General features: G+C 36.1%; 18 protein-coding genes across 20 annotated transcripts in view; 12 read left to right on the forward strand and 6 right to left on the reverse strand.

The window, feature by feature from the left end:
* Nucleotides 1–1,915: 1,915 nt before the first annotated feature.
* On the reverse strand, nt 1,916–10,304 carry LOC115441709 (pancreatic triacylglycerol lipase). The gene is made up of 6 exons (XM_030166602.2): nt 10,196–10,304; nt 8,936–8,987; nt 7,995–8,140; nt 2,870–3,112; nt 2,378–2,726; nt 1,916–2,018 (listed from the first exon to the last, which is right to left on the reverse strand). Exons 1-6 carry the CDS (start codon nt 10,242–10,244, stop codon nt 1,961–1,963), a joined length of 897 nt encoding a protein of 298 aa, XP_030022462.2. The 5' UTR covers nt 10,245–10,304; the 3' UTR covers nt 1,916–1,960.
* Nucleotides 10,305–12,534: 2,230 nt separating this feature from the next.
* LOC115441710 (pancreatic triacylglycerol lipase) lies at nt 12,535–15,750 on the reverse strand. Its single transcript, XM_030166603.2, has 6 exons — nt 15,644–15,750; nt 15,056–15,107; nt 14,467–14,612; nt 13,887–14,129; nt 13,356–13,704; nt 12,535–12,955 (listed from the first exon to the last, which is right to left on the reverse strand). The coding sequence occupies exons 1-6, from the start codon at nt 15,690–15,692 to the stop codon at nt 12,898–12,900; spliced, it is 897 nt and encodes a 298-aa protein (XP_030022463.2). The 5' UTR covers nt 15,693–15,750; the 3' UTR covers nt 12,535–12,897.
* Nucleotides 15,751–16,860: 1,110 nt separating this feature from the next.
* On the reverse strand, nt 16,861–21,277 carry LOC115441740 (pancreatic triacylglycerol lipase). Its single transcript, XM_037442818.1, has 6 exons — nt 21,170–21,277; nt 19,816–19,867; nt 19,362–19,507; nt 18,747–18,989; nt 18,216–18,564; nt 16,861–16,980 (listed from the first exon to the last, which is right to left on the reverse strand). Exons 1-6 carry the CDS (start codon nt 21,216–21,218, stop codon nt 16,923–16,925), a joined length of 897 nt encoding a protein of 298 aa, XP_037298715.1. The 5' UTR covers nt 21,219–21,277; the 3' UTR covers nt 16,861–16,922.
* A 3,238-nt stretch (nt 21,278–24,515) lies between these two features.
* On the forward strand, nt 24,516–29,069 carry LOC115441715 (pancreatic triacylglycerol lipase). Its single transcript, XM_030166610.2, has 6 exons — nt 24,516–24,726; nt 25,631–25,799; nt 27,197–27,345; nt 27,946–28,194; nt 28,496–28,829; nt 28,930–29,069. Exons 1-6 carry the CDS (start codon nt 24,672–24,674, stop codon nt 28,985–28,987), a joined length of 1,014 nt encoding a protein of 337 aa, XP_030022470.2. The 5' UTR covers nt 24,516–24,671; the 3' UTR covers nt 28,988–29,069.
* LOC115441716 lies at nt 29,002–37,554 on the reverse strand. Its single transcript, XM_030166611.2, has 5 exons — nt 37,049–37,554; nt 32,114–32,260; nt 31,300–31,392; nt 29,963–30,176; nt 29,002–29,369 (listed from the first exon to the last, which is right to left on the reverse strand). The coding sequence occupies exons 1-5, from the start codon at nt 37,116–37,118 to the stop codon at nt 29,162–29,164; spliced, it is 732 nt and encodes a 243-aa protein (XP_030022471.2). The 5' UTR covers nt 37,119–37,554; the 3' UTR covers nt 29,002–29,161.
* Nucleotides 37,555–40,250: 2,696 nt separating this feature from the next.
* Nucleotides 40,251–45,434, forward strand: LOC115441721 (eisosome protein SEG2). The gene is made up of 6 exons (XM_030166616.2): nt 40,251–40,402; nt 40,681–40,773; nt 42,557–42,709; nt 43,097–43,186; nt 43,601–43,960; nt 44,112–45,434. The coding sequence occupies exons 2-6, from the start codon at nt 40,701–40,703 to the stop codon at nt 45,275–45,277; spliced, it is 1,842 nt and encodes a 613-aa protein (XP_030022476.2). The 5' UTR covers nt 40,251–40,402; nt 40,681–40,700; the 3' UTR covers nt 45,278–45,434.
* An 869-nt stretch (nt 45,435–46,303) lies between these two features.
* On the forward strand, nt 46,304–48,884 carry LOC115441704. The gene is made up of 8 exons (XM_030166598.2): nt 46,304–46,444; nt 46,518–47,033; nt 47,122–47,290; nt 47,363–47,617; nt 47,822–47,958; nt 48,053–48,370; nt 48,457–48,625; nt 48,719–48,884. The coding sequence occupies exons 1-8, from the start codon at nt 46,381–46,383 to the stop codon at nt 48,882–48,884; spliced, it is 1,794 nt and encodes a 597-aa protein (XP_030022458.2). The 5' UTR covers nt 46,304–46,380.
* Nucleotides 48,885–48,937: 53 nt separating this feature from the next.
* Nucleotides 48,938–52,528, forward strand: LOC115441690. Its single transcript, XM_030166578.2, has 6 exons — nt 48,938–49,248; nt 49,353–49,456; nt 49,640–49,787; nt 50,368–50,460; nt 51,721–51,878; nt 52,277–52,528. The coding sequence occupies exons 1-6, from the start codon at nt 49,188–49,190 to the stop codon at nt 52,481–52,483; spliced, it is 771 nt and encodes a 256-aa protein (XP_030022438.2). The 5' UTR covers nt 48,938–49,187; the 3' UTR covers nt 52,484–52,528.
* A 1,735-nt stretch (nt 52,529–54,263) lies between these two features.
* Nucleotides 54,264–69,861, forward strand: LOC115441691 (N-alpha-acetyltransferase 35, NatC auxiliary subunit). 2 transcript variants are annotated; one of them, XM_037442811.1, is made up of 14 exons: nt 54,264–54,450; nt 56,091–56,173; nt 56,293–56,444; nt 56,694–56,917; nt 57,495–57,675; nt 57,898–58,087; nt 58,871–59,052; nt 65,451–65,690; nt 66,009–66,149; nt 66,278–66,450; nt 66,765–66,966; nt 67,613–67,770; nt 67,974–68,067; nt 68,718–69,861. In XM_037442811.1, exons 1-14 carry the CDS (start codon nt 54,416–54,418, stop codon nt 68,856–68,858), a joined length of 2,196 nt encoding a protein of 731 aa, XP_037298708.1. In that variant the 5' UTR covers nt 54,264–54,415; the 3' UTR covers nt 68,859–69,861. The 2 variants fall into 2 exon arrangements, with proteins under 2 accessions (XP_037298708.1, XP_037298709.1); XM_037442812.1 differs by having other exon boundaries at nt 54,264–54,372.
* Nucleotides 69,862–70,521: 660 nt separating this feature from the next.
* On the forward strand, nt 70,522–74,832 carry LOC115441688 (lipase member I). The gene is made up of 5 exons (XM_030166572.2): nt 70,522–70,669; nt 71,798–71,984; nt 73,267–73,664; nt 74,165–74,498; nt 74,725–74,832. The coding sequence occupies exons 1-5, from the start codon at nt 70,636–70,638 to the stop codon at nt 74,768–74,770; spliced, it is 999 nt and encodes a 332-aa protein (XP_030022432.2). The 5' UTR covers nt 70,522–70,635; the 3' UTR covers nt 74,771–74,832.
* Nucleotides 74,833–80,056: 5,224 nt separating this feature from the next.
* Nucleotides 80,057–86,877, reverse strand: LOC115441712. 2 transcript variants are annotated; one of them, XM_037442930.1, is made up of 4 exons: nt 86,773–86,877; nt 86,386–86,603; nt 81,256–81,394; nt 80,057–80,568 (listed from the first exon to the last, which is right to left on the reverse strand). In XM_037442930.1, the coding sequence occupies exons 2-4, from the start codon at nt 86,593–86,595 to the stop codon at nt 80,477–80,479; spliced, it is 441 nt and encodes a 146-aa protein (XP_037298827.1). In that variant the 5' UTR covers nt 86,596–86,603; nt 86,773–86,877; the 3' UTR covers nt 80,057–80,476. The 2 variants fall into 2 exon arrangements, with proteins under 2 accessions (XP_037298827.1, XP_030022467.2); XM_030166607.2 differs by having other exon boundaries at nt 86,777–86,872.
* On the forward strand, nt 83,180–85,692 carry LOC115441711 (lipase member H-A). The gene is made up of 5 exons (XM_030166604.2): nt 83,180–83,259; nt 83,874–84,057; nt 84,151–84,548; nt 84,787–85,117; nt 85,577–85,692. Exons 1-5 carry the CDS (start codon nt 83,226–83,228, stop codon nt 85,620–85,622), a joined length of 993 nt encoding a protein of 330 aa, XP_030022464.2. The 5' UTR covers nt 83,180–83,225; the 3' UTR covers nt 85,623–85,692.
* A 1,967-nt stretch (nt 86,878–88,844) lies between the features above and the next one.
* On the forward strand, nt 88,845–95,422 carry LOC115441714 (pheromone-binding protein-related protein 6). The gene is made up of 4 exons (XM_030166609.2): nt 88,845–88,854; nt 90,835–90,920; nt 93,807–94,061; nt 94,993–95,422. Exons 1-4 carry the CDS (start codon nt 88,845–88,847, stop codon nt 95,347–95,349), a joined length of 708 nt encoding a protein of 235 aa, XP_030022469.2. The 3' UTR covers nt 95,350–95,422.
* A 4,991-nt stretch (nt 95,423–100,413) lies between these two features.
* LOC115441693 (general odorant-binding protein 69a) lies at nt 100,414–101,676 on the forward strand. The gene is made up of 2 exons (XM_030166582.2): nt 100,414–100,492; nt 101,250–101,676. The coding sequence occupies exons 1-2, from the start codon at nt 100,436–100,438 to the stop codon at nt 101,604–101,606; spliced, it is 414 nt and encodes a 137-aa protein (XP_030022442.2). The 5' UTR covers nt 100,414–100,435; the 3' UTR covers nt 101,607–101,676.
* A 1,499-nt stretch (nt 101,677–103,175) lies between these two features.
* Nucleotides 103,176–104,597, forward strand: LOC115441706. The gene is made up of 2 exons (XM_030166600.2): nt 103,176–103,546; nt 104,201–104,597. The coding sequence occupies exons 1-2, from the start codon at nt 103,472–103,474 to the stop codon at nt 104,552–104,554; spliced, it is 429 nt and encodes a 142-aa protein (XP_030022460.2). The 5' UTR covers nt 103,176–103,471; the 3' UTR covers nt 104,555–104,597.
* A 2,033-nt stretch (nt 104,598–106,630) lies between these two features.
* Nucleotides 106,631–107,958, reverse strand: LOC115441689 (general odorant-binding protein 83a). Its single transcript, XM_030166573.2, has 2 exons — nt 107,858–107,958; nt 106,631–107,065 (listed from the first exon to the last, which is right to left on the reverse strand). The coding sequence occupies exons 1-2, from the start codon at nt 107,954–107,956 to the stop codon at nt 106,709–106,711; spliced, it is 456 nt and encodes a 151-aa protein (XP_030022433.2). The 5' UTR covers nt 107,957–107,958; the 3' UTR covers nt 106,631–106,708.
* A 4,473-nt stretch (nt 107,959–112,431) lies between these two features.
* On the forward strand, nt 112,432–113,864 carry LOC115441722. Its single transcript, XM_030166617.2, has 2 exons — nt 112,432–112,613; nt 113,411–113,864. The coding sequence occupies exons 1-2, from the start codon at nt 112,539–112,541 to the stop codon at nt 113,762–113,764; spliced, it is 429 nt and encodes a 142-aa protein (XP_030022477.2). The 5' UTR covers nt 112,432–112,538; the 3' UTR covers nt 113,765–113,864.
* A 4,484-nt stretch (nt 113,865–118,348) lies between these two features.
* LOC115441723 overlaps nt 118,349–119,436 on the forward strand; it is a 1,410-nt gene continuing 322 nt past the window's right edge. The window contains exons 1-2 of the mRNA XM_030166619.2: nt 118,349–118,490; nt 118,701–119,436. The exon at nt 118,701–119,436 is cut by the window's right edge and continues 322 nt beyond it. Of these exons, the coding sequence (XP_030022479.2) occupies nt 118,425–118,490; nt 118,701–119,054 (420 nt within the window). The 5' untranslated portion in view covers nt 118,349–118,424 and the 3' untranslated portion in view covers nt 119,055–119,436. The remainder of the gene's footprint in view (nt 118,491–118,700) is intronic.

Genomic DNA, 119,436 nt, shown 5'->3' on the forward strand with positions numbered 1-119,436 from the left:
AACAAAACTGCAATCGAAATTACAACTATTGTTGACCTTGGAGCAAATAAACCAAGTCTTAATATTTTTAATACTCCTAAACATTATTTAATCATTAACATTGTATGAAAAACGTTTTCTTTTTTGGGTATATGGAACGTTGCGATTAAATGATGTCGTATTGAACGAATGTTGTTTGTATTTATCTGTGGTTTATATATAGGCCATGGTTCAAATCGCAGTACTAAGAAGTCTACGGTTTTTATGAGTTTTGTAATACAGATAAATTTAAACCATGGTTTTCCAGATAAGCCTGGTTTTGTTAGTACAGGTTTAAGCTAAGGTTTATTTCGCTTTTTGTAATAAGCCGGAAGGTGTTTAAACCCGCAAAAGTGGCCCATGTGTGTTGCGTTGCGAGATCAGCCTGTGTCTATTTGGTTCCAACAGACCGGCATAACTGTGTCGACTACCGTCTCTATCTCTTCTCAGTCGTCATTTTATAGAGCCCCACTGCGAGTACCATCAGGCGCAGTGGCGTCACATTGCAGTGCATGCATAAAATTGCAAATTTTAACAATTCAACTTTAAAATATATTTTCAATTAACTACTTCTTTTGTTTCTTCGGAATACATTTTCATATCTCAACCATTCAAATATATTTCCCATCCATATATAATATATAATAATATCAGCCCTGTATTATATATTATATATTTCTCGGCACGGGCCTCCTCAACTATTGAGAAGGTTTGGGCCTTAGTCCATCACGCTGGCCTAGTGCGGGTTGCTAGACTTCACATATCTTCATAATTTTTATGGAAAACATCTCAGGTATGGAGGTTTCCTACTGATGTTTTCCTTCAGCGTTAAAGCAAGCGATAATTCACAAATAATACACACAACGTTTTTAGAAAATTCTTATCAATAATTTGACTTTTTAGAAATATTTCATTTTTATTTTGTATATGTAAGGGCAAACCTCAATCAATACAGCATCTACACTTTTAGATTAGAAGAGACGCAATTATATTTTTTTTGGTGACACTAAGACAGTGCAGTCACAATTATTGGAATTAGATGAAGCTATTGCAAACATTGGTACAAAAAAATTTTGTAAATCATTTTGCTCCAACAAAATGTACAGGCGTTGAAATATTTTCAACGCCTGTACATTTTGCAAGTTGGAAGCCCCACTGCTGGTTAATTAGACCAGTTTTTAAGAAAGATTTTTAGGTAAAAACATTTTATTTATTGCTCAATTCAAATACTAGCCCCAGTTTAACAGAGTATATAGTAGAAATTATAACAGAGAGAAGGTAACACAAGATATCTCAGTATTTATAGGCATTCTTCATATGATAAACAGGGTCAGAAATTTGATTAACTTACCCTTTTTGTCAAATTGTAAAAATCAAAACTAAATTAAGAATTACTGTTTTTATTTTAGAATTATCTACTGCTTTTATTGTTGATTTCATTTTGTTTGTTTTTTGCATTGTCGGTTACTCATGTGTTTTTAACACTCTCATTATAGGTACTCCAAGATTCCCTAGTTTGAGGACCTCTCACAATATTGAAGTGTTATGCCAATTATTGTTTAATTAATTGTTAATGTTATGATCTCCTTGTTTTTTGATGCAATGAAGTTTCTTGTTATTATTATTATAACTAAGCAATAGAATTGGATCCCGCAAAACAAGGTTATCTTCGGTCTGACGTATTGCATGGGCGGCTCATCGCTGGGTCGTAAGACAGGGAAACCCAACATAACCGTCCAATTGCCAATTGAAGGCAGTGTGTCCAAATCATTTTCTCCGCGAAAACAAATAACAAACTAGATCGTTGGTTGTAAGGTGTAAAGGCTCATGCAAAATAGTTTCTCCAATATATTTGACTTTATATTGGATTAGGATAAAGGAAGAAAATTATTACACCTTAACTATAAATGTATTTTTAATTTATTGTATACAAGTAATTTGTTTATCCTCTAGCGAAGGGGGGATTGAAGTTGGTGAGGAACACGTAGATGCCGCTTTCACTAAAACAAAAGAAATAGTTTATTTATAAACTGCGAAAAAAAAACTGTGGACATCAAACTGTGATTAGCAACTTTGCTATTATGTTTTATGGATCCACAAAATATATCTCCTATTCTATTTATTATTTTATATTTAAGTTCTTCAACAGATTCCTGTCTCTCTAATCATTGCTATAATAAGAGAAATTTACTATTTTCAATATAATGACAATTATCGCATGCTGCCTAAGTACTTAGGTAATATGTTGACACATTTGTCGATCTATTTTTCAGTTCAACTTTTTAACGTAAGTAGAAAGAAAGCATGCAAAAATCAATAAACATATTGAGTGTCGTAGGATAGGGGCTGATATACTTACAATAATTTAGGCTCGGATCCTCCGAATATAGCATCTCTGTCACCCGAGCAAGCCAAGACAATAGCCTGCTCGTAGCTTTCGCAAGCTGTGCCGACGAAGGCATTTCCGTTGTTTATTTCACTAGTCAGAGATTCGGCGTAGAAAGCATAGGCGTAAGTATGAGAGCATGATATGTCGGAGCCACAGCCCATTTGTTCGCTGCCGCCATTAGGGTAGAAATCAAGGTCACCAAGAGGATAGTCGTAGCCGAGATTGCCGCCGGTAGTGTGCAGGACTTCCACAACACTAGCGTCGTCGGGGTTGAGTTTATCAGGGTGGTGACTCCATCCGTGCAGCGATGGGTCGAGAGCTAGAAACAACATTACACGCGTAAGTTTATTTACATAATTTTGAGACCACACATGATAACATGCTCAGCACAATGTTTTAGAAATCCAAGAACAGCAAAATAAGTTAGAAGTAATTAAAGCACTTATATTTGGAAATAATAACCTATGATGTGAGGCACCTCTCCTTCAATGTGTCTAGCAGCGATACCAGCGATGTGGCCTCCGAGACCGACGCCGACGATACGAACCCTGTCGGCGTCATAACCGAATTGTCTGATAATAATGTTTACGAATTCTGCGATTCTTCTTCCACACTGGGGCGCGTTAGCGAGGCCCTCTGTGTAGATGCCGGAGCGTGGGCTCCAGTCTACGGCGATGAGGTTCACGTCTTCAACTGAGAGGTGGGCTGCAATAGGAAATTATAAACAAATGTTACATTCACATAGCTTAATGCATCCATCTATTCCTCCAATAAAAATCAATCAAGAAGCATAAGTTCGTCGATATTATATTTGTTTTGAATTCCATTTACCTACCACGAGCAGTATTGCCAGTTTGCGGTACCAGGGAAAACAAAATAAACATAGATCGGCATATTGCTTTACATTCAACACCATCCACGAACCACGACTTTTTCTCTAGTTAGGGGTAGCTTAGGAAGCGTAGGGTAGGTGGCGGTAGGGATTGTGCCCCAGCTTCGTCTTCCGAAGAAGGCTGCCGTCACCCTGACGGTAGCACCGGAGGCGGTAGAACGGGGCACGACCTACGCCCAGGCCCTGCAGGCGGTCAGGGGCAAAGTCGACCTGGCCAGCCTTGGCATCGGGGTCGGCATGAAGGCGCGACGGGTGGCCACCGGTGCCTACCTTTTCGAGGTGCCCGGACCTGAGTCCGAGGCGAAAGCCGACTCCCTCGTCATCAAAATGAGGGAGGCGCTCTGTGGGTTGGAAGACGTTCGCGTCTCCCGGCCCGTCATGACAGCAGAGCTGCGCATCTCAGGGCTTGACGAGTCCGTCACCCCTGACGATGTCGCAACGGCTATCGCCAAAATCGGAGAGTGTTCGATCGAGGACCTGAAGGTGGGCCAGGTCAAGATCGAGCACTCGGGTCTGGGCGCCGCGTGGGCCCAGTGCCCGGCAAAGGTGGCGGATAAGGTCGCCAGGGCAGGACGCGTCCTGGTAGGCTTCGTGTCCGCCGGGGTCCGGCTCCTTGAGCCGAGGCCCCAAAGGTGTTACAGATGCCTTTGCCGGGGGGCACGTAGGTGCTAAATGCACCGCAGGGGTGGACCGCAGCGGGATCTGCTACCGTTGCGGTCTTGAGGGCCACAAGGCCAAGGGTTGCTCCGCGGAGCCGCATTGCGCAGTGTGCGCAGCTGCCGGCAAACCCGCGGGGCACAGGGTGGGCGGCAAGGATTGCGTCGCCTCTTCGACCCCCTCCCGCAACCGTCGCGGAGGAGGTGCTGAAGTTGTGACGCGTCCGCAACCGTCCCACCAGTGGAGATGGAGATCGCCCATTAAATCATGGCACAAAAACATTTCCTCCAGGCGAACATCAATCACTGCGCCAGAGCGCAGGACTTGCTTGTTCAGAGCCTGGCGCAGTGGTCAATCCACGTGGCTGTAGTCAGCGAGCCGTATTTCGTTCCCCCCCGGGATGACTGGGCAGGGGACTCCGACGGCTCGGTGGCTGTCATCACCCGGGGTGCCGCCGGCTCCCCGCCCTTCGAAAAAGTAGCGAAGGGTACCGGATGTGTGGCGGTTCTGTTGGGGGGGGTGTGGGTAGTGGGAGCCTACTTCTCCCCCAACAGATCCCTAGCCGAATTTGAGAGTTTTCTCATTCGGCTGGGAACCCTGGTGGTGCAAAGCAGCCAGCCCCGCCCTGTGCTTGTCGCCGGCGACTTCAATGCCAAATCCTTGGCCTGGGGTTCGTCGGTGACGGACGCGCGGGTAGGGCCCTGGAGGAATGGGCGATCTCCTCAGGACTGGTCGTCCTAAATCGGGGGTCGGAGGACACGTGCGTGCGGCACAACGGGGGTTCGGTGGTGGACATCACGTTCGCCACCCCGGACCTAGCCCGCCGTGTCCAGGGCTGGAGAGTCCTGGTGGAGGAGGAGACGCTGTCCGATCACCGGTACATACGGTTCAGTGTCTCCACTCCCCGGACCAACCAGCCCAGCAACAGTGGAAGTTTGACCTCCCGACGATGGGGCGGCCAGCGTTGGGCCGTTACGCGGCTCAACCGGGAGGCCGTGAAGGAAGCCGCTCTTGTTCAGGCGTGGTTCCCTGTACCGGCAGGGCCGGTGCGGGTCGAAGAGGAGGCGGAGTGGTTCGGGGGCAATGTCGCAAATCTGCGACGCGGCCATGCCCAGGGCCCGATGCCTCCCTCCGAAGCGACAGGTGTACTGGTGGTCGGCGGAGCTCACCCAGTTACGCGCGTCCTGCATGGCTGCGCGCCGTCGACTCGCCAGACACCGCCGCCGTCATTCCCGTCCGCCCGGCGATGATGAACAGGAGCGGCTGCTTCACGGCCTACACAAGACGGCCAAGAGAGCGCTGCGGGTGGCCATTGCGCAAGCAAAGGCCGCGGCACGTGAGGAGTCTCGGAGAACTCTCGACAGCGACCCGTGGGGACGCCCGTACCGCATGGCGTTGAGCAAGCTCCGCCCGTGGGCGCCCCGCTGACGCAGAGTCTCCGAGCCGATCTGGTGACGGACGTTGTCGCGGCGTTATTTCCGGCCACCCAGGAGGCCATTCCTCCACCGATGGCGCCACGTCCATCGGCGCCATCGTTGTCGATTCCGGCAGAGGATATCCCGGAGGTTTCGCCTGGAGAGCTCCAGGTGGCAGTGTCTCGGTTGCGGAGCAAAAACTCGGCTCCGGGGCTCGACGGTGTACCCGGACGTGTCTGGGTCCTCGCTGTCGAGTCACTGGGTACGAGGCTCCGTAGCCTTTTCTCCGCGTGCTTTGAGCAGGGCACTTTCCGTCGCGGTGGAAGACGGGGAAGCTTGTCCTGCTCAAGAAAGAAGGGAGACCCGCAGAGTCGCCATCGGCCTACCGACCGATCGTGTTGCTCGACGAGGTGTGCAAACTGTTCGAGCGTGTGGTACACGCTCGCCTCGTCGGGCATCTCGAACGGATCGGCCCGGATCTGGCCGCTTGCCAGTACGGGTTTAGGCGCGGCCGATCCACGATTCACGCGATTCTGCGGGTGAAAGCACTGGCGGAGGATGCAGTCGCTCGGGGCAGGGTCGTGCTGGCGGTGTCCTTAGACATCGCCAACGCGTTTAACACCATGCCCTGGGCCTGCATCAACGAGGCACTGCGGTATCACGAGGTGCCACCTTATCTCCGGCGTCTGGTGCGCTCGTACTTGTCAGACAGGTACGTGGTGTATCCGGGCGCTGACGGGTGGCACCGTAGAGCGATGTCGTGCGGTGTCCCGCAGGGCTCGGTCCTCGGGCCGCTCCTGTGGAACATCGGCTACGACTGGGTGCTCCGTGGTACCAACCTTCGAGGCGTCGCCGTCGTCTGCTATGCGGACGACACGCTCGTGACGGCGACGGCCAGGACCTTTCAGAGGGCGTCCCTGCTCGCCTCATTCGGTACCGAATTGGTGGTGCGCAGGATTCGGCGACTGGGTCTCGCGGTGGCTCTCCACAAGACCGAGGCCCTTGCCTTCCATGGGCCTCGGAGTAGGCCGCCCATCGAGGCCTACATCTCTGTGGAGGGCGTGCGGATACCCGTCGGCTCAAAGATGAAGTATCTCGGTCTTCATCTGGACAGCCGATGGGACTTCCGCGCGCACTTTGAGGCTTCTCTCGCCGAAGTTGGTACGGACGGCCGGTGCTCTCGGCCGTCTGCTACCAAACGTCGAAGGTCCTGGCAATCCCTGCCGGAATCTGTACGCTGGAGTCGTGCGGTCTATGGCCCTATACGGTTCTCCCGTATGGGCCAATTCCCTGAACGACCGCTGCGTCAGGCTGCTGCGAAGACCGCAGCGCATGGTGGCGCAGCGTATCGTCAGGGGCTACCGCACGATCTCACACGAAGCGGCTTGCGTATTGGCGGGCACTCTGCCCTGGGATCTCGACGCGCGGGCTCTCTCTTCTGTCTTCTGGTGGCGGGAAGAGAGCTTGCGCCGAGGACAGAGGCTAGCCCCCAAGAGGTCGAGACCACTCTGGTCTCCCTCCGCAACGCCGCTGTGGAGGAATGGCAGCTCAGGCTGGAGAGCCCGAGTGCGGGCTTGAGGACCGTCGCGGCAGTGCGACCCGTCCTTCGACAGTGGTTGGACAGGCGCCACGGTGCGCCGACATTCCGGCTGACGCAGGTGCTCACCGGGCACGGGTGCTTCGGTGCATACCTGTGTCGCATAGCCGGGAAGGAGGAGTCCGCCGCGTGCCACCACTGTGGCAACTGCCGCGAGGACACGGCCCAACACACTCTCGAGGAGTGCCCAGCCTGGACGGAAGAGCGCAGCGCTCTCTTGGCCGTCATCGGAAGCGACCTCTCGTTGCCGACCGTGGTCGCCGCCATGGTCCGCAGTCGGAGGTCGTGGCGAGCTATGGCCTCCTTCTGCGAGCGTGCCATGTCGCAGAAGGAGGCCGCGGAGCGGATAGGGAGCAGACCGATCCCGCCCGCCGCCGCCATAGGAGGAGAAGGAGGCGTCGGGGCGACGGTGTCTAACCCGTCGCCCTGCGCCTCGTGGGCAACCGGGGCCGCCGCTCCTACCATCCATTAAGGCGGCCCACGGGGTGGGCGACAGCGTGAAGGGCTAGGCCTCACGTTGTCGCCGTCGCCACAGCGACGCTCGGCGTGCGGGGGGAACGGACCTTTCCCCGCCGAGTCGGGCCGCGAAAGCGGCACTGCGCAGGGGCGGTTCCGGCGCAATCCATGCGTTCTGCTCAGGTTTTCCCGGAGCCGTCCCTAATGCGCCGATGATGGCCCACGCGGGGTTTTTTAGTCGGTATTCCGGTGCGCTAAGTCTGGTAGGGACCCACCCAGCGACCGCCCATTACATCTCGGGCGACTCCTAGCATCGCTGGGTGGAAGGCGCCGGTGAGTCCGACACTCCCCGCCTCCTCGGAGGTGGGGGTCCGTAAATGGATTTTCCCGCGACACAAAAAGTGTGGCGGTAGGGATAACAGGTTTTTCCTCACGAAAAAAAATAATGATGACGTTACATACTCACGTTGTTAAGTCTCATAAATAGTCAGCGGGTGAGGTGACATTTTTAAGCAGAAAAGTCATTACTTTATTCACCCTAATATTTTTATTTATTTATTACTCTCTTACCGGGAACTACGAAGGCGTTGAAGTTGCCAGTAACAGATTCTCCATTGCTGTGGATGGTGATGACAGTTGGTCGAGTTACAGAGAATGCAGATGCCATTATGGAGCTCACTGACGAGAGCAGCGGTTGGCTCACCTGGGGATTCTCCCTGAAAACAGTTAAAAACCACAATTAAGTCTCAGTTGAAAATATTTAAATTCACACTCACACACACACAAGCGTGCGCGCAAACATACATACCACACACATACACGCACGTACGCACATATTATACATACTCACTCACAGGCACACGCACGCGGCTCGGACTAGTGCACAAATTTACATATTCTATACATGGCACCATGTTGGTGAGACTATCGAAATATCGGATGCAATTTTAATCCGGGGTTACCAAAGTGTAACGTTTCGAATCAGAAAATTCATACAACTGATTGATTCTTTCCTAACCGAATTTTAGCTACAGTGGCCAACCTCAACGTTGATCAACCAGTTACACAGGAGATATTATAGTGCACAAGTGTGTGTGCAATACACAGATGCACTTACTGTTCTTTCACTATCATAGTCCGGTGAGACGGCAATCCGACATGACCGGAGAGACATCATGCGCAGGACCAACGGCTTTACATGCTTTCCGAGGCACAGGGCTATCACACCGGGGACCGCCAACTTCCTAACTCTAAGCTGCGACTGAGTAGTTTTAAAATCGAAAAACCCAGTTATCACTATTTTGGCCCGACCCGGGATTTGAACCCAGGAACTCAGCAGCGGCGGTGACATAGCTATTGATTGGCGTGCGTGGAACTCAACTTTAGGAGCACGCCTATTTCATTATCTAAATACGCAGCTCCTTCAATGATGTCCTGATGCATTGATTAGCAAGAAATCTGGAACAAATCTTTAGTAGAGTGTGAACTATATACAGTTCGTGATCACTCACCTTGTGAAGAGATGGAAGACGACATCTCTATCACCTAAGTTAAAACCGGAGGCTGAAATAAGAACGTAATAAAATTATTATATCTTTGTCCAAGTATTATTAATTGATTTTCCTAAAATAATCGAGGAATTTGAGCGTATAAGGAAGTTATCGCATGTTAATTTTTTAAGTCTCAGTTTTATCTGATACGGCGTTATTTTTCCATATTGGCCTTGAGATATTTTTACCACAGGATAGTCAAATATATGTGGGAGTGTATATATATGTGGTTAAAGCACTGTTATTATTAATTCAAGTTCTTTTACATAACATGTATTTATTCTCATTATCATATTTATCCGCTTCATCTTAGGTTTAAATAATATAGTACTTAATAATAGGCGCTTGCACAATAGAAAGACCTTCAAACTTCCACGCTAAAAAACAAATCTTGGGCAATGCCTAATGGTCTTTGCCTTGGACTCGCGCACCGAGGGTTTCGTATGAACTTCGTATATAGATAAGTGCATTACTAAAAGACAAGGGATATTGAAGAACAAACTTCTCATTGCCATTTGATCATCATCTTGGCAAGGATAATGCATTAACCACAAATAATAAGTTGGTAATAGTAAATTCATTTTTTTTTGTTGTTAGTAAAGTACATATTTATGTTTTAAGAATTTGTTTTAAATGTGCTGCAAGGCATTCCTTCTTGCCATTTTATGATATTAGATCAACGAAAAGTATCTACCCTATAAGTTAAATTCCTTTTTGTAATAGCAAAATATGGGAAAACATACTATATAAACGATTATATGTTTAGATCGCGTTGACTTGCAAGTTTAATTTTGGCACAGATGAATAAGACCGTTGGCTCAAGTATTTGACATAAATTGATCGAAAAGACGGACTGTAAGCAAGGTGACCCTATAAGGGTTCCTGTTGAGGTACGGAAGCCAAGTTGATAAAACAATGGAGCGCCACGAACAGAACAGGATCAACACGAACCATCGGAATATAAAGCTGTGTGTGGCACTGTTACTCTATGTCACTGACATCATCGTTACACTGGTTAATGAGTAATGGTTGATGATCCACTAATCAGGAAGTATTTCAGAACAAATTTGCCGACTTCTAATTATCAGTTATGACTTCTGCATTTATTTAATTTATGCGTAGCGCGAATCACTTAAGCAAATATTAGCTTTCTTCACGTATGCAGTTGCAGTGAACTGACTATTGGTAAATATGTATAATCTAGGAATCCTTTTTACATACCTGCGGTTGCAGCGAACACAATAACAGCGCACTTAACCAAGCTGTACATTATGGTAAACAACTAAAGACCGTCAAATTCGAAACACTTTATATTAAATTTGTTTATCAATGATTACATCCTTCGTTTAATCCAGTTTTGATAATTAATATACTTCTATACAAAAATATCAGATTCGTATCGCCCAATGCTTTCGTTGCGATTGTGATATAATTTATTTCATCGTAAAATGCCGTCAGTTATAATTTATTTTTATGATTACAATCTATTCTAAGAGATTATCAATTGGTTTTCTAGATATTCATCAAGATTTTCCGTAAACATATTTTGGCTTGGAAGTGACCTAAATCACAAGGATAAAATATTTAATAATAATAACTGTCCATGGGATGGTGCCAAAGAGCCTCAAATCAATAAACGTATGGCAGTAGTAGATATGACACATATTTGTTCTTTACCTTTATAAAACACCAGCTTTTGCTCGTAGCTTCGCCCGCGCGAAGAAGTTTTCCGGGATCATTATTTTCCCTTACTTGATATGTATCGTTATATTATGAACAAATTACACAAAATCATTATAAATTGTAGCCTATGTGTTATTATGATGTATAACCAAAATTGCTGTGAAGTTTCATTCAAGTTCGTTCAGTAGTTTTTACGTAAAAGAGGAATAAACATACATACATACATCCATACATTCATCCTCACGAACTGTCGCATTTATAATATTAATAGGATTTACCTCATAAATAAATCATAACTCCGAAACATTTTAATAAAATCTAGTAAAAAATCAACAAGGTATAAGTGCCAAGAAACGAGAAAAGAGGTGTAATACGCGCACGTGACGTCATCGGATATAAACATGTGCGAAAGAATGAGATGGAGCAATATCATTACAATGCATCCATTCCTGCACATTGCAATCTTTGAAATTATACTACCTCATTTCATAACCAATTTTAATGCAGTTTTCACTGAAGAGTTTCTTTTTCGCACTATCTGCTGTTATTTGTAGAATAATATACCCTGTCTGTAAGATAAATAATGTTGAAGATCAAGGTAAACGAGATTTTTTAGAAGTTTTAGGTATTTGTGGACAGTAATATAAAGTTAATATAAAATTAAATAAAAATCGTTGAAGTAATTGTGACAGTTTTAATCACGGATTACTCACTTTATTTTAATTGAATTATGTTGAAAATGCTTCTGAGTAATTTTTTTGAAAAAAACAGCACTGGGTGACAAACTTAATTTAATAAATTATAAATAGGTAGAACATATATTTATATAAATGGTGCCCTAGCATCACTGATTCCTTCTTAGCTGAATTTGGGCCATGGCGGCAAATCTCAACGAGATCAAGCAGGTACGTAGGATATATTATAGCGCACAAGTGTGTGCGCAACAAGTGTAGTTTCTGTTCCTTCACTCTCATAGTCCATTGAGACGGTAATCCGTCATGATCGGCGAGAGATCAGGCGCAGGGACCAACGGCTTTACGCTTCCGAGGCGCAGGGGTATCACACCGCCATCTGACTCCGAGCTGCGACTGAGTAATTTTTAATATAGAAAATCCCAGTCGCAATTATTTTTTGAACCCAGAACCTCAGCGCGGTGGTCGTATTTAAACCATGTACAATTGCAACTACGCCACCGAGCCATCAATCATCAATCGAGACCTTAATACCGAAGATAATAAGTATTATAAAAGTTGCGTCACACGGTGTTATATGTAAAGAATTATTAAACTAGTCATAATTCTAAGAGAACTGGACAAGTGCCAATTGGAAGTGCATTGTGTTGTGAAGGTTCCGTATAAATTTGTAGGTAATGTATCGAAGTGCACAAGTTCAAACTTGACAAACTTAACTTTGCCGTTCGATCCCTAGACTCGGTTATTGCACTCATCACAAAATGAAATAAAGTTAGTAATAGTAAATTTAATAAGTAAATTTAAATAGTAAATTTGCTTTTTTTTAAATTAAAGTATATTTATTTCATACGTGCTGTATGATATTGCTTCTTGACAAATTTCATGATTCTGGGTTAACGGAAAATACCCTATAGGTTTTAATACCCTTGTGAAATCGCAACAATAAAACATTACGATTGGCCGTGACCCGAAGGTCCACCACCGAGCGCTTAATACTTCATATTCGATCGATAAATGTATATAAACAGCTATATATATATCAAATATATATCAATGCGATAAAGAGATGATCGTCGACCTCATTTCATATCAATCGCTAAAGACCGTCATAGCAAACAGGTATGACTAATTGAGTAATCGAAATAAAACTAGTTTTCGGATTTTTACCCGACGAAAAAAACGGAGGAGTTTCTCATTAATTTATTGTTTTAACACATTGCCTTATCCTGACCACTTCTTCAAGATTTCGAGAAATTATATTTGCCTACTTATTTTATTAGTATTTTTTATGCGACAGTTTGTGATGTGTGTGAGATGTGTTTGGAGATATGGATCCTTGAAAGTTGGTTAGAAGGAAACGGCCGGAAGGATTCAATCGAAATAGTTTCCGCAACATGATTAAAGACATCGATATATGTGTACTACTTGAAAATATGTGATGGTTCGATTTCATTACATTCGGATAAAGAAAGAAAGTTATTCAATTAAATTAACAAATGTATTTTTAATTTATTGTATGCATGCATGTATGTATAATTCTTAAGTCATTTAACCTCTAGCGAATGGAGGCAAGAAATTCGTCAGGAACACGTAGATGCCGCTCTCACTGAAATAAAGAAAAAAATATATATAAACTAAAGTATAAACCCAAAAATAACACTGTGGGTTAGAAACTTGGATTATCAACTTTGCTATTGTATGAAATGGTTTATTTTACGATTCCCCTAACTGTTGTCTAACAAATCTTAAGTTTTATTTACAAATAATATATCCACTATAAACTACGAGTAAGTAATTATATAACATAAAAAAATAAGCTAATGAAAAAACGAAACCATATTTTAATTCGTATCTGAAATGGTAACCTGCTATAAAGTTGGTAATTTTCACTGTTCACAGTGCTAGTTTTAATACCTTGACTGTTAAACGTTAGCTGTATTATATTAGTAGGAAAGTAAAAACTAGCAGACCTTTAGAATGTATTAGGAAAAGGGCTATATACTTACAACAATTTAGGTTCGGATCCACCGAAGGTAGCGTCTCTGTCACCCGAGCAAGCCAAGACAATAGCCTGCTCGTAGCTCTCGCAGGCTGTGCCGACGAAGGCATTCCCATTGTTTATTTCACTAGTCAGAGATTCGGCGTAGAAAGCATAGGCGTAAGTATGAGAGCATGATATGTCGGAGCCACAGCCCATTTGTTCGCTGCCGCCATTAGGGTAGAAATCAAGGTCACCAAGAGGATAGTCGTAGCCGAGGTTTCCGGCAGTGGTGTGCAGGACTTCCACAACACTAGCGTCGTCGGGGTTGAGTTTATCAGGGTGGTGACTCCATCCGTGCAGCGACGGGTCGAGAGCTAGAAACAACATTACGCCCTTAAGTTTATTTATGTAATTTTGAGACCACACATAAGCAACATGGTTAGCACAAAGTTTTAAAAATACAAGAATAGCAAAGTAAATTAAAATGACATTGTTATCATTTATTCCGTTGAAAACGGCTAAAGCTATTAAAGTACTTATATGTGATAATAATGACCTATGATGTGAGGCACCTCTCCTTCAATGTGTCTAGCAGCGATACCAGCGATGTGGCCTCCGAGACCGACGCCGACGATACGGATCCTGTCGGAGTCGTAGCCGAACTGTCTGATAACAATGTTCATGAAATCCGCGATTATTCTTCCGCACTGAGGTGCGTTAGCGAGGCCCTCTGTGTAGATACCGGAGCGTGGGCTCCAGTCCACGGCGATGAGGTTCACGTCTTGAACTGAGAGGTGGGCTGCAATAAGATTTTATAAACAAACGTTACATTTATATAGCTTAACGCATCCATCTATTCTACCATAAAATGTTTCGTGAAGTACAACTTCGTCGACATTATTATCAATAGCAGTATTGTCAATTTTACCAGAAAAAACAAAAAAAAACATAGATCGTCATATTGTGTATTCCATACACAAGCAATCACGGCTCTATCTCTATTTAAGGGTGGGCAGTGACGTAACACACTCACATTGTTAAGTCCCATATAATAGCGGGAGAGTTGACATTTTGAACAGAAAAGCCCAATATCAATTTATTCATCTTATTATTTTATTAATTTATTACTCTCTTACCGGGAACTACGAAGGCGTTAAAGTTGCCAGACACATTTTCTGCATTGCTGTGGATGGTAATGACAGTCGGTCGATTTAGAGAGAATGCAGATGCCATTATGGAGCTCACTGACGGGAGCAGCGGTTGGCTCACCTGAGGGTTCTCCCTGAAACAGTTAAAAATCTCAATTAAGTCTCAATTGAAACTAATATACAAATTTACATGCACACATAAACGCGCGAGCACACACACAGGTACAGACATGTATGTACACAGTCACAGGCGCACGGGCGCGGCTCTGATTAGTGCTCACATTCTTCGCCATGTAAATATTCCGTAGACGTCATCTTGGTGAGCCTATCGCAATATGGGATGCAAGTTCTTATCCGGATTTACTAAAGTGTACTTTCACATTTCTAATCAGAAAACTCACACAACGGTTGATTAGCGTACATGGGACTCAAACTTAGAACCACGCCAATTTAATTACCTAAATATGTGTGTTGCTAGTTCAATTATGCGCCGATGCACTGATCCGCAAGAAATCGTTTGGGACTACATTTTGGCAAAATGTGACTAGTGAGCTATATACAGTTTATTGGTACTCACTGTGTGAAGAGATGGAAGATGACATCTCTATCACCCAAGTTAAAGCCGGAGGCTGAAATAAGAATGTAACAACACTTTTATGTCTTTCTACAAGTATTATTAATTGATTTTCCTAAAATAATGGAGGAAATAGAGGGAACATATTATGTTTTAATCCCGTTGACTTGCAAGTTTGATTTTGACACAGATTAAAGAAACCGTATTGATCAAAAAGTCTGACTGTTAACAGGGTGACCCTTAAAGGTTCCTTTTGAGGTCGGAAGCTTAGCTGATATCACAATGCAGCGCCACGAACGGAACAGAATCAGCACGAACCTTGAAATACAAAGCTGTACGTGGCACTGTTGCTTTTGTCTCTAACATTGTAGTTACACTGGTCATTGAGTAATGGTTGATAATCCACTAATCAAAAGGTATTTCAGAACAAGTTTGTTGAGTTCTAATTATCAGTTATAACTTCTGAATTTACCTTATTTATGCGTATAGCGAGTCACTTAAGCAAATATTTGTTCTCGTCACGTATGCATTTGCAGAATATCCAGTAACTAATAATCGATAAATATGTATAATCTAGGAATTTTTACATACCTGCGGTTGCAGCCAACACAACAAAAGTGCACTTGACCAAGCTGTACATTATGATAAACAAGTAAAGACCGTCAAATTCGAAACATTTTATATTAAATTTGTTTATCAATAATAACATCCTTCGGTTAATCCAGTTTTGATAATTGTTACACTTTCATACAAAAATATCAGATTCCTATTGCGATTGTGATATCCATTATTTCATCGTAAAAATGCTATCGTTTATCCATTGGTTTTTCATATCAAAATTTCTCGTAAACATCATTTTGGTATGGAAGTGATCACACGGATAAGATATTTAATAATAATAACACGAGGTTACTGAGATATGAGATGTGGACTCTTGTCCTAATTGTCGTTTCTGTCAATGGGTTGATATCAAAGAGCCTCGATCAACACCTCCAAAATTTCCCATGGCCGTTGGGTCAAACGCCAGATGCAGTAGACAGTATTGCTGGACACGGCACGCATTGTGAGGCGATTCATTACTTTGAATCCTTGAATTTTGATAATAGGGGATGTGCCAAGGAATGAAAAATGTGGCGCAATACGCGAACATGACGTCATCGGGATTAACGATATGCGCAAAACAGAGATGGGGCGATATCTCCGCAACGCACCCATTTCTGCAGATTGCAATATTTGAAATAGGAATTATTACCTCATTTAATAACCAATTTTAATACAGTTTTTGTAGAAGGGCTTCGTTTTCGTACTTTTTTATACATTGCATTACATACGGCAGTTTTTTTTTGAAGAATCTTTAGACAGTAGATAGTCATTCTATGTGTGAGGGTCTTAACTCGTTTGTCATCTTCACTGTTGTAGTTAGTATGCATTACCTATATTACCATATCTTACTGTGTTTTAGTTACTCTTCCTTATTTATTAACAAAACCCCATCATATTTGCTATACTTTGAAGTCTCAGACTTTTATTTGCTTAAACTCGCATAGTGAGTAGTAACATTATCCAGGTACAGTGTTGGTACAGGTTTAGCACAGTGCCTTATCCTGACCATTATTTCAAGATTTCGAGAAATTCTTATTGCTTATTTATTTTATTAATATTTTTTTATGCGAAAGATTGTGTTTGGAGATTTGGTTCCTTAAATGTTAGAAGGAAACGGCTGAAAGGATTCAGGGGAAATAGTTTTCGGTATGTGTTTGAAAATGACTGATGGCTTTATTTCATTAGATTGGGATAAAGAAAGAAAGTTATTCAATTAAATTAAAAAATATATGTTTAATTTATTGTATGCAGGTAATTCTTAATTCGTTTAACCTCTAGCGAATGGTGGCGTGAAATTGGCCAGGAACACATAGATGCCATTCTCACTGAAACAAAAAAATATACTTATAAATCCAGAAATAACATTGTGGGTGAGAAACTTGTATTATCACTTCGCTATTGCGTTATATTCTCCTAACTGTAGTCTAACAAATCTTAAATCTTAAAGCAGCCTAGAAACCTTGCCTTCACCCAGAAAATTTAACTTTTCTGGGTGAAGGCAAGCGTGGGTTTGGAGGGAAACGAGAGGGCAGATTTGCTCGCTAAGGATGTCGCACAACGCCTGAAGACCCGTGCGCACTACGACAAATGTCCGGTTTCATTCGTCAAACGCCATATCCAAATAGGATTCGATTGACGAATGTCTATCGAGGCGCACAGGGTCGTAAGGTAGATCGTCCTGGACGCCATACTGACGCAGGTGTTCACGGGGCACGGCGGATTCTCCGAATACTTGCATCGGTTCAAGTGCAAGGAGAGCTCGGCGTGCCAATGTGACCCTGACGTTCAGGTGACGGTCCCACATGTTCTGCTCGAAATAGATGATAGTTTAAAAATAGAAAATATTCCTAATATAATTAAAGATAAGTTAGCCAGTAAAAGATTTCTAAAATATTGTAGTAAAGTAGTAAATAGAGTTACTAAATATATAATAATAGATTATATATAATTAGTAATAATGAAATAGATATACTGTTTAAAGATAGGAAAATAAATAAAATAAGATAAATAGAATTAAGATAGTTTAAAAAATGGCAAATGTAATTGGGATAAATATATTTACGATAAGTTGTAAACGTTTAACAAAAATTAAATGAATAAGACAAAAATACAAAAAAAACGTTGAAAACGTCCCTTGTCCTGGATAGGGGGACTAGAATGTAGACTGACGAGAGATAATCACCTCTTGGCAGTCAACACAATTATACCTGTTGGAACCGAATATACATAGGCTGATACGAACGCGATACACTTACATGGGATTATGGAGGGTTTTAACACCTTGTGTACGGTGGTTGCTATCCGGTTGGATATCAAATATATTATACCACCAGCAACTACGAGTAGGTATGTATATAATATGAAAAATTAGTTAAAAAAACGAAACCCTATATCAATTCCTCGCTGAAGTCGAAACCTACTATAAGGTTGGTAATTTTTACGGTTCACAGTACGGTTAGTTTTCATCTCTTGACTTTTAAACGTTACCATATTAGTAAGAAACTCAAGAAAAAAATTACAATCCTTTGGAATGTATTAGGAAAAGGGCTGATATACTTACAACAATTTAGGCTCGGATCCACCGAAGGTAGCGTCTCTGTCACCCGAGCAAGCCAAGACAATAGCCTGCTCGTAGCTATCGCAGGCTGTGCCGACGAAGGCATTTCCATTGTTTATTTCACTAGTCAGAGATTCGGCGTAGAAAACGTAGGCGTAAGTATGAGAGCATGATATGTCGGAGCCACAGCCCATTTGATCGCTGCCGCCGTTAGGGTAGAAATCAAGGTCGCCCAGGGGATAGTCGTAGCCGAGGTTTCCGGCAGTGGTGTGCAAGACTTCCACAACACTAGCGTCGTCGGGGTTGAGTTTATCAGGGTGGTGACTCCATCCGTGCAGCGATGGGTCGAGAGCTAGAAATAACATTACACCCATAAGTTTATTTATGTAATTTTGAGACCACACATAAGCAACATGGTTAACACAAAGTTTTAGAAATACAAGAACAGCAAAGTAAATTAAAACGAGATTGTTATCATTTATTCCGTTGAAAACGGCTAAAGCAATTAAAGTACTTATATGTGAAAATAATGACCTATGATGTGAGGCACCTCTCCTTCAATGTGTCTAGCAGCGATACCAGCGATGTGGCCTCCGAGACCGACGCCGACGATACGGATCCTGTCGGAGTCGTAGCCGAACTGTCTGATAAGAATGTTCATGAATTCCGCGATTATTCTTCCGCACTGAGGTGCGTTGGCGAGGCCCTCTGTGTAGATGGCGGAGCGTGGGCTCCAGTCCACGGCGATGAGGTTCACGTCTTCAACTGAGAGGTGGGCTGCAATAAGATTTTATAAACAAACGTTACATTTATATAGCTTAATGCATCATCTATTCTCCAATAAAAATTAATCGCGAAGTACAACTTCGTCGACATTATATTTGATTTGAATTCCATTTACCACTAATAGTATTGCCAGTTTGCAGTTCCAGGGCAAAAAAATAAACATTGATGGGCATATTGATTTGCGTACACCACCGACCACGGCCCACGACTTTTTCTCTATTTAAGAGTAGGCAGTGATGTAACACACCCATAATTCTAAGTTCCATATATGTATAAGTCAGCGGGCCTGTTGATATATTGAGCAGAAAAGCCCAATACCACTTAATTGACCTTAATATTTTCATTCATTTATTACTCTCTTACCGGGAACTACGAAAGCGTTGAAGTTGCCAGTAACAGATTCTCCATTGCCGTGGATGGTAATGACAGTCGGTCTGTTTAGAGAGAATGTAGACGCCATTATGGAGCTCACTGACGGGAGCAGCGGTTGGCTGACCTGGGGGTTGTCCCTGTAAACAGTTATAAACCACAATTAATTATTTATTTTTATTATCTTGGCAAGCCTACCGCAATATCGGATGCAAATTCTAATACGGGTTTACCAAAGTGTACTTTCGCATCACAATCAAAAAAATCTCACAACTATTGATTGGCGTTTATGAGATTCAAACTTAGGATCACGCCAATTTAATTATCTATATACTATACTGCTACTTCAATTATACGCTGATGCGTTGATCAACAAGAAATGGTTTGGGACAAAATTGAGAATTTTCAGAATGTGAGCTGTAAGACTATACAGTTTGTTGTCACTTACTTTGTGAAGAGATGGAAGATGACATCTCTATCACCTATGTTAAAGCCGCAGGCTGAAACAATAACATAATAAATAACATTTTTATATCTTTGTCAAAATATTGTAATATTTTTTTTTTAATAATTGTGGAATTTAAGCGAAAAAGGGTTATCGCGTGTTTATTGTTTTATTTTATGTTTTCTAATAATAGAATTAACAGCTGGTTCTAAAATCGACCTTAAAATCATTCTAAAACGTAATAAAACTGGACAACTCCGAGTTGGGGTCACGCATCGAGGGTTCTGTACAAAGTTCCTACTAGGTTGAAGGACAAACTTAATGTTGCCGTTTATTGTTGGCACGGTTAATGCACCAATCTCAAATAATAAGTTCGTAATAATATTTATTTTATTTATGTACATATTTAAGGTTTAATTTTTTTCTTTAAATTGGCTGTAAGGCTTTGATTCTTGCCAAATTTCATGATCGTAGGTCAACGGGAAGTGGCTACTTAAATAGGGGCCATCGGGTATCACTCCGGGATGGGCGGCAGCGTGGAAGGTGGGTCTCGTGCTGTCGTTGACGCTGCAAGCGTTCTTTGGTGTGCGGGGGCTTCTGAGCCACTCCCCTCATTTTTCATAGGAGACGGGCTGGAAAGGCGGCTGCGGACGAATACTTAACAATTCTTCGGAGGAAACCCGCAGCCGACCCTAATGCGAAGAGGGTCACCGCGGTCAACATCAAATCCGGGCGACTCCACGACGGGTCGTAAGATGCGTTGACCTTAACATAACCGCTCAGCCCCAGCCACGGAGGGTGGGCGGTAGTAATAAGGCACTTTTTCAGTGAAACCAAAAAAATTGTCAACAAGAATTGCTCTATAAGTTAAATTTCCTTTTGAAATTGCAAAATATGGGAAAATATGCGATATAAACAGTCATATGTTTGAATCGCGTTGACTTGCAACTTACTGTAGACTCGAGTATTTGATATAAATTGATCAAAAAGATACACTGTCAACAAGGTGATCCTATAAGGTACCGTTTGAAGTACGGAAGCCTACCTCATATTACAATGAACCGCTACGAACAGAACAGTATCAACACGAACCATAGAAATATAAAGCTGTGCGTGGTTAGCAGTGTTGCTGTAAGTCTCAACATCGTAGTTACACTGTTCATTGTGCAAACGTTGAAGCTCCACTAATTAGGAGGTATTTCAGAATAATTTTGCCGAGTTGGTATTATCAGTTATGACTTCTGGATTTACCTAATTTATGCGTATAGCGGGTCAATTAAACAATTATAAGCTCTCGTCAGTCGTCACGTATGCAGTTGCAGTGAGTTCAATATAATTTAGGAATCCTATTACATACCTGCGGTTACAACCAACACAATAAAAGCGCACTTAACCAAGTTGGACATTATGATAGCTACTGAAGACCGTCAAACTCGAAACACTTTATATTAAATTTGTTTATCAATGATTACATTTAATTAATCTAGTTTTAATGAGAATTGTTACTCTTCTTTATTAAAATATCAGATTGGTATCGATCAGCCAGTACCGGAATTAGGGGACTAAATATAGTGTATTAGACTGACTACACAAGCAGCAACCGATTATGAGACGCATGTGCCAGTCATTAACAACTTACAATATGCCGATGATACTGTCCTAATAGCTTCCACGCAAGAAGATCTATATGAAATTGTACGAAGACTTCACGATTGTTGCAAAAGGGTGGGGTTGAAAATGAATGCATCTAAAACAAAGTCATGGTTGTTTCTGGGAAACCTCTGCTATCAACTCATATACAAATCGGGGCGAACATCTTAGAGAGAGTCGACAAGTACAGATACCTCGGATCCTAGTTAACTGAATCGTGGAAAAGCGACACAGACATCCGAGTTCATGTAGAAATTCCTCGGTCATCTTTTATAAGATGGAGAAAGTGCTCTGTGGTCGTCCACTATCTTTTAAACTCAGTACTAGGCTCTAGAAGTGCTACGTTTGGCCAGTAAAAGCACAGAGCTAGTTAAGACCATCAAGCAGCGTAAAATTTCATACCTAGGTCATATCCTGATCTATGATAAGTACAATCTGCTGAGACCCATAATGATGGGGAAAATATCAGGAAAAAGAAGTGTAGAAAGGAGAAGGAAATCGTGGCTGCGCAATATACGGGACTGGACTGGAATAAAAACGGTCAAAGAACTGTTCTGTCTAGCCACGAACAAGGAAAGATTCAAGGAACTGACTGCCAACCTTCAGTAATGGAGAGGCAGCTGAAGAAAAAGATGTGCCAGCCATCGGTTTTTCCAGCCATGTTGCAGAGGAATGGTCAACTTGGCACACGAAGACGCCGCAAAAACGGACAGTTGGTGAACTTCAAACAGTCAACATCGACCTAAGACTGTTTCTGCTATCAACAGTATTTCTGCTAACGAAATCTCCAGAAATTACGGCGCCGGATAATTCATTGTACGTAGCGTTTGAGTGGCTAAGTCCGGCTCTGCGATTAATGCTTCCGGTCTATAATTCTGATATAAAATTTTAGAAATACGGGCATTTTAATTAAATTTTACGATTATAATCTTTTAGGATTCCGTAGTCAATGACTACTTCGTAGGAACATGGCCATGTCCGTTCATCCTTATTTTATTTAATTTGGACTTTATACATGTAGGCTGAATGTTTCTGCTTCCTGGGTGCACGGGCTGATTAAAATAAAATTACTGCAAGATCGCGATCTTGAGAATATCGCGCAGGCTGAAGGGGGGCAGTGGAAATATGATTTGTTTAAAAGTGGTAAAGGAGTTTACTTCATTCTATTTCGCGACCCTACGTAAATGTCAAGGCGGATTTAATGACAGGTATTCTCTACCTAAAACTACTACATATAATACTATACTTCTCTAAAATAGGTTGCCGCCCCATGTATTAGAAAGCTGTAACTTGGTATGGGTATACATAATATTATCATTCACGATGATAGAGTGGTTTTTAGAGTACTTTGCCTAGCCATAAACAGAGGATATTTTTTTCGTCGGTTCCAATGTGTGGGGTTGCATTGGAGAGAGATTGAAAATATGGCGGCTTTGTGGAAACTACTTTACTCAGGTTTTTAGGGCTATATATCCCGTCAAACTACACAGTTAGACTTTTATATGAAAAACTAGCTTTTGCCCGCGGCCCCGCCCGCGTTATAAAGTTTTTCAGGCTAAAGTTTTCCGTTATAAAAGTAGTAGTTTCCCGGGAGCCTATGTTCTTCCCAGGGTCTCAAACTGTTCCATACCAAATTTCATCTTAATACGTTGGGTAGTTTTTGAGTTTAACACGTTCAGGCAGACAGATGCAGCGGGGGACTTTGTTTTACCCTTAACATTTTTTTTTACAAAAAAAATGGGGTTGGTGATAGAAGGGTATAAATTTAGGGTTGAACGTATTTTTTAATGCGACATAATAAAAAAAAATAAAAAAATAAAAATTTGTATAGAATTATAAAAAAAATGTTAAGGGTGGACAACCCTTAACACTTAGGGGTATGAAAAATAGATGTTAGCCGATTCTCAGACCTACTGAATATGCATGCAAAATTTGGTTAAAATCGGTAAAGCCGTTTCGGAGGAGTACGGAGACAAACATTGTGACACGAGAATTTTATATATTAGATGACCTACATACAAGCATAAGTATGACAAATTTTGTTTATTTTCTCGGAGAACGTGCATTTTAAAGCTGTGATACCTAGTAATATATAATCCATATAATAATATATTACAGCTATGAAGAATATTTACAATAAACTTCATCGATTAAATTAATATGAGTATTTTTTTACTATATCATAGTAGAAATCATGCTGCGAAATCTAAATAATATTATCCTAACGTGATAAGAGTGGCGATAGCCTAGTTGGGTGTGGAACGGACAGCCGAGACGAATATCCGCAGGTTTGAATACAAAGGGCACACTCTTCTAACTTTTCTAAAATATGTGCTTTAAGGGTGAAGGAAAGACTGAGAAATCTCTATAAGAATTTTGAGGTTGTGTGAAGTGTCCAATCCGCACTAGGCCAGCGTGAGTCCACTACGTCGGCCTAGGCACACAGATCGGTGTCTATACCTTTTGGTTGAATAATCACATTTTGACCTACGTGAGAGCTCGCGAACTTTTTCTCCCTTTTCCCCTCCGCCCATTCTAAAAAAATCCTGGTCTTCCATATAATCGAGAGCGACCGTATTACCATTCATGCCAAATATAAATTCCATTTTATTATATTTGTATTTACTCAATCCGTTGTTTGCCGGAAAATCCCAGAGCGGAAATCAGACCAATTAAGTTGTTTATCAATCTATCATAAGCCAATATTTGATTATCCTTAGATCTTTGTGATTGCCTTAAAAACGATTAGTCCTGAAATAGGTTATACGTAAAATCAGATATGATAAGTCGACATAACATTATTAGGTATTAATAATAATGTCAGCCTTGTATTATATAGTATCCCAGTGCTGGGCAGGGGCCTCCTCTACTACTGAGAGGGATTAGACCTTAGTCCACCACCCTGGCCTAGTGCGGGTTGGAAGACTTCACATACTCTTAAAATTCTTATAGAGTACTTCTCAGTATGTTGTAATAAAACCCTAGTTTAAGTTTACATTGTTTTCACGCCGTGAGTGATATTAATTATTAATATTATTCAACCGCAAAGATAATGGAATAAATGATTACTCATACCATTCTAGAATCAATAGCATAAATTTATTAAATATCGTGTTATAAATCATTTATAATTTATCTGGATTATTATAATCAGTGGTATTAGATTACTGCAAATTTATATTTCGATGGACCTGTGATACACTCACATCATGGCCATCTTCAAATACACAGCTTTACTCGTTCTATTTGTTGGAACCTGCTTGGGTTAGTACTTATAATGAATAAGTTATAGTTAGTACCTTATTGATTAAGTGGTAACGATTACGCGTGCAAAAATAACATGCTTTATTTTATCTATTTTTTTTATCTTTGGTAAGTTATTCATATTTTTTTGTGAAACAAGATAACAGTGCAGTGACAATAATTATTATTTTTATGCAAACTTGGTTTTCCAGCTTATTGTGTGTATTTTAGGTGTATGTATGTCATGTAAGGAAGATAAATTTCTTTCGTCATTCCATAATGACGATGTGCAATATAAAATTTTGTACATATCGTCGGTTTATTGGTAACATGTCTGATCTGTCGTAGAGTTATAATGTGAACAACATCTAGTGTCGAACAGCAATCGCTTACAGTTTGTAGTACTTAAAGAGCAGCCGGGATACAAACCTCGGTCTCGCTACACTACCACTATTAGTATTCTTCATACTGTTTATTGTTAAATGTTATGCGAACTATTTCGAGATTTATATACAAGGTTAATTTTTGTATAGCATAAATTCGATACACCCACATTAGATTTTGGTATAAAAGATCACATAAAATACAAAAATAATAATAACAATGAAACTCCCGCGGAATTGATAGATCAAGTACCCCGGCCGCGCCGCGGCATGGAACGAGCGGGACGTGTGCGGTCGCGGGGAGGGGAAGGGAGTGCTTGTATTGGTCGACTGTAGTAGGTATCAGTGAGCGACCGACATGCGCCGGATTTCTATTAATACAAAAGATAACCAGCTTGACGAAATTTTTGTATGTTTTTGGGATATATAACATACGTTAAAAATTAATACAATGGATTGTGCTACTGATTCTCGACAAACTAATTTCGGGTTTGTAATATACTAAAAATAATGTTGTATATAGCGCCATCTTGGTATTTCAGCGTTGCCAAGTCCAGCACTGCAAAAGCTAGATGATGGATTTCGGTATCAATACGCAGAGGATTCTGATGGCAACATTCACCTCGTCGACACGTGGCTGACTTTAGACGATGTTGCTGCAGCGGCGAGATATGATCCAGCACGTTCTAACGTCTACCATTTGTTTACTAGGTAAAATAAAAAAGATTGTTTTTTTTTATTGCTTGGAATGACGATGAGCCCGCCGTTCGCCTGATGGTAAGCGATGCGACCGCCCATAAACAAAAGCTACGCCATCCAACACCTTGAATTACAAAGTATTGTTTGGTATTCCACTGCGTAGTTTGGTCTTCTATCGTTATGTTCCTAATCATCCAGGCTTCTTCCTATAAGTCGGTCTGGGAATATTTGGGAGAGGATGTTTAGTTTATACGCTATTTACAAATAACAAGAATAAGGATGTAAGGGTTCCATTTGAACAAAACAAATTTGCCGGATCACGAAAATGTACAGATTAAATGAAACAAACAGGCATTTATCACGATAACACTTAATTATCGAGAATTCAAATTAATCCTGCTTTTGCTTAGATAATATTATCTCTATTATATCCTTATTTCCTGTGATTAAAATCAGCGTGTGCGTTAATTGACGATGTTATTATTTTTTGTTTTTAAATTACTATTTTTATTTAAACATGAGAATTATCTTAAAATAGATATTATCTTTTAATTAAAAATAAGAAGAAACCAAAAAAATACTCATGGGATGCAGTGGCGAAGGGTGAAAATTTTCAAAAGGTAACCCGAAGAAATATTTTTTTTCTACAATTGTCATGTAATACGCTGTTCACAATAAATTGAAATCAGTAAAATATCATAATACATAATAATTTCCTTCTAACATAAACATTATGTCTAAACTCTAAATTTAACAAATAATCCAGATTTTGAACATAGGTACTTATCTAAAAGAGCCCAACAAAAATTAATAACCCACACTATACACAAACACTAATTATACATTCTAAATTTTTAAAAAATTTCGCGCCAATGGACCAACATTAAGCCGCAAATTCTCGGGTTACCCTGAAGTACACATACACGCACGCACACATGTATTTTTACGTCACTTCCAAAAGATTAGACAAAGACACCGCGCTACGTGTGAAAGAGACAACAATATCGCGAGGGAAGCTATGCGCGGCCGGGTTCACTTCGAACACTATAAGGCGCGAGCACTGCGTGCGAGTTACCATTTAACGAATTGATAATAATATGAACTATGTACCGTAATCGTTGACGTATTGATTTAATGGAATAAGTATAGGATGACTTGTTTGAATATACTATTATTATTCCAGTTATATATTATTATTTTAAATTAATTTACAAAAGGTAACCCGGTAGGAATCGGCTTGTATGGACGCTTCGCCACTGATGGGATGATTAGTTGTTGATGTCTATTGTTAATGTAGTGACATTTAAATTTTTGTTTATTGCTAAGTCTGTTGAAGTTTAAATTCCAAAAACAGGTTTAGCCTACCGATATGTCTAATGAAAGAATTTGTACAATGTTAATATTTTCAGAAACAATCCGACTATTAGTCAGCCGTTGCTGATGGGAAATGCTGGTGTTCTGGCATCGAGTAACTACAGAAGCAATAGGCGAACGATTGTACTACTGCATGGTTGGAGGAACTCGGCCACGTCTGATTTTAATACCGTACTTATTCCTGGTAATGTAATATTTGTTCTAGATTGATTGTCGTAACAATGTGATAATATAGGTAATATAAATACCTCATGATAAAGAGATTATATTGTCATGAGCGTACATTTACGAGCTTATTAAAGCCTTACTTATATTTTAGGCATGTGGCACCCAAATGAATTGAACTGATGGTTGCAGTTTTATACATTATTTTCATTACATATATTTTCTTTTATTGCTTTGAATGACGAGATGAGCGTGCCGTTCCCCTGAAGGTAAGTGATACGACCGCCCGTAAATAGTAGAAACACAATCCAACACCTTGAATGACAAAGTATTGTTTGGTATTCCACTGCGCTCCCCATCCTGACACATGAGATGTTAAGTCTTATTATGCCCAGTAGTTACACTGGCTACAATGTCCTTCTAACCGGAACACAACAGTCACTACACACTGCTACTTAGCGGCAGAAATAAACATTGTGGTGGTAGCTACTCAGAAGGACACTCACATATCAGAGACCTACCACCAGCAAAAGATCTACCGACACCACATACCATTACAGCTACGTATGCCTATTCTTAAATTAATTTTAAACAATTTAATTATGTTTTTTTTCTCCAGCGTTCCTTGCCGCCGAAGATGTAAACATCATTGTGGTCGATTGGAGTGTTGGTGCCAGTTCCTTAAGCTACAGACTTGTGATTGCCAACACAATAGCATCAGGCAGAGCCGTCGCAGACTTCATCTCGTGGATCAACCAACAGACTCAAGCTAGTTTAGTGCAGTACCATATCGTCGGTCATGGCTTTGGCGGGCATCAAGCGGGTATTATCGGTAGAAATTTAGGAGGACAAGTTGCTTATATTACTGGTAAGTGTGTTCATAAATCCTTTGATTTCATGGTAAAATATTTTTAATAACTTTATAAAAATTGTCGCTGTGCAAGTTTTTAAACTTTTTGCGAATCAGGAGGTTTTTAAGTCTCAATGGGAAATATCTCACTTAAAAAGCTATTCACGTTTAATAAATAAATATATGTTTTAAACAACATTGCCAAACACGATACAATCTATGCATAAAATTTCGCATTGATCCGATGAATCACAATTACCAAAAAGAAAACTACCTTAAAACATTCGGTTGTAGCTAATTATTCTCATTTATTATTTAGGCTTGGACCCAGCTCTCATAGGATGGGTGAACAACGTCAACCGTTTCCAACCTCAAGACGGTCGCTACACGGAAGTTATTCACACTAATTACGGCATTAACGGATATTTGGGAGATCTGGCACAAGTTGACTTTTACCCCAACGGTGGAATATCAATGCCAGGTTGCGATTCCCATGCCTGTGACCACGCCAGGAGTTTCTTCTATTTTGCTGAGTCCCTCGTATCAGGTGGCTTCACTGGGAGACAGTGTATAAATTATTACGCTGCTGTTCTTGGCATGTGTGATGTTCTACCTGGCAGGCTTCAGATGGGTGGACTGAGACCTAAATTTGGGTAAGAAGACGTTTTCTATTTTAGATGCAAGAATTATTGTAAATCTTGGCAATATTGAGTGTGCATGACTATTGTTTTTATGTCGATTTTCTTATTTCAGAAGCGCTGGCGTGTACCTCTTGGAAACAAACGCCGCACCTCCATTTTCAAAAGGATAAAGAGAAAATGATTAATTTGTTGAGATTTTATTTATAAAAACAACTTAAATATACTTGAATAATACGATCTTAAAGCAATAAATAGGATTTCATTTAAAATGTTTACAATGAGAAGGTGGCAAGTTATTCTAGGAATTGCCTTTTGTACTCGAATTATTTTATGTAATTTAATTATCACAATTGGTTAGGATGTTTTAAATTCTTTGCAAATCTTCTGGATGTTTCTTGAGGTTTTGGCGTGGGAGTCGCCGAAGTAGTATTGCTGTCGTTCAATTCGAAGAAATTTTTAAAGAAGGCTAATCCTTTTTCTGCCGTCTGATATATATTGTGCAGAATTTCACTTTCACTTTCACTGTCATCTTCTTCTTCTTCCTCAGCAGTTCTGAAATTTAAAACCATTTTAAATTATGAGATAGTTTATATTGTTTCGTTAATCATACTGTGTTAAAATATACAGTCTTACTTATATACTTGTTTTAGGGTTAAGAGGTGATTAAGAATTGCTTAAATGCTGTCAAAAACATCACCGGTTTCCTAGTTTAAACCTTATTAAGAGGCAAGATGGCGGATTTTGACTTACAGCTGATCGAGTGTATTTGGGTTTTAACTAAGCATAGCTTTGCGAAATTTTTATAAGTAAGACTGATAACAATATTTTCCATCTACTATAATCAATGGCCCTTACGCATTATGCTGTAAATCAAAAGAATTATTTTACAGAGAATCCGTGTTAATGAACGTTATTCTTTTCGTAAATATTTAACTCATTTCAATAACTTATGTTTAAAAAAAAATGATGAAGTATTGAAAAGCATAGTTGAAAAATGTTTTAAATATTCACCAAAACAGTAATGTTCCTTAAAACGATTCCCATTTGAAATCATACTTTTCGATTTCCGACATAATGCGTGACAGCAATTAAAATATTTGCTATGAGGTATTATAAGGAATAACTTCATTTCATAAAGTACTTACTCTTCCACAACGGGAGGATCCTCTACTTCCATAACTCCATTAGTTGATTTGAAACAGCCGATGGGGAATTCAACCTGTTCTGCTCCGAAAATTTTCGGTTCCAGCTTGACGCAGCCGCGCAGCCCGTCTTCCGTAGGTGCTAGGTCATTGATTTTTGAGCATACTTGGGCCAGTTTACCAAATAACTCTATGCATAAGGGTGCTGGACTCGTGCCTAAAAATAATAAGCGATATTCAAAATTATTCTAAATTGGACACGGGTTGATAGAGATAGTGCTGATCATATTGCGACGGATTATTGAATTATCTAATGCTATAAAGCGATGATATCACTTAAGGAATTTAGTTGTATTATCAAATAAAAAGTGGTAGGTATTGTACTATCCATAATCTTCTGCTTGGCGATTATTCCGGCCTAAGTGCCAGGGTCCGCCTTCCTACTGCGATCCTTACATTTCCCCTGGTCTTTTGCAATTGTACCATAATATGATGATTATTACATGAAACTTGTAATTTGTCATCAAAACCTATATTGTTCTATATTACATCGTGGAAGTTGCAGAATTCTGTAAAGCTGCACTTTCTTGTGAAAGTGGCATTCGCGGTTGCAGCTATTTGCACAGACAAGCAGACTTTCTTTATCATCGCCAACCCTTATTGAAACTTTCACTTCCGAACGATGGAGCTGCCGATCCGAATGATTGGACTCATGGATATAATATATTATATAGGGTCATTTTGACATTCTGCTATTAAATGAGACTTTATTTATCTCTTGAAAATAATATTTTAAAATTAAATTATTCTAACCCTATTTGTTAAATAAAGATGTGTTAGTTACGAACAAGATAAATATCATTAAAAAAATATTTTAAAGCCACTAAGACTACTCGAAGAGAATTGGCAGCGGCAAAAAATACTTTCAATCAGAAATAGATTTGTACACGCTATATTCGTACTAAACTACAAAATAAAAAATCACTAACTAAAATTGGGATCTTTGGTGAAAATATTCGTTAGTCATGGATGCATTTTGGCACAATATTTGATATGTGTGGTTCAATTTATTAACAAAAATATCAAAATGACCCTGTATCGGGCTTAACGGAAAAGTAAGTAATCATTTCTAATGATTGTATAATCATTCTGACCTCGATAGTAAAATTATTTAATTGGATTAATGCATTAAGATAAATTTTGAGGATTTCAGGCAATTCATACACAAAGTCCGAAGATCAAATGACTTATTATATTAAATACACAACAAAAACTTTATTAATAAGAAGATATAAATTAAAATAGTATTGAAACAAAACACAAAATAATAGGATTCTTACCTTGTATTTTTGTACTTTGTGTTATTTTCTTGCCATAAGAAACCTTTGTGATGAGACCTTCTTCAGGCGAAGAGTATTTCACGTGTATGCAACCTGGAATTGTATATAAAATTATATTTAAAACTCCTTTGATCATAACATGTAATTGATGACAAAACATTTTAATTATGTCCATTGTCCATGTATGGTTTTTAAGTTGCATTTATTTGAATTAACAAAATTCTAAGAATAGAATGTTGCTTCTGAACTAATGAACGAGTAGTCCAGTGTTCATTATTAAATTCCGAATTATTTTTAACTAGCACCCTAATCTAAACATAGTCTGAATGTAAGTAAAGACAGTTATTAAAATACCTGATCAATTTCATTACGATGCACCTCCCAACCTTAACAATTTTATAACTACTGCACATAATAAGTCTTAAAATCTCATATCTCAGGATGGCAATCGCAGTGGAATACCAAACAAGACTTTGTATTTTAAGGTGTTGAATGATGTTTCTACTGTTTATGGGCGGTCGTATCACTTATCATCAGGCGAACGACAAGCTCGTCCCGATTTTCAAAGCAATAAGCAGTATATACCGGCTAAACTTATAACATGTTTTTTTATTGTTTACTTATATCTTCGAGGGTTGGGAAAAGTGTTATTGGATTTTTCTTCACAATATTAGCCTGGAGTCTTAAATTAGGGCTCTATATATAGGCTCGCCCCCCAACACTGCATATCTATGTCAAAAAGTGAATGCACTAGTCGGTCCTCTGCATACCATTTGGGAATAAAAGGCTAGTGTGTATAGACTAGTTTTATTACCTGGGCCAGTGAGCTCGATCAAGGTCATGTTGAAGTTGACACAGCAGATGCACGCCGGCCCTTTGCACATGCAGTTCCGGTTGGGTTGGCCATCGCGAGCGTCAGGCACTTCGATCAGCTTCTTACCGTCTAGTAGGTCGAATATATCTGTCGAATAAAAGGTATAGTTATTAAAAATAATTTATAAATTATATGAGAGATTGGAAATTACTTTTTTACACAACAAATTATTGTCTAATCCGTTAATGGTTTGGACATGTGTTGTGAAAGGAAATCTTTTTCTTAGATTTACGATACGAGATATGTTCCTTAAAGGACTTCTCTAACATTTGGGCATTAGTTATAACCAAAAACCAAATCATTTTTGAAAAAACCTACATTCATATGTACTTATGTTTATTCGAAAAGCTGTGGCGAATAAATTATTTCAAAATTGAATTGTATTTGTATATATATGTATTGAATAATAGTAATTGAATATATATATGTATTATTGCATGAAATGTTTACTGATTCATGAGTTTATTTACACACATGGAAAATGATTATCGGTGTGATTGTTCGATAGTTATTACAGACATGTCTCATATATTATCGCATGAAATAATTATTTACGATGTACTAACTTTATGCTTCGTGAGCAGACCATAAATCTGACAAATTTCGCTTTCTCTTCCTTATGGTTTCACGACGCGTTCATTATACAAAAAACCGCATAAGCGCGAGTTGGACTCGTGCAGCGAGTGTTCAGTACTAACTTGTAGATAGGGTATATTAGTTCAAAGTTGACAAATTTAATTTTGTCATTCGATCCCTAGACACCGTTATTACACTAACTGTAAATAATAAGTTTGTAATAATGAATTCGCTATTTTTTTCTTAAAGTACATATTCAAGGTTTTTAGATTTTTTCCTTTACGTTTGCTGTAAGACATTATTTTTTGCTAAATTTCCTGATTCTCGTTAAACGGGAAGTACTCTAAAGGTTTCTTTTTTTACCCTATAATTCCCTTGTGAATTCGCAATATATGCAAAAATACGACTTAAATGGTCGTATATTTTGTTCGCGTTAACTTACAAGATTGATTTTATCATAAATGAAAGACGGCGTAGTCCCGAGTATTTAATAATAATTTCCTCTTGTTACCTCTACACACTCCTGAGTAAAAGTGTCTTGACAGACAGACGGACGACAAAGTGATCATATAATGGTTTCTATTGAGGTGCGGGAACCAAAAATAATGTAATAGTGCCTTTTCGGGTTTAAGATTATATATTCTCCAAAATAAATTTAGGGACTCAAAAGAAATTTTTATTTCCGAAAATTTTTATGTAGTAAACATGCCATATTTAATTTTTTTGCATTGTATCCACAATTTCGTAACAATTATATATTTAACAATAATATATAATATCTAAGAGCATAATGTATAGAGAGGTCAGTGTATTTAAATTTCAGCTTAGTCTACTCCACAGGTTATCGATAGTCTATAACAAATCTACAGAACAATAAACAAAAAGTGAACAATCTACCCACGCTCCAATTATATGTATTTGAGTCAGTGTAACGCGTTCCCACAACGGCTTGATTTTAGTAGAACCTATATTCATACATAAAACTGAAGAGTTTGTTTAAACGCGCTAATCTCAGGAAATTCTAAACTGATTTTGAATATATTTTCACTAATAGGAAGCTATATAACTCCTGAGTATTATAGACTTTCCCGGGAAAGAATAAAGCGGGACTTTTATCCCGAGAAACCATTTACACGCGAACGTTACCTCGAGCAAAAGCTGGTTTACAATATGCTTCCATTCAGTTCCTTCAACCACGAGAACATAATCCTGAGCAAAAGCTGATTTACAATATGTCTCCATTCGTTCCTTCAACATAATATAGTACTATACATATGAAACTCTGTTATGATGCGTCATCGCACGTAAACAATGACGTATTTTATTATTTATGACCAAATTGTGTAGTAACTTTCGCGTGTACAGTTTCTACTTTCACTGCGCCCTGTTTTGTTCGCGTCACGGTTCAGTGCACCGGGCACGATTGTTTTGTATTACGTGATATAAAAACATACTTCTTGGATTAAGCGGGAATATTTTATTCGAAAAATTGTATTTTAAATGATGATTTATATGACAGAATGGTATTTATGAGTTTTATAATCATCATGGCGTTTTATATTTACAGAACCTTTCTGTCCGAATTTTGGCAACGACGACCAATCTTATATCAATCAATTACACACACACACCATCACGCATTTAGCTCCGAAGGGGTATTCAGAAGTGCAACCAGGGCACCCACTTTTTGCCAAGTGTGTTCCGTCCCAGGATGTAATAGGGGGCGAACCTATCGCCATATCGGGCACAAATTCCAGACTCCGGGCTGATATTGAGCAGAAAAACCCAAATATCACTTTGCCCGACCTGGGATTCGAACCCAGGACCTCAGAGCGCTGCCGTACCGCACATGCAGTACAACTACGCCACCGAGGCAGTCAATCAATTACGTAGGAAATATTATAGTGCACAAGTATGTACGCAATACATAGGTGCAATCTCTTCTCCTTTTACGCGCTTTTCGAGGCACGCGGGTATCACACCTCCACTTCCTGACTTCGAGCTGCGTCTGAATAATTTTTAAAGTGGAAAAACGGAAGCACAAATATTTCGGCCCAGCCCGGGATTCGAACAGAGGACCTCAGCGCGGTAGTCGTACTCGGACCACATACAATTACCACTATGCTACTGAGGCAGTGGACAGTCACTACTATAATATATTGAAGGAAGCAACTGAATGGAAACATTGTAATTTGATAAATTCTATTAAGATTAATTTGTGGGAACGTGTTGTCATAATAGTTAATGCTGTTAGTTTGTTATCATATTGTCATAATTTTTATACTGATTTTTTAAATAAATTAAAGGTGTTTATAAAATTTTTATTCGCTTTCATAGTTTATTTGCAATAATTTATGAGTTTCGATCTGCAGATTAAAGAGATTGCGATTCTCTTTTTAATTAATATTTTATATCTTGTTACATCCACCAATAAACCTAACTAGTTAAACCAATATAAACCGTAAAGTCGTTAAAGCTACAAATCGTGATAAGGAAAAGCGTATTCCTATATTACATTAAAAAAACATTATAATCTTTGTCAGACTCTACAATTAAAATTATTATAACAAGACTCCCGATTTTTCCTATGAAAAAAAAAACACCAAAACATAAAAAATACATCTGTATGAGTAATAAATAAGTTTATCGTTAATTTTCGGCCATGGTTTACTTATTAATTTCTTAGATCATTTGTATGTGAAGATTACAAAATCAGTCCTTGTTTTAATAGTTTTTCTGATAGGTATAGGTCATAAACCAATAGGTCCAAAACTATAATGATTAAAAGTTAAATAAAGCATTCTTCGCTCTATTAGTCTAATGCCAACGAACCTATGATACATACAGATGTGATGTCCTCAGGTAGGTTGATTGAAATTATGCTTTATTTAAGGCTGTAATATGCCTAGTTCAGGTCAAAATATTGTCGCTAATGTAATGTGGAGGTTTGTTTTATTTGTGTACTGCTTCCACTATATAAATTGCAGTCTATGCTTTATTAAAATAAAATAATAAAACTAAGTATGTATTATAAACTGTCACTGCTGAGCAAAGGCCTCGACTACTCAGAGGGTTTTAGGCTTTAGTCTACCACACTGGCTTAGTACGGGTTGTTAGGTTTCACATATCTTCCAAATTCTTATGAAGAATTCTTAGATATATAGGTTTCCTCACGATGCTTTCCTTCACCAGTAAAGCAACAATAAACACGTAACTTGGAAAAGAGGTGTGAGCCCTGGGATTTGTACCAGCGAACCTTCGTCTCGGCCGTTCGTCCTGCTTTATTAACGTTGATTAAATAGTAAGATTTGCTGATCTAAAATGCACCTAACATACATTGTGAAAATATCGTGAACAGTTTAATGTAGGTGCAAGGTGCCTGACACCTCAGTACAATGATTACTCTATAGATTTGTATTAAATATATTAAATCCGTACTGAAGAAATCACACAGGGCTTTTTTATTAACAATAATTTTTATGTTGATTATGTAATTTGAAATAAATGATATATTATTATTAGACTAAAATATTAGTCCGGTTTGCTATTAGAGACAACAAATCCACGAATATGTAGATGTATATTTTTATATTATAATCGACTTAAATATATTAAGTTATTATTATGAGTAAGTGTGTAGGACCTGCAGTACAATAATTTAAAAAAATATTTCTAGTGTAAACGCAATATGGAACTTCTACAACCATGTGGTTTCTTATAAAACGCATAAGGCATATAATCCGTGGTTAGATAGATAAATATGCTTGTTTGTAACCCGTTTTACTACTGTCTGCGGTTATTTTAATAGGCTTTGCGTAAGTTCAAAGCCTCCAATAAGTGTATTTAAGCGCAGAATGAGTTTGATATAACATTGTTTTTTTTCTCTATCTATTTAAGGTTTAAAATTGGAACGAATATTTATTATATAACGAATATCATTCTTTGTTTATATTTATGCATTTTAAAATCAAATCATTAATGTGAAGCAATTATCACACACGTATCAAAACTTATGAGAATATAAAATAATATTAAATAAATATCTTAATCAGAAATAATATGATTTTACGTTGTATTATACTAAAATTAAATTATATAAGTATTCACACATTATATCATTATAATTTTAATATCACACAAAAGAATTCTAAACATATAATCTGACATACATGTCGGTCATTATAATACTGCGGTCGACGCAACGCAAACTAATTGTTATTTCAATCTATAATATAAATGGCGCCAGCGGCCGTTATTATACTTTCTATTTACTTATAATAAGTACAGTCCATTACTTACCTAAATAACTGCCGGCGTGTGCCGCCACGACCACCGCGAGCACAAGCGAAAGCGTCAATTTGATTGACATCTCTATTACCACTGTTCAATAAATATGAATTTTAAAACGCGCAGTTTATTATATAGAGCCGTTCGGGCGAGTGTTCGAGGCGATCTACGCCAGCGCCGAGTCGAGACTACATACACCTTTCCTCTGATCTCGCGCCGTTTCACCTCGTCCACAATAGAAGGTGAAATTTTAATGTGTAATGACATGCAGTGAGATGCATCGAGAAAGCAGCCCGCGTGGACACTCTGAATGTTCAGTAACCGGTACCTGATTGGAGTGTACGCATGTGCATCGGGTCGTTATATGTATAGTTCAGTTATGTGGGTAATAATTTCGTAGACTTGTTAGATAGCTTTCTCTTAAGTAAATTTTGAATTAAAAAGTTAGTACTCGATTTTGTATTTACTTGTTAAAAAGTATGTGTTAGTACAGTACATTTTTAACTTCCATAATTAATATCAAATAAAAAACTAAATATTGGTCGGATAAGGTGTCTTAATACTAACACGAATAACGAAGTATTAGGTTCCAATTTCCTAATTAATTTACCCAAAAAAATATTGTATATGGCGTCCCAGTATACCCATCATGGAAATGTACCTTTATAGAAAGCTGCGACCTTTTAATCTGGTTTGTCTGTCTGTCTGGTAGAAGACGTGTATGGAGTCGGGCGCGGCGAAGTACACCGCGCCACTGGCACACATGCGGGTCATTGTACTTCAATCGAACTACATTATAAACAGTCTTGTTAAATAGATTATTCTCGATAATTAAATACCGAATGGACATCCGAATGACACTTGGGCTGCTCATTGAAAACCAGCGTTGCAGTTGTATTGCAGCAGCATTAAGCTGAATGAGTAGCCCATTGTTGGCACATTAATTGTTTGTAAAAAAAAACTTTATTTTTTATAACTGCATTTTGTGCCAATAATAAAGCTCTTTTTCTTTCTTTCTTCTTTCATATATGACTTTAGGAAATATCCCTCTCAGTAGTAGAGGAGGCCCGTGCTCAATAGTGGGACAGTATATAATACTCGGCTGATATTATTATTAGGTAATATATGTCAGCTGTAAACGAATTTTCCGGCTCGTATATAATAAGTTAAGAGTTATTTTACACAATATCATCAAAGAAATGACTTTTATAATATCAGAAAAAAATACATGCTTTTTTAAATGTCTGATATTCTATGAAACATGGTTAACTAGGATAACATGATATTCTAGTATATGATAATATGCGAGGTGATAAAGTTGTAATCTTTGAAACTTAGTTACTGCAAAGCTGCACTCCCCACTGCACATGATGGTAAGTGGAGTGGGGTCCAATAGAATGTCGACTGATAAGTGATGATTACCTCTCGGCAGTCAACATATTTATGCCGGCCTGTTGGAAGCGGACATACAGGCTGATCCCGGAGCGCGACGCACTCACGTGGGCCATTATGGCGAGTTTTAACACCTTATTGTACCTTATAGTGGTCGCTATCCGGGCGGATATAAAATATGTTCTTCCAGCAGCAAGCAGTATTTGGCTTGCTTTTTATGACTAGCCAAAGGGCTAGGTAAAGACCTAGCTTCATTTCTTTGTAGGGGATACAATTGTCAGAAATACCCACACTGGATGTCCAGGGAAAGAAATCCAGGACCACAGAGTTCACAGCCGACGTGCAATACGCGCACGAGACGAAAGAGGCTAGAGCTCTTTATATAAACGCATTTTAATTAATTTATTTACCTTGTAATATTGAACACTGAACACAGAGCTAGAAAGCTAAAAACCTAAACAACGAATTGTCAATAAAATAAAATGAATTAAAGGTGTTTTTATTTATAAATTAAAAAAAATACTATTTTCCTTCTTTAATACGAATACAATATATTAGTAAAAATCAGCTAGCATTTAAACAAAGAGACGCTACAGTTCACGAAGTATCGAAAATATACATAACTATAAATATTATGAAATTTAAACAATATTTCCTAACAATTAGTGTTGGTGGGGTGAATGAGTAAATATGAATAACAAACAATAACACAAATGTGGTCAGAATTCGATCCGACCACTTTCACCTCGTGAAAGTGACCATGGCATACGCAACCGGCTCTGAGATGCTCGAAAGATGGCTGCTTACACTGAGAGCATTTTGAATTGGCTCGTTGAGTAGTTTAAATTTGATAATACCATAAAGAGATTTCTGTTGACACACAATTGTATAGAATGTTCTTATTAATTGCTATATAATTCAACCTGTTTGAAAGATTTTCTGCCTGGCGAAATATGTAATTAGCTCTGGAATAATTTAATCATGCAAGTCTTATACCATGATTATTGATTAAAAATATGTTACATTAAAAAGAAAAATGGAAAACAAGTTGATGTACTGAAGTTTTACCAATAGATTTTTTTATATATGTAAGTAAATATAAATCGGTATTCAAATTTACTTATATCTTTTATTACTGTAACAACTAAGTATATCAATATACCAATTTGCATAATTCTACTTCAAATATAAGTATTAGAATTGTGTAAGAAACTTCACTCAGACTTAGAAGAAATAAGTAATTGTTTATTATAATAATTATACAAATTTCACCATAGACTTTCATATTCTTATTTACCCACTCAATATAAAAATGGTAATCTTTTTCTGATGTAATAATAATATTTTACAAACATGCCAATACGACGCGGCTACTGTATAATAGAGATCAACAAACGTGTAGTTCTAGAATTTTCGACGACGTTAAATATATTTGAAATCGGTTATTTCCTTACGATGAATCAAGCAACAGTATTTTTAAATGGTTCCGGTCATAACTGCTACACTCATTCGTATATTAAATAATATATATTTTCTAATTATTCATATAATATATTGGAGAATAATGTTTTCGATTAACGAATTGAATATTTTATATACACGGTAATGGCAGATTTACCGCTAATTAATTAATCAAACCCAAGTAAAGTATCACATCCTGTCTGCCCAGGTTCTAAGTACTCATTCATATAGACTACGAGGTGTTCAACTTGACACTAAATTCTACATACGCAACCGACTGAGTCTACGCTTTCACCCATCCTTCACCCATTCCTGATGAGTGAATGAGATGCAAGACTGACGGTTTTCCTTTCTCGCTGTTTGTTATACGTCACTGCACATTTCTCCGGGTGTGAGCCGTGGTTGTATCAAATCAGTGTTGGTGCTACGCTCGTGTCTACGTTTGACTTATCACATATAACAATTACGGAGACAGTATTGTGATTGTTTTATCAGTGTAGATTCAACGTAAAGGTTAGTAGATATTTTATAATTTATTTCATAATCATATTAAATAATTTGTATAATTTTTTCGATCTCTACATGAGACTCTACATTAAATAAATCTTGGTTTAAGTTGACGACATGATTCAGAATAAGAGAGTTCAACGCGTTGCTAGATTTTCTTTTTTATTGTTATATTTCGTTTGTTCATTTTTGGTTAAAATTAAAAGACATTTTCATTAATATGCAGTTGTCGAAGTTGTTTTGTAACCAGAAGAGTTTTTTTTAATAATAAACTCTTTTTCCAGGTGGGGAGTCAGGCTTCAAGATGAAGCTCTCCCTAGTTTTTGAGCTTCTTTTGATATTCATACTTTTAGCCTTCGCTGCCTCAAAGAGTGTCAGTAAGTACTATGTTTTTTTCATATTAATATATTTAAAGAATTGTCATGGTGTATTAAACATAAAATATTGACACCAGTATGTTATCACTAATCTTTAGGTGCACATCATGTACGTCTCTATGTTTATGTTTTAGATTGGGGATAAAATTTCGATAACAGGTCGAATTTTGTGAATAAATTATTATTGTAAGAGTTATACAATTCCACGTTAGTAATAATCATTTGTAGGAAATTTAGTTTTAATATGAAACTAAGGGCAGGTAATGTAGGTAACAGTATTTGTGAGTGGTGAGGTGACCAAAATAAAAGTTACCCTTATCATATAATTCGATATTGATACGATCACGCAATATCGTCTTCTCACGCTCTTAATTTGCTGGATGAGTTATTTCTATAATATTCTCTTGAGCAGTGTTCGCATGTATGTAGATTGTGGATATGCATTGTGAAGAATTTCGCATATGATTGAATTTGCGATTTCTAATGCGGAATGCGGTTGGGGCTTATGTTACGGTACATTCGCTATATTTTGTATCTAAAGTAGCACACGGCGCAAACTTTTCGAGAATGGCAACCCTAAGCAGATGATTAGGGTTGCCAATCTTGGAAACAGTTAACTAGTTGTTAATCGTATGCAATTACTTGGATAGTGGTAAATTCTTTTACTTAGTATTTTTTTAAACGATAACTGTTAAAATATCTTGGAATAACACCTCTCTCGTTACAGCATTTAAACGAGTTTGAAGTAAATTTCTAGAAAAGTAGTTTAACTGTATGAAAAAAGTATTATAAATACTGGTTGGTTTAGTTCGAGTTGGTAAAATATAAAGAACGAGATCGCACCCGCGTACTGTGGGTTTCTATGAGCCTTGGTTGTCACTTACCTACAAGCAAGCGAGTTTTATTTGTTCTTTGCTGTCTTTTCCTACATAAATTAAACTTGAATAATTCATTGTCCCAAATATTATATCAATATGTAAATAAGAAAAGTAAATAATCTGTTAGTTGTTTGATACGTTATTTTATGGTCCATTTTATACTTATGATAAAATATGACTTAAGATAAAAATAATTTATTTGAGCGACTATGTTGTACACTTTTTTCCTTAAGTTTAATATGTTAAAGTTATATTGTTGAGCATTTTATTTCATTCGTTAATTTTTTCTCCAGTCTTCTTTTTTATGTAATATTTTTGTTAAAAGTTTATCGAATTGTGTATTACCTATTATATCTAGTTTATATTTGTATTAGTGTTTTGTTTGTTTCCTTAATAAAATAAAAATATTTTTACATATTGTTGTGTAAATCATCATCCAAATAAAATAATTAATTTAAGTTCTATGTAGAGATTTTTCCTTGTGAAAGCAAACTTTATATTTTCATGCGTCTAAAAACAAATAGCGTGTTAAGTAGCGATTCCATATACACTTTTTGCGAATTCGGTAATGTGTTAAGTAGTCGCGTATATCATATAACAGACATTAATATTAATTAGGCTTTGGACGAATAGTAACGTACCGAAGTATGAGAAAACGTTTATTGAATTAAACATGCAAAACATAAAGAAAGTAGTGGTGTCCCTACCATATATTCTCCCAGATAAATTCATTTAAAATCAAAATATTTTATTATGAATTTATTATTATCTTCTTCGATTTTTCAGTGCGTAATTAGACAGTATATTTATAAATCGGCCATAATTATATTTTAACTATGCACATATTGCACATATATAACTATCTTTAACGGCAAAATACTTAAAAGGGATAAAATATTTTACAGAGAAGCAACATAGCAATAGAAAAAGCATACAAAACAGAGACGATGACGACAAACCAGAAGAAAGTGCTATAAATAAGTACTGCAAGTGTCAGGAAGCGTTTTGCAGTTGCTGTAGAGATTTCGCGGTCGATGTCGTGAACTTGAACGGACCAGGTAAGCTTATGTCTATATTTTACTTTTAATACGGCAGTATTCTATCTTCACTCTTTTATATATGATACTAATAGTAAGTTCTTTACTTCATTGAAATAATTTTATAAAATAGCTGTTAATAATAAATATAAACGATTATTTTATGCTGGTATGAAAGAGTGAATAAAATATAATTAATTGATTTTAAAAAATATATGTTAACTTAAATTAAATATTCTAAAAATCTATTTCTTTCTAATTAACTCTGATAGTGAAACAATATATATATTAAATTAAATATTCGAAAAATCTATTTTTTCCATATTAACATTGAATAGTGCAAATTAAACAATGACAAAAATAGTGCAATGCAAATAACAAATTAAACAATGAAAAACAACTTTACAGGATGTGCAACGCTGATGTATTTGGACGGTGACAAGATGTCGGTGTCACTGAGCTTCGGTAAGAAGGTCATCACGAACCGGACGCTCTCCAGTGAGTATTTGCATTACTCTCGTTTCTCTCTCGTATAAAGTGTTGTTTTTCTTTTATATATCGTCATTCTGTCTAACATGTCATTATTTCAATCGATTTGTTCTTTTGTGTTTATTTAGGTAATTTTTTAATTTGTGCAAGGTAAATGTACTGGATATACTGGAATGTGCTTATTGCATTTAAAGCTAATACTTCGTGTTAGCTTGGTTGTGCATTTTTTTCTGTTTCATTATTTATGAGTGTTGCAATAAGCGAATAAAGTCGAGCGTTAGATCTGCTATCTTGTAACCATTTGTTTTCATTTTATAGAAAAATAAAATTAAATTAACATTGCATTTTGAAAATTTTTAAATATTATATAGTAAGTTATTATAAATAGTACGTTATACTTAAATAAACTACTTGTTGTTATAGATCGCAAGCCAAGTCCTGTCTGCATGCCGCTTCCCGGGGGTGTATCCAAATTTTGCGGAAGAGTTTACAATATCGCCAGAGCGGGTGAAGAGTTCAGAGCTTGCCTTGGCTTAGAGCTGCAAGCGAAGAAAGCAGTAGAAGCTGCTGTACGAGTATCGTGCTTCAAATTTGGACCAAGAGGTGTGACGTCAGAACCAGCTGATCCATTACCACTTGTTCCCGATTCTGAGAAGGGCGATGATGATGATGAAGACGACGATGATTATGATGATGATTTAGAAGACGAAGGTGGTTTCGGCATCGGCATTGATGATGACGATGACGATGATGATGACGACGACGATGATGATGATGACGATGGTAAGATTTAATGTTTATGATTAAAAATTGAAATAATGTGTCTCTATGCGAAATTAGATGCTAAAGTATATTGATGCTTAATTGAAATTAAATGATTATAATATTCCATACTCGGTTCAGTTTGATACAATTGATGCTTTTTTAATTACAGGTGGTCTTGAACTCGTAAAGGACGCAGATGGCGTAAGCGATGACTACGCAGGGTTTCCAGGTTTAGAGGAAGACTTTTTTGAAGAATTGTTCTCGAGCGGCTCAGGCGGTAAGAAGAAATCCAATAAAAATAAAAAGAAACAAGCGCCTGCTCCTACCTCAACAACCACCACAAGACGGCCTAGACCTACACGTAGACCTGCCAGAAGACCTAGTACTAGGACTACTACGCCACGGCCTATTAGAACTACTACTGTGAGAATTCGCCCTGTTAACCGTAGGCCAACACGTCGTCCATCAAGGAGACCAGCTAATGGGACACGGCGAAGAACTACTACAGAGAAGGCATCAACGTTGCTCTCTTCAACTACTACTAGCGCGCCAATGGCGGCAGTAAGCGTCGAAATGCAAACTACAGAACACAATGAAATTGAACATGTCATAAATGATCAAGTTTCTGAAATAGCAAATCTTGTTGAACAAAATCAAGAACCCGCTGTTATGGCAACAACAGAAAAAGCCGTTTTTAATTTTGACGATCCCACATTAGAGATGTCTTTAGCGCATGTTACCGGCCAGCTTTCTTCTTTGCATGTCACTCCATTGTTACCGAACGACGTCAAAGAGTCTCCCATGCCACCCAAGGAACAAGAAGATGTAAACTATGAAAAAGTGGAGATTATCACCGCAAAGGCGCCATCCATCGCTTTGTTCAGTACGACTACTGAGGAATCCATCAATGAAAACCTCATACAAATTGTTCAGAGCTTAGATTCAGAGTCTGAGGAAGTAATGCCTACTAAAGAAACCATGGCCGCTGATGAAAGCAGAGGTGATTTTGTTCATAGAGGTATCCGTTATCAAGCAATTCATTTGCCTAAAAAACGCAATAAGAATCAAGATTTTGCCTTGTCTGATATAGACGTTCTTGACCTTACCCAAATTGGTGAAAGCATTGGAGATCAGATTGGCGTGTTTGGAGGAGGAAAAAAGAAAAACAATCCTAACAAGAAACATAGAGTAAGGGATACTAAAGGTGATGATAATGATTATGATGATATCCTTGATAGCTTGAGTGATACCTTAATAATGAGAAAATCTGATAATGGAAAAAACGTAAGAAAAGACAGAAGGAGACAGAATAAAATGATGCGCGGTGAATGGTAGCGAATACGATATCGAAGTCACATTAGTTCTAAGTAGCTATAGTATTTATTCCTTTTTATAAATTATTTTCTTGTGTGTGTAAATAGTAAAAATTGTATGAGATTATTTATTTTGCATGAATGACCAATAAATAATAATAAAATAGCTGAATAAAAAATGGTTGTTATATTTATTTTCCTAAGAACATTTAATTAGAAGGAAGTATTACAAAAGTTTTAGTTACCAGGTGATTTTGGATTTAGTTTTCTGTATGATACAACAATACATTATTTTTAACGCCAAGGAAATTTAAGATTACCGATTTCATAAACTTGCACCGTTAATTCAACTTAACTAATAATAAATAAATAAAATATCGGTACTGTTACAAAATTACGTGTCAAACAAAATAAACTGAGTGTTAAAATAAAATTTTACACTGGCATACTAACTAGATTACAGAAGAGAAGTAAACAAATGAAATATAAAAAAATCCAAAATTTATCTTATACTAAGGTAGAAGGCTAAAAAATAGTATTACTGGGATGTATAGAAGATCAAGGTGGTTCTGATTATATTCGTTAATTTAATAACCGGACGACCAAGTCATAATATTAGTATAAAGTTAGGTAATGCTTTCCATTGGTTATACATATTTATAGGCGATTATGCAGTTAAAATGCAATGACTTCACAGTTACAATATATAAAGAATGTGCTACAACACAAGTTCATAAGCTTTTGAAATAAGCTGTAATCGCAAGAAACATGATATTGTCTAATGTTACATAACATTATTCTTCAAGTAATTGAGTGAAATTGACTTTCCGGCTATTGTTATTACTTATTATATAATTTGACAACCGATACATAATATCAAGCCATAAAATCTATACAGCCTATATATGATTCAATTCACGATTCAAATATTGAAAGTTAGATCTGATTGTATCGTACTTATTATAACTTTCTCTGGCACTGACATTAAAATTTAAAACTTGTTTCTAACGACTAAAACAAACACTGAACGCCGGTTAAATACACCTGGTTACTTGTTATGCCTACAATTTGATCTGCACCGTGAAGCACAGCTGTACTAACACATTACACTTTCTATGATTGAAAATGATCATGTCTATAAAACTTTGTTTAGTTCTAGTGTGTGTTAAATTGTCTAACGCAAGCGTAGGTGAGTATTATTATAATTACTCATCATTTTAGGAAAATTACAAAAATATATTTTGATTAATTTTTATTCATAGGTAATATCGTAGAACGGGAAGATCGGTCATACGACGTGATAGATTTCAAAGTCCCTCGTGTAATTTGGAGACAAGCGTTATTGAAACCAGTACTGCGGTCACCGGTGGAAATTGTTTTACCTATACATGTTCAACAGGATGACGATGATGAGAATGAGATAGATGATGAAGGAGATAATGTTGTTACTGAAAATGTTTCAGTAGATGCAACACTTGTTGAAGGTGAACCTATAGTACAAACAGAACAAGTTACAGCGGCATCGGTTGCTAATGTAACATCAAAACCGACTTTACAAAACCAACCGACGACTCTTCAACCAGAACAAGACGTTAATGGACAAGTTATGAGATTTCCTTGCTCATGCGTCCGAGGACAATGTGGTTGTTGTACAGGAACGATATTAGAAAGGTTTCGCATGAAAGCGTGCGGCAATATTTCTTTTGTTCCTGAAGATTTTGTTTTTGATGTCAAATTGAACGTTAACAACAATACAGTCCTAAGGCGACGTGTATCAGGTACATGCCATGCTAAGTTTCTATGAAAAATAAAAGGGTTTAAAGGCAAAATAGAAAAAGTTAAACATAAATTTTAAATATTTTTCAGCGAGTGATCCTCCACCTATTTGCTTTAATCCCAGAAGAGCTCCGTTCGTCCGAGTTTGTGCAGAGATATCGAATATTCGAATCCGGAATAGAAACGCTTTCGCTTGTTTAGATATTAACGCAGACATCGCTGGTTTTCCTGTTTACTCGGCATCTTTTAGGTGTTTTGGGTGAGCGAAAATTTCTACGAAATATTTTCGTTTTGATTGGAAACAGTTATATATAATAACGTTTATTTTTAGATTGGGCTCGTCAGGCGTACAAACAGGTTTGAAACCAAAACCGGTGTCGTCTGGTCCCACCCCAGTCAATCTCTTTGGTAACAGTAACAATGACGACGACGGGGGTTTATTGGGCGATGCTGGTGGAATCCTTGGAGGCGGTGGCGACGGTCTATTTGGAGGTGGTGATGGAATCTTCGGAGGAGGAAACGATGAAGGACCGTTGGACGTGATCGGAGACGCTGTAGGCGACTTTTTTGACGGAAGAAAATTATAGTAAAACGATACCAAACATTATTTATACGAAATATTTAAATAAATTATTTAATTTATTATACTTTTTTTTAACAAATTTGCTATACCTGTACCATGTTTTTAAATTTAATAAATTTATTATAAAAGTTAAATAACTCCATGAGTGAAAGTTGTCAATTAATAATAAGGTTATATCATTTTATACCGCCGTTGAACCGGTTTAATTCTGTGCATGCGAATTGAAGTGCCGGTGTTATTCACACGAGAAACGCACGCGTCGCCTCGCGTCAAAAGTTTACGGAAAATGGTGATTGCAGTGGTATTTATCATAGGTGCTTGTTTTTTTGAGACTACGTTCGGAGGTGAGTGTTTTGAACAATTTTATTCATAATTACACAAATTGCTAAATTCATGTATTAAAACTGTGTTCCTTAAATCGTAATTTTATCATTGAAGGATTAGAAAATCAAACGCAGACTTACGATTATGGGAAAGGATTTGAGGTGCCTACTGATTATGCACTTTTATTGCACCGGTTAAAGTCTGATAATGGCACTATAACATCGGTCTTGGCGAGACAAAGCCCAGCGCAAAATGGAAGTACTTCAAGACGCTGCTCATGCATTAGCGGCGTTTGTAAGTGCTGTACTGGTTATTTAATGGATTTGTTAGGGCAAAAAGCATGTATGAAAATAACATACCATCCTGGAGATTTTGCGTTTGACGTTGCCATGTCTATGAACGACAGAATCCTTTACGAAAACTCCTTATCAGGTATTAATTACAAATTATAATTCTTAAATATTTTACAATTCCAATGAACTGTGCGTGCACCTAGTTTGCGTGTTGATTTATTTCAGGAAAAAACCCCAGACCGATTTGTATAAATCCTCCAAGAATAACGAATTTAAAAGTATGCGCAAAATTATACAACGTATTCTTTCCTGGTAGAAATTTTCACTTTTGTTTGGCGATGGTGGGACAGTGGCGCCAAGTTGAATTGTTTAACATAGCTTTCGACTGCTTAAGGTAAAACACGAATAAGACAGACATCCTTTCAATTCACTATCACAGCATTTCTTAAGACTGTTTACAGGACATAAGTTTTTTTTTTAATTACAGAATGGGAGCTAATGGGATAGTAATGGTGAAACCTTCTGATAACGGTGGCCTTCAGATACCAAACCCTCAAGGCGGTGTCGATGCCGTCATTGACGCTGGAGAAGATGATATTGACGATTATGATGAGAACGTAGTGCGATCACTTCTCGACGAATTATTTGATTGATACAGCTAAAATTTTAATTGATTAATTTATTAAATTACACTACGTATTCGGTAGTTTTATTGATGCAAAATTGCGAGTGAAATTATTTATTACATTTTAACGAACTGTGTTCGTATCGATTCAGTGCGCTGGAGTTTCTCTAGAAAGTCCCGCAAGTCAGTCGCGTTCGAGCATCGCATACCTTGCATACAAATAGTATTAGTGGTATCTTGTATTGACGTAGGTTACCGGCGTTCGGTCATTTGAATGGTGTCCCTAGAGGCGAAAACAATTGAATATTTGGGTTGAACGAACTTGGCTATAATGAAACTGAAAACGACCTATTTGTTATTATATATTGTGTATTTTGTGCCGTTTTGTACCGGTGAGTATGTTTTGATACGCATTAAATTATAACGTATTTATCTTATGAATAAAAGTTTTGTTATTCTTTTTTTATATTCTTTTTGTTAATCTTTTTGTTTTCAGGCGCCAAAACAAAGCATGGTCGCCATATATTCAGAGCTAGTAAACCGGACAATGTAATGGATGTGACCGACTTCTCTGTTTATTACGACGTAGAAACAAATGAAGTAAGTAGGATAACATCGTTTACATACAACTACATACATAAAGTAATATGCCGATTTAACAGATTGTAATGTTTGATAGCACAATATTATATCTGTCTGTCATCTTAAATACAGTATTTTATATGTTTATTTTCATAAAATTATTCTATAGGTAGGTAGTGATGTACATAAATTATATTTTAGACAATTAGAAAAATGATGCCGCGTCCATGGTATAAGCCGGGCTGGTTGCTTCGATTCCCGTTCAGGGGCGGAAGGTGTAACTGCGAAGGTTTTAGGTGCACCTGTTGTACCGGAGTGAGGATTCCAGCCTTCAATTTTGACCGGAAGAGTAAGTTAATTTTTTTTATTACCCTTACTTATCTTATTGAGTGTTTAGAAAAGTTTCTATATCTATTATATATTTTAAAAGATTTGTTTTGCAAGTGTTTTGGTTCATTGTTATGAACTGGTTAAATATTGTTGGTTGATTGTCCGCACCCATGCGGATGACTCAAACGTTCCAAAAGTCGTACGCCACATTCTACTGGAATTACTTACACCCACTTTAACCTTAAAGACAATTACGTGGGAGACGCAAGCTGCTATTTAATTTTCTTTTTTTTATAGAAGTATAGTGATACAAGTAAACAGCAAAATAAAAAATGTATGAACTAAAGAAAATTTGTTATGTAGTTTAATAGAATCATTTGTTGATTACAATTTCTAAAGATATATCTATACTTATATTATAAAGCTCAAGAGTTTGTTCGTTCGTTTGTTTGAACTTACTAATCTCAGGACCTCCTAAAGCAATTTTGAATTTTTTCTACTAAAAGGAAGCTACATTACTCCTAAGTGAAAAAGTTTTACACGTGGGTGGAGCGGCAGGCAAAAGCTTAGATATTAAAAAACCATTATTGCTATTCCAGCTTGCACAATCTTAACATACGAACCTGAAGAATCCATGCTGGACATGCAGGTGATGATGAACAACGAAACGGTCTTCAAAAATTCATATTCTGGTAATTATAATGACAAATAATAATATAATAGACGCAACAATTACACATAGATATTAATAAACCAATCTCACCTTTGAGCAAGATCTCAAGTAGTAATTTAATGTTTTGAAATATTTATTATATATTATTCGTCATACGGTACAGAGTAAAAATACCTTAAGTTACAACTTAAGGTATCTTTGGAAATGTTTTTTTTTTATCTGGCACGCAAAGTGACTGCATAGCACTTCATGGTAAGCGCGTTGCCGTCCAGATAAAGTATCGAATGGCAACAGATAGGTATCTCATGCCTTTCGACCCAATGCCGGCTTACTAAGATGCTTCTTTACTCTACGTCGGAAGGACCCTAGGTTGCTGTGGATATCAGTTTGATAAATAGCGACGATCTTAAGATGTTGACTTTAATTGACAGCGTCTCAGCTGATATCGGACGTACGTAATAATACGGCTCATAGAGTCGGGTAGAGCATAGACCAAAATTTAAGAAAAAAGGTTTCTTACATTATCACGACTCATAATGGTCCAATTGAATGGTCCTTAATATATTTTAAGGTAATCTATAGGAAAATCGAGCGTGAAGCTCCTTCAAGATTGTTGAGCTTTTTACGATACTTTAGGTCGCCCAAAAGCGGCGATAGCCTAGTTGGGTGTGGAATGGACTGCCGAGACGAATGTCCGCAGGTTTAAATCCCAAGAGCACACACCTCCGACTTTTCTAAAATCATGTGTGTATTCTTTGTGAATTTATCGTTCTCTTTAACGGCGAAGGAAAACATCGTGAGGAAACCTGCACATCTGAGATCTGAGAAGTTCTTTGTAGGAATTTCGAAGGTGTGTGAAGTCTACCAATCCGCACTAGGCCAGCGTGGTGGACTAAGGCCTAATCCCTCTCAGTAGTAGAGGAGGCTCGTGCTCAGCAGTGGGCAAGTATATAATACAGGGCTGATATTATTATTGGGTCGTCCATGCCTTGCGTCGTTTCTATAGTTTCCCATGAAATAATAATTTTATCAGAATATGTTGGATTATGCTAAAACATTAGTATTTTCGGTAATCGAATGGGCAGTGAGCGTATTTTTAGAAATTATTAATTCGAAATTTATAAAACACATAAAATAATTAAACATAATATTTCTGCAATATGATATCTTGAATTGGTGGTTTAATTTTTTTTATGATGTGGATAATATATGATTGGTTTCACAATAAAAATGCCACTAAAATTGTTAGCTTTTTAAATTTCTTCTTTCTTTTTTCTAGCAAGAAACCCTCCGCCGTTCTGCGTGCCAATCCCCGTACCATATTTACCTCCAGGCCTGGTCGATATGTGTATCAGACTCTTTGATATCAATATAATTGGCCAAAGGCTCCACGTTTGCATGGATATGGATACCAGGGTCGACAAAGCGCCTGTCATTGTGAGTAACCTGGATTTTAAAAACATTGAATTATCTCAATTTTGTGTTGATCTATGTAGCTGCATAATAATATATTTATAATAGACTTTTTGTATGTTGTCCATTATGTTTAAACTATTTTAATCCGAAATAAGATTATACATTAAGCTGACGTATTTTGTCAAGCGCGCGAAATCATGAATTGTGTGTTGATAACAGAACATATTTGCTGTTATTTATGAAAGTCTTAAGTGACATTTTCTTATGATATCCATAGCCCATTGAATCTTCAGCAATTATTAGAATATTGTGAACATCAGCTGAAAATAAGAATGTATCTACAACTGTAACAATAAATGGCTTCTGCGAGTTAAAAAGGTATTCAACTTCTAAAAAAATGTATTAATAATATTTTACAGGTTCTGCATTTCGACTGTATGGATATGGGACTCGATGGCGTTGGCTTATCTAAACCAGGAGGCAGTTCCTCCAACATCTCTAATGATGCAGTGGGATCTACCACAACTCCAGAACCTACACAAGTAGCTTACGACATTTACGATACAGTGACGGAGAGTTACACTACAACAGAGGTTCTATTTAATAATACTGTTAAATATATTTAAGTTACCTTTGTTTTAATTAGATAAATTAAATTATTTATTTAAAAACCTATATTGTTTTATTAACCAACAAAAAAAAATGCAACGTGAGAAACTTTATTTTGATGGTTTCTTACGTCGCGTTTTTTTTTGTTTGTTTGTCGATATTTTTTTAATTCGTTGTCCAGTTTAAATGATTCTTTTTAAGTTGGATTTCGTATAGCTTCAGAATGATCCAATTAAATATATTTTTTAATTTACAAAACAACGATTTTAAAAATTAATACTATCCATAAAACTATATTTTATGTACGAGTAAGTGTAAACTATTAAAACTCAAGCAATGTAATCTTCTTTCACATGATTGTTTTTATGTTTATTTGCTCATCAAATATTTTTCTAGAAGTAAGTAGGTGCATAATTTCAAAATTCAAAAGTAAACTTATTTGAGGATTTTTACCGAGAACTTGTAAGCTTCGTATTATAGACATTGTTGACACAAATGTGCTTTCAATCTTCTTATTATTGTGATTAGTCTGTTACAATTTATGAAGATTATAGTAAGTAGTTATTTTTAATACTTATACCTAAGAGCACATTTAGTGAAGTAGCTTGTATTAAAAGTAATTTTTCTTTGGATTTAAATATTCATTTTCATTTGGGCGCCAAAATTCCGCAATAAGGTTTTGGTGTGAAGATAGGGTAGGTAAATACCTACTGCTTTACTAAAACTCGTGGTTTGAACTGGCAGACCCTAGAGAATGGTTAACGTGTTAATAAAAAAAAAAAAAAAATACGCGTGAAACGTACCTATTTGGGTGCATTTTCCGTAGATCTTTTTTTTGTTTACCAACTATATTTTTATTGGAAAATAATGATAACCACCAGCACCGGAAACACGCCACCGGAGGTTGTTTAATTTTTAAAATATTTTTTCATGCATTTATATTTAAACACTGATATCATAATATATAAAAATATAAAAGTAACAATGTTACACAATAAATAGAAATACTTAATACAAAAAATATATGAAGATCCTAACTGAGTATAAGTATCAATATGATTTTATGTTTACGGTCACGATGCTGATGATACGAGTTTTTTCGAATAATTTATGTTAGTGAAGTAAGGTTTCAATTATTAATAATACATAACTACATACTGATATCTACGTTTTCCATGTCTGAATTATTATATCGGATGCCAGGATAGATTTGGAACATAGCCGGTTCCTTGTTCAACAAGTTTAAAAATTACAAATGAAAACAATGTTGTCAATTTAGAAAATATTCCGCTAAAATTTGTGTTTCCAGGTGGTTCCTTTCAGCTGTAATTCATATTGTATTTATTTTATACTGGTATAGAAACTGACCCCACTGGTAAGTGAAAGGTAATCCAGAATATAGAGTTATTTCCAGCCGACACTACCATGCCGTCCTGTTGAAAACTGGTAAATGGTTATGATTTATTCCGATTTCGGGAACATGATATAATTACAATTTATTTTAACACGGTTCATTTTCATACATTTAGTAGGGAGAAGATTTTCAACTAGGAGCAGTTTGTTACGAAAAAATCTATTACCAGACATTGGGATAGCTTTTGTCATAAAAATATTACAGTGAATTAAAAATTCAACCCAGCCGTGGTAACAAAAAATCGGCCCTGTTTTATTTATTCTGGTTTTATTGATTTAAATAATAAAGTGGCCGTCTTTAGAAGTGGAGTGTTTTTTGCCATACTGCGTGAATGTCAAAAAACAATTGGCAACTCTGGAAAAAGTGACATTTGCAAATTGACATTTCCCATTTTTGACATATAAAATAAGTGCATAGTGATTTTGATTTTTATTTCCAAGCATTGTTGTAATTCTATGCAATAATTTATAACAACAATAAAGTACCTATAGGGTAATTTTACAATTCTACTTATGACATAGAAGTGTTAGATAATATGGGTGATGTTAACGATGAGTATTACGGTGACGGGTTAGTATGGCTAATGCATGTTGGTTTGTACTATTTTTTAGTTTACACATAGATCAAAATATTCCAACCCTTAGTAGCTATTCTTAATCTAGAAATATAGTGTTCTGTTTAATACTGGAAAGTTGATCTCAATAACACTATTCGTATGAAGTAGCCTTAACGGCATCTTGTCGGCTTTATGGGCTACTTGCATTCTTTTTATGAACATTAATGTGTCTTACCAGTGGAATTGAACTTCGGCTTTAAGTAGTTAGATCTTATTTATAGTAAATAAAGTAGAATATCCTAGCTGACATTTCTTAAAACCTAACTATATTTTACCTACATAGCTGTAAGAATATAGCTTCCATAGCATGCTATTATTTGATAAGTGTACTCATGGGCGTAGCGAGGAGGATTAAGGTGGTTGGTTCCTACCCTAAAAAAGCCTTGTGCTTACAGGGGCCTCAGATTGTGTGGTCTTTTATTGAATTATTCAAACATATTTTTTTGGTCTTACCAGCTGGTCTACCCTAGGAATAATCCATAGCTACACTAATGGATACATTTTAGCACAGCTTGATTATTTTTAAATTTCACATTCTAAATGTTGCATTACTCCAATATGAGTTGAAGTTACAAATTTATTCCAATATTTTAATATTTTTTGTATTACTTATTATGTAAAATATGTTTAACATCTCTAATGGAAATGTAAACTTGCTTTACACAGTACACTTGATTAGTATGAACTTTGGCTATTATATTCAGTATAACTGTTTAAAGTTGTGTACAATATAATTTTGTTATTCTATGAGAACCATACCAATCTATTATTCTATTTGATTACAATACGTAGATGTAGTTTTCTTAAGTAAGAGAGTGGAACTGACTGGTTATTTAATCAGAATTATTTTATGAGTCGGTAAATATGCATTTATATTTTTGTTACATGGCTTGTGATTATACTAAATAATTGGAATAAATAGTAAATATATAATACTTGCACTGAAAAATTAAAAAGTCAACCAGGGTTATTAAAATTTATACACTATAAAATAGGTTTGGCACCTATAACATCTAATCAGTGGGACCGACTACACATGGTAAAAGTAGCTGCACTAAATGCACTTTTGTTTATGTCTTTGGGTATAAATGGCTTGAATGTTTATTTTTATATTATTTTGTGCATTCTATGGTGTATCTGTGTGTAAATAACAGTGATAAGATTTATCTGTATTATCTCGGAATAAAATGAATGAAGAAGTTAAGTTAAGAATGTAGGCACAATACAGAGATTAAGAACTGATTTTTTGTTTGGTCAAAAGGGTCAGGCTGGATCATTGGGTATCATCGACCCTTCTTTCAAGATTACTGCTAAACTGTAACTTAAACTGAAATAGTTGCAAATAATTATGCTTAATTACAAAATGAAACTTTTGCCAGCATTATTATTATTACGAAATGTTGGGAAATTTAGTGTAATCTTGAGACTCCTTAGTCTCAAGATTACACTAAATTACGCTGTGACCAACACCTCAGTCCCCCCTGTGATCATGAAGGCTGCAAAGTTTTCGAAATTTCTGGAAAAATAAATGATAAAACTGCGATAAAATCTGAAAAATATTTTAATTTTAATATATTAATCTGTTTAATTTCAGGTCAATGGAGACATTATCTGCACCCACTGAAGTCACCTATAACTGGGTGGACATCACGGATGAATTCTTCAAAAATATTAAAGGTGAATTTTGCCTGTTATTATGAAATCAACCCATTGTAAAATATAAGTTTAAAATATTATATTAGCCATTTTATTAACATAAGTAAATTAATAATTATAAATAATATGTAACATTACAGATCTCCAGCTTGGTGAATTACTCCATGATGGACATCTTTTCGGTTTATTTGAGGCCATGTCAGCCATTGAGATGATGGATCCCAAGATGGATGCAGGAATGCTTTGTAATCGGGGGCATCCAAAGCCACTTAATTTCCAGCAAGCTGTTGCTGTGAGCTACCTTCATTTAATCTATCCGAAACAATATTTAGTTGCAAATTGGTATTGGTATCAAATGTAAATAGATGATAGCCCTCAAATAGTTTTTAACATAACTTCAACTAGTTTGTTAACACTAAACAGTTTTTTAATATACAAAACATTACTTTGATTACCTATATATTATATTTCATAATAAAAAATTAAGACATCATTTATAATATCATATTTTCTTATTAAAATTAGGGCATTTATTTCCCAGGCTGGCAAATTAAAGATAGATGACTTGGATCCGAGTGAGTTGATTGGAATCATTGATGCAACAATGGCTTGTATTGTCTCTTGGCTAGAAGGACATTCGTTAGCACAAACTGTTTTCACGAATCTCTATTTACATCAACCACATTCAATCATTAATAGACCGTTAAAAGCATACTGCATTGCTGTCTATAAACTATTGGATTGTATTAGAGATTGTATTAATAAGTAAGTTTTATTTTTACTAACAAAATGTTTCAATTGCAGTGTTTTATTTGTATCCATGTTTATTTTATTTTAGGGCATGAGACTTGTGTTTTTTTTCAATCTGATTTACTGACAAGTAGCTGGTTTGTCTGATGTATGTGATCTCCAGTGAACCTTGAACACCCATAATAAAAGCAGAATTATGTGCATATTGCCTCTCTTTAAGAGCAAATGGGGTATGAATATATTATAAGGCTCTAGAATCTCAGTGATTGTACAAAATTTAAAAGTAGAGCTTCAGTGGCACCAATATAATGCTGGCTCTTTATTACAAGGCTCTGTTATAATTGATGACCAAATTGAAATGTATATCACATGATTCTAAGTCTTCATCAGTCAAAAATTCTAATCATTCCAAAAAATAAATAGAAATAAATACATGGGAGTTATGAAATACATAATATATTTATCAATATGACAATTTTAGATTTTATTTGCAATGTAAATAAAAATTAAAATGGGGGCTTTTAACTGTAAGTCAGCGATATGCTTAAAATATTAATTGGGTTTTAATCATAAAATTATTCTTGACTTATAGAGCACAAGTCTTTGAAGAGGAGGACTTCCAACCAATGAGTTATGGGTATTGTCTGGGGTCGAATCCTCAATCAGTGAACACTTATGATGCTAGTCTTGATGTTAATGAGCAGAAATGTATAGCTTTGCTCAGAGAACAGGAGGAGGAGTTGAATAAGAAAGCGAGAAGTTCTGAGGATGAGGTATTAAATAAAATTGATGACATTCGTTTGTGACAAAGGTTTTTTTTGTTTGAATTGGTTTTTACCATTTAATAAGATGGTGTTATTTACTATACTTAATTAATTTGTGACAGCTAAAAAACATATTTTTCTGTTATAGCAAAAAATCCCAGATTTACTCACATTTTAAAAAAATATATATATAATAAATGGCAGCTCTATATTATTTTTTATATTTTACAGGCCAATAATCTCTGGACAGCCTTGGCAGCAAGAATAAGATTTACTAGAATGTTCTATCAGGCTTTGTTGTTGATAACGAAGAGGGATTCCCAGTCCGGTGCGGATTGTGTTGCATTGTTGAACGGATGTTCAGAGATGATGAAAGTTATTATAAAAACTGCCAGTAAAGGAACACAACCGCTAGAAAATTGTAAGTAATGCTGTCAAATATCATAGCTACATTTTTGTCTCAGGATATTATCAATATAATGGGATGGTTGATTGCACTTTCTCCGAGAAAACAAAAAGCAAAAAAGGATTGCACGGCGAAAGCACCCCGCTTTCTGCCCAAGGCATTGCGTCGCTATTTAGTATAGTGGCACTAATGAAATAGAGCTGTCCATTTCTGTGCAATGTATCACTGATATGATAAACTTAAAAAAAGACTAGCAATTCCTAATAGATTTGCAATAAAAATTTCATAATTCCACCTCTTAAAAACCTAGGTTTAGATTAGCAAGAAAACTTGCAACAGTCGACTTTCACAAGCAATTATTACTGTGTAAATTTCATTATGGCAAGCTGACATCTGCAAATATTGAAGCTTGCAGGAATTGCGGCAAGTCGCATGTATATAGAACTGTTGAAACATAACTAGTATAAACTTACCTGGAAGTTCTTGCGCATAATATTATTAAAACTTACGCGAGACATATTAAATTAGTCAAAAATAACACGGTTTTACTCACGTTAAAAAAATCTGTGATCGATCAGTGATCGAGAGGCCTCCGCGACGCGACGCCCTCTTAGCACTCACCCCTGAGGATGACCTACTTAATAGGTCGAAACTTGTCGGCGATTCCGACTATTTTTTTTTAACGTGAGTAAAACCGTGTTGTGTTCGACTAAGTTCTTGCACAATTTATTGCTGCAAGAACTTGCTTTTAGACTAAGCGTTATGATCAGAATGTAAATCTTTTCCATTTCATCCCAGCGGATTCTCCCAATGCGATGGGTTTCGAGCCGATGATCAACCAGCGCCTGCTGCCGCCGACGTTCCCGCGGTACACGCGCATCAAGCCCAGGAACGAAGCGCTGCAGTATTTCGACGAGCTCATAGCGAGGCTGCGGCACGCTTGGAAAATTACATCTTGTACGAATTTTCATACTGCTTTGGTAAGTTGCTTTTGTATTTCATCATCATTATCAGCCACATAACGTCCATTGCTGAACATAGGCCTCCCCCAAAGATTTCCAGACGGACTTGTCGAAAGCGGCCTGCATCCAACGTGTTCCTGCGACTTTTACCAAGTCGTCGGTCCATATTGGAGGTGGACGTTCAACGCTGCATTGGATTTAATTATTGTGAATAAATACATCCTTTCTAACCGAATTTCGGCCACGGCGGCTAATCTTGACGGAGATCAGTCTCATGTACTCAGGAGATATTATAATGTACGTGTGTGCGCAACACTGTACTTCTCTATTCCTATCTCATAGACCGGTGGGACGGTAATCTGACATGGCCGGTGAAAGATCAGTCACAGGACCAACAAGTGTATGATACCATTAACTTCCTTACTCTGAGCTGTGATTGAGTAATTATTAAGATGAAAAAACCTAGGCAAAATTATTTTTGACCTGATTCCGGTTTGGAACCCTGGACCTTAGCGCTGTAGTCATAATAGTATCGCGAATGTATTACAACGCCACCGAGGCAGTCGATTCAATCTACCTGAGAATTATGTAAACAGAAATTCGAGGATATCTTAAGTTTGTCAACCTGCACTAGGCCTAAATCTTCTCATTAGCAGAGAAGGGCCGTACTCAGCAGTGGGCAGTTGGTATATAATATAATACAGTATACGAATTTTACTATTATCTACATTTTTACTGTTTTCTTTTATGACATAGTCGAATGACAGAGATCTAACAAGCTCTCATCTTGTCATAAACTTCCTCAAAAGCTGTTCATTCATAAGTAGTTGCTGGGCATCAGACAAGCGGTTGTGAAACGTAATAAAAAAAAAATAGAATTCCGTATATAAAAAAAAAAAACTTATACGATCACCTTGGTGTCCCTCTGTCTGTCTATCAAGACGATGTTTCTCATGAAGGAAGTTGGAATTTGTATCAAATACTCGAGTCTATTGGATCAGTTTCTTACAACTGTGAAAAAATCAAGCTAATATTATGTTAACGCGTACAAAAAATATGACCGTTTATATCGCATGCTTTGCGATTTCATAAAGGAGAAACAACCTATCATATACTTCCTATTGATCTAGCATCATGAAAATGATATAATAACAAAATATAGAATTTAACTCTTGGTCTCTCGTGGCTCGCCGGCGAGCCAAGACAGCTACATGACATTTGCGTGTGTCACGGGATTATAACCTTATATACTACATAATAAGGTTATTTTTCCGTCACACGCGTAGCTGTCAATGTTTGGCGGCAAACATTCAGCTACCTGTACATATTTGAAAATAAAATTTTGACAAGTCATGACGGGTTAATAGTATAAACATATTATTAGCGATTGTCGCAATAACTGTGTGTAGGGATCGAATGGCAGAATTAAGTTTGTCAAGTTTGATACAGTTTGACAAGTTTGTACAGAACCTTCAGAGCGCGAGTCCAACACGCACTTGTTTTTTTGTTTATCGTTTATCTCGATGATAATTTACTTATTATAGCTATTCATATTACCCACCTAGTGTAATCCGTGATATAAAATTGATCTATAGTATAGTAGTACTATTATATAAAGCTGAAGAGTTTGTTTGTTTGAACGCGTTAATCTCAGGAGTTACTGGTTGGATTTGAAAAATTATTAGTGTTACATACCCTTTTTCTTTTCGCGGGGAAATCACTTTATGATCCCGCATTAGTCCAAGGAACCAAGGCGGGTATGTCCGGGTTGCCAGCACGCTATGCACGTCGGCGTACCGACTAAAACCCCGCGGTATCCTTCATCGACGCATTAGAGGCGGCTCCGGGGTACCATAAGGCATTACCTCAGATCTCTACCGGAACAACCTCTGCGGTGTACTGTGTAAACAGTCCGTCTGTACATTGAATCCGGCTAGCGTTTACAACAGCGGCGAGGATTACCGCACTAATTCATCCCATTTCAGGACCGACTTACAGGCTCGAATGTATGTCCAATGCCCTGATGGGATCCCCATTAGTCGCCTTGTACGACAGGCAGGGGTTAACCGTGGCGATATTCTTTCGGGCCCTCGTCCACAGGGCTGTGGCGCCGGGTCAGATGTCATCACTTCGGCGCCTCCTTCTGCTTAGTTGGCGGCGGACGGGATCCGTTCGTTCTCGATCTCGCTCAGCGCTCTCCTTCTGCGACATGACACGCTCGCAGAAGGAGACAATCGCCTTCCATGATCTCCTACTGTCAACCATGGTGGCAACCAAAGTCGGCAGCGAGAGGTCTCCCCCGACGACCAAGCAGAGAGCACTGCGTTCTTCATCTCAGGCTGGACATTCTGCAAGTGTGTGCTGAGCCGTATCCTCGCGACAGTTACCACAATGATGGCACACGGCAGTCTGTTCCTTCCCAATCCGACACAGGTATGAACCAAAACAGCCGTGATCAGATAGCACCTGTGTCAGGCGGAATGTAGGTGCACCGTGACGCCTATCCATCCACTGGGCGAGGACAGGGCGCACTGCAGCAAGGGTTCGCGTTCCTTCGCTTGGGCTGACCAGCCTGGCTATCCATTCCTCCACGGCCAGCTTGCGAAGCGAGACTAAGTAGGCCTCAATCTCTTTTGGAGCTGGTCTCTCTCCCTGAGAAAAGATCTCTTCCCGCCAGTGAAAGGCCGACGCGAGAACCTTTGCCTCCAAATCCCAGGGCGGAGTGCCAGCCAGAATACATGCCGCCTCGTGGGATATCGTGCGGTAACCCCTGACCATTCGCTGCGCCACTACTCTTTGCGGATGTCGCAAAAGGGCGATGCAACGAGAACTCAGGGATTCAGCCCAAACGGGAGACCCGTAAAGGGCCATAGATTGCACAACACCCACGAACAAACGTCGGCAGAGCATGCCGGGACCTTCCAGGTTAGGCAGCAGTTTCCCAGTGCTCCTGCCGCTCGTATCAACTTGGGAGTCAGTTCCGTGAAATGAGCGCGAAAATTCCACCGGCTGTCAAGAACAATACCGAGGTACTTCATCCGCGAACCGATGGGAATCCGCGCGCCCTCCACAACTAAATAGGCACCCGCAGGTGGCCCCTTTAAATCTGAGGCCCATGAAAGCAAAGGGCCTCAGATTTATCAAGAGCCACCTTGAGACCTAACCTCCAGTGTTACATACCCTGCATATCGAAGGCTATAGGCTATATAACATCACGCTATGACCAATAGGAGCCGAGTATATATGAATAATATTGCAAAAATAGGGAATATTTAATCCTTTTGAGAGCTTCCGTTGTGTTAGCTGCGTGAATGTGTGGATTAATTCACATATGCTTTTTGTGTCAGATATAAATAGATCTTGGCGTGTTTTGCTGAACAACAACATTTGGGTTTATTGCTTGTTCAATATTAATAACTTATTTTTGGGTAATTTGATTGGTCTAACTGATCTATCGAATTTCTGCATTGAAAGACGGATGTCGCTACATGTTATATAAATAAAATTGGGGAGTCGAATTAATGAATCTAGAAAATTCGTATGGCATGGATTTTTCCTGTAGATCATGCAATGCGATCTTCTTAATTCCCGTTCACGATAATTTTGGCGTTACACTGATTGATCGACAGCAATTATCTCTGTATGTTTGTGATAAATAACAAAAATATCCATGTGATTTAAAATTAATGAGGGTTCCGTATGATTATATTCACATTCGCATTCACAGCATTACAATTTTTTTTTCATCAAGAGTTGTAAAATGTCTGACAAATTTAGTGAATCTCATAGTCCTGATCTAGTACTGGGTTCGATAAACATTTTTTTATTGAAAGATCCTTGATAATTTGCTTTGAAAAGACCGCTAGCCGCCTTTACTCAAAAGCCCTTATGATTAAGCAATGCGGACCATCGTCAACTATGGTAGTCTATTATGGGTAGGTCAGGAATATATATTTCAAACCAAGGAAATTGCAAAACTTACAGTACCCTAATAAAATAATTCAAAGTATTTGTGTGTTGCCGAAAGCGGTGTATCAATGTACGCAATCAGGGATTAATTATTATTTGTTTATCGCTATTTCTTTGCGATTATCTTGTTGAGGTTGATATGACGTTGCGATTGCTGGTCCCCAGCTCTGCAGATGTGTTATGGGATGGTTATGTCTCCCACCTCAGTTTTCCGACCGGAGTGTCATCAGAACGAATGCTGGTTGTAATATATTCAATAGCCAGGTATAAATAAAAAAAGCGAGATATTTTTTATACGTTCCCATGCAATTGTTTTCTCAATAAAGCCATTCGTCACAGGGGATACCTAGGGTGCTAGAGTATCCAGAGTAGATCTAAATTGCTATCAGCCTGCAGAGCCGCTTTAAGGTCAGTTCGTGCTCAACAGCTTTCTTATTATTTATCTCAACGTTTTGTAGTAATATCCAGGCATGTAATACTATGTTATTTACATCTGGGAATATGTAGTAACCAAAACATATCAAATCTAATCGATTTGAAATTTGATCGTAGCTCGTCTCGGCCGTTACGTGTGGCATATTAAATAATTGTGTAATAAACACTCTTTTTTAGTTAACAATTTCTTTACCTAGTTTCTCTAATTACATCTTCCTTTCTTGTTTTAATAATTATGAACAAACTGTACGAAGTCTTTTGCGTGTGGCAGACGCCGAATTTAATAAATTTGCGTTCTTTAAAACCGCAAGTGTAAAGCTCGTACGTCTATCCACTACGCTTTCTTGTGTTTTGCTTATCGTCAAGGGTGACAAATACGTCTCAAATAAAATTGATACTTATTATTCTAAACTTGTGATTGAAAATATTTTTTTTTGTCACGGATTGCATTATCCACGGACGCTTTTCACACAATAAGCGATTAGGATAGTAATGAGGGTCATCTTCGTGGAAGGCATTATCTATATTAATAGTATTTAAGGCCATATTGTCATTAATCATTCGTGTTATCTTAGTATCACATTTAATACAGCAATGTTTTATGAGTGTCTCCTTTCAAAAGCTCATTCGAAATAAACAAAACTTTTTAACAAAAAATAAAATCGCCTTCAAAAACCACTAATAACAAAAACATAATTTACGTTACGTATATACTGGTTACCAATTATGGAGTCGGTTCCTAATAAAAATTAAACATTAGTCATTAAAATTGCCAGTTAAGCTAGATAACTACATGAACAACTGTACGAAAACAATGTTTGCACGTTTTTTTGTTTTGTTTTCGCGGAGAAAGTCCCTTATTACTACCGCCCAGCCTTCGGGACTGAGCGGTTATGTTGGGGTAACCGTGCCTTACGGCCCGGCGTTGAGCCGCCCGGATTTGATCTTGACCTTCGGGTGACCGCCAGGCCGAGTCTTTAACCTACGCACGGCATACCAACTAAAACTCCGCGGTGGCCCTCTTCGGCGCATTAGGGACGACTGTGGGCTCCTCTGACAGAAATGTCTAGTCTGCGACCGCAGCCGCCCCTGCGCGGTGCCGCCTTGCGGCCCGTCTCCTATGGGGGGGCTCAGAAGCCCCCGCGTAACCGAAGCACGCTCTCGGTGTCAACGGCAGCATAAGGCCTACCTTCCACGCTGCCGTCCATCTCGGGGGTCATCACAATGTGGGAGATGTGCACAACGTACACTAAGGGCGGAAGGCCCCGACGACCCCCTTCGTGACCCCCTATTAGTCGCCTCTTAAGACAGGCAGGGGATACCGTGGTGGAATTCTTCAAATGCCCCCATTCCACAGGGCGGGACAATGTTTGCACCTGCAAACCGGTCTGTGTATGAGTCTTTTTCAAAACTTTCGTCTCCCAAACTTCATATAACTGTATTTGCATAACGATTCTGAATTTGGTTTTTAAAATATAATATTACGTAGTATGTCGATAACATAATCTTAATTAACTTATAAAAATCATTCGATATAATTCATCGTGATCATGTCAGTCGTCAATGAGACTGATATCGTACCTACTACAAATCTAGTCAGGTGGTATTGATATCTACGATACATAGACATAAAGCATGGACTGTGTGTTCATATGCTGCTAAGGGAATCCCAGAAAAAGAAGAGGGGATAAGCTAACGATGGCCAGTATTATTTTGACGAGTTTAGTTCCCACGCTTGTAGTATCTTTGTAAATACAGAGGAACAAATGTCAGATATGATTTTTTGCTCCTAATGCGCTTTGTCCCTTTAAATAGATTGCATAATTTTATGACAGTGTGGTTCAGCGCTTCGTTTTATCTAGCTTACAAAAGAAATTCTAATTCGGAGTGTAGATCCATACGTTATCCACGGAACTACTCTAAAGAATTAACGGCAACCCGTTCTACCAAAATAACACAAAATATGACATATAACTACATAAAGAAAACTTTACTTATTATGGTACACGCAGGATTTCTTCATGGAATTCAGTCGGTCGCGCGCGTGCATCCTGTCGCGGTCGGCGCTGCAGCTGCTGTACCTGAGTCCGTCGCCCGCGAGCACGGCGTCGCTGGCGCAGGCGGGCGGGCCGCATGCACCTCACGCGCCTCACGCGCCACACGCCTTCGCAGATATACTGCGGGAATCGCTCAAATCCTTCGTCAACCCGCCAGCGTTGACGTCTAGGTCGCCTGCGATATCTACGCCGCAGGTATTCAATTTGGGTAGATTATTTACTCATTAACAAGCACTCTTAGAAAAGGGAAAAAATGTTATCTGTCAACTGGATAATATAAAAGGAGGATATTTCTTAACTATAGAGTCAGTTGTGATATTAATTCGATTCTCTAATCGAGACATTGGTAATCCTTGTTGATTTGCAACTAGAGTCTAAAAGTTCATGTATCGGGTGGTACTGTAACGCCTATAAAACAAAAATCAAATTCAACAAAAAGTGATTTACTAAAACGTATTCGAAGAAGTCGTTTGAAACGAATAAAGACTTGTTTAAAGTGTTGTGTTGTATCAGGCGCGCGAGTTCGTGGAGAACTTCCTGGCGCGGTGCGTGCGTCCGTTCGCGGTGCTGGTGCAGGTGTGCGGACACAACCGCGCGCGGCAGCGGGACAAGCTCGCGCTGCTGCTCGACGAGTTCGCAGCGCTGCAGGAAGAGGTAGCTTTTACTAATCATTTATTTAACTAAAATCTCAAGTTTCTATAGGACTCTGTTTCCGACACATTGCAACGTGCTTGGTCCAATTTGTGAAACGAGAATGTTTATTGAGCGTTGCGCGTGCGCAGGCGGAGAGTGTCGACGCGGTGGTGACCGGCGCGGCGGGAGTGGCGGGGGCGGGGGCGCGCGCCTGCTTCAGCACGTGGGTGCTGTACCACGTTCTACGTCTCATGATCGCATACCTTCTCTCCGGACTCGAACTCGAGCTGTACGCGGTGCACGAGTATCACTACATATTCTGGTTAGTGGATGTTGATAAAAGTCTTTCATGATGTAAGTACATTAACGCCTTTAGATACTCATTATAAATAACATGCCAAGATATAAAATTTCTGTCAATATTGGTAATCTCATATTCATTGTATTTTTAGTGTATATCCGATTTTAAGCAGGTCGCCATAATTGTGACTACATGCGATGTGTAATAATTTCTTGTTAGTCTCTAATGATCCCTACTCCACTTAATATTAAGTGCAGAGAGTTCAATATGCTGAGTCCGTTTAAAAATACTATTCCCATTCGTAGTTTTTTTTATAAATAAGTCCGTTCTAAAAGGTATCTGTACGAGTTCTTGTACGGATGGCTGGTGTCGGCGCTGGGCCGCGCGGAGTCGCTGGCGGGGCTGGCGGGCGAGGCGGCGCGGCGCGCGGAGGGCAGGCGCGGCGGCGCGCGGCGGCAGCGCCGGCGCACGCGCCCGCACCACCGCGAGGGGCTCATGTGCCAGGTCCTGCAGAACATGTGCGGCGGCTTCTACAAGGTACCGTTACTGGACTGGGAGAGGAATTAATACCCTGACTGCTCATTTACACTGTCGACTCGTAAATCGTCTCACATTTTGCGCGATATTAGTTTCTGCTGCGCTTTACAACAGGTCATGCAGAACATATGCGGCGGCTTCTACAAGGTACCATTACTGGATTGGCAGGGGAATCAATACCCTGATGGCTTACTTAAACTCTCGACTCATAGGTCATCTTGCATCTTGCGGTATATTAGTTTCTGTTAAGCTTTTTTGCTGTTCTTAAACTAGCACCTAGGAATACACTAGACTCATTAGCGTGTTCCTTTTATTCGTGCTCAAAAACGGCGAAGCGAGGCGCGTGGTGAGTCGCGCCACGTTTCGTCACTTGCGCGAGAGTGTAAATGAGCCATGATGGTGATCACACCACATCCAAGCAATGCTACCAACATACGTAACGTGAATTGAAATTGCTAATAATAGTAATGATGAAATGACAATCCCCCATATCATCGGTGACGAATGGAAATCTATATTTTTTTAATCGAGTATACTTTTTCCCAGTCTCACCAACAAAATCTATCAACTTGTTCACTTTACCATTTTTATGAACTAAAAATAAGTCTCAGTGAAAGTAGGAATAATAGCAGTGACTTATTTACAGGCCCTGGTAGCGTTTAAGTTGCAAGGCAAGATCCGCATGCCGCAGTCGGAGTTCGATAATGAAGCGGTTCGGTACAAACACCGTTTCGCCCCTCTGTCCGTATTCGCTCCGCCGCTAGTCCACTACCACGAGTTTTGTGAAATGACACAGCCGTTACAGTGAGTAGACAATTAGTGTTTGTGGATTCTTAAACTGTATTTTTCATACTCATTGGAAGCAAAATATATTCTTTAATTGATATAATGTTATCTTTTATTATTAAATCAATTCCACCTGCTGGTAATCCATCATAAAATATGTTTGGCTGTACGGTTTTCACGTAAGTTTATTATCTCGAATGATGTACTTTATTTTGTTACAGGTATGAGAATCCAGCGATACTGTATCTCGGTGGCTGTAAACATTTTCAACAAGCGAGAACCTTGTTGGAAACCATAACGACGCCTGATCAGGAAGTAAGTACCTAATTATGTGTATCTCTTTTATTGCTCGGAAAATTGACTTCAATGCGACTGGTATCAAATGAGGTCCGAGGAGTGCAAACTTTAGATGTCATTTTAGGCAATCTGGATATTTAGTTTTTGTAGGGTCATGCGTGAGATACTAGGGTGTTTTTAAAAAATCATTTTGAAAGCATGAGACATGAGTAAACATCAATGAAAGCGGACGCATAGAGCGACATTGTAAAAATACGACGAAGCTCCTTAAATAAAGCAGAAAAAATGTCAGGACCAAGGAAAACATCGCCAAGAAAGAGGTGTGACCCTATAAGATCGGCACAGTTTTATCGTGGTGCCTAATTTCTAATTTAAATTGCGCTTAAAGGACCCAAAGCCAATATTTTATTATCTTTTATCGGCCCGTATCTTTTTAATATATTATTCACAAACAATACTATCAGACTCAGTAAGATCTAACTATAGGATCGGCAAATTCTTTGACAGCCAACTGTGTGAAGTTGCATCACAACGTTAACCAATCACAACGCTCCATTCTATATTATGAAATACCTCATACTATTGTTTAGACCATTTCGAAATTTCTTTGCAATATTAATTAATTAGTTTTTTCGATAATACAGTAACATGGACACGTTTTGTTGCAGATAACAGATCTTCTGAAAGTGGCCAAAACGAATTTCGTCGTATTAAAATTGTTAGCCGGTGGTCATAAAAAGGAGTCGACCACTCCGCCAGAATTTGATTTTTCAGTTCACAGACATTTTCCTATAATCAAATTGGTGTAATTGTAATTAAGATTAAAAGATCTTCCATTTTGTACAATAAAATATTATGTTGTAAGGTGTTATAGATTTTTCAATGAATTTCAAATATATTTCAAAATATCAAGGTATAGTGCCATCTATCAGCTTGCCACCACAGCGACGAATATAGTGGGTAAACAGAGAGATATTCAAGGCGGTTACAGCATAAAAATTTGACGTTGTCATAATTGAAATCAGAAATAACACGTATGGTCCGTCTCTACTCAGGGACATCTGATGGTGTTAAGATTATTTGCTCACAATGACGGAAATTTATAGTCTTATTTTAGGTTGCTCTGCGGTATTTTTCTGCAGATCCGACTCGACAGTCCTATTTCTGATTGAGGTTAATGTATCGACTTTCATTTTGTTAAACTCCTCAAACCTCCCCTTAATAACGGTTATCAAAGCCTCTAAACAAATAAAGAGAAAAAAAATAATGGTTATAAAATTTGAGGAATGAAGTTAGTAGCGTAACCCTAACACGTGTCTCTCTCTGTCGCGAAAATGGACCAATCAGAACAAAGTTATTTTGACATGTTTACAAGTGACTTATTTTGATTGGTGCATTCTTGGAACCGGATTAAAGATTGAGATTGGGATAGTTTATTGAAAACGGCCGTTAGTATTATGATGTAATAATCGAATATTAATAAAAGATTTTTAAAAAATTGTGTGCTGTTTTATAGCTTGGCTACCATATTTTTTTGCGTTTGAACATATAATTAAATGGAATTTATGCACATAGTAATGTATATTTTAGTATTGCCTAATAAGGCAAAACTAGTGTGTTATGAGTGGATGTATCTTTTTGTAAAATATTAAATGATAAATATACTTATTTTAGTATAATATTGAGGTAACCGATAACTAGATTCTGACGTATGTATAGATTTTCTCTATGAATTTAAATACAAAAGTATTGAGAAGTTTTGTATGTAGTTTCAGTGTAGCATCGAATTGTGCAATAAATGTATTGAAATATTATGTGGTTTTAATTACCTATATTATAAAGAAATCGTAGAATTTCCATGTCTTTACAATAAGTATTTTTGGAAAAATTATGGAAGACGTGAGGAATAGTTAATATTTTTTTTTCCAGTTTATTTATATAGGAAAGTTTGTAAAATGTTTTGATAATTGTTAGAAGTATACGCAGAAATAGCCATGGATTTTGATACTATGGCACTCGGATTGACCATGTCCTGGGTGATCATGAACCATATTTCCGATAATTTGCTCTGGTACAAAATAATTTCACATTCGCGATACTGAACCTCGATAAATGGGCTATCCAACACAAATTCGAACCAGCAGTGCCTAAGATTAGTGCGTTCAAACAAACGAAATCTTGAGCTTTGTATATACATAGATAAGTAAATTAATAAAGTAGGAATAGTAGCAGTGATGGACATTTACCAGCTGGTTGAACGACAATTTCTAGGTTGGACGCACAAGCTGATAAAGTTCGCAGAACTCAGTGGATGCAAGCCGCTTCTAAGTTTGTTTTTAATTTATTTTAAATTAACAAAATATACCGGTTATCTCTCATGGCTTTTGCACTGGATACTAACATTATATTTAATGAATACAATTAAAGAAAGTGTCACCTAAGCAGTCACATTATATTTATAGTTCTCATCTTCGCCTTTTCACGAACGCTGATAACGTAGTTAATAATTAGGTAGATAAGAATGAAACAGGAAAGTATATAAGAAGAATTAATGGAACGTTAATCGCAATCGGAAAAGCTTAAGCTATGAAGATTCTCGTGTTTGCTGCCTTCGTTACGTGTTAGTATTGATTAATTCACGGTTATTTTTAAGTCATTCTTTAATCAGTGAATCAATAATAATTAATTTGTTAGTTACAAAATATGTATTGACAGTTATTACACAATTGTGCTTATTGAGATTTTATATTTTTGCTGGTGGTCGGATATATTTTATATCCGCCCGGATAGCAACCGTACACAATGTGTTACTACCCGCCATAATGGCTCACGTAAGTGTGTCGTGTTCTGAGATCAGCCTGTGTATGTCCGGTTCCAACAAGCCAGCATAATCGTGACGACTGTCGTGGGGTAATTATGTCTCGTCAGTCGACATTCTACTGGACCCCATTTCTCTTATCATCAGGCGCAGTAGAGTCTCTGCTGTTTCTGTATAAAAAAATATTGTGAATGCCAACGTGGTAGACTCGTTAGCAGTAGACACATTGATCAGAGCAAGATCAGAGTTGTATTAGTTTAACGGAAAACTAACGTTATCTGACAGTTTATTATAACGTTACGTGTGATGAGTAAGATTTGAGGACCTAAACACATCTTCCCATAATTTTTTTTTTCGCATCCATGATTATTTTGGCATTGAAGACGTTCATGAGCGGTGGAACTAAGATAACATCAACTTAGCGCATTTCCTAGTATTGCAAGCTATTCTGTAAAAATATTATCCCAAGGACCAACGAGTCCAAATCAGCAAAGCATCCTATAGTAGGACTTATACCTATAATAGGACTTTTTACTTCTAATTAATTAAAGGCCTAGGATTTATATTTTATTGCTTTGAATAACGAGACGAGCTTACCGTTCGTCTGATAGCGATACGACCGCCATAAACAGATGAAACACCATCCAAGACCCTGAATTACAAAATATTGTTTGGTATTCCACTGCGCTCGCCGTCCTGCGACATGACATGTTAAGTCTCATTATTTCCAGTAGTTACACTGGCTACAATGTTCTTCTAACCGGAACACAACACAGACTACAGAGTGCTGCATGGCGGTAGATGTAGTCATTGCAGTGGTACCTACTCAGGCAGACTCTCACATATAAGAGATCTACCACCAGTAGTTGATACTCAAAAAAACTCAATTAAACCCCTTTCTACGCTAACAGTGTTATATTTTTTTTATAGTGTGCTCGGGCCACGTACTCCCCACTATCCCAGGGGATAACAGCCACTATGTTGAAGGCGAGAGCCGATACATCTGGCTGCCTGATGACCAGGGTAAGCCTTTGCTGGTAGACTTGCACGAGCCTGTTGATGAATCGGTGCTGTCTTCCAGGAATGGCGCCGATAACGCTTACTGGCTTTTCACCAGGTAACTTCCATGAATTTCTATTTGTACAATAATTTTAAAATCAATACAAATTATTATACATAATATAGGAGATAGAAAAAAATATATAGGGCCATTGTGAAATTGTGTAAATTAATTAAGCCACACACTCGTCTTTACATCTGCTAACATTGTGACAAAATAATTTATGAATAACCAATATTTTGAACAAATATCGCAGTTTTACTTTTCTGTTTTTTCTATCCTGTAGTGAGTGTATTTCTGACTGAAAATGTAACGGTGCCGCTGCGATGAATTCTGGTATTTAGTAGCAGTAGCCTTAGTGCGTGTAAAATTAAATTTATTTTTATACAGGGGAATTCCGCCATGATAATGAAGGCTGCAGTCTTCGAAATGTCGGTAAAATAATAATATAAATAATCGCGATAAAATTTGTAAATAGTTTTATTTCAATGTCTAACATACGCGTAAACATAAAAAGGATTTCTTTTTATTGATATTTGTTTTTTTAGAATCTTACATTTTTTTATTTTACTATTATGGTTATAGTCACTTTTTGTAATTTAAAGTGTTATTTCCAAGAAGTCAATATATGATTAAATTTACTAATAGTTTTCAAGAAGTTAAGTATATGGTTCTATTAAGTAATGTTAACGAGCGTGTATTATTCTGTATAATTAACGATGAATTACCAACTTTTAACACATATGTGAGAAGGTCTGAGTGATTCTGGCTAGATCTGAAACTGCCAGCGTGATGCCGCAGAATACAATAAAATGTCCTTTTCACATATTTTTGTACACGTGTGCTGGAAGTGGCTAAATTGGTTGGAAATTTTCCAGATTGCCATTCGGCTTATCAACGCAGTGCGGATATTAATGATAATATTATATATTGTAAACGTGTTCTAAGAACATCTAACATATATAATAAAATAAATAAATGAATATTTGTGAAGTAACGTAGGGAACCTGTAGCAAGATATTGTGTAACCTTTTTGTGCGACTATTTATATAATAATTTGTTTTTATGTTTCTTTTGGAAATAATGGATACTAAAAATGTTTGACATTTATTAGTTATTTTTAAATAAATACGAGTTACTACACACAACTCTGATGCTATTTACCTTTTGAAACCAGTACGTAGAGATACAGTTATAAAAATAGTTTGAACATTCATCAATAGATTAACAGATTTTTGATATTATGTATTTAGTTGTAATGTAAGTAATTGTATCAGGGTAACATATTGAGATTTCTAAGAGAATTTACACGACTTAACTGTCATTTTCTTGTTTTTAGGCAAAATCGTAACAACCGTCAAGTCATTGTTAATGGCCAAATCAACACTCTTCGTAACTCGAACTTCCGCGCAAGCCGTCCCACAAAAGTGATCGTGCATGGATGGAGGAACAGTGGAACTTCTCCAATGAATCCGCAGATTACGGAAGCCTTCCTCAACATTCAGGACTGCAACGTCATCGTGGTTGACTGGAGTCGCCTTGCCGGCAATGTTAATTACAACACCGCTGCGGCTGGCGTTCCATCAGTCGGACAGCACCTTGGCAACTTCTTGGTCTGGGTCTTCAACAATATGGGCGGTAACTGGAATCAACTGCACTTAGTCGGGTTCAGTTTGGGCGCCCACATCGTTGGCGTTGCTGGTCGCACTGCCGGTCGCAGACCAGGGCGAGTTACAGGTAAGCAAGTAAAAGATTGTCTCGCGTGCACTAACTTCTCTTACTTAAACATCGTAATATTAAGCCACTCCGTTTATATTTTATTTTAAATAACTTTTAAATGTCACGTAACATCATTATAATACTCCATCTTCGGGCTATACTGTTTTCGGGTCTCCATTCAATTTCACTCTAGCTTTATAGTCTTTCTATCCTAAAAAACTTCTAATGTGCTTAATTTTTTTGAGCAAATATTTTACTGCATAAATTATTTACTTACTTGTATAAAAGTTTTAATAGGTAGGTAATATTTATTTACGCAACACCTGCACGAGAAATTTTATATAGGAGTTAATTAATTACCAAATAATCAATTGCCACACAGCGATATGAACGGATTATTGCTGGACGAATAAAACTGTATAGTGTCTCCAACACTAAGCCTCAACGATTGAATGATTCGATTATTTAAAGGTATCAATTCGAATTGTCAGTAATTGTTTTCATTATTAAACTCATAGGTTTGGATCCTGCTGGCCCTGGATGGGGTAATAATAATAATCGACTTAGCAACAACGCTGGAAATCACGTTGAGGCCATACATACCGACGGTCGTATCGCCGGTATCATGAACCCGGTAGGCGACGCTGACTTCTATCCCAACGGTGGCATGAACCCTCAGCCTGGATGCGCAGTAAGCACATGCTCTCACGGCCGCGCAACTGAGCTCTTCGCTGCCACTGTTCAGCGCAATCATCTCGTGGGAAGACGTTGCAACAATATCTGGGAAGCTGAGTTGACCCGTTGCACCGGCGCTAACCTCCACATGGGCAATGGCATTATTGGCAAACGAGGGTGCGTATCAAGATTATTTTTAATATAATCGGTATTTAAAATGGACCTTTAACGCTATTTCTATTAAACAAGTGGAATATTTAGAGGGACCTTTGTTTATTTATGCAGGCCACTTTGTTATGATAAACTACATTTCTCTGTAAGTGTCCTCTATTACCGCAAAGAAAGGGATAGACATTTGGCGTCTAAAGAGGCTTGTCTTATAGGTATTTATTTTACTTTGCAGGAGCGGACTTTATGGATTGTTGACAGGCCGTAGTTTTCCTTTCTAATCGGATCTATGAACAACCAGAACGTATGATTATTAAAAATAAAAGATTTTTACATAAAATTATTTTCTAAGTTTTTATTACCTTCCACAACTATATACAATACCATATATGCATTAGGAGACACCGGTCTCTCATTAACTCGGCACCTCGGTCTTTTGACGTCGTCACTGATGATGCGTGGTGTGCAGAAGTACACACAAGTTAAACACAGAGCCACTGTGGAGAAATGGCGTATAAGGCTGAAGAGCTCATCAGCGGGTCTGGCCGCCGCGGTGACGACTTAGCTAACAAAGATGCTTATATACCAGGGATTTATTCGCGAGCACCTACGTCGTATAGCAAGCATAGACAGTTCATCTGAGTGTCAATAATACGATTAACCACAGAACAAGCGTCCAGACCCTGTTTGGTACAGAAAGCGTAGCAGTGGCGAAAGGTGAAAATTTCCGAAAGAGAACTCGACACAAGTAGGTACGTAGATGCATAAATGCGGTCTCCAAATCGTTATGATATTAATTTGATTCCACATAAAGGGAAGCCAGCAGGAATCGGATTATATGGACCGCTAAATGATGAACACTGTAACATTTTATATTTATATTATTATATATATTTATACTATTTCCAGTTTGTATATTGAATGGACATCCGTGCGACACTTGGGCTTCTCATTGAAAACCAGCGCTGCAGCTGTATTGCAGCATCATTACGCTGAATGATTGGCCCATTGTTGGCACACTTATGTTAAATGTAAAAAAAATACTTTATTTTTTATAACTGCATTTTGTGCCAATAATAAAGGTCTTTTTACCTATATAATGCTGGTCATCCCGAAATATTAGGTGCTGTGTCATACTGGATATTCTGCCCAGTAAAATCACTGGTTACATAATAGGCATTATAGTATCCTTCAATTTAATAAGCATTATACAACTGCATTTGCAGAATATAAAAAGTATGTAGTATACTTAGTCTGGCCATAAATACTGTTACACTTAATTATAAAAAAATATTACATTTGAATTTCGAATCTGTCATTTTTATACGATTGTTCATTGTGTTTTCTCATTTTGGCGCCAATACATTGTAAAATATTTTGCGATATTAAAATGGTGTGGGGTGATAAAGAGAACCGAATCGCTGTGATAGCATTACACAAAGTAGGTATGGAGCCAAATGCAATTTTTAAAACTCTCCATACACTTGGTATTAGTAAAATGTTTGTGTACCGGGCTATTAATAGGTACAATGAGACCTCCTCTGTTTGTGACAGAAAAGATCTGGCCGTCCACGTAGTGTTCGTACGAAAAAGGTGGTCAAAGCAGTAAGGGAAAGAATTCGAAGAAATCCTGTCCGAAAGCAAAAGATTTTATCTCGGGAAATGAAGATAGCACCTAGAACCATGTCGCGTATTTTAAAAGATGACTTAGGACTTGCAGCCTATAAGAGACGCACTGGCCATTTCTTAACTGATAATTTAAAGAAGAATAGGGTGGTAAAATCGAAACAACTACTGAAGCGGTACGCAAAGGGAGGTCACAGAAAAATTTTGTTTACGGATGAGAAAATTTTTACAATTGAGCAACATTTTAACAAACAAAATGACCGTATTTATGCTCAAAGCTCTAAGGAAGCTTCCCAATTAGTCGACAGAGTGCAACGTGGACATTATCCGACTTCAGTGATGGTTTGGTGGGGTGTTAGCTATGAAGGAGTGACTGAGCCATATTTTTGTGAAAAAGGTATCAAAACATCGGCACAAGTGTATCAAGATACCATTCTTGAGAAGGTAGTTAAGCCCCTTAACATCACCATGTTCAATAACCAAGTATGGTCCTTCCAGCAAGACTCGGCGCCGGGTCATAAAGCTCGGTCCACGCAGTCTTGGTTGGAATCGAACGTTTCGGACTTCATCAGAGCTGAAGACTGGCCGTCGTCTAGTCCCGATCTTAATCCGCTGGATTATGATTTGTGGTCAGTTTTAGAGAGTACAGCTTGCTCTAAACGCCATGATAATTTGGAGTCCCTAAAACAATCTATACGATTGGCAGTGAAGAATTTTCCCATGGAAAGAGTGCGTGCTTCTATTGATAACTGGCCTCATCGTTTAAAGGACTGTATTGCAGCCAATGGAGACCACTTCGAATAAGCTTTTTATATTTTTAATTGTTTTATATTTATGTATTAAACTGACACACTGTAAAAGTAATAAATGTTATTTGCAGTTAACAATTTTCTTTTTTCTTTATTACAATATTTATGGCAAGACTAGGTATTATCTTATTACGTGGTACAAACATGATATAATAATTATGAAAATACATCGTGCTTAAAAAACAAATCATAGATTAAATTCTTAACATATTAATTAAAAACAAAACAGTGATTGTATAAATTAGCTGTCGGTTTAAGACGATAATATACCATTTACGGATATACGATTAGATACTATAACATTTAGTTTGACATTTCCAATATGTAAGTAATTATCATGTTTGTTGATAATGTTGCATGACAACTAATACGTAAAGATAATATATAAGTAGGTATATAAGATAATTAATAATGTCACATTCGCCCCCCGTACTTTTCCTCTATTCCGGTTCTTATACATCTAGATCATTATTTAGATACTTAAGTATAAAAATTTTTGTGTCAATATGACTACTGCTGATTGCTTCCGAACCGAATTCCGGCCACGGCGGCCAATTTTAACGGAAATCAGCCAGGTTCATAGGAAATAAATTATAGTGCACGATTGTATGAGCAATATACAGATGCATTCTCTGTTCCTTCACTCACATAGTCCAGTGAGACGGCAATCCGTTATGACCGGAGAGAGATCAGGCGCAGGACCAACGGCTTTACGTGGTTTCTGAGGTACGGGGGTAAAACACCGCCCACTCCATGACTCCGAGCCGTGACTGAGTAATGTTTAAGATGGAAAAACCTATTCACAATTATATTGGGCCGACTCGGGATTCGAACTCAGGACCTCAGTGCGGTAGTCGCACTCGTACAGTGTACAAAATAAAACTATGCTACCGAGGCAATCAAAATTTAAATTACTACTACAAGTATATTCAATAGAACATTATACATCTATAGATAGGTTAAGCATAAAAAGTACAATAGGTTGAACACTGGAACAGTGATCACTCATAACATTGTAAACTGTCTCATACTGCAATGTTAATATAAATTCATTAATTGATTAAAAATACATTTTATTGTACAGTTCCCCCAAGGAGATCTCATGCTCGAATCAAATTACCCACAGTTTCCATAAAGACTTGGATAAAGTTGGCTAAATTGAATTTATAATCTTTTTTTTTATTGTTAAGAGGTGTCATTGTCAGAAAATGTTCCATACTGCGAATACATTCTCAGCTTGGACAAAACTGTGTGTGGGTTTTCGTACACGGTTTACGCGGGACTATATTGGTGACGTTAGAAAGGATTAAATAATTAATAGAAAATCCAACAAAATAAAAATGTTCCACTGTTGTGGCCTTAATTTATCAACAGATCGACAGATTCTGAAATTGATTTAAAATTATCTATTCTAATTTATAGTTCGGATAACGGACACCTACCTGACGATCCACCACGATGATAATAATCTGCAAGTGAGTCTTACCGTGAACTAGCTTTGGTTTGTGGCTTCGTCTGCATATTAACGACTTTATTTATATTTATGTACAGATTTAAATAGCAGCTTATATCTGAATAGGGTCTGATATTCCGTTTGCTTCAACCAAATATACAAAAAACTTTACATGTTTATATGTGTGTATCTTAAGACAATGATTGACGGATCATTACGATAAAAAAATGAGATTAATGAGACCATTATACTCGAAAACATATACGTTAGTTGGTCGATTATGCGAGATAAGATCAGTATCTTGAAATCGGTACTGAGAATCCTATGCGAATGCATGAAGAATGTTGTAGAATTTTTTATCGCATCATATCATACTTATCATTTAATCCGTGCCATTAATTCCGTAATTTTCTAACGTTACATATATGTACGGTCGGCACCAAATGTACACATTGACAAAAATATGTTCCATACCACTGTTATACTTATTATCCTTATTTACGTAGCTTTGTCGTATCGTACGTCTATGTTGCTCCATATGTCCGCATCAATCGCGTGGCTACTCATTTCCAATTTTTTTTCATCTACTCTGACGTCATACATCCACACATCCATTACTTAGGCATGATGTTCACTCCGCAAAATACCATTTCCACAACATATGGTGTACATCTTCACTAACTCCACAGTCAGAGCAGTTTAGTGATTCTGACGTTTGCACAAGATATTAAAACATATTTGTCGAAATGTGCGGAGCGGAATCTTATAACTGCTACTAATTACTATCTTGTCTGTTTAAAACATAATTGATAATCGTTTGAGATTGTAATGGTTCAGGTCAAATACCCTTTTCGTGGGAACGTTTATTAAAAAACTCCTTCCACAATTCACTAAAATAACGCTTCACTTCATTTGGTTTTTTTAAGTTTTACTAATTAGTAAATATCAGAAATTATGATTTACCACCGTCAGCTGGTAAATGTAAGGATTTAATAATCAATTTTTCTTTTTACTTAATCCATAAAAGATTTATTTGTTGGAAGGTTTCACTAATAAAGGTTTTAGGAGTGAAACATTTTATTTATTTCATAACCATTTATTTTAAATTTCAATAAATCTCTGTCGGTACTCAGAAGAACTTGTTTCGACTAAACTAAAATTTATAATTGTAACCTCAAAATGTATGTGAAGGAGTTTTATGGTTTAATATAATATTAATATATTTCTGTCGCTTGTCAATCGCTCATCAGTGTTCACGATTCTAACCTAACCAACCCATACATTTTAAAATTACAATATACAGGTAACATTTACCGACCCTTTGGTTTAATTTAGTTCTTAATGTAAGATGATCTCAAAACATTTAGGATTTTTACCATTTTGGCTGGTCAATATTATCAGTAAAACTGAAAAACTTTAGATGTACCATAGTTTGTGGTTTATAAGTAACACGTACATTCACTTGTGGCTAACTGTACGTAATAAGGTACATAGGTGTAGTGATGTTTGTATCAGTAATCAGATCTTCCAAAAGGCCAAAAAGAATTCATATCAAAATTTTCAGCTGGTCACAAAAGGGTTGACTAGATAATTTTTAAATTTGATTTTTCTGTTAACATAGAGTGATGGTTTTAGAGTTGTTTGAAGACGTGTCGGTAAATAATGTAAATCAAACAATATTATAAACTAATTTTTTTAATAGTTCATTAGCTTCATAATAGTTTATAAGCACATTAGTTTTATAATATTGCTACCTTAAAACCCAAGATATGCATTGAGTGATAACTATATCTTTCTCATTATTTTTCCATACTAATGAAAAAAGAAGTAGGTGCACCGATTAAGTAATTGCAAAACGTTCAAGAGTAAAAAATTACTTATTTCAATTTCAAATAATGTAGATTAATATTTTCCTTTGCGAAATCGTCTTAATCGCTTAACTATAACACAAAAGTAACATTTATTATCAATGATCCCCGAAAAAAATATTTGTGAATGCTTGCATCTGGGGATTTTACATAGTTTTATTACACATTATTTAATTCATGTTATATAAATACTATAAATTTCCTTTATTATTCAAATAAACTTATAAAACATTATTCTTCTTCGTCGGTGTCGGCATCGGATACATCGGTGTAGCAATCGGATTCAAGCGTTTTCACCCTTAAAAAGTCGGTGGAGTGAGGTCCTAAAAAGAAAAAACGATGGTTAATAATTTGTCCAGGTAACGACCTTTTTTTGTCGCGGAATCCCTTACTTCAACCACCCAGCCTTCTTGATAGGGGCGACTGAACGGTTATGTTGCTTTACGGCCTGGCGAAGAACCGCCCGGATTTGATGGGCTCCTTTGGGCGACAGCCGGGTCGAGTCCCTATCTCTATGTACAAACTTTATTTTAAAACGTATGGTTTTGGAAATTTTCGAGCGTAGGCAAAAACATATCATTTTTAAGGACAATCTTTTGGCCTACACTGGGCTGACGTAATATATTGCAGATTATTATAGTCAGACCCGTACTGGGCCCTTACTCTGTATGATAGTGTAAACGCGTAACGCGGCCGTGTCATGTTATCTTCGAGAAATGTGCGTGGAATGGTATTTTGTAAGCCAAATTTCTATAGTCCTAAACATGATGCGTTGTGTTACGTGCTTGTTACGCACTGTCAAAATAACGTGCGGGATAGAGAATAAGGCCCCTGGAGAGAAATATGAGTCATTATATAAGGCCGTAGCTACCGATGCCCCAAATGTATCAAACATTTTCTTGTAATGATTATGTGCCTCTGAAGAATCTCACGACGAATTTCGACGCCGGGTTTATCTAGGGCAAGTGACGATACTGACTTTGTTATCTACCTATATAATATAGTAGTACCTTCAGTATGTATAACATTAGCAGCAAAATCTTGAAACGGCGTCGGTGTGACAGCTCGTTCTCTGCCCATAGCAAGATCTTCACCAGGCTCTTCGTCTTCACTGTCTATCATAATTTCTTCTTCTTCGCATTCCTCTACCTAGCAAAATAATATATTGTTATATTAATTAAGGCCTAATCTCTCTTAGTAGTAAAGGAGGCCCGTGCCTAGCAATGGAACAGTATGTAATACAGGGCTGATGATGATGATGATAATGATGATGATGATGATATTATACGGGTACGGGAAATTGATTTCATTGCACCAGACGGTAAACATATTGGAGTCCAGTGAAAGCGTTGACTAACGAAAAAATCATTATCCCTCGCTAGTCGATACAATTATGTCGGCCCGTTTAAAACCGGACTGACAAAGATTGTTTGAGTGTGGAAAAGTCAAAACTACGCTGTGAAAATTTGTTTCACAGATAAGTTTTATTACGACCAGAATAGTCACTTGCAACGAATAGTATATTCGTTCATACGCCAAATATTGAATATAATACAGCCTTCTTGGTCGAATAGCCGAAGTTTTGGCAAAGATATTCAACCGGAAGGTGTCGAAAAATGTGGAAAAAAGGGGTTTGGTTCAAAGACATTAAACAGTATAGTTAGTTATTGTTTCTTATTCATTTTTTCACACGTATATAATTACTTCCTCCCGCTCGCCGAAAAAGAAAAAACTAATAAACTGCATAAAAATAAAAAAATAATCTATTTTTAAGCATTAAAATTTGCAACTTCAGAATTTGAATCACGGCAACTTAAGTAAATAGACGTAAGTTTGCGAATTTTTATCATTGATATTATTTTTGTTGAGTCATGCAACTATAGCTTGTTTTGTATTAATTACATATTATTATAAAATACGCAAGTGGTCCTGCTTATTAGATTGTTGTTAGGCGTAGGCCAAAAAAAAGGAATTATTACGTAATTGTATGGTGATAAAAATTGTGAAAATATTATTGTTGCATGAAGATTTCAGCTGGTCGAATTTAAACAAATCAAAAACATGCTTTAAATTTGTTTTGGGCGACCTCAAATTTAAGCCTGTCGTACCACCAGCGAAGTGTGACTCATCTCAAAGCAAATAGAACAAAATACTATAATTAATAATATAGAAATGTCAATTAGTTAACAATTTTTATTAAATACCAAGATATGGTGTATGGGTGGCAGGACTAGCCAGACTTTATTCCAAATAGGAACCTAGTATGATAGGCTACAAGTTTGCGGTTATTTGATTCGCCTTATACACACACGCTCACACACATACATAGACAACATCATGCATTTATCCCCGAAGGGGTATGCAGAGGCGCAATCAGGGCACTCACTTTTCGCCTAGTGTATTCCATCCCATGATGTGATAGGAGGCGAGCCTATCGTCATATCGGGCACAAATTTTAGACTCCGGGCTGATACTGAGTAGAAAAACCCAAATATCACTTTGCCCGACCCGGGATTCGAACCTTAGATCGCTGTCGTACCGCGCATGCAGTACAACTACGTCACCGAGGCAGTCCAGCAGGCAAATTACCCTTAGAGTACCACGGAAAATATGGTTACGTACATACATACGTATCACGCCTCTGTCCCATAGGGATAGGCAGACTATGGATTGCCAGTTTTCACGATTCTGGCATACTTCTCTCGCTTTTCCCGCCTTTATCATTTTTCGTGCATTGAATTCATTAGAATATGCTTATATTGTAAAAACATCCATTAATAGTTACAGTGTAAAGAGACTTGAGAATCATTGTCCGTTGTCAAATAGACCTCCAATCGTATTGTAAGGAAAAATAGCAACCAAAAATAGTTTATTATCAAATCTTAATGTTATCACTGTCGATATAATTGATATGCCTGCAGGAGGTAAGTATATAATATATAATAATAGGTGTAAGACGTCAGTCCATTAAGCTTAATCAATGAAGCTATTGGTGCTTGCTGCCTTCATTGCGCGTGAGTCCATAAAATATTGACACACGTCCATAAATACATTGATTTCATCGTAATCATTTGTTGTACTATATTTATTTTGTGTGATTATCAGATTTTTCGGGACATAATTATTATTGGTAGAGCTATGGTTTATCGGTATAAGTTATTGGTAGATATGTTTTTTTTTTAAATAGGTTTCATTATAAAAAAATAGATAGGTTATGTATATTGAAGTATTGTCTCTTTATGAAGCTTTGTTACAGCGTTTAAATAGGATATTTTTTTTTACTATTTACTTGTTTTATAAATGTGAAAGTTTGTAAAAATGTTTAGATGTTTGTATGCCTTGTATAGTGTTTTAGGGACTTTTGTAGCGGGAAAGGCGTGAGTATCACCTAGTACTTAATAAAATAAAATACTGTGCGGACTTAAGAAAGGAAATATAAAAGGCTTTAAGCTTTCCTTATTTCTTAGAGTCTATCAACGCATCTATGACTCTTTGGATTATTTATTTTCACGGAGCATTAATCTTTCATCATTAAGTGAACCAACTAGCCTTATTCTACCATAAAGAGGAGTGTAATTTATAATTGATGTTCCTATTTCAATTATTGAATTCTTTTTCTTTGTTGTAGTGTGTGCTGGCCACGTTATCCCCGATGTCCCAGGGGATGAGAGCCGCTTTGTGGAAGATGATAACCGCTATGTCTGGATGGCTGATGACGAGGGTAATCAAGTGCTCGTAGACACGCAAGAACCCATTGATTATGAGTTCATAGCTAGGAATGGTGCAAATAACCAATACTGGCTTTTCACAAGGTATTTATAATGTATATACATACATACGATTAAATACTTCATAAATAATATATCCAAATTAAATATAATGAATAGATTTTAAATTGTTTTCAGGCAAAACCCTACAAATCGTCAAGTCATTACGAACGGCAATGTCAACTCTATCCGCAACTCCAACTATCGTGGCAACCGTCCCACAAAAGTAATCGTTCATGGATGGAGAAACAGTGGAACAACTGAAATGAATCCGCTCATCACGTCTGCGTTCCTCGCAGTTCAAGATTGCAACGTCATCGTGGTTGACTGGAGCCGCCTCGCCAGTAATATAAATTACAACACTGCTGCAGCTGGTGTTCCTTCAGTTGGCCAATTCCTTGGCAACTTCTTGGTATGGCTCTTCAACAACGGCGGTGGTAACTGGAATCAACTGCACTTGGTCGGGTTCAGTTTGGGCGCTCACGTCGTCGGCGTCGCTGGCCGTACTGCCGGTGGAAGACCAGGACGTGTTACAGGTTAGCAAGTAAAGCTTTGCTTTTGATATTGTGACATATCTTATTTTTCTGGCAATAGGCTTTCTCATTCATTAATTCCCACCGTTCTATTCATACGGTCTATAAAGACGCAGAAGAGATTGTACAGCTATTAACAAATCTAAGAAGAATTGCTACTGGTCGATCCTTTCCGATTTTACATTTTACTTACGTAAGTAATGTCTACGAAGTTTTAATTACTTACCTACCAATTTTATAGGATTAGATCCAGCTGGCCCTGGTTGGCCAAACAACGGAAATCGTCTCAGTAGAAATGCTGGGCGATATGTCGAGGCTATCCATACCAACGGTCGTGATCTTGGTATCATGAACCCATCTGGTGACGCTGACTTCTATCCCAATGGTGGTAGAAGACAACCTGGTTGCGGATCAACTTCCTGCTCTCACGGGCGCGCAAATGAATTCTTTGCTGCTTCTGTACGCAATAATCATCTAGCTGGGCTACGATGTGCTGATATCAGAGAAGCCGAGAATAACAATTGTCGCGGCAGTAGATTTAACATGGGAAATGCAATCGTAGGAAAATCAGGGTAAGTTCGATATTTATGATATTAGAAAATCTAAAGTAAATTTCATTTTTAACAAACTAGGAGGGAAACATTTTAAGGTAGAATGGATTAGTCCATCATTATATAAATGGAGGAGTAGTCCTTAGTTGATAACTCCAACATTACTAATACACAGAATGTTCAACAACAACCAACAACATGAACACCTTTAATGTATTGATGTTACATCTGTAGGTATGGAACTCCTTTTATCAAAATTTTCAATATAATACTAAAAAGAAGATATATTATGAGTTGGTTGGAATGAGTTATATTAGAAAGGAATTACCAGATTTTTAGTTTAAACTGCCAATAAAGTAGAATTTTTGGTCACTGTTTCTTGTCTTGGTGTTCAACTGTGATGAATTAATGTGATACCGGATTTTGATATACAATTTTAATGAAGTATTTTCCATTAAAATTTATCTATTTTGTGTACAGAAGCGGACTCTATGCTATGACGACACGCGCCGCTTGGCCTTTCTGAACGGATCACACTTTCAACCGACGGATATTTTAATGTATCTAAATCTAAAATAAATTCTCTATTAAATATACCTTCTTCTTTTTTACTAACCCTACTCTTCGTCATTCAATTTTCAAAATTTGAACTTACGTTCAATTTACTTTTTTAATTACTTTCATATTTGGTTTAACAGCAAACCTATGTTGTAAGTTCATTTTTGTAATCAAATTCATCACTGTAGTCTTCTGGATCGTACAAATTAAGATTATTTGTACGATGAATTATTGTATTTAAATCAATAGACGACAAGACATTAATTATCATATTGCACACGTTAACCTTTCTATTTTTCGATTTTATTATGATATCTTAATTGACACATTACATGCGGTTAGAGCAATATTTTAGTGTTTGGGGCCACAATTTAGATTTTTGTTAGAAGCAGGACTATGAGGAATCACTAAGAACTTTAGTTTAGTATGGTATTAAAATTTTAAATATAAGTTATAAAAATAATTATAGTAATTTGTAAAGATGTCGACTAGTCGGTAAAACTAATCCAACTCTTTTCTGAAACGTTCTTGGTTTAAGTGTTGCGTAATCCTATATTCGAACGAAATATTCAATGGATGGAACAAAATACATTAAAAAGTGCGAGTTCTAATACAATCAAAGCACTATTCGAAGAGTCTACGATAAAACAATTTTCTAAAAGCTGTAATATGTATTTAACACTTTACAATTAAGCATGTCTGGTACACATATTGATAATTAAAAAAATTACCTGAATATCAAACGACTGCTGCTTGTTTTTGAAATCCAGAAGTGCCGAGGACGATGATCTTTTAGGGAACTTCTTCAATGTGCTTGGCGAAGGAGTTCCTTCGCAAGGATTGCCCTCTTCTATTTGGTAGCCGATGTCTAAACTTAATGGCAGAGTCGAATTTGCAGACGAACGTCTTCTTCGTAATTGACATTCTGGTTCATCAGACATATTGTGATCTGAAAAAAGGGTAAAAATATTAAATATATTGCAAAAAACCACTGCTGACAACTATGCATAGAATAAGTATATAGATAGCAATTGTTTGTATAATAAATTATTTTACATCAATAATTATCTGCCGAACTTCGTTGTGTGAATTAAGAAATTTATTTATTTTACACTTACTTACTAAACAACAATTTGGCTTTGTTCTAGATGGAAAATCTTTAATGAGTAGCGAAGTAAAAACCGTAGGTGGTCGCTGATGTGGGACTACTAAGTAGATTGAGGATCTAGACTCAGGGGCGAAGCCGTATTACTTTAATCTGCAGTACTTCATTTCAGGGGCTGCCAACGATTTCTTAGATCATTTTTACCTTCCATAAAATCTCTTGACTATGTTCAAAAATGATAATGATTTTCTCATAATCAGTCAAATAATGAGCATTATATATTTTAATCCTTGTATTAATTACTATATATCCCAATGCAGTTGGTACGTTAATAGCCACCAGGATCTAGTTCAGAAATATAGTTTTGCTTTGATATTCTTTTAATACAATATCGGTAGTAGGCCATGAAAACAACGATAATGCCAGTGCATTTAAAAATATTATTACGATTTTTATAACGAAATGGTATTGAACAATTTAAACGCCCATAATCACATACATTTCCGGATAGGTCATGGACGCGGTAGTGGCATTAAAACCAACATATAGGGATTGGGAGAGAGTAGGTAATATTTAGGTTTTCGGATTACTAACTCACTATACGATATGGCAATCCGTGCTAAAGATGATCGTTCCTTGGTTCTGAATTGAACACATTAATCTTGTAAACCAACCTGGACACTGTTGAAGTTTCCAAAATATAAATATCATTTTCTTTAATTCTTTCGGTATAATTATGGTATATATAAGGCATGATATTGCTTATTTATACATCTGTGAATAGATTGTATGTTATTGACGTGGATGTCCATTTATAATTCAAAAAAGTCTTCAAAATTTTATTCATTGATAAGGTTCACTTTACTTGAAAAATAAGTAATCTCTATCAATCAAATACCTATCAATCTTTCTGTTGTTAAAAATCATATATCAAATCGATCGTATTGATTATTATGTAATTACAATATGGATGAAAATAGTTTTTTAAACCTATTTCATCTGGATAGTCAGAAATAATTTATCACCAATGGTTTGTAACACCTGTTTTTTGTACGGATTCCCTGCGTGGTACAAAGCTAATAATTTCGACGTGTATATGACAATTAGAGTATTCTTATGTTGAAGAGGGCATTATAATTGAATGATTTAAACTTGTATGGTCTTAATATAAATAAAATAGAACTTTTTTATATTGGAATATTACAAATCGTCTCCACGGACGTAATTAAGATGCATGTAAATTTATATGAAAAGCATTCATGCTTTGTTTCATATTTATAGATTTATTTCTTCCGAGCAAAGCAAAGCCTTGGCTCATGGAACATAGTCATAAAGCATTATTTCAATGGTTACTTAGTTATCGCTTGAGAATTTTTAAAAACTTATAACCTGTTTTGAAGGCAAAATAGACAAAATTAATAAAAAAAAATCTTACCAACTTACGAAAAGTACATTTCGAATTATGTTAAGATTTGTTTACTTCAATTAGGTATAATTAATACAAAAGCAATTTTGACCTTTTTACTTTTTATATTGGGAAATCCATAGCCAAGTAAATTTTCATAATGATTAATGCTTTAACTAATAGGTAATGCTAATATTGTCGACATTTTAGTCATTCAAAATCCACTGTATTGGCTTTTTTGTTTTCTCAAAAAACTGTTTTGGAGAACTCATATTTTACCTGAGATTCCAAGTGATTGCCGCTAGATGATAAATGGTAATACCAGGTAACCGTTTCATTTCTTATTTAATGCTATTTATATACATATTATAAAACAAAGTCCCCTTTTCTGTCTCTCTGTATTTTATTGATTTTCTCAAAATCTACTGAACGGATTTTTATAAAATTTGGTATGGAGATCGTTTAAGACCATGGTTAGGTTATAAGCTAATTTCTATCCTAGGAAAACATATAGCGGGAGTTTTATCCCGGAAAACATCTTCACGCGGGGGAAGCCCCGAGCAAAAGGTACTATCTGATATATGACGGTTAACATATAATACCTATAACCTACTTATAAATGCGAAAGTAACTCTGTCTGGAAGTTACGCTTTCGCGCCTGAACCACTGAACCGATTTCAATGAAATTTGGTATGGAGATAGTTTGAGACCCTGGGAAAGACGTAGGATACTTTCTATCCTGGTAAACCATATAGCAGATCTTTTATTTTGGAACAAAATTTCACGCTGGCTGAGTACCGGGCAATACTAATATAATGTATGACGACCAATCTATATTACATGTCTAATATACTATGTTTATATTGAGAAACAGGTCCTCGATCTAATAAAAAGTTAATCTTTGAACAGAAATGTTACCTTTGTTATTTCAATTCTATTTTATACATATGCCTGCTGTAATGACTCATGACAGCAATCGTGGAATTTTTTGGAGAGCCGTTTTATTTACTGGTAAACGAGTGGCGACTTTGCTTTTCGATGGAAAATATTTGTATGCACCACGAAATTTATTAATTAGATTATACTATGTTGTGCAACTAAAAAATCCTCGTCTACTGCATAGTTTATATTGTAATTACCATTTGCTTGCAACTCGGACCTCGCAAGAAAGTTTTAGTGTGCTAAACTCCCGCTATATATTTTTACAGCATAAAAATTACGTTATGTCCTTCCCAGGATTTCAATCTATATCTATACCAAATTTCATGGAAATTGGTTCAGTGGTTTAGCCGTGCAATTTTAACAGATAGACGGAGTTACTTTCGTATTTATAATATAAAGGATGTAAGTCAGGATTACGTGTGTCTATTGAATACTATTATAAAAAATATAATATACTTATTATGATATATATTATTTTCGCATGCTGCTCCATTTGCTTCCTATTTATGTCCCAGAATAATAGTCCCATTATACACTTTTTTGTATAAATTTTTCAAATTATAATCCTAGTCTTTGTGTGCTAAATTCTGTCCAAATCCAATCAGCGATTTCCAGGTTTTTTGTAACCAACTTTCAAAGATCTTCTAAATTTTTTCCATCTGTAAACCAGCCCCGGATCTTGAATTTTTTCGAGGCGGGGCTAAAATCTGGAAAATGCCGCCCCCAGCCACCATCTTCATCATCATTTTGCGCCCCGCGGAAAATAATTTTAGTATTGAATGTACTGTATGTGTCCGTAATCGAAGTTGCATTAATGATGAGTTGTGTTTTCGTCTGCCATGTTTGAATTTGCCGCCCGGGGCATATGCCGGCTAGCCCCCCCTTAGATCAGGGGCTGCGGTAAACTATGCATTATGTAATTAGTTCTGAGGAATAATTTAGTTTACTTACAAATTTCCTTAAAAGGAAGTTACTTAAGGCTCGTCTTGAGTAAACGGTTTGAGCTATTCGCTCTTTATTTGACGCGCGAGTAATGAGCGGGAATATACATGAATATATATGAATAATTTCCATGAGAAAACAATTTTAGCTCTTTTTAAAATTACCAAAATAAAATTTTATGATATTTTCTAATAGTGTAACAAATTCAAATGACATGTACTTTTGGAGGAAACCACGGAATCAACAATATTAGTGTTATTTTCATTACGAAATCAAAGAAATGATATTCATATAACAAACAAAAAATATATACAATCAAAATAAAGATAACATTGCTAAAATATTTTGTAATTCTTTTTTCTATATGTATGATAACTTTTGAGTACGTAGTTTCCAAAAACACAGTTAATGCGTCGTTTTGCTGGTGGAGCGCCTTAAGCGTGTCAAAGTAAGTATACTGAGAGATTGTAAATTTGTGTGTGTAATTAGGTACTAGTTAGAAACAACTTTTAGTTCGAAGGCCGTCGTAGGTAAGTATAATTCCAAATATGAAAATAAAGTTTTTAGCACATTTATTATTGGCCTCGATTATATTGAATTCGTATTTAAGTTTTTTTTTACTGTAAAATACTTTTACCTTAAATAAACATTCGCCGTATCACCTGCAATGAGGACAAACGCCCTAACAAAGGTCGCAGGAAGTCGTTGGATGTCAATCCTAAGATATCGATCTGGAACTCTTTGGGAGACGCCCTGTTCAGGTTTGAGGATCAATTTGAGGTTCAGCTGTAGCCATTAGGTGTCTGATGATAATTAATCATTTCAAATTAATAATAGTACGAACAATTACTTCTAAACTGACATCAAGCCAAGTATGTATTATAGCTATGATGGAAGCATTTATAAAAACTTAATAAAATTAAAAGTCTGTGAAGTATAAAATGCAGGAAGCAAGCAGATTAAAGGAAATTAAAGGAATTAAAGAAAATACATAATTTTTATAAACGAGATTAATTTTTGTTTAATTTTTGGACTGATTTCGTGCACTCATATAAAAAAACCCAACGAATTAGTCAATTTATGTCATCGAAAGTATAATATGATAATTGTTTTACGTAACGAAATATAAAGCATTTGAAAGTAATAAAACTAGTCTTATTAGCCAATCCATCATTAACCTCAATTAAAGATTATTTTAAATATGCCATAAGTATTTCTAATTAATAACTTATAATAATTTATAATTGATGGTCATTTAAATGATTAAAAATTGATCGTTTTATGTCTGACGGGGCTCAGTAATGCTTAAAGCAGATAGAAAATACGGTGTAAAATGTAACGAATGTAATTAATAAAATGTCTTTGTTATTAAGTTTTTTGTGTTTTTATTCAGTCCCTGTGGTGTTAAGTTTTATTCGTATTTTTAATAAATTCTAATTTAGGGCGGCGCAATACTTGTTTTGAATCTTCTTCTTGAACTTTGGGCTTCCAAATATGTACATAAACACTTCCGTTGCTGATCATAAGGTTCCTCTAAGGATTTCCAGACCAACCTATTTAGAAGCGGCCTACATCCGTGGCTTCTTGCGACATTTTCAAGGTTGTCCGACCTCCTTGTTTCGAACAATGTTAAATAATAAATCTTAGTTCGTTCAGCATTCGGTTTTAGTCCCATACATACTTATATCAATCTATTCATTTTAGCATTTCAACTCAGAGCGCAGGAGTACTGACAACTAGGTGGAGAAGTAGAGATTTTTTTAATTAAAAGTATATTATTTGACCATAATAATTTTATTTACTGATACATTTACACTTTATTTACATTACCTCAAGACCGGTAAGTTCCTTCCATGCGGTTGCTAGCCATGTTCCGTAATCGGAGTGACCCAGATTCAGAGGTCAATAACTATGCTGAACTAGGTAAAATCTGTTCCATTGGCGTGTCACTGTCACCTAGTTGTAGCTAGTTGATGTATACTTTAGGGTTACGTAATATTATTTGCATTTCGCAAATCCCGATTGTGTTTTGACTTGGTATTGATTAAAGGTCTGTCCGGGTCAAAGACCTTTTCCACAATTCTCGCTGAATAGAATCTGGCATTCAAGTTCATGTTAATCCAGAATGGTAACCTATATGCGAAATTTGATTAAATTTCCAATTTTTTACATACTATAAAACAAAGTTCATCGCCGCGGCTGTCTTTTTACCGCAATTAACTCAAAAACTACCGAACGGATTTCGATGAAATTTAATTTAAAGATTGTTTGAGACCCTGGGTAGGACATGGGCTATTTTTTATCCCGGAAAGATTTAAAATGAAATTTTTGTCCCACTAAAAATTACACACGGGCGAAGCCGCGAGCTGTAGCTGGTAATATTAAAAAAGCTAGTAATATTTTATTACTCTTCATACTCGTGTTATCGTTTTACTAAGCTTTCCTCAGTGAAGTAGCTGCGTATGTAACCGGCAGCCTTACGTTCGATTCTAAGCTCGACCAATTCTCCTCTCTTTAGCATGTCCTGTAGTCTTTATTTTAAATTAATTTTGAAAAGAGCAACACCAGAGTTTCTTGCCCGTTCTTCTCTGGTGAGAACTGCTTTCCGAACTGGTGGTAGAGTTAATATTGACGGAATCTAAATAATGTATAACATTTTACGGATTCAAATAAATCATTTCATTTCAATGGAGGGCAAGGGTTAATTTAAATAAATATTATAAATCTTAAAGTACTTACTTGAATAAAAGATATTCAGTATTTTGTAACACTTCCTTATAGTTATATTTTAATACTTTAAACCTGACATTGGTATAATATATATTTTTAACTGACACCAAATGTAAAGTTCATGTACATAAAGTTAAGTTATTATTTGGTTTGCAGTGGTTTTATAATTTTTTTTTTACTTTTTTAATTACCTACACATTTTAATTCTTTACGTACGTATTGGTTACGTCAAAATTTTGCCGAGTCATTTTACCAAAGGTAAATCAACAGACAAGATCATTAATATTGATTGCGTTGTAGCTAGATTTTTCTTATTTCTTTTTTGTGCGTCAACTATCAATAAAAAGTTTAACATTTTTTTTCTATATTTCATGGTTAAAGAACTGATTAAAGTTGTGATTAAAACCTTTATGCTTTTAAGATATTCGTACTGCCATTTCGCGTGATATGAAATAAACCAATTATTGTTGTGACTAATGGACAATATTCTTAGAAAAGTGAGAAATGTGTAGAAAGAGGTAAAGTAATGATAGGGTGTCTATTTTTGATACGTCTGTAGCGTTGACGTACTTTAAGAATAATATTTGGTTTGTGTCTTCTAATGTATTGTACTCATAATCTATGTCAATGTTCCACATAATATCGCAATGTCTGTTCTTTTAACTTTTCTGTTGGTATTAGTCTACTAAATAAGTTCTAAATAGCTTAATTTAACTTTTACAATAGAAAGTAAGAATAAGATAGTATCCAATAACCGCTGATGTGTCATCCTCTCCCAGTGATCGTTCTAAGCCTAAGTTTGTGACCCGTTAGTAGGTCGCCCTCAGCATGACGCCCTTAGTGCCTAAAGCACTTTCCCGAAAGTCCGGTGTGTTTGTATAAGGTTAAAAAAAGTACAATAATACATTACTTTTTAAAAACAGCAAAGAAAGTTGAATCATCAGACGATTCTTAATAACAAATTATCCGTAGACGGAACCCACACTTGCACATTATTCGCATATAGCTTTTTTCTCGAATTTGATTGACCTGTCAATGATTCTCCATTGAGGATACCTATTCCGCGAGGATTAGACTTCGTTTATAGGAGTATAATTTATACAAAAAAAGTCAATGGAATACTTCCTTACAAAAAAGTGGTCCTGAACGTGATTTCCTTCGATGGCACAGTATATAAGCGGCTAGCATCTTATGCGTCATTGCAAAATAACGATATTTGTGACAATATGCAGGCGTGTCTGTTTTTAACTTTGGTGCTTGCGGTTGTAGGGCTTAATGCTCACGTAAGTATTATGTGGATTTAATTATTTAAATTATTATTAGGTAATTACTTTTATTATGAAATTGAAGTTTCTATGTTGTATTTAATTAATTTAGTTGTGGTTAAGTGTTCTTGTAGAGGTCTATTTCCCAGTTTTATGAAAGTTAGTGCCAGTGTAAATTATGTTGGTTACGGGTTTGCTATAGCACCTGTGTGAGATGGGGTAATCTTCCTTATGTTTTACACCTGGAGATGCTTTTACTTCTAAGTTACTGTTGTGCTGAATCAATGTAGTTATAAAGAATAATGTAAATAGGAGGTTTTCGCGAATTTTCATGTCAAATTTATTTTGACAATTGTGTATATTACGCTCATTTAGTGAGAAAAAGAAACAGCACGTCGTCTGAATTGGGTTATAAAATTTAGATTTTTCCCCAATTACCTCATAGTTCGAAAACGCGATTAATTAATAACTTTTATGTATTAGTTGAATTTCTTTTAACCTTTATTATACCAATGCGATAATATGACTAGAATATTTCTTGACGGTACAAAAACATAATTTACAGATTAAAATAAACAAATAGTACGAATGTGTGATCAGTTCACATAATATGAGGGATATTAATGAGGTGTTATTTCTGAACTTATAAACTGTGCTAACATCTCAAGATTGTTATTACATAATAAAAAAATATTATTTTACAAATATTTTATTCAACATATTATATTTTATTTTAACAAGATACATTGGAATTAACCACACGAACCGACTGAGTAACAGGTTTAATTTTATATTTGCATATCGAAGGATTCAAGGAACTTTCTAGAAGGCTTCAATTCCATCTAGAAATTCAATCCAATTAATTCCACTAATAGATTAAAATTTACACGTAACACTAATGGTGATTAAATATTATGTTGTGTTAAAAAAAAGTTGTTTTAATTTCCAGAACGTTCACCTCACGGATGGACAAAAAGAAAAAGCAAACGAGCACATTGCCGCGTGTATCAAAGAAACCGGTATAAAACCTGAGGTAATAGCTGAAGCCAAGAAAGGACATTACTCCGAGGATGAGGCGATGAAGAAATTCATCCTATGTTTCTTTCACAAAGCCGGTATTGTTAACGCTGATGGCAAACTGAACTTGGATGTGGCTATTGCTAAGTTACCTCCTGGTGTAGATAAGACTGAAGCTACCAAGACTTTAGAGGGTTGTAAGGATAATGGAGGAAAAGATGCAGCTGACACCGCCTTCGCTATATTCAAATGTTACAAGGATGCTACTAAAACTCACGTGCTTTTCTAAATAAGCATTTAGTTTAAGTAGTAATTCAGTTTAGTTGTTGTCTATTTAAATTATAATGATCGATTTTACTGTATTGTTTGATTTTTATTGTCTACCTATATTGCCCACCATATCCACCTGTTGTAGAGTATTTCATCTAAGGATGACTCATAAAAAACACGAGACCAATTACCCTCTATTGAAAGGTCCACAACTAGTTTTCATAGTAGTAAAAAAAAATCTGATTGGATTTGTAAATAGTTCAAGTTCTACGTCCATATGCAAATTAAATTTTGTTTTATCCTAACCGGTTTTTGAGGTTACATAGTGACTGTATTTGTTTTTATTGTCGTAACCTACGTAATAATGTACTTAACATTGAAATGAGAGAGAAAATACTTAACATTGATGATTTTATTAAAAAAAATCACACTACTTTAACCAGCGAGTGTAAAACAAGGACATTCGACACTCGAGTTCTTTTAAAACATAACACTAGAGCATTTTTTTTTAAATAAAAATATCACCTATTTCTCTAATATTTAAGAAATTGACTAGATAAATACGTCTTATATTAACTTCTGCCACCAAATAGAGTACAAATATTGCTATGTTTCAACTTAATGAATATTGAGTGGTTGAATTTATAGTTATTATGAGATTGATATTTTCTGTGAGATTTCATTGTTCTCGGAGTAATAGGCAGTATCAAATTTATACTTTTTTTAAGTATAGGTCACTTAGTTTGTACCGCCAGCATGCCTTGCGTCGTCATCTTTGGTCTCAACCAAATAAGGTTCCCGATTGAAACTATGCTACCCCCTAGACCGCGGCCTATACGGCTTATTCACAAATCCGGTACTGGTGGTCTCTTATAAATGATCAAATTGCATTAACGAATAAAGCAAGGACGTAAAAAACATATTTTTATTGTGTAGTTTTCATATTGTATAATTCTCAAGTTTGGTCCGAGTTAAATAAAAGGTATAATAATATATAAGGTGATTATGCATTTGGGACTTGGGGATAGGTAGAATATTATCTTAATAGCTTTTGCTCGCGTCTTCGCCCGTGTTATGGAATTTTCCGAGATAAATGTCCCGTTATATATTTTTCCGGGATAGAAAGTAGTGTATAACCATCCCAGGGTCTTAAACTATCTTCATACCAAATTTCATAAAAATCAGTCTAGTAGATTTTGAGAAAATCGATAACATACAGACGGATAGACAGAAATGGGGACTTTGTTTTATAATATGTATAGATTAGAATTTTATATTGAAATCATCAATTTTCTTTGTAAACGCTGTATCTGAAGATGTACGAGTAATAGTAACTCGCTGTCGTATGAAAAATCTCAGCTGAAGATAGCAGGCGACAGCAGTGACAATGTGGTAGGTAATATTATTGATAAGTTTTGACATAGTATTTGAATATGATAGCAAAATCAACACATCTATGAAAGTATTAAAGACCAATGACATAAAAACTTGCTAGACCTTGTATGCTATCAGTCTTATTTCTAAAAATTTCTAAAAACTACTTATACTTAGTTAAAACACAAATTTACTCGATCAGCTGTAAGCAAAAACCCACCATCTTGCCTGTTAATAAGGTTTAAACTGGGAAACCGGTGATGTTTTTGAAAGCTATTTAAGCAATTCTTAATCACCTCTTAACGCTAAAACAAGTTTATAAGTAAGACTATACTTGTAATTAAGTTAAAACAAGATATTTTTAATCGCTTAATAAGCAGCCTATTGGCACCAGTGTACTTCGTTTATGAAGCGCAAGGTACTGACTTCAATCCCAAAATGACAGTCTGTATGAAAGTATTAATTTATTTATAAAAACATTTGAGTTGCTACAGATTAGAATTTGTGTCTGATGAAGAAGTAAAATATCATAAGTATGATAAAGTTCTTGATTCATTAATAATATGTAAGACTCGAATCAGAGATAGTTTGTAGTAAACCTATAGAAAATAAATTATATTTATTTTATGTTTGTTTTACATTTAAAGTATGCGAATTAGAAGATAACATTGTAGATGTTAAATCCGTCCTAAAATGAAAATATTAAAATATAAAATATATTAAATAAAAACTCTAAATCTTTTAGTAAGTTCAGTCTAAAATAAACATGATTGTATTTTCTGAACACAATGATAGATAAAATGGAAATAAATTCTAGCTCACCAGGTGTCGCTGATCTTGCAGGGTCGGTTTCGCGCATCTGTCTCAATACAACAAAATACCCCAGGACCCCTTATGCGCCGAAGAAGGCCGCAGCGGTTTTGGTTGGTATGCTGGTGTAGGGTATATACAGGGGTCTCAGTCCTCCACAGGGATCAGAAAGCGTAAATAATTTCCAGAATGTAGACAGAATAGATACCACTGATACGGATTGCGAAATTGGGTTCCTGTGTATCAAAGCGATTCTAAGCAACTAATAAAGATAAAAGATAAATATTTATCGTATCAATAAAATATATTAATTATATTTATTTATTTATTTATTTGGACAACCAACAAAACATACATCATAAATAACTATTTGTAACATTACAGTAAGTAATTGCTGCAGTGCAGTTTTAATTACAGGCTGTCACAGCATGAACATATTATTACATACGAATAAACAATTGGTTGCACCATAAGTGCAGTATATTTTTTATACTGGCAAATCTTACTTATTATTTGGCACTTAACGAGGAACTTTCGTTTTTTTAACCAAAGTCAATAAATCCAAATCCGTGTTACATCTAAAATATATAAAATTGCATATAATTAATACTTACCAACCTACAAAAATAAGCAAATTAACAATTTTCATTTGTCAGTCAGTGCCTAATTTAAATTGCTATTAATTTAATTAATTTATTTAATTTTAAGCAAAGTAAAATAAATACGTGATAAATATTAAATTTAAATTAGGCATCGCCTTCAAAAGATTTTGTATGAGCTTATAAATATAATAACACGAATTGGAGAGATGGTTATTTAATAATTCAGTTTTTTTTTTCATTGTAGTGATTTCAAGGAGTCCTTTTCTTGATAAAAAGATTTTAAAATACATATAATTATTGGATTCCACACAAAGAAAATCATTCAACCAATTCAATCAACATTTTTTTTTAGTATGTTAATATATTAAATTCAACACAAAAATAATCATCAATATTCTATTTGATTTTGAGGAATTCATTTCTGCATCATCGAAGTTCAACTTCAAATAATGATATTTTGTATTTAGTAATATCTCGAAGCTTTATCGCTCCTAATACAAAAGTCATTTGAACTATATTTGTTTGACACAAAATTCCCTGCGTCTTCGAAGTCCAAGGTCTAATACCAACGAAATTAAAATATGACCATTCCGAAACTATATAAATTTGAAATCAAAACGAATCATTAAAATCGAAACATGGAGTAAGATTATTATTATCTTTTAGGAGTATTATTATGTTTTAACCAACATAAATAAAAATATCGAATAAAAAACCGCATCTGGAGTCGGTTAAAAACTGTACTCTGTACTGTATTTATGCTCTTTTCGAGATAAAACTGACATTAATAAATGGTTAAACCAAACCCGTTTATTATTGTTCATTTACTAAAAGTAAGTACTTACCTAATTCTATAAAACTTCGATAATAATAAATAATTAACTTTGAAAATAATAATATTATGAATCTTATGAATGTTATTTATAATTTTTGTTGTTGTTTATTTTAAGAAGAAAGTAATTTATTTTTACGAAATCACACAATTATTGGGCAAGTAGATTACAAAGTTCATAATCAACAATTTCAAACAAAAAAATATTCTATTACTTAAATATGTTGATAATTAATTAATTTATTTATTTATTTTACTCTTTATTGTACCAAACACACAAAAACAAAAACAAAAAAAACGATGCAAAGAAGAAAAGAGAGACAAAAGGCATATGTACAAATGGCGGTCTTATCGCTCTAGGCAATGTCTTCCAGACAACCATGGGATGGATATAAAAACGAGAAATAGAAAGAGAGGGTAGTGCAGTGGATTATATTATATTAATAAATAAAAAAAAACAAATAATTGATAAACATTACATACATAAATACACATATAATATACACCTACATATTACATACATACAAAAGAAAAATAATAATGATAGTAAAAATAAAAACACATGTATAATACATACATACACATCAATGTATCTGTTCAGTGAGAAAGATAGTAATCTTTGACTAGCTGCTTGAATGATGACAGTGTTTTCGCCCGTCTCACCATAAGAGGCAGCGCGTTCCACAATCGAACAGCTTCAACGGTGAACGATTTGTCCATGATGTGCGCAGGCATTTTTAATCTCAGGTTCACCGACGATCTCAAGGACTTAGGATGTGAATTATTGAGAAATAAAAATCGATTTTTTAGATAAGAAGGAGTGTTTAGGACTAAACAAAACATTATACAGAAGAAAAAGAATGTGGGCATTCCGACGAAGTCTTATGGGTAACCACTTGAGCTTAGCACGAAACTCGGACACATGATCATATTTGCGTAAACAAAATATGAATCTAATGCAGAAATTTTGGAGACGCTCAAGTTTAGAAAGTTGGTCCTCGGTGAGATCTAGATTAATATTCTTTCAATATACAAACATCATTGGAGGATCTTATTTTTATTAAAGGTTTAATAAAAATAAGATCCTCTAATGATGAGCCGATTTATCCTTACTATTCTATCATTACTTATACGATTACATAAAGTTCATTTTAAATTAGCCGTTTTTACTTAAAAACGTCAGAATTCTTGCATGTTACTGGATAACAGGAAAGGGCATACTATCACGCTTAAAGTGTAAAAAAACCTAAGACACGGTTCCCTAATCCTAATATCTTTAGAAGAAAAATGTCGATCACTGGCGCCCGTCGAAGATTGGTGCCATTACGTTAAATTAAGAAGCATTGTGCAAAAAATTACAAAGACGTACTACTTCCTTCCAAAAAAGTATTCCTAGACACGATTTCCTTCTATTGCACGGTATATAAGCGGCTGGTATGTTATGCATGCATCATTGCAAATTAACGATATTTGTAACAATAATCAATATGCAGTCGTATCTGTTTTTAACTTTGGTGCTAGCGGTTGTAGGGATTAACGCTGACGTAAGTATAAAATATATTTATATATTAATACATAAAAAAAACTTTTACAACTTTTTAAACACATTGCGCTCACGGATGTGAGATTTGGCATAATTAAAGTTCTTACAGAAAATGAGTGTTGTATAATTAATGTTAAAACTTCAAATTTAAATAAAAGCAGTCGATTTTTGACCGCTGGGCGACCTTGTATATAAAATTATGTAATCTCCAGGAGACCTTATTTCATCTACGAGGACATATCAAAGCTGTTCTTCCATTAGAACTTCCATAATTGCAAAAATACGGATCCATCTTTTTAGACGGAATAAAGTCCCTCACTTTATAACATAAATATTAATTTAAGATTATTTTCACCCACTTTTATTTATTAGAGGATAAAAGTTTTATTTTCAATTTACCAGTAAATTTTTCAACATTCTATTGATTGTATCATTTTTTTTGTGGTTAAATCCTATTGATATTTTTAGAATCGTTATGTTTTACTGACAAGTGTCAAAAAATGTGTGCCACTGTCGATCTTACCTAAGAGGCGTTGTAATCGCGGATGGAAAGGAGATTTTCAACGTAATATATGTGTGTATTTTAGCCATTGAAAAGTGGATTTAAATTCTACCTTGTCTGATAAAGTTGGTACCTTGCTTGTCTTAGTAACATTCCATTCATTTACTCCTTCGATAAGGTATTAATATTTATAATTATACGTTTGACATGATTAGCCGTTATTGTATTGTGTTATTAAGTTTTATTTTATATACAGGTCGTTCTTCTAACAGATGTACAGAAAGAACAATCAAATGCAAACATTGCCGCGTGCATCAAAGAGAGCGGCGTAAAGCCTGAGATACTAGCTGAAGCTAAGAAAGGGAATTACTCTGAAGATGAGGCGATGAAGAAATTCTTGCTGTGCTTCTTCAATAAATCCGGCATCATGAACGCTGATGGCAAATTGAACCTCGACGTAGCTCTTGCAAATCTACCTCCTGGAGTGGATAAGAATGAAGCTACCAAGGCATTGGAAGAATGTCAACATAAGAATGGAAAAGACGCTGCCGATACTGCCTTTACTATATTCAAATGTTACAGCGCGGCGACTAAGACTCAAGTACTATTTTGAACAAGCACATTAGAAGTGTTTACCAGTAATTATGTTGTCCCTTTAAACGACAATAAATTGTTTTACAGTTCTTTGACTTTTATTGGCTAACTAGTTGACCCGACAGACGTCCCGTCTTAAATATGAATTTGCAGCGCGCATTCTGTCAATCGCTGACAGTTATATAAAATTAATATTTTCGTTAAGTTTTTTTTAGTTTTCTATCTTTCCGCGCAATTTTTAATTTTTTTTCTTTCATGAGAACCTTATCCTGACAATAACAAACACAACAAAAAAAATAGTGAAATCGGTACGGCTGTTCACGCGTGTTGGCGTGACCAAGGAAAATAGGGATTCATTTTTATATATATAGATTGTTATTGTAATAAAATATTGTTACTGAGCCTATTACATTACTCTCCCTATTAAAATCATATTTCTCATGAAATAAACACAGCCAAATCCTTTCTGCGACATGTTAATAATATGAAGGGACATATTCAGTGGACAAATTCATTTTTCGCTCATATATCGCATTGTCTCTTTATATTTGTCACCTTATAAAATGAGAAGTTACTATAGTATCGAGGAAAATATTCCATTCGGGATGGATAAAAATTATACTATTTTTTTTTTCAATATCTGACGTCACTCTATTCTGGACTTTATTATTAATTTCGCCTTAATTATAAAAATATTCTAAGAAACAGTTTATAATTCATTAGTATGTCATTATAGGTAATTATTTCTCGCTGGAAACATTTTTCTGATAAATAAGGTATTCCAAGAAAAAAATTGACTAAGGAAGAATATTTTAATTAAAAAGATAGATTAATGAATGCATAATTATATTTTTTACACAGATTAATTAACGTACGAGCATTTTTAATATTACTATGTATAATAATTACTATACTATTATATAAAATTTAAGAGTTTGTTTGTTTAAACGCGCTAATATCAGGAACAGCTGGTTCAAATTTAAAAAAGTATTTTAGTGTTGCATAGCCCATATATCGAGCAAGGCTATAAGTAGGCTATATAACATCACGCTACAAGCAATAGGAGCGGAGCATCAATGAAAAATGTTGCCAAAACGGGGAATAATATTCCTTTTGACAGCTTCCGTTGCTTGCGCTGCGTAAACGATTAAAGTTACGCAACAATCATGTATGACGGAATTGTTCCTCTTATATAATTCTAAAAAATATATTATAAAACATAGACCCGCGCGGCATCTGTCTGCGTATCTGAACACGATAAAGTCAAAAACTATCGATCAGATTTCAACTAAATTTCGTAAAGAGATAGTTTAGAACCTCGGAAGGACATATCTGGTGAACATTTTTACAACACATTTTTCAACAACTAAATGATTTATTTATTTGGTCAACCAACAAAACATACACCATACATATTTATTTGTAATATGATATTGATGATATGAGATGATGAATAAGTAATTGCTGCAATGCTGTCTTACTTACAGGCAGTACAATAAACAAATGACCGCACCATAAGTGCCCTACGTTCTAAATGTAAGACTGAATATAAAACCATTCACAGATGCACCTACCTTGTTTATCTCTGCACCACCTTAAGGTCGACTGGTAGAAAATGACTTTGTCATTTAGTCCGCCTATATACTTCTCTGTATATGAAGTGTTAATAAATAAATAAAACTAATAAACTGAAGATTGAGATAACCTATGCGATTAAAAACTCAATTACGGCATGTTAATTTTCAGTTTCAAGGATTATCTAAATAGTCTTTTGTTCATAGTAATTAGACAAAAGTACTTATATAAATGATGTCTTTCAAATTATTAATCATACTATTGAGAGCTTTTGACGCGATCGGTGAGCTGAAGTAAGTGTAGTTCAAAATGAAAGCAGCACAGAACTTGTTTGGAATTATTTTGTTTAGTGTGTTTGCAGCAGCTATTGCGGCTTCGACTAAGGTAAGGAACATTGTAGTTTTTATTGTTACTGTCCTATACTTAATAGTAAAAGTAAAAGTTCTTATTAATTATAATCAAAGTTCTTAGATTATATTGAGCGGACATTGGGAATATTATCATACAAAAATATTCATAATTATAATAAAAAAACTCATAAAAATAAATCATAGCAAAACACCAATGTAGAATACTTCATAATTCCATATCATGGTTTGCACGTTTTTAATGCGCATATTAACGTATTTTCTGTTAATATGTAATTTTTGTATTAATAGTTAAGGACATTGTGTCAACTTTTCACACGGACATTTCAAATAAGACAACGACTTATTACCATTTAGTAATAATTTTTGGAGCACTTTGGTTCTGATGTCCGGTCTACGTGTATAACTAAGTATACTGTTTAATATCTTTATCCGAAATGAAAATTGATTTAACATTGCGGCTATCAAAGCTGTTCTTTACTTATTACGTCCATAATTGCACAGAGTCGGATATATCCAGTAGACGGAAAAGCTCCCCTGATCTATAACATCCTCACAAATTTCCACATTTACATTATTATTTTAATATGTTCGTTTTTATTTTATGACTTACGAACGAGACGTAAATTCCAGTTTTCAAATAAGTAATTATTGTATTATTTCTTTACAGAAAATATTCCATCTCTCACCAGAATCAGGAGAGAAACTTGTGGAGGGTATTATAAAATGCATTGCAAAATTAAATTTTGACCCCTCTTTAATTAATCTCATTAAAGAAGGGAAATACTTCGAAGACGAGAGACTTATTGAAGCAATCATCTGTATGAATGTAGATTCAGGCGTTGGCACCGCAGACGGAAGGCTTAAATTGGATGCTGTGATGGAGAGGATATTCTCAAACAACGCTGAAATACGAAAGGGACTTGTACGTTGCGAAAAAGAGTATGATGGAACTCCAGTAGGAAATTTAAGAGGAACACTAACATGCCTTAAAGAAACTCTACCTTTTAAAATTAGGTTGTAGTTTACGTTTCTTGAGTATAGATTTTTATTTAAAATAAAATTCTTGTTTTTTTATTTAAAATAATCGTTGTTTTTATTATAATAATTTTATTAAAGGAATTCACAGGTGTGTCGTAAAGATAATTAATTACAGTCGATTTGAATTTCGAAGGATAATTGCGGGTTTTCATCGGTTATTGTCATTTACCGTATCGTTTTATTCAGCAAACCCATTCAGTTTACGTTAATAAAATTGAACGTCATCGTGCATTTTGCGTAATTTATATTGTAAAGTAGAGACATTATATCTCCTGACTTCGACATATAACTGATTGGAATGAGCCACTGCGAAGAGGTGGATGTAATCACTAATCAGTATATAGTTGGGGGCCAATATCGGTTACGATTTTTAGGGTTCCGTACCTCAAAAAACGGAACCCTTATAAGATAACTTTGTTGTCCGTCCGTCCGTCCCTCCGTCCGTCCGTCTGTCAAGACTCTTTTTCTCAGGAACGCGTGGAGGTATTAAGCTGAAATTAATATCAAATACTCAGGTCTAGTGTCCCTTGTTTATGCCGTAAATTTCCAAAATTCGCAAGGGAATCAAAACCTACAGGGTACTTCCCCTGAACTCAGAATCTTGAAATTTGGCACGAGCAACGTCTTATAATATAGATAAAGGAAAAATTTATATAACTACTCAGGTCTATAATGCCTTTAAGCTGTAACAACATCAAACTTCTATGTCAACGCAATCAAAAGAAACAGAAAATTAAGCCGCATATTTTCAAACTCGCAACTACTCGCAAGGGAATCAAAACCTAAAGGGGACTTAGAATCTTGAAATTTGACATGAAACAATGTTTTATACCATGTATAAAGGAAAAATTCCAAAAACCTTAAATTTTTAGACTTTGTCTTTGATTTATGCTCGTCCAGCTTTTCATATTGTAATGTTATGGATTTCATTTTGCAATGGGTGAACTTTTACTTATATATCTACAGGTTTGTACAGAACCCTCGATGCGCGAGTCCGACTCACACTTGGCCGGTTTTAAACTATGGAAGGTATTCAATAAAAAAATTAGATTCAAGATAAACATTAAAAAATAAGTTTGTTAATTTCGCATATTTATTTTAAAAATAACAATGGCAATAAATTAAAAATAAAACAATGGTGTGAGAATATTTCAGTAATTGCACATCCTTGTAACATGAAATAATTTATTATTGAATCAGTCAAATTCTATACATTATTTAAATTCCTTCAATATTAACGCTGCCACTAGTTCAAAAAGTCGTTCTTACCAAAGAAGAATTGGCAAGAAAATTTGGTGTCGTTCCTTTCAAAATCCGTTTGAGATATATGAAAGTTTAAAAAAATCCGACAGAATGCAATATGGCGGACATATGAGAAACTGCACAATAGAGAACAAGAGGGACCGATGTCTAAGATGATTCCACTTATAAACTCTCACAACTATAGCTCTAACCAAAACCAAGGACGATGCTTAACGCGACCACCCCGTATGAATGAAAAACAATTAATACACACATATAAACATCTTTACAAACTTGTATAATTATAATTACTACTTGTTAATCATTCTTATTATTCATAATCTAAGAAGTATCACAAAAGGAACTGTCTTGTAAAGTTAGGATATATTTTATGTCCTGCCTGTCGTAACAGCGAGTGATTGGGGCTTAAAGAGAGTCACGGGTGAGCAGTGTGGGGCTTAACCAACTGTAAATTACAACACTACGGTATAAGTACGTCCAAGTAAGAATCTCCACAATATGTTAGGAACTATGTAACACCTAATAGTAATTAAATACTTACTACTTTGAGGTTGCTCGAAAAATACCAAGACTCTTTGTGTAATGGGAGCTGGTACCATAATGTTTTTTAAATTATGGAAACTGGAATGATTGAAATGTTCATCTGTGGCCGAATTGTGTGTGCTGTCTTATTCTGGTAGTGTTTTTTGTTTTGCAAGAAATACCTAAATAGAATAATGTTTCCTATAAAAGAAAAAAAAGGGTAATCATAAGTTATATAAGACCTTATCAGTGCGTAAAAGATTTAAACTAAAAATGTTAGAATATCTTTAACCGTTTATTTTACATAGAATTGACAACAATTTAGCTGGTTTAACACTTTAAATATGCTTGTTTAAAACAGTACTTGAGTCTTAGTAGCTGTGCTGTAACATTTGAATATAGTAAAGGCAGTATCGGCAGCGTCTTTACCATTCTTATGTTGACATTCCTCCAATGCCTTGGTAGCTTCATTCTTATCCACTCCAGGAGGCAGATTGGCAAGAGCTACATCGAGGTTCAATTTGCCATCAGCGTTCATGATGCCAGATTTGTTGAAGAAGCACAGCAAGAATTTCTTCATCGCCTCATCTTCAGAGTAATTCCCTTTTTTAGCTTCAGCTAGTATCTCAGGCTTTACGCCGCTCTCTTTGATGCACGCGGCAATGTTTGCATTTGATTGTTCTTTCTGTACATCAGTAAGGAGAACGGTCTGTAAAATAATTAAAACTTTTTAATACAAGTCAAATTCAGATTATTGATAAGTAGTGAAACGAATAAATTATGTTGATTGAGTCAGTTGGAATTTATATCTGAATATAATGAAATCCTATGAATTTGATCCACGAACAACACGTTACTGTGGACTGCAAGACAAAATCCATTGACTTAATTCACTTAAAAGTTACACATAATACAAAGTTGCCTTAATATTATTTGGGTACTTAAGTAAAAATATCTAACCTATGCGATCTGAGTTTAACGACTGAGCTTTAACACCCACAGCTTTACCTCAGTCAATATTTTATAACGATTTAGTAAGTAAGTAACAATGATGTGTTAACATAGGACTGCAATCTAGAATAAGACCCAGTATACATGTATCTTAGAATATATTGCTTGTAATGTGTTTTATTACCTTAATTAATATATCAAGATAAGCGACTGTAACGGAACAATAAGAATTTTTGATCACTGCAAAATAAGATAGAAAGTTTGGAACTAATTGAAAACAAAAATTATTAACTATGTTAAAGCGTAGATATTGTAATACTTAGGGTCTGTGTCACAAGTTTGAGTAAAGCTACTGTTCACCTAAAATATTTATAAGCCGACTAAAAACAAAAGTCACACTCCAATCTTTGCTCATATATAAATAGTAAGATAATGATAACTATCTACATTAGCTGTTTAATATGCTAACTGTCAAATAAAATTTACTTGAAGCTTGAGAAATAGGCCCTTAGGGTAAAACATTATATTAATATCAGTACAAAATACTTACATCAGCATTAATCCCTACAACCACAATCACCAAAGTTAAAAACAGACACGACTGCATATTGATTGTTGTTACAAATATCGTTAATTTGCAATGATGCATGCATATCACACCAGCCGCTTATATAGGTACCGTGCAATAGAAGGAAATCGTGTTTAGGACTACTTTTTTGGAAGGAAGTACTCCTTTGGTTTTTTCGGCACGTATTTCTTCTTAATATCTAAGTTATGAACGCTTATATAAACTCAATGAAGCATCATTAACAGGTAAATCAAGTAACGAAGTGGCACCAGTCTCCGACGGGCGCAGTAATCGACATTTTTCTTCTAAGGTTATTAGTAGTTATTATGGAGTTAAGGAAGCGTTTTTTAAATTTTTTGATACTTGAGGCCAGATAGCATATATTTCCTCCTATTATCCCGTAGCATGCAATGTATTTTGCCGTTTTTTTTAAAAGTAAAAACGCCATTTTGTACTGTTCGTAGAGTACTTGATAGTATAGTAAGGATAAAACGGCTAACCAATGGCGAATATTATTTTTAGTAAAGGATGATTTTTAAGAAGAAGAAGAACAATGATTAAAAGAATATTAATTAGTAAGTTCCTACTAATATTATAAACGCGAAAGTTTGTGAGGATGGATGTATGTATGTTTGTTCCCCTTTCACGAAAAAACTACTGAATGGATTTGGATGAAACTTTACAGTAATTGTATGGGCTCGCCATACATAAAAATTATTGCCGCGTTAGCAAGTTGGCGTGGCGCATCGATTTTATCCAATAATCAATTTTTACATTCAGTGCGTCTAGAGACCCGATCGACGGCTAACGCGTACTCATTATCATTTATCACATAGGTTTAGCAAATAGCAAATAAAGGTGTCTATTATCAAAAACAATCTATCATTGCTATCAATAAGAGATGTCCCGTACAGTAATATTGGTTATATATTATCAGAATAACACATAGGCCACAATTTATAATGATTTTGTGTAATTTGGTCATAATATAACGATACATATCAAGTAAGTTGGAAAAAATTGTTATCTTGGCGTACGCTGCCGAAACTGTTGGACTTAGACAAAGATAAGGTACCGTAGGGTTGTTTGTCTTAAATAGTATTAAATAAAAGTCCACGACAGTATATATCTATCTTTTATGTGGAAGCCACCATGACCAAAATAGTGAGCCAAAAATATAATGAAATCGGATACTTTTTATATCGGGACTTTTATCCCGGAAAACTCCTTCATGCGGGCAAAGTCTCTAGCAAAAATTAATATGTTATAATTTTTAAATATTGATTTATTTTCCAACAATATTAAATACGTATAGTTGATAGAATATTTTTTTGTTAGTTTTCAATATAGAAATCACGATAAAATCCGCAAAATAGTTTTATTTAAAAAAAATTACAGCTATATATCATTTTATAACCTTTTATTCTTACAAAACTGTTTATATTAGTAATGTTCTTTCAAGAAATAATTTTTGTATTTAAACCTGCTATATATTTTTTTTTGAATCGAAATAATATCTAGTAAGTAGCAATTTTACCAATTAAACATATTTTTAATTGTAGCTTTCTACATGCACTTGGGTCACTGAATCTTGGGTACTACTCCTGTAAAAGTACTTGTGGAAAATTCCTAACTTCCGCCTGCGAACTTCATATCATAGATACCTACAGTAAATTTAAAGCAATATTTTCTTATTCTATGCTCTTTAGTATCGAAGGTTTATTAAGAGTAGGTCTTAGTGTTTAATTTTTAGTTTTTATTACACTGTTTTGTATATTAATTATAAGGTAATCAGTATGACACAACACGCTATTAATATGACTTGAGGTTTATTAAGGCCATATTGATTTATTAATTTATATAAAAAGTATAATCGTTAAGTTATGTATGTATCTCAAAGACTGTCGAAAGCTTCAAACTCATAAAACAGGATAAAAATCTCAGCAATAAAAGTAGCAGTTTGCAGTGTAGATTATGCAAACATTTTACATCCAAGTGACAAGACGACCAAGCCGTTTCAAATGATAATAGTCGTAATTTCTAGAATACTATATTATATAGTTATGCAGGCGGATACAAAATATTGTTTTTTCCTCTTTTTATCTATTTCTTCTATGATGGTATAAATTTGTGTTCATTATCTTGTATTTTAATTATGTAGTAACGCTATACGTGTGCAAGTTTACGTAGCTTTACTATTTTAAAAGGTTAAGAAGTTAAAATTGATACCTGTACTGGTGGTAGGTCTCTCATATGTAAAGTCCACCTGCGTAGGTACCACTGTCAAGCAGCAGTGTGTAATCACTGTTGTGTTCCGGTTTGAAGGACATTGTAGCCAGTGTAACTACTGAACATAATAAGATTTAACATCTCACGTCTCAGGATGGCGAGCGCAGTGGAATACCAAACAATACTTTGTAATTCAAGTTGTAGGATGGTGTTTCCACAGTTTATGGGCGGTCGTATCGCTTACCATCAGGCGAACTGCAAGTTCGCCTCGTCATTCAGAAATAAAAAAATAAAAATTAAATTAACATACTAAATTTAGAATTTGTTATTGTTTTTCCTCTTTACGTCAACATCACGTTGGTAATTAGTAAATCGATCGTACTTACGTAACCTACATCCTACGTCGTCATCCACATGAGATTCGCTACACGTGCTTAGAGTTTATTCTTCGGTCCTTATTGAAACCTCCTATTAATAAAAACAAACACAAGACACATTACGTCTTCATTTCCAAAGGGCTAAGCAGATGTGCTACCAAGGCACCTGCTTTTAGCTGTATGTGTTTCGTCCCATGAAGAAGAGATAAGGAACGAGCCTATTGCTATTTCGGGCACAAATTCCGGAATTCGGGTTGATACTAATAAGAAAAACCCAAATATTGCTGCTGACCCGGGATTTGAACCTAAGTCCTCGGACTGTTTTTCTACCGCTTATTGAATATGCTACCTGAACAGTTTCCTATTTGTGCAGACTTTTTATACGTATACATGACAACATGGACCCTATTGCCTGATAGTAAGTGGAGTGGGGCTCCGATATATATTGACTGATGAGAGATGATTATGCCTCGTTAATTGACACAATTATGCCGGCTTGTTTGAACCGGATACACAAGGACTAATCTCGGAACGCGACACACTTACGTAGACCACTATAGCGAGTTTTTATAAATCATATTGGTCAATAAAAATTTAATGTATTTATAAAGAGATAAATTTAATTTAAAAAAAAATAATATATAAAAATGATAGCCCCAGACAAATTCTTCTTGCAAACTGAGAAATATTACATATATTTTTATGTTATTGTAAAAACTGAGAATAGTTCGATTGCAATTATTAATTACCTTTAATTTATGTGCATGTCCTTCTAATTACATTAATTACGTTATTGTTATAACAAATTATAGTAGGTAGGTTATAGGTAGGTATAGACGATCTTGGCGCTCCAGATCACTAGAGGGTTCCAGTATGAACATGAAAGAATATGTCTAGTAATATCAAGTTATCCAACATTGGGTCAAGCAAGATTATTTGTTGCCTTTAATTGAGAATAACTAAAATCAGTCGGACGGCTATTTGAATATTGTAAGGCATGTTTTGTTTTGTTTGTTTTTTGTTACCTTTCTTAAGAGTTGTTGCTCAGTTTTAATTTAATCGGTTTTATAATTTATAATCAAAATTCGTGAGTTTTTATATTTTAAGTTGTTTTGTATTTTGTTTTCCGTTAATTATCAGATTTGTTAAATCTTTGACCTCTGGTTTAAGTCATTTTTAAGGTAAAACTGAACGAAATAGCTGTATGCTATTTTTGTTAGGTACCAAGATAATATTTTACTTCTGTGAGTTGATAATGTTTCTACAACTATTGGATGTATAATTGAGTATATTTCAAACTGAAGCTAAAAACATTTCATTCTATTATCATCTATTTAGCCGGCAAAATGCTTAAGAAGTGAAAATAATGCAAAATTATGATTGGTTACGTCTAAATACTTAAGACTTAGCGTAGGTAATTGGCAGATATTGCCTAAGGAATTAATTCCTCCATCTAGACGTTTGTATATTACTTTACTAATATATATTTAGAAATATGTTACGATGACTCTACATGGTAGTGAGAAAAGATAAGATGACAATTTTTATTTTTATTTTCATGAATCCTTTACCATACGGATTCTTTCAGGTTCAATCAAAAGAACAGTATATATAAATTTAACTGCTGCATGATGGACTGACGACTTGAAACAAGTGGAAGGTAGCAGATGTATGCAGGCTGTTCAAGTCTCGGACTTGAACAAATGAGCCTTCCCAAATGAGCACCAACTATCTCGGGATAGTTGGTGCTCATTTGGGAAGGCCTATGTTCAGCAGTGGACGGAGCCAGGCTGATTAACACTTCAATCTGTCAATAAATACTTCTTTACTGATAATCAATACTTCTTTACTGATATAGTCACGTATAAAATACACCATGTACATAACTCTACTATATAACACTACGTAACCCTAAAGTTGATTGTATTTTCCTCTATTGCCTCACCGTGATAAATTATAACCTTTAATTATCTTCTACATAATTACACGTATATAAGCAGAATCCTGCTTAATATCAATCATACTTGTGAGAAGTTTTGAATAATAAACATTTCAAGATGAAAGTAACTAATGGATTATTTTTGGTATTCTTAGTTAGTGTGCTTGCTTGTGGAATAGCAGCATCGCCTAAGGTAAGAATTTTTTTTTGTCACTATTTTTTGCTCGCGTCTTCGCCCGCTAGAAAAGGTTTTCCGAAATACAAGGTTACCTTTGTCCTTTCCTGGATCCCAAGCTATGTCGATACCAAATAGATAGTTTTTGAGTTTATCGCCTTTAGACAGATATATGCGGTGGGGGATTTTGATTTAGAATATATTTTTAAGCCTTTTTTGTTTGAACGCGCTAATCTCAGGAACTATTGGTTCGAAATGAAAATTTCTTTTAATGTTGAATAGCTCATTTATCGAGGAAGGCTATAGGCTAAAAAAAATTCAAATACATATTATGAAACAAAGTTCCCTGCCGCATCTGTCTGTCTGTCTGATCGTGATAGTCTCATAAAACTACCCAGCGGAGTTCGATGACCTTTGAGGCTACTTTCTATCCCGAGAAAATATAGAGGGGACTAATATTCCAAAAATCTTTATCCCGGAAAAACTTTTTCATGCGGGCAGAGCCGCAAGCAACAGCTAGTGTATTTTTTGTATAAAGACTTTTCATTTAAAGACTTAGATTCTAAGATTCTAATTTCCAGGGATATTTAGGTTTAATCCCTAAATATGCTAAAGTTATGTTGAGTTTTCCAAATTTTTTATCATTATCAGTATTTTTGAAATATATGTCCGATATGGTTATGCGCTCGCCCTCTATCACATCATGGGACGGTATTTATATGGCGGATAGTGGATGCTTAGATTGCACTACTACAAAATGTCAACAAAAAGTCACGAGTGTGCGTATCTTAATAAAACAAAACATTATTTTACAGAAAATATATCGCATCCCACCGCAGGCATCTGAGAAAATTGTAGAAGAGGTGTTAAAATGTGTTCAGAAGATGGGCCTGGATTCTACAGTAGTGAATCTGCTTAAAGAAGGAAAATACACCGAAGACGACAGAGTGATTGAAACATTAATGTGTTCGAACCAAAATGTTGGCAATGTGAATGGAGATGGTAAAGTTAATATCGATAAAGTAATGAATGATATTTTCTCAAACAAACCTGAAATCCGCTCGGCATTGGTTGCTTGTGAAAAGGATGGTGGTAAAAGTCCACTAGAAACATTTAAGAACTTTATATTATGCTTCAAAGAGAAGGTACCAGTGAAAGTAATGCTGTAATCAGTTTTATTGGACACGTAGGTTCAACTCACATTGGTATTATGACGATTTGCTCAAATGCATCTTTGTTATTAGTGTAATAAAGTCATTAAACAGTGAATATTATTTGTTTTTATTTGTAATGCTTCCGTTTTTTTTATGAAAAATAAATATTACGAAAGTTAATCTTAGTATCTACTTATTACAAATAAAAATGTGTCAACCGGTTCATTATCTAATAAAAGCGAAGAATAGAATTAGAATTAGGAATAAGACGAAAAGTATATAGTATAATCAAATAGCTTAAGCAGATCAGATCTTATTACTTACTTACCTTGAATATATCCTTACGTATATTATTATAAAACCAAGTCCCCGCCGCGTCTGTGTATCTAACTGTGAAATGTGATAATTCATAAACTACGGAAGGAACATGTTTGGTACGAGAATACTTTGAGACCTTAGAAAGGACATAGGCTTCGTTTTATCCCGGGAAAATATGTAGCGGGACATATTCCGGGATTAAATCCCGGAAAAACTCTTTCATACGACCAAGCCGCGAGCAAACGCTAGTCATTAATATGAAATTCAAGAATATAATTGAGGTGATTATAATTCGTGAGAAGCGTAAAAAGATATTATATAAAATGCATAAAATAGCAATTAAGCAATAAAATTAACAAAATTTTATAAAACAGCACAATGATAATAAGTATATAACGAAGCGAAAAAATCGGACAAGTGCGAGTTGGACTCGTACACCTCGGTCTCCGTACAAACTTTACAGGCAGGTACTATTAAGAAAGTATTTAACATTATTGTTCTTAATAAAAATCAAACTAAGTTAAAGGACATAGTTAACTTTGCCGTTCGATCCTTAGATACGGTTATTGCACCAACTGCAAATAAGAAGTTTGTAATAATAAATTCGTTTTTTAATGTGGTTAAATTGCATACTTACGGTGTTCATTTTTTTTATATGGGCTCTAAGATATTGCTTCTTGCCAAATGTAAGATTCAAGGTCAACGGGAAATGCTCAATAGGTTTTGTTCCCCTGTTAAATATACGAGAAAACGGTTATATCTTTCGATTTCGTTGACTTTCAAGTTTTTTTTTACAACTGAAAGTGATCATAAACCCAAGTATTACATATAAATTTCAACTTGGTGTCCCTTTGCATTCCTAAGAAAAAGGTTCTTGGTAGACAGATAGACGGACAACAAAGTGATCTAATAAGGGTTTCTTTTTGAGGTACAAAACCAAATCTTTATAATATATTACACTTATTTACGACTGCCTCGGTGGCACGGTACAAGTACGACTACCGCGCTGAGGTCCTGGGTTCGAATCCCGGGTCGGGCCAAAATAATAATGACTGGGTTTTCAGGAGAGAGGACGGAGGGTTTTCTGGAAATTGGCCGCCGAAGCCGATTATCGGATAGGAATAACTTACTTATTTACTGAATATGTCATTTCACTCCATATTATTTACTTATAAGTAAAGGTAGGTTAAGGAAGTTAACATCGATGACTTTATATCTACAATACATTTTTTATAGTGAAGAAAACAATAGCTATTGTTTAATTTTCCTGTAATAATTACAAAAAATTGCACTCTAATAGCATTTCTCAGATGTCATATGTAAATGGGCAGAAATATAATTTTGTTGTCGTTACTGCGGGGACCATTGGTCCCTCATGTTGTCATAAATTATTAGTAATTACCTTCTCGATAGCCTAGTTGGGTGTGGAACGGACTACCGAGACGAATGTCTGCAGGCTTAAATTCTAAGGAAACACGCCTCTGATTTTTCTAGAATTATGTGTTTATTTTTTGTGAATTATCGCTAGCTTTAACGATGGAGGAAAACATTGTGAGGAAACCTGCGTACCTGAGAAATTCTCTATAGGAATTTTTAGGGTGTGTGAGGTCTACCAATCTGTGCTAGGCCAGCGTGGTCGACTAATGCCTAATCCCTATCAGTAGTAAAGGTATGTGCCCAGCAGTGGTACAGTATATAATACAGGGCTGATATATAATTATTATTACGTCTCGATTGTTCTATAATAAAGACATCATTCAAAACATTATTCATTTTTACTCCAGAGTCAAGGTTCATCTATTCGACGTTTTTTTGTTTGTTGAACGAGCTTTTTTACCCCATGGCCTGATTTGAACGATTCTTTTGGAGTCCGGTTTCGTAAAGCTTCGTTATGGTTCCATGTTAATTTCATTGCTATAGGACCTTGAACTTCGAAGAAGTAGAGAGTAACTCCTCAAAATCAAAAATAAGTATGATGATTCTTTTTGTATTGGGATTCAATATACTTTCAAGATACCATAGCACGGGTGTCGTTATTGGACCTTGAACTTCTAAGATCCTGCAGGAAATTCTAAAAAATGAATTAGGATAAGAACGTTTTAAAAAGGATTTTGAAAAAAGAAAAATTAAAAAAAGCAAAAAAAATAAAGATTTTCGCAAACGAAAATCCGACTCGAAAACCATTACAATCCAAAAAATAACTATAAACTTATTACACGCTAGTAACATAAACTTCTTTCCAATTCGTGTCTTTATGTTTATATGCACATTAAACCTTTTTTTGAGTCTGTGCCTAATTTAAATAGCCAGCTAAGGTAAATAACAAACAAAAACGAATTTTAATTTAAATTAGTATTTAATTGGCCGGAAACCGATATATAATTATAGCTACCACCACTGTTTATATATTAAATATTTAATTCTCATAAAAAAAAACAATTACGCCGTTCTTACAAAAAACATATAAAAGTATGTGCGGAGTCTGTTTTATTCAAACAAGTGAAGACGCAAAACACTAAAAAACATATTCTCTACCAGATTATAGTCTAATTAGACACAATGGTAGCGATAGGTGTGTTTGCGTTATTCTTTCTTAGTGTAATTGCTTGTGGTGACGCAGCAGCAACACCTTTGGTAAGGAGAAAAGGACTACTTTGACTTTTAAAACTATTGACATTCTAATTTGCAAGATAAATATTTTTCATGCTATGCGCCTCTTTAAAAGTTGGTAATGTATCCACTTTTCCTTTGACTTGTGGGTGAAAATTACCATACCATCAGTGGGTGACCAACTATCATCTACCATCAGTAGCGACTACCCTCGGAGGGCGTAGAACCAAGCTCTATAAATAAATTTTAAAAAAAGTCTTCAATCTATTTCCAAGAACAAACCATTTACGGTATTATCTCATTTGTAAGCATTTCAAAAAAAGATTCTTCTGATTGGTCGATTTTTGAGTTAGATTGAAAAAGCGATTGAGATCGTTTATTAATGTCGGTAAGTTGTAACGTACGACGAAGTTGCTTAAATAGAGTAGCAGAGTGGTAATCTATTTATCGCTAACAAGATAAATAAGATCCTAATTGAATCTCATATATTTATAGAATTGATGTTACATAATATCGAATATGTTACTTCGAAGGCCAAACGGGATTAACTAAATATGTCAATAGAACAGCAAATAAATGTTAGTTTTATATTTATGACAGTAATACTAATAAGACTTTATTTGAATGGTGCAAAATTCATTTGCATTTAAACATCCTGGATTGCTATAGCAAATTTGGTGCAATATTTATAAACAACGATCATTATTGTATCACATGCACACTTGTTTACATACCCTTCCTTACATATTATAAAACAAAATCCCCACCGCTTCTATCTGGCTACATGGGATAAACGCAAAATATAACAAAAAATGGGATATACTCAAAAACTATCCAACGGATTTTGATAAAATTTGGTACGGAGATAATTTAAGATTCTGGGAAGGATATAGGATTTTTATACCGTGAAAATATATAGCGGGATTTTTATCTATAGAAAGAATTTATACCAGAAAATCAATGTCTATCTTGGTATGATGCTATAATGATATGCAGGAGTTCCTAAATATCAATTGCGTTTACGCAAATGGACGCTTTTGTCTTGTCCTTTTATATGTTCTAGAAAAGCCGACACGGCGAATAGGATACAGAAAATTCATCAGAAGGTATATTGAAGTTTGATCGTTAAGTCTGATTTTTTTATCACGTGGAAATCCATTTAGGCACTGCCGGACTCATTAATCTAAAGCGGCCTACGGAATAAAACCCAGCGATGTTATAATCTTTTCCTTATGTTGAAGATCTTACGTGTGACATATGCATATGCATGCAACCGCAACCCCTAAATGCAAATATCTAATTCTACCGCCGGCAGATAAGATGGCGTCATAACATTGCTGTACAATTAATTATATTTAATGATTTTACCCACAATGAGATATTTCCCGCTATAATTAGAGGCATCTATTGAAATACATTTTGTTTTCCGAGGCATAATTTGTGGGTTTGCCTTGTAGATATGTTAAAAAACGAATTATTTTTGGATATAATAAAGACTCTATGGAAATAAATACCGAAGATACAAACCATAACATTAAATGGTCTAAAAATATGTAACACCGGTTTTAGTTTAAAGGAGTTGAAGAATCTTATTGACTTTGTTTTTTGCACCAATGTCGGTAGTAGAAACGTATTACGAATCTGTTTAAACAATAAATACTATATAAAAGGCAGAATTTGCTGAGCATCCGTCACTTCCTAAGAACGTTATACTGAAACATTATTTTTTACTATTTGAACAATTAAGATGTACTTTAAAATATTGGTTTTATGTGGAATCCTTGCTGTCAAAAACGGCATTTGCGACGAAAGGGTGAGATTATTTTAGTAACTTTAATCATTGTATTTATTTTTTATTGATATCAGGATCCTAAAAAAATACTATTAATTTAGTATTAAGTAACAATGTTGAATTATTTAATTGCTTGCCTGAATGATGAAACCATAAACGAAACCATAAATTGACACTTGACTATAAGTGTAAAATATATAATTAATTGTAAGTTTCTCACTTGTATTTTAGAGAGCCGTGTCGTTTGTTCCTGAAGTAGCCGACCACATAACGAAAACTATCAAATACTGCATGGTTAAATATGACAACGACCCGAAGATTATCGAACTAGTTAGACAAGGCAGTTACGGTGTAGACGAGCCCTTCAAAAAATTCATTTACTGTGCCTATCATAAATCAGGGTATGCTAACGAAGATGGCCACGTTTTAGTTGATAAAGTGATTAAAGCTTTTCCTAAAGATGCTAACATTGAAGAAGTTACGAAAAAATGCAGTATGATAAAAGGAGACGACGCGGAAGATACAACGTATCAATTCTTCAAGTGCTTCGAACTGAATGCTCCCATTCGTCTGGCATTGGAATAAGTAAAACGGAAAATTGTTATAAAAAAAAATATGTTGCTATATTATGATCATAATACTTTGGGTAATTTAAAGAATGTGATTTGTTACAACAATTTATTCACGTAAAAATTTATAATGTGTAAGGTACATAGCAGTGGTCAAGGGTCCATATAACTCAATTCCTGCCGGCTTCCCTTGCATAATTTATGTAAAATTTAAGTATCATTAGAACAATTTGCAGAGCGCATTCCTGCATATTAGTATTTACATATTGTGTCGTGTTCAGTGGCGAAGTGTGACATTTTTCAAAAGGTAAGCCGATGTAAAAAAAATGCCCTAGTAATGGTATCAAGGCCAATTTAACAGAAATCAAAAACTAAGATAAACATAAATGAATATAAAA

The sequence above is a fragment of the Manduca sexta genome, chromosome 25 (assembly GCF_014839805.1).
Source record: "Manduca sexta isolate Smith_Timp_Sample1 chromosome 25, JHU_Msex_v1.0, whole genome shotgun sequence".
Taxonomy (NCBI): domain Eukaryota; kingdom Metazoa; phylum Arthropoda; class Insecta; order Lepidoptera; family Sphingidae; genus Manduca; species Manduca sexta.

Excerpts from the sequence above, each read along its gene's own strand:
- LOC115441709 (XM_030166602.2), bottom strand. The coding sequence starts at position 10,244 with ATGTACAGCTTGGTTAAGTGCGCTGTTATTGTGTTCGCTGCAACCGCA. Across the intron at positions 8,988-10,195 it reads TGTGTTCGCTGCAACCGCAG|CCTCCGGTTTTAACTTAGGT; the intron begins GTATGTAAAAAG and ends TTCTTATTTCAG. Across the intron at positions 8,141-8,935 it reads GTCTTCCATCTCTTCACAAG|GGAGAATCCCCAGGTGAGCC; the intron begins GTGAGTGATCAC and ends AACTGTTTTCAG.
- LOC115441710 (XM_030166603.2), bottom strand. The coding sequence starts at position 15,692 with ATGTACAGCTTGGTCAAGTGCACTTTTGTTGTGTTGGCTGCAACCGCA. Across the intron at positions 15,108-15,643 it reads TGTGTTGGCTGCAACCGCAG|CCTCCGGCTTTAACTTGGGT; the intron begins GTATGTAAAAAT and ends TTCTTATTTCAG. Across the intron at positions 12,956-13,355 it reads GGATCCGAACCTAAATTGTT|TGAGAGCGGCATCTACGTGT; the intron begins GTAAGTATATAG and ends TCTTTATTTCAG.
- LOC115441740 (XM_037442818.1), bottom strand. The coding sequence starts at position 21,218 with ATGTCCAACTTGGTTAAGTGCGCTTTTATTGTGTTGGTTGTAACCGCA. Across the intron at positions 19,868-21,169 it reads TGTGTTGGTTGTAACCGCAG|CCTGCGGCTTTAACATAGGT; the intron begins GTATGTAATAGG and ends TTATTGTTTCAG. Across the intron at positions 19,508-19,815 it reads ATCTTCCATCTCTTCACAAA|GGACAACCCCCAGGTCAGCC; the intron begins GTAAGTGACAAC and ends AACTGTTTACAG.
- LOC115441715 (XM_030166610.2), top strand. The coding sequence starts at position 24,672 with ATGGCCATCTTCAAATACACAGCTTTACTCGTTCTATTTGTTGGAACC. Across the intron at positions 25,800-27,196 it reads GTCTACCATTTGTTTACTAG|AAACAATCCGACTATTAGTC; the intron begins GTAAAATAAAAA and ends TAATATTTTCAG. Across the intron at positions 28,195-28,495 it reads ACAAGTTGCTTATATTACTG|GCTTGGACCCAGCTCTCATA; the intron begins GTAAGTGTGTTC and ends TTTATTATTTAG.
- LOC115441716 (XM_030166611.2), bottom strand. The coding sequence starts at position 37,118 with ATGTCAATCAAATTGACGCTTTCGCTTGTGCTCGCGGTGGTCGTGGCG. Across the intron at positions 32,261-37,048 it reads ACACGCCGGCAGTTATTTAG|ATATATTCGACCTACTAGAC; the intron begins GTAAGTAATGGA and ends TTTATTCGACAG. Across the intron at positions 29,370-29,962 it reads GATCCTCCCGTTGTGGAAGA|AACTGCTGAGGAAGAAGAAG; the intron begins GTAAGTACTTTA and ends TTTAAATTTCAG.
- LOC115441721 (XM_030166616.2), top strand. The coding sequence starts at position 40,701 with ATGAAGCTCTCCCTAGTTTTTGAGCTTCTTTTGATATTCATACTTTTA. Across the intron at positions 40,774-42,556 it reads CGCTGCCTCAAAGAGTGTCA|AGAAGCAACATAGCAATAGA; the intron begins GTAAGTACTATG and ends AATATTTTACAG. Across the intron at positions 43,187-43,600 it reads CACGAACCGGACGCTCTCCA|ATCGCAAGCCAAGTCCTGTC; the intron begins GTGAGTATTTGC and ends TTGTTGTTATAG.
- LOC115441704 (XM_030166598.2), top strand. The coding sequence starts at position 46,381 with ATGATCATGTCTATAAAACTTTGTTTAGTTCTAGTGTGTGTTAAATTG. Across the intron at positions 47,034-47,121 it reads CCTAAGGCGACGTGTATCAG|CGAGTGATCCTCCACCTATT; the intron begins GTACATGCCATG and ends AATATTTTTCAG. Across the intron at positions 47,291-47,362 it reads GCATCTTTTAGGTGTTTTGG|ATTGGGCTCGTCAGGCGTAC; the intron begins GTGAGCGAAAAT and ends GTTTATTTTTAG.
- LOC115441690 (XM_030166578.2), top strand. The coding sequence starts at position 49,188 with ATGAAACTGAAAACGACCTATTTGTTATTATATATTGTGTATTTTGTG. Across the intron at positions 49,457-49,639 it reads ACGACGTAGAAACAAATGAA|ACAATTAGAAAAATGATGCC; the intron begins GTAAGTAGGATA and ends ATTATATTTTAG. Across the intron at positions 49,788-50,367 it reads CTTCAATTTTGACCGGAAGA|CTTGCACAATCTTAACATAC; the intron begins GTAAGTTAATTT and ends TTGCTATTCCAG.
- LOC115441691 (XM_037442811.1), top strand. The coding sequence starts at position 54,416 with ATGGGTGATGTTAACGATGAGTATTACGGTGACGG. Across the intron at positions 56,174-56,292 it reads ATTCTTCAAAAATATTAAAG|ATCTCCAGCTTGGTGAATTA; the intron begins GTGAATTTTGCC and ends GTAACATTACAG. Across the intron at positions 57,676-57,897 it reads CGAGAAGTTCTGAGGATGAG|GCCAATAATCTCTGGACAGC; the intron begins GTATTAAATAAA and ends TATATTTTACAG.
- LOC115441688 (XM_030166572.2), top strand. The coding sequence starts at position 70,636 with ATGAAGATTCTCGTGTTTGCTGCCTTCGTTACGT. Across the intron at positions 70,670-71,797 it reads GTTTGCTGCCTTCGTTACGT|TGTGCTCGGGCCACGTACTC; the intron begins GTTAGTATTGAT and ends TTTTTTTTATAG. Across the intron at positions 73,665-74,164 it reads CAGACCAGGGCGAGTTACAG|GTTTGGATCCTGCTGGCCCT; the intron begins GTAAGCAAGTAA and ends TTAAACTCATAG.
- LOC115441711 (XM_030166604.2), top strand. The coding sequence starts at position 83,226 with ATGAAGCTATTGGTGCTTGCTGCCTTCATTGCGC. Across the intron at positions 83,260-83,873 it reads GCTTGCTGCCTTCATTGCGC|TGTGTGCTGGCCACGTTATC; the intron begins GTGAGTCCATAA and ends TCTTTGTTGTAG. Across the intron at positions 84,058-84,150 it reads CAATACTGGCTTTTCACAAG|GCAAAACCCTACAAATCGTC; the intron begins GTATTTATAATG and ends AATTGTTTTCAG.
- LOC115441712 (XM_037442930.1), bottom strand. The coding sequence starts at position 86,595 with ATGTCTGATGAACCAGAATGTCAATTACGAAGAAGACGTTCGTCTGCA. Across the intron at positions 81,395-86,385 it reads AGCAGTCGTTTGATATTCAG|GTAGAGGAATGCGAAGAAGA; the intron begins GTAATTTTTTTA and ends TTATTTTGCTAG. Across the intron at positions 80,569-81,255 it reads TAATGTTATACATACTGAAG|GACCTCACTCCACCGACTTT; the intron begins GTACTACTATAT and ends TTTTCTTTTTAG.
- LOC115441714 (XM_030166609.2), top strand. Across the intron at positions 90,921-93,806 it reads CTAAACTGACATCAAGCCAA|CCTGTCAATGATTCTCCATT; the intron begins GTATGTATTATA and ends GAATTTGATTGA. Across the intron at positions 94,062-94,992 it reads TTGTAGGGCTTAATGCTCAC|AACGTTCACCTCACGGATGG; the intron begins GTAAGTATTATG and ends TTTAATTTCCAG.
- LOC115441693 (XM_030166582.2), top strand. The coding sequence starts at position 100,436 with ATGCAGTCGTATCTGTTTTTAACTTTGGTGCTAGCGGTTGTAGGGATT. Across the intron at positions 100,493-101,249 it reads TTGTAGGGATTAACGCTGAC|GTCGTTCTTCTAACAGATGT; the intron begins GTAAGTATAAAA and ends TTTTATATACAG.
- LOC115441706 (XM_030166600.2), top strand. The coding sequence starts at position 103,472 with ATGAAAGCAGCACAGAACTTGTTTGGAATTATTTTGTTTAGTGTGTTT. Across the intron at positions 103,547-104,200 it reads CTATTGCGGCTTCGACTAAG|AAAATATTCCATCTCTCACC; the intron begins GTAAGGAACATT and ends ATTTCTTTACAG.
- LOC115441689 (XM_030166573.2), bottom strand. The coding sequence starts at position 107,956 with ATGCATCATTGCAAATTAACGATATTTGTAACAACAATCAATATGCAG. Across the intron at positions 107,066-107,857 it reads TTGTAGGGATTAATGCTGAT|ACCGTTCTCCTTACTGATGT; the intron begins GTAAGTATTTTG and ends ATTATTTTACAG.
- LOC115441722 (XM_030166617.2), top strand. The coding sequence starts at position 112,539 with ATGAAAGTAACTAATGGATTATTTTTGGTATTCTTAGTTAGTGTGCTT. Across the intron at positions 112,614-113,410 it reads GAATAGCAGCATCGCCTAAG|AAAATATATCGCATCCCACC; the intron begins GTAAGAATTTTT and ends ATTATTTTACAG.